General features: G+C 46.0%; 1 protein-coding gene across 1 annotated transcript; it reads left to right on the plus strand.

Moving 5' to 3' along the window:
- The first annotated feature begins 47100 nt into the window (after positions 1 to 47100).
- LOC146859667 (embryonic protein UVS.2-like) lies at positions 47101 to 108891 on the plus strand. The gene is made up of 13 exons (XM_085643416.1): positions 47101 to 47244; positions 56444 to 56468; positions 64236 to 64301; positions 70862 to 71002; positions 71106 to 71223; positions 89719 to 89894; positions 92031 to 92112; positions 94131 to 94258; positions 97709 to 97824; positions 99283 to 99508; positions 100990 to 101108; positions 102352 to 102574; positions 108538 to 108891. Exons 1-13 carry the CDS (start codon positions 47176 to 47178, stop codon positions 108546 to 108548), a joined length of 1500 nt encoding a protein of 499 aa, XP_085499542.1. The 5' UTR covers positions 47101 to 47175; the 3' UTR covers positions 108549 to 108891.
- Positions 108892 to 144179: the final 35288 nt, after the last annotated feature.

Here is a 144179-nt window from a genome sequence, read left to right on the forward strand (position 1 = left end):
GACATTCAAGGTGAGAGGAATATCTCTAATACTAAGTGCTGACTACAGTTTTTTTTTTTTTTTTTAAATCATTTTTGTGAGCCTTCCAGCTCGGCTCCGGTTTTCACTGTCGGTGTCTTGGTGGTGGTATTACTCACGCAGTGAGTTAACCTTCTCTATTTTCTGAATCCGTCACGGTGTGTTCCCATACCTTTGACACGGAGTTTGGTGATCACCACATTTAGTTATGTGGGTTTTTTATTAATCAAATAGGATACACATGAAGAGTATTTCGAGTATCTTAGATCTACTCATGGCGATTGGCTAATCGTATACATTGTGTTCTACTTTATACTGCAACTAGGATGGTGTGCCTATGTTTTAATATGAATACTGCTTTATCACATTTGTATGATAATTATTTTGTGTTTTCCTGTTAAAATTAACATATTAGAAGGTTGGAGTTACGTATCCCCACACCTCCAGTTCCAAGTAAAATCTGTACAGGGAGGTGGGATATGCAACTGATGACATTATGGATATATGAACATACATTCGTAATTGAAGTGTTTTGTTTAAGGGCATATCAATTTGTGCAAACATCGTGGTGACTTGTACTGGTCACATCTGATCACTGTACAATTACTGTCATATATGTATTTTTCTGCAGGCTTGAAAAAGCCCAGAGGGCGAAACGCGCGTCGGCTGCTGCTGTTCTGCGTTGTTCTCTGATTATTAAAAATGTGCGACAGGACCTGATTGGAAAGCTTCCTTTTATGCGATTGTGACAAAGGACATTTGAATAACTGACTACTGTTCGCATTGCTCAGGTTTGACTAAACCTATGGATTACAGTTATCCTCTTTGGGTGTGCTCAGGTGTATTGTGAATCTATATGTTGCCTTAGGATTCGTCCTAATGTTTTTATACCCTGATGGGTGGGTATTGCCCACACCATTGCAGCACCTCTATATGTGAAATTTAAGTCATACATGTTGATGTGCTATTGACTGCTTTTGTGGATGTGCAGATCCTTAAGCGAAAACCCATGTCTTTGTGATTAAGTGTGAGTGCTCTCCCCTGCACTGCTCCACCACTAAGTGCTGCCCCCTGAGCTAGGTTACAGGGTGTTCGAGGCAGTCCTTCACCCGCAGGCTTCTGCCTGTGTCTCATCCCTGGTGGTCCAGTGGGAGAGCACTCTGCTCTTCTGCTGTTCTGCCTTTCTTGGCTATTTTCTCTGCCTTCTGCCCTCTTTTCCCTTTGGTCTCTCTACTCCTTTTTCTCTCATTTTTGTCATTTCCCTTTTCTCTCTCTGTTCTCTTCTCCCTCATGATCCCTGCATTGTCCATGCCGCTGCTGCCTCCATGGGCCCTCCAGTGTGTCCATCCCGCTCCTGACTGCCAGTTGATCGCCCTCCCCCCGACCCCTACTTAATGGCCGCCGCTGCACGGCAAGAAGAGCTAGACCACTGACATGGTCAGTGTGACTGCTCTCCCCCATGCAGCTCCACCACTAAGTGCTGCACCCTGAGCTCAGTTACAGAGTGTTCAAGGCCCTCCTCTACCCACAGGCTCCTGCCTGTGTCTCATCTTTGGTGGTCCAGTGGGAGAGCACTCTGCTCTTCTGCTGTTCTGCCTCTCGTGGCCTTTATCTGTGCCCTCTTTTCTCTTTTTGCTCTCACTGCTCTCTTTTTTCTGCATTCGCTCTTCTCTTTCTGTGTTCTTTTCTTCCACGCACTCTCCGTGTTGTCCACACCATTGCTGCCCCATGGTCCCTCCCCCCCTCCAGTTTGTCCTTCCTGCCTGCCAGCTGACCTCCCTTCCCGACCTCTACTAAATGGTAGCTGTTGTGCAGCTGCGCAGTGGATGCAGGCAGTGGGTGTGCTGCTGGTGCACTGAAGCACGCTAAAGGCAAGCCCGTCTGCGTCCTTCTGCAACCAGCGCCAGGGACCCTGGTCCTCCAACCCACCTCTGCTATGACTCAAGCACCCTCCACACTCTCAACCCTGGATGCAGCACCAACTGCCAGCTTTCGACGCAGAGCAACATCCAAGGCCTGATCTCCTGTCAACACTGCTGTGGCACCTTCACCCATATCCGAACCCCAGCAGCAGCCTCCAGCTTAAAGGTATCACCGTTCACAAAAGCTCAACTGCATCCTCCTCAACGTGTGCTCCTTACACAAGCATGCCATAGACATCTGGGACCTCCTCAACACCCATGCACCCAACGTCTCCTTCCTCACAGAAACCTGGACCAACGTCAACTCTAAGCCCAACATCACCACCGCTGTTCTAGATGGATACAAGATCCTGTAGAAAGACAGCCCCACCTGCCCAGGAGGCATTGCTATCATCCACAAAAGCACCCACTGGATGACAACCACCGGCCCGGACGACACTACGACCCTCATGGAGCATCTCCACTTCCAGATGCAGACCAACCCTAAAATGACTCTCCGCAAAACCCTCATCTACAGACTGCCCGGCCCCTACTCTCCCTTCACCGACACCATCGCTGACCTCATCGCACCCCACGCCCTCACCTTTACAGACTACATCCTACTCAGAGACCTAAAGTTCCACCTGCACAACCACGATGACCCCAACACCACCACTTGCCTAGAGTTCCTCACCAACATAGGTCTGAATCAACATGTCACCGCCCCCACACACACAGCAGGACACACCTGTGACCCTATCCTCACAGAAGGAAACAGCATCTCATACAGCCACACAACAGAACTCCTCTCGACAGACCACCACTGCATCTACTTCTCCTTCAGAAAACCCACCGTACACTAGCACACCCACAGCCTGCCCTGTAGAAGCTGGAACAAAGTCACAGAAGACCAACTCACCTCTGCCCTCATCAGCAACCCCACTGCAGACGATGCCAAACGCAACCTCCACCGCTGGGTCACAAACTGCGCCAACACACTCGCCCCCCTCAAGAAAGCACAAGGGCGAGACATCAAGAAAGCAAGCCGGTTCCCCCCTGCACTCCAAGAATCCAAGCGCTCCTGCCGGTGACTCAAAAAGACATGTAGGAAAAACAAAACCCCAGAAACACATACCGCCTACAGAGCAGCCATCACAGCACACCACCAACTCATCAAATCCACAAAGAAGAGATTCCTCCAAAATAGTATGCCCATCAACACCAAACAACTCTTCTCCATCATCAAGGACTTTGCCAAACACTGGGGCATATCAGCAACACCCGGCGATAATTATCGCTCAGCGCTCTTAGCGTGAGGATAATTATCGCCGGGTAACGTGGATTTTTATCGCTGAGATAGCGTGCTATGAGGAACGCTTATCTCCTCAGCGATAAAAGCCCTCATGCTAACTGCCTAACGTGAGATTATCGCTGGAAACCTAGCGATAATCTCACACAATGTGGCGTTAGCTTGCTGATAGGGACTCACAAACTTAGCCATGATATCCACCTTCCATAGGATATCATGGCTAAGTCAGTCCTGAAGCAGGCGTAAGGAAAGTAGCGATAACAGGGGTTATCGCTACTTTTCCTGACGCTATGCTTCATAGCGTGGGGCTTGATGATAGGAGAAATTTCGCTTAGCGACATTTCTCCTATCATGTTAGGTCAAGAACGCCCACTTTGCATCTCAATAGAGATGCAAAGCTGGGCGTTAGGAATCCTGACGCTAAAGGTTTCACGCGTTAGCGTGGCTTTGCTAATTAGGCGATAAAATTATCGCCGCTTTTCACCCGAAAACGGCCGCAAAAGCGGCGATAATTTTTTATCGCCTGCTTGTAAATATGCCCCACTGTATCGAAACAACAGACGTCCCACCCTCCCAAGACATCTGCAACAGACTCAGCACCTTTTTTCACCTCAAGATTAAGATGATCTACAACAACTACGACAACCAAGACCCCCACACCGCTCCAGCTCCCACTTTCAGCGATGCCACCCAACAGACCTTTCTCACTTGGACCATGCTCATGATAGAAGACACTTTAAGAACCATGAAGAGCATCCACTCTAGAGGAACCTCAGACCCCTGCCCACGCCACATCTTCCACAGAGCCGTCACGGCCATCGCACCCAAACTACGCCAGATGATCAACTGCTCCCCTGAAACTGCAACATTCCCCAATGACTAGAAACACGCCGAAGTCAACCCCCTCCTGAAGAATTGATCTGTAGACCCGACGGACCTCAAGAACTTCAGACTCCACGATGCCGACATCGGAAGACAGGCCCTTGACTGGATATGCTAATTTTTCACAGGCAGAACTCAGCAAGTCAGACTCCTGCCCTACCTCTCGTAAGTTATAAAGACCAGATGTGGAGGGCCCCAGGGATCCTCCATCAGCCCCACCCTCTTCAAAATCTACTTGGCCCCCTCGCAACCATCGTCAGAAACCACGGGCTCAATATTGTCTCCTACGCCAATGACACCCAGCTCATCCTCTCCCTCATCAAAGAACCCAACATCACCAGACACAACTTCCAAGAAGGGATGAAAACTGCCACCACCTGGATGAAGAAGAGCTGCCTGAAAACAGAAGTCTTCATCCTTGGCTCCTCCCCCTCAGCATTGAATGAAACTTGGTGGCCCCGCACCCTCAGAAACCCCATCTCCCATACGAACCATGAAAAACGTTCAGATGGATCTCATCCGAATCCATAAACTGTCACACATGCCCTCATCAGTAGCATTCTCGACTACGGCAAGACTCTCTATGCTGGAATCAATATGGCTCTACTTTGCAAACTCCAGACTGTTCTGAACGTCACAGCCAGACTGATACTAGACACCCCCCATCACAACCACATTACCCAACACCTCCCCGATCTCCACTGGCACCCCATCGAAAGAAGAAGTACCTTCAAGCTCCTCACTCACGCATATAAGGCCCTCCAAAACATCAGACAAGAATACCTAAACAACCGCCTCTCCTTCCACGCACTGAAGAGAAACCTCCGATCAGCTGATCTCTCTCTGGCCACCATCCCACGCATCCCAGATCGGAACGGGAGTAAAGTCCTTCTCCTACCCTATAGCCATGGTCTGGAATGACCTCTCCCTCCTCCCCTGGCAAGTCCCTAGACTCCTCCAGTTCAGAAAGGACCTCAAGAACTGCCTTTTCAGAAGACCACAGCACTCAATGGATCCCCCTCCCCCCAGCGTAGCTGCGCTTTACCAACCCTGGCTGATTGATTGATTGAGTGATTGCATTGAAAAGGCATGCGTGGTAGTTGCATACGTTACCATATCATACAACCAAAGCACACATGGAAAGAGGAAATAAATAATAGAAATAAATATATTTCTCCTTGTTACGCCTCACATCACTTTGAAAATCTTGGACAGCATCAAATTCCTGTGGGACAACCCACTGAAACGCCCATTGAATGCCTCCTGGGTGCAGAGTAAGGTGACACAGCAATTTACAATGCTCATGACTACGCTGGGTGACTTTGCGTGGCTTCATACATCTTTATGGAAGCCACACATCACAAATGTAGAAATTTATGTGGTGCAAAAGTGACATAGGGCTCTCATAAATAAGCCCCCAAGTGTATAGTAGCTTGACAGCTGTAGAGAGGGTTAGGGGAGTATGCTTACATGGTAAAGAAGGGTGCGGATAGAAATGTATTTTAGATATCCCGGACCACATCAGAAATACGAGAGCTGTAAGCAGTCAATCAGCCTGGACACTAGTGGTGGCTTAGTTTTCAGGGGGCATCTCTAAGATGCCCTCTGTGTGCATTTTTCATTAAATCCCACACTGGCACCAGTGTGGGTTTAATGTGCTGAGAAGTTTGATACCAAACTTCTCAGTTTTCAGCGTGGCTATTATGGTGCTGTGGAGTTAGTAATCACAAACTCCCAGTACCATATACTCTTAATGGCAGCACTGCACTTACAATGTCTGAGAATATATTTAGACACTGTAGGAGTACTGGGCTCATCTACCTGTAACCTCACCACTGGTAAAGTGCACCCAGCTATATGGCCATATGCAAAGCAGTCGGGCCCTGTGCCACAGAGATGTGTGCCATGTCGACTCTTCCCTTTGTTCTGCACCAAATCATACAGCCTACAAAAGCAGTGTGTGTGTGTGTGTAAGGGTACAGGACCTCTAAGGGTGGCACAATAAGTGCTGCAGCCCTTAGAGGCCTTCTCTGGTCACAGTGCCCAGTGCCCATTTACCAGGTGCTGAGTTGTGGCTAGAAATGACAATTGGGTTTAGGCTTCAATGCATTTTTAGGGAAAGAACATAGGTCCTGGGTACCTGATTAGCAAGATCCCAGGGCACACTTAGTCAAAGCACATCAGCAATTCAGCAAAAAGTGGGGGCAACCATGCAGAAAGAGGGCACTTTCTCACACAACCCCCCAAACGAAAATGGATGAGACTATCCTTTCCATAGAGACTCTTCATTGTCTAAGTGGAACAACCTGGAAAGTCCATCTGCATTGGCATGGGCGGTCCCAGGTCTGTGTTCTACTACAAAGTCTATTCCCTGTAGGGAGATGGACCACCTCAACAGTTTAGGATTTTCACCTTTTATTTGCATTAGCCATCCGAGGGGCCTGTGATCAGTTTGAACCAGGAAGTGAGTACCAAACAAGTATGGTGTCAGCTTCTTCAGGGACCAAATCACAGCAAAGGCCTCCCTCTCATTGGCACTCCTACGCTGTTCCCTGGGGAGAAGCCTTCTGCTTATAAAAGCAACAGTTTGGTCTTGGCCTTCAACATTGGTCTGGGATAGGACCGCTCCTATCCCTACCTCAGAGGCATCAGTCTACATAATGAACTGCTTGGCATAGTCTGGAGCTTTGAGTATTGGTGCTGAGCACATAGCCTCTTTCAGGGTATGAAAAGCCTTTAAACAACTAACTGTCCAGTTTACCTTTTTGGGCATCTTCTTGGGGGTGAGTTCTGTGAGGGAAGCCACAATTGATCCATATCCCTTATAAACCTCCTGTAGTACCCAGTCAAGCCAAGGAATGCCCTGACTCGGGTTTGGGTTGTTGGAGCTGCCCAGTCCAGGATGGCATGGATATCGGGTTGTACCTGGCCTCCACCAACAAGGTAGCCCAAGTACACCACAGTTCCCTGCCCTATCAGGCATTTGGATGCCTTGATAGTTAGGCCTGCAGTTTGCAGGGCATATAAAACCTTCCCAAGGTGGATCAGGTGATCCTGCCAGGTGGAGCTAAAGACAGCAATATCTTCTAGATAAGTTGCACTAAAGGACTTCAATCCAGTACGGACTTGATTCACCAACCTCTGGAGGGTGGCAGTGGCATTCTTTAAACCAAAGGGCATAACAGTAAACTGATAATTACCATCAAGTGTGGAGAATTCTCCTGGGGCCATGCCAATTTGCCAGTACCCTGCAGTTAAGTCAAAGGTACTTAGAAATTTGGCTGCACCCAATTTGTCTATTAACTCATCTGCTCTTGGGATAGGGTGAGCATCTGCCTTGGTGACAGAGATGAGCCCTCTATAGTCCACACACTACCTCATTTCTCTCTTTCCTCCCTGTGTATGAGGTTTGGGAACTAAAACCACTGGGCTGGCCCAGGGTCTCTCAGAGGGTTCAATAACCCCTAACTCCAGCATCTTGCCGACTTCAGCTCTGATGCTTTCCTTGACTTGATCAGACTGCCGATAGATTTTGTTTTTGACAGGTGAACTGTCACCAGTGTCTACATCATGGGTAGACCATTTTGTCTGACCAGGGGTCAAGGAAAATAGGTTTGCATACTGCTGCAAGAGTTGCTTGCAATCAGTATGCTGTTGGGCAGAGAGGGTGTCTAAAAAGACAACTCCATCCACTGACCCATCTTTTGGGCTGTATGAGAGGAGGTCAGGGATAGGTTCACTCTCTGTCTCCTGATCCTCAACAGTCACCATCAGCATGGTGATGTCAGCCCAGTCATGAAAGAGCTTCAGGCGGTTCACATTGATAACCCTTGTGGGTGTCCTGCTTGTGCCCAGGTCAACAAAGTAGGTGACCTCACTCTTTTTTTCTAGGATAGGGTAAGGGCCACTCCATCTGCCCTAGAGTGCACTTGGTGCCACTGGCTCCAACTCACACTTTTTGCTCAGGTTGAAATTCGACCAGTGCACCTTTTTGGTCATACCAGTGCTTTTGAAGCTCCTGGCTGACCTCATGATTTTTGGATGCTTTAGGCCAAGCACATATTCCACAATATCTTGTTTGGGTTCTTCGAGAGGCTTTTATAAGACAGAGTGGTCCCTTCACAGGATGGCCAAACAGAAGTTCAAAGGGGGAAACCCTATTCCCTTCTGTGGCACCTTTCTATAAGTGAAAAGCAGGCACAGTAAGTGGACACCCCATCTCCTTTTGAATTTTTCAGGAAGCCCCATAATCATACCTTTCAATGTCTTGTTGAATCTCTCAACAAGGCCATTGGTTTGTGGGTGATAGGGTGTAGTAAACTTGTACTGCACTCCACACTCTTTCCACATGTGTTTTAGGTAAGCAAACATGAAGTTTGAATCTCTGTCTGAAACATCCTACTTAGGAAACTCTACCCTGGTGAAGACACCAATGAGGGCCTTGGCTACTGCAGGAGCTGTAGTAGCCTAAGGGGAATTGCCTTAGGGTACCTAGTAGCATGATCCACTACCACTAGAATGAATTTGTTTCCTGATGCTGTGGGAGGTTCAAGTGGACCCACTATGTCCACACCTTCAAAGGGAACACCCACCACAGGCAGTGGTATCAGGTGGGCCTTTGAGGGGCAACCTGTCTTGCCACTGGCCTGACAGGTGACACAGGAGATGACAAGCTCCTTTACTTTTTGGTGCATCTGGGGCCAGTAAAAGTGGCAAATTAGCCTTTGCCAAGTCTTGGTTAGGCCCAGATGTTCAGCTAGGGGGATGATATGAGCTAAAGTTAGGAGAAACTCCCTGTACTTCAGACCTACTACCACTCTCCTAGTGGCTCCAGGGTTAGGGTCTCTGCCCTCAGTGTACAGTAGTCTCTCTTCCCAATAAACTCTGTGGGTACCACTGACATCTTGCTTATCCTGTGCAGCAGCTTGCTGCCTCAGGCATTCAAGAGTTGGACAGTCCTGCTGTCTAAGACACAGCTCTTCCCTAGAGGGTCCACCTGGGCCTAAGAGTTCAACCTGGTAAGGGTCAAGCTCCATGGGCTCAGTTTGTCCAATTCCTCTCTTCCAATTCTCTTCCATGAGGAGAGGGGTCATGATCCTTTTGCTGTACAGAAGCTGGTTCCCCAGTCTTCTTACTTTTTCTCTTGGATGGTTGGGCCATACTTTCAGGCTCCAACACTTCTTTGTCCCCCTGTCTCTTGCTCTGTGCTCTTGTTTTCACACACACCAATTCAGGGATGTCCAGCATTACTGAATGGGTTTACAGTTCAATCTCAGCCCATGCTGAGATTTCCAGGTCATTGGCAAGCAGACATGCAGCTGCTAGCTTCAGAGAGACCACTACCTGTTTCAGGCCATTAATCCCCCCCCCCCCCAGTCTAATGTCACCATAGCCATTGCATGGTTAGTGGTAACACTGTCAGCAATGGTGAATGGGTAAGTTCTACCATTCAAGTATTGCTCAGGGGAAACCAGTGTCGCTCTCACCATAGTGACACTGGCACCTGTATCCCTCAGAGCTTCTATCCTAATTCCATTAATCAAAGGGTATTGTGAATACGTTTTTAGGTTGGGTGGCCACACAGCTAAAGTGGCAAACTCAAATTCCCCTTTTGAAACTAGAACTGCTTCCTGATTTGCTCTTGGTACACTGTTGATCCCATCTGGAGACTTGCTACCCTAGGAGTAGCTGTAGTAGGACTAGGGGCCATCTTGTTTTGGTAAGCAGCATCTCCATTTAAGTGTCCCAACTTCTTACAGTTGTTACAACAGGCCTTTAAAGCATCAAAGTTCTTTCCCCTGTACCTATTATTGGACTGGGAAGAGTTTTGGGACCCACCCCCCTCTGCAGGTTTTGGGTGCCCTTTGGAAGACTCAGGCTTTTTGTATTGGGGATTCTCACCACATTTCCCCTGGGGAGGGTTTGTAACCCCCTTTATTTTGGTCACCCTCAGTGGTTGTTTTTGTAAACGTTGTCTTGACACAGGGGTCTGCCTTCTTTCCCAATTCTTTGGGAAAAATTAGACCTAGGTCTACCAAATGCTGATGTAACTTTTCATTAGTGCAATTACTTAAAATATGTTCTTTCATAAACAGATCGTTAAGTCCATCGAAATCATGCACATTGTGTCCAGCTAACCAACAATTTATTGTTTTAACTGTGTAGTCTACAAAGTCAATCCAGGATTGGTTTGGGGTTTAGCGAGCCCCCCTGAATCTAATTCTATATTCCTCAGTTGTGAGTCTGAATCCCTCAATCAGAGTTCTCTTCATGAGGTCATAAGAACCAGAATCTGCCCTGTAAGGGTTGGAGTCTGTCTCTGCAGTTACCAGAGAACAGTTCTCAAAGGAGTGTCTCCCAGTGTGACTTCTTCACTTTTCTCTCGTTTCACAAGCCCTCTCAAAGGCTGTGAACCATTTTCTGATATCATCACTCTCTTCATATTTAGGGACAATCCCTTTGGGGATTTTAGGATCATAAGATTGCTCTTTATTCTTATTAAGTATATTTCTGCCACCATTGATGAGTGTTAGGCCCATCTCTGCTCTCTCTCTTTCTAGAGCCAGCAACCTGGTCTCTAGATCTAGTCTTTTGGTCAGCCTTACAAAAAGGCTGTCCTCAATGTCCTCAGTTGTACCTGATCTACCTGTGTGGGATCTAGGTACTGAGAGGTTGATTCTTGGAGTCAGGGGTGCTTGGGCCCTTTCTCCCTATGAAGTGGAGGGGGTTGATCTACCATGTCATCCCCTTCCTCTCCTTCCTCATCTGACTGGTCTTCACCATTTTCAGATGAGTGGTCCTTAGCATACCCAGCCAACAGATTATGTTTTTCATTTTACATAGGGATCTTAGTTCCTTGAAAGACAAGTAAAGGTAAGGGGAGAGGTCGAGCTCCTCAACCAAGTCCTCTATGTACTAACAGCTCGGCTCTTGTTTTGAGAAATAGTTAAAAAAAACGTATAACCCCTCTAACCCTAGCTAAAGTGATTTTTAGTTTTCTAAAATTCTAAAGGGACTTAACCAAGACCTTAACAAGACTTTTAGTAATTTTGCAAACAATTGTCAATTTGGGAAAACAGAATTCTAAAGACAATTTAAGAGTTTTGGTGTGTGATCAGGTGGTAACCAAGTAGTCCAACAAATGCAAAGTTGTATATCCCACCCCTGATCTACCAATGTAGGAAGCTGGCTCTGTAGATACTATACCAAAGTGAGGTATAGTGTGCACAGAGTCCAGTGGATCCGGTAAGCAGAGGTAGAGTTAGATATCACCTCACTCTCAATTTGTGATAGTGTGGTCGAGCAGTAAGGCAGTATCAGAGGACAGTGTTAAAAGCATTTGTTGTACGCACTCAGTCAGCAAATGAATTCACCCATTCAAAGACTGAACTTCAGACCAATTTGTTTTTGTATGAAAATATTCTTTTAGTTATTTTAATTTCTAGAACCAAGCAAGCCTGGCACAGGTAAGCAATAAATATGTTACAGTAGTAATGCAGTTTGTAAACAGTTTGAATTGAAATTCTATATGCACTTTGTTTTGATTTAGAGTATGGTTTCAGAGAAATGCAATACTTTGTAAATACAGTACATAGACTTGAATGGGCTTTTCAGTAAAAATACAGGTAAGTTACTTTTGAGATTACTTTTCTTACTCAGAGTAGTATACCTGAACACTGCTCTGGGACATGTCCTGCAAATAGGTAAGTAAAATCATTTTTTTTAGTTAGTGCAATTGTAAAGAATTTCTTTAGGTTTTCGAACTCCACACAGAAAATTTTCACTGAAAAACAGTCAATGTTATCCAACGGAGGAAAATAGTGTTATCGGTTTTGAGGTAAGTATTTGGTAGGGGGGGTTGAGGTTCTGGGGGTAGACTGAGCGGTCCCAAAGGGTCAAGGATGCACTCTAGTTACACCCTCAGCGGCACTAGGACGGCCGGGTGCAGAGTGCTGAGGCCCAAAGTTATCAAATGGGGGATAGGGGACCTCCGGTTGGTGGCTGCTGGCAAGCAGCCCACTTGGTTGTGGGAGCAAAGCTCCTGGATCTTTAGCTCAGGGCAAATGGGGAAACAAAGTAACACCAAAGATGCACTCTGAGTGGCACTAGGGCGGCCGCGTGCAGGGTGCTGTTTTGATGTCACGGGCCCTGTTGTTTTCAATGGGGATCTTCCGGTTTGCAAAGGCACTGCAGGCTTGGGTACGAAGGTCTTCTGGTTGCGACCACCACTTCGAGAGGTAAGTTGGGAAGTTAGGGGTTGGTTAGGCACCGTCGGATTAGGGCACCCAAGGCCGTGGGGCGTCGGGTGCAGGGGTGCCTTTTGAGGTTGGATCTTCTAACCAGCTCCTGGTCACAGTTGAGGGGACCTTCTGGATTCAGGCTGGTCAGGGGTCGCCAGATCTCGGGTCAGGGTCACCGGGGTGACCTCCTCGTGTTGTTTGCCCACTCAAGCTCAGGCTGTGGACGGCGGGTGCAGAGTGGGGCGGATTCGCAGTGTGCGGCCGGAGCCAGAGGTTGCAGGTGAACTAATCCGGTGTTCACGGGAGACAGAGTCTTTGTGCTTGAAGGCATTTCGAGGTTGCTGGCTGCAGGACATTCCGGAATTTTGCAGGAGCATGTTCAAGGGGGAGACGGGACGGTAGGGCTGGGGCCAAGTCAGTGGGCGTCTTCCTCTTGTTTGCTGCTGCACAGCTGTTTGGTCCTTCTTCTTCTTGTAGTTTCTTCTTGTCTGCGGAAGCAAGGTTCAGGGGTGCCCCTAAATACTAGGTTTAGGGGTGTTACAAGTAGGTAAAAGGCTGGGACCAATAGCCCCTTCCTTGGGGTGGGTACACCCCCTATTATGCCACCCTACTGGTTGACTGAGTCACCCCATCTGCAAGATGGCGGGGACTGGGAGTTGTGCTTCACCTCGCCTCACCCACCTGAGGGGTGGAGTTGGCAGAGGTGGTCCAGAAACATGTTTAGTGGTTGCAGCGGAAAGCAGCCGCTCAGCCTGGGCACTAGTGGTGGGTTAGTTTTCAGGGGGCATCTCTAAGATGCCCTCTGTGTGCATTTTTCATTAAATCCCACACTGGCATCAGTGTGTGGTTAATGTGCTGAGAGGTTTCATACCAAACTTCTCAGTTTTCAGTGTAGCCATTATGGTGCTGTGGAGTTCATACTGACAAACTCCCAGCACCATATACTCTTAATGGCAGCACTGCACTTACAATGTCTAAGACTTAGACACTGTAGGGGTACTGGACTCATGCACCTGTACCCTCACTACTGGTACAGTGCACCCAGCTAGAGGGGTGACTGTTCTATGCCAGGGCAGTAGGTGGTAGGCATGACACACAGAGATGTGTTCCATGTCGACTCTTCACTTTGTTTTGCACCAAAAAACGCAGCCTGCACAGTCAGTGTGTGAGTAAGTGTACAGGACCTCTAAGGGTGGCACAATAAGTGCTGCAGCCCTTAGAGGCCTTCTCTGGTCACAGTGCTTGGGGTACTTGTGGTACCATTTACGAGGGGCTGACCTGTAGCCAGAGATGGCAATTGGGTTAGGCTTCAATGAGGTTTTATGGAAGAACATAGCTCCTGGGTACCTGATGAGCAGGAGCCCAGGGCACACTCAGTCAAAACACATCAGCAATCCAGCAAAAGATGGAGGCAACCGTGCAGAAAGAGTGCACTTTCTCACAATAACTATAAAAGAACCTCAACCAGGGTTCGAATAAATTAAATAGCCATCTTTTGGTGCCTTGAGGCCCAGGAGGGGCTGCGTCCAATTACAGACACACCCTCATTACTCAAGGATATGCAGCGTGTATTTTTTACAAAACCATGAGGCAGGGTCTGTAACAAACCCAATTCATCACACTAAAAAGCTGCCTATTAGTATCTCTTCATGGTCTTTTCATGCCTAGAGGAGCTCGCGGGCATTTTTTCAAGGACAGAAGGATCTCATCACCTCTGCAAAAGCAGGCGTCATCCTCCGTCTCGACAGGTGGATTTATTTATTCATTTTCATTTTTAGGACAGGCTGCAGTGCAGACACAGCTTTCTGCAAGGCGCATTATTACAATTAAAAAAATATGCAGAGTGGGCTTTAGATCTACCCTGAGGAGGATATGTCCCTCACCTCATGCTATTGGCTATTTGGTCTTTGATTCCTCCTTCCAGGAAGTGCTTCTGCTGAAATGTATGAGGGACTATTTTGTATCTGAAAAGTACATCTGATCATCACTCTGTTTCCCACACTCACTTCTTTAGATTCTAAATGCATTCTATATGAAAAGCAATTTTGTTTTGCTACTTATTTTTTCCTGCATTGGCAAAGCCAGTATAAACAACATGCATGCTATAACTGCAAGGGCAGATATTAGTCAAATAAGGGTCCGAGTGTGTGGCCAGTGGTGGGGGCAGAGGTGAGTTTGCATAATTGGAGGGTGTCCTTTGTTTCAACACATATAGGAGGACCCCCCCCCCACAGCCCATGTTTAGCTTATGTCTTTGCAGGGTCTCTGGGTCTCACCTCTCTTTCATAAGAATGATTGATAAACTCAGGGCCAGTATTATCATATTATTGCATTGACCTTGCATCACACACAGTGACACAAGGGCTACTCAATTACAAAGTCACATTTAACAAGCAAAGCAAGGTGAGATCTACTGTGTTTCATAGATGTATGAGCAGGTAAAGCCTCTCAGGTGAGTGCAGTGTACAGGTGACAGCATTGAATAGATATATGAGCAGTTAAAGCCTCTCAGATGTGCCTTACTGAGTGCACTGCACAGGTGAAAGCTTCAGTGACAGTGTATATAGATATATGAGCAGGTAAACCCTCTCGGGCCTGCCTCTCTGTGAGTGCAGTGTACAGGTGAGAGTTGGAATAACAGTGTTACATAGATAGATGAGCAGGTAAAGCCTCTCAGGTGTGCCTCACTGTGAGTGCACCGTACAGGTGAGAGCTGCAGTAACAGTGTTATATGGAGAGATGAGCAGGTAGAGCCTCTCACGTGTGCCTCACTGTGAGTGCACCGTACAGGTGAGAGCTGCAGTAACAGTGTTACATGGATAGATGAGCAGGTAAAGCCTCTCAGGTGTGACTCACTGTGAGTGCACCGTACAGGTGAGAGCTGCAGTAACAGTGTTACATGGATAGATGAGCAGGTAAAGCCTCTCAGGTGTGACTCACTGTGAGTGCACCATAGAGGTGAGAGCTGCAGTAACAGTGTTATATGGATAGATTGATGACACTTGATGCCTGAGGCTTGAGCCGGGCAGATGCTTTTACTTGATTCTTAAATATTCTTGTGTGATATTACTCCCTCTGTGTCCTACCCCCCCCTGCACAGCGCGCGGATTTATCGCAGCGCGTGTCTCCACCAATTGAGGGTGGAGGCATAGATTAGTTTAATATTTTAAAAATTACCTCCTGCACCCCCCCGAATTCCGCGCTGCACGGACAGCACCTCAGCCTCCCCCCAGAGCAACCGGCCAGTTCAGGGCGGTCTTGCCGGGACACGGAAGGAATACGGCGGCGGCCATTTTGGGTAGGGCTAGATAGTATAAAAATAGACGGCTATGACTCCGCGCAGCGGACGCGCTCAGCGGGCACGCTGCATTCACGCCGGAGTCAAGCCAGAGTCCAGCCCGTCTGCGCCCGTCCGCGCACAGGCCGGGCACAGGGCCAGGGACCCTGTGAAAAATGTCATACCCAGGTGCTATGATAGACAAGATCTGCTTGCCTTACAAACAAAGCCCTGCTGTGGCTCAAATAAACTCGATCCCTCATACTGGGCAGGCCCAGTGAGCTGCCAGGCCTGTCGCCACACTTTTCTGTGGTCCCAAGTTTCGGCCTTCTCAACACCCCAGGATAGCTTTAAAGCAGCCCTAATAAATGCCAGATCTGTACCGAAGCATGCCCAGCATATCCAGGACTTATTGATAGATGACAATTTAGATTGTCTCTTCATTACGGAGACATGGCTTAAACCCTGGTGCACCCCTGATGTGGTTCACACCCTGCCTCCTGGATATGAAATACAAAGAGTAGATAGAGAGAATGAACAATGCGGGGGAGGAGTGGCCATTATATATAGGGACTCCCTCAGCTGCTCGACGATACCACTGCAAGAGCTAACAGATGCAGAAGGGATGGGTTTCATAATTAAAATTAATGATAACTTCTCCTTCTCGGGGGCTTTGATCTATCGCCCACCAGGACCCTGTGCTGGCTTCCTGGGTAACATCGGAGAGGTGCTCAGCCCATTGATACTTAGATATTCTAATTTCACTCTGATGGGTGACATAAACATCCACCTAGAGTCCACAACCGATGCACCTGCTGCCTCCTATCGGGAAACCATGGAGGTTTTGGGCCTCACTATTCGAGACACCCTAGCCACCCATGAGGCAGGGCATACAATAGACTGCATTGCCACTAACCTAGACACTTTGACAACTAACCCCCTTAGACCCCAAATTTGGACTGACCATATGCTGATTCCTTTTATGCTTCCCCTTATGTCCTACCGAGAAAACGATCATAAAAAGGAACACAGCAAGGTCACAAGGGATGAATGGAAAACGATACTGTCCCACCCAGAACTTATAACTATAGCCAGGAACTGTAGACCCCAGCTGGTAGTACCTGTAAATCCCATCAGTTTCAGAACATGGATGAATGATCTGAAAGGTACAGTTGGGCAGGGAAAAAACAGAACGAGGCAGGGTAGAAAGAAAACATCTGCACCCTGGTTCGATCGAGATCTCAAAGATAAACAAGGGGAGCTTAGAAGAGCTGAACGAAGCTGGCGGAAATACTACTCTAGCCTAGAACGTAGCAAATATAAAAGGATAAAAAATGCCTATCATGCGCTAATTAAACAGGCTAAAAAAAGGTACTTCTCGTTGGCAATAGAAACAGCCAGCAGCAAACAAAAGGAAATATTTAAAATTGTAAACGGCTTTAATAAGCCTAAATGTTTAGCGCAGGATATCCCGCCCTCGCAGGCACTCTGTGACAAGATCGCAGATTTCTTTGAGGGAAAAGTACAGGGGCTGACGAAGGACTTCGATGTCCCTATATTAGAGCCAAGAACAGAGGATGATATAGTGAGGCAAGGAGCCATGCAGTTGACAACTTTCCTTCCAGTTAGCCTGGAGGATACCAAAAGAGGAATTCTGGCAACAAAATCCGGATCCCCCTTCGATCCATGCCCAGTTAGACTTTTACACCTCATTGTGGACATTGCCAATCCAATAATAAATGCCATTGTCAACACCTCACTGTCCACAGCCAAAGTCCCCCCAGAGTGGAAACTGGCAGCGGTGAAACCACTGCAAAAAAAACAACTCCCTGACCCCACCACATTGTCGAACCTACGACCCATCTCACTACTTCCGGCTCTGTGCAAAGTCACAGAGTCAATTGTAAATAAACAACTTACTCGTTTCTTGGAAGATAGTGATGTATGGCACCCCAACCAGGCAGGTTTCAGGGCCCAACATTCCACCGAATCGGCCCTCCTGTTCACTACAGAAACTATCCGCTCAGCCCTAGACCAAGGCAAGAAGGCCGTCCTGATTTTATTAGACCTATCGGCGGCCTTCGACACGGTCTCACATGCCATCCTATTAGACCGGTTAATAACATCTGGTGTCACAGGGACAGTGCTTGAGTGGATAAGAAACTTTTTAAGTGACAGGAGGCAAGTGGTGACCCTGGGGGAATTCTGCTCCAGTGAAAAAGCGTTGTTGACGGGAGTTCCGCAGGGTTCGAGCCTGAGCCCGACCCTGTTTAATGTTTATACTGCACCCCTGATAAAACTGATATCGTCATTTGGCATAGACGCTATAGCCTATGCCGATGACACACAACTTATCCTGGTAATGGATAAGGATAACCAAGCCTGGGAGGATAAGCTCAAAGGTTGCCTAACGGCCACCTTTGAATGGATGCGCCTAAATCACCTGAAATGCAACACAGGTAAAACAGAGATCATGCCTATAGGCCCAAAAAATGAGTTCACCCCACGATTATGGTGGCCAGAAATAGCTGAAATACCACCTCATACAACCAACTCGGCCCGTAATCTGGGGGTGCATTTTGACTCTGACCTGTCTTTTAGACAACAAGCAGCTAGAGTGGCAGGCATGTGCTTTGGGGTAATAAAGGGACTGAGAAAGTTCTTTGATCTTTTGCCCCTTGAAGCAAGGAAAACAGTTACGGTTGCACTTGTAACATCGCGCATCGATTACTGCAACAGCCTCTATGCTGGTACAAATAAAGTTGTCACACACAAACTTCAGATGGTGCAACATGCAGCAGCGAGGCTGGTTCTAAAATGGCCGAAAAGATCATCTGCAACCAAAGCCCTCAAGGCATTACATTGGCTGCCCATTACAAAAAGGGTTTTGTTTAAAGTACTGTTAATTACTTTTAGAGCTGTTCACAACCTAGGCCCGTCCTATCTGAGGAACAAATTCAGCAGATACTGTCCAACCAGAGCACTGCGTTCTTCAACGGCCAACCTGCTTACCGTCCCGAGTTTCAGACTCAAAACTCGAGGGGGCAAATCCCTGGCGGTACTGGGAGCAAAAGCATGCAATACTCTTCCCCCCCCCAGTTGAGATTACTGGATAAAGAAATAGACTTCCGTAAACATCTAAAAACCTGGATCTTTAATCTCCAAGATATAACTGCCAGAAGCCTAGTGTAATTCGGGTTCTCGGTCAAGTAAGCATAGGGACTACCTAACATCTGGTGGTCCTTTCTGGGCGCCTAGATGCTCCTTGGAGCGATTGCCGCGCGATACAAATTGGCACTTACATAGATGAGCAGGTAAAGCCTCTCAGATGTGCCTCACTGTGAGTGCACCATACAGGTGAGAGCTGCAGCAGTAACAGTGTTACATGGATAGATGAGCAGGTAAAGCCTCTCAGGTGTGCCTCACTGAGTGCAGTGTACAGGTGAGAGCTGCAGTAACAGTGTTACATGGATAGATGAGCAGGTAAAGCCTCTCAGGTGTGCCTCACTGTGAGTGCACCATACAGGTGAGGGCTGCAGTAACAGTGTTACATGGATAGATGAGCAGGTAAAGCCTCTCAGGTGTGCCTCACTGTGAGTGCACCATACAGGTGAGAGCTGCAGTAACAGTGTTACATGGATAGATGAGCAGGTAAAGCCTCTCAGGTGTACCTCACTGTGAGTGCACCATAGAGGTGAGAGCTGCAGTAACAGTGTTACATGGAGAGATGAGCAGGTAAAGCCTCTCAGGTGTGCCTCACTGTGAGTGCACCACACAGGTGAGAGCTGCAGTAACAGTGTTACATGGAGAGATGAGCAGGTAAAGCCTCTCAGGTGTGCCTCACTGTGAGTGCACCGTACAGGTGAGGGCTGCAGTAACAGTGTTACATGGAGAGATGAGCAGGTAATGCCTCTTAGGTGTGCCTCACTGTGGGTGCACCGTACAGGTGAGAGCTGCAGTAACAGTGTTACATGGAGAGATGAGCAGGTAATGCATCTTACGTGTGTCTCACTGAGTGCAGTGTACAGGTGAGAGCTGCAGTAACAGTGTTACATAGATAGATGAGCAGGTAAAGCCTCTCAGGTGTGCCTCACTGTGAGTGCACCATACAGGTGAGAGCTGCAGTAACAGTGTTACATAGATAGATGAGCAGGTAAGGCCTCTCAGGTGTGCCTCACTGAGTGCAGTGTACAGGTGAGAGCTGCAGTAACAGTGTTACATAGATAGATGAGCAGGTAATGCATCTTACGTGTGCCTCACTGAGTGCAGTGTACAGGTGAGAGCTGCAGTAACAGTGTTACATGGAGAGATGAGCAGGTAATGCATCTTACGTGTGCCTCACTGAGTGCAGTGTACAGGTGAGAGCTGCAGTAACAGTGTTACATAGATAGATGAGCAGGTAAAGCCTCTCAGGTGTGCCTCACTTTGAGTGCGCCATACAGGTGAGAGCTGCAGTAACAGTGTTACATAGATAGATGAGCAGGTAAAGCCTCTCAGGTGTGCCTCACTGAGTGCAGTGTACAGGTGAGAGCTGCAGTAACAGTGTTACATAGATAGATGAGCAGGTAATGCATCTTACGTGTGCCTCACTGAGTGCAGTGTACAGGTGAGAGCTGCAGTAACAGTGTTACATGGAGAGATGAGCAGGTAATGCATCTTACGTGTGCCTCACTGAGTGCAGTGTACAGGTGAGAGCTGCAGTAACAGTGTTACATAGATAGATGAGCAGGTAAAGCCTCTCAGATGTGACTCACTGTGAGTGCACCATACATGTGAGAGCTGAAGTAACAGTGTTACATGGGTAGATGAGCAGGTAGAGCCTCTCAGGTGTGCCTCATTATGAGTGCAGAGTACATGTGAGAGCTGCAGTAACAGTGTTACATAGATAGATGAGCAGGTAAAGGCTCTCAGGTGTGCATTGCTGTACAGGTGAGAACTGAAGTAACAGTGCTATATAGACAGACAAGCAGGTAAAGACTCTTAGGTGTACCTCAATGTGAGTGGTGTACAGGTGAGAGCTGCAGCAACAGTGTTACATGGAAAGATGAGCAGGTAAAGCCTCTCAAGTGTGCCTCACTGTGAGTGCGCCATACAGGTGAGCGCTACCATGACAGTACTATATAGATATAAGAGCAGTTAAAGCCTCTCGGGTGTGTCTCACTGTGAGTGCAGTGTACAGATGGCAGCTACAGTGACAGGGATGTTTAGATATATGAGCAGGTAAACCCTCTCGGGCCTGCTTCGCTGTGAGTGAAGTGTTCAGATGAGAGCTTCAGTAACAGTGTTATATAGATTTATGAGGAGGTACAGCCTCTCAGGTGTGCCTCACTGTGAGTTCAGTGTACAGGTGAGAGCTGCAGTAACAGTGGTGTATAGATAGATGAGCAGGTAAAGCCTCTCGGGTGTGCCTCACTGTGAGTTCAGTGTATAGGTGAGAGCTGCAGTAACAATGGTGTATAGATAGATGAGCAGGTAAAGCCTCTCGGGTGTGCCTCAATGTGAGTGCAGTGTGCAGATGGCAGCTACAGTGACAGTGTTGTATATATAGATTATCAGGTAAAGCCTCTTGTGTGTGCCTCACTGTGAGTTCAGTGTACAGGTGAGTGCTACAGTAACAGTGTTATATAGATAGATGAGCAGGTAAAGCCTCTCAGCTGTGCCTCACAGTGAGTGCAGTGTACAGGTGAGAGCTTCAGTAACAGTGTTATATAGATTTATGAGGAGGTACAGCCTCTCTGGTGTGCCTCACTGTGAGTTCAGTGTACAGATGAGAGCTGCAGTAACAGTGGTGTATAGATAGGTGAGCAGGTAAAGCCTCTCAGCTGTGCCTCACAGTGAGTGCAGTGTACAGGTGAGAGCTTCAGTAAAATTGTTATATAGGTATGTGAGCAGGTACAACCTCTCAAGTGTGTCTTACTGTGAGTTCAGTGTAGAGGTGAGAGCTGCAGTAACAGTGTTGTATAGATAGATGAGCAGGGAAAGTCTCTCTGGTGTGCCTCACTGTGAGTGCAGTTTAAAAGTGGCAGCTACAGTGCTGGACATGGCCCTTCCAAGGGGGATTTCTCTAAAACATTTTGCTTTTTGTCCTCTTGGTTTCTGCCAACTCTCTTTTCACAACCTTAGGACTCTGGACACTATCCCACTGTACTGCAGTGGGAAAGTGAATGCCCCCGTCCTACACATGCCAGCATAGGGTGCTTACTTGAGTGGTTTAGGTGTCGTACCTGTGAGTGCCTTTCGAAAAGTTACACCACATACCCACGGTGGGTACTACACTGGCTAAGAGAGGGATGCCACACTCATTGTGCCACCCCCTCGAATAGCCTGCCAAATATGTCTCATGTTCAGGTTGGTCTGTCTTACTTGGTAGCAGAGCCTGAGGGTGGCTTTTACTACCACCAAACCCGGGGGGAGTGAGTGACATGCCTGGGTTGGGATGAACTTCATCTGGATTTTCCCTACCTAGGGGGTCTGATTTCCTCATGGGACACCTGCTGGGTGTGGCTGACTCTCTTCTTGTGGCAATAGGACCTGGGGGACTTTTACACTGTAAATGCAGATTAAAAATTGTGCGTTCCCTTCCTACACATATTATCAAGTGGCGTTTTTACCTGAGGTTTCGAAACATAAGTCAGGTCTGCCATTGCAGGCCTGTGTGTACGCACTTGCACCTATGGTTGTTGTAAACTGTTGTCCAGGCTGCCATTGCAGGTCGGTTTTCGCACTTGCACCTGTGATGTTTCAAAACCTGTGACCCACCTGCCTTTACAGACCTGCACACTTGCACCAATGATGTACCTGGACTTGTGCCTAGCCTGCCATTGCAGGCCGGTCTGCCCACTTGCACCAATGGTGTGCTTGAACAGGTGTCCAGCCTGCCCTTGCAGGCTGGTGTGTGCATTTGCACTGATGGTGTTTCTATACATGTGACCAACCTGCCATTGCAGATCTGTGTGTGTGTAATTGCGCCTCTGCTCAGGCTGGCCTTTCTAAATCCCTAGCTATCCTGTGAGGTCCCTTCACTACCACTCCCCTAGGGTGCATCACAAGGGGTGAAGCTAGTGGTAGGTGAAAGGCCAAGCAGGTACTCATGTGTGTTCCTTTCCCATGTAGTGAAGAATACCCAAGTTACTCTTCCCATAGGCTAACATGGGGAAAGGCTTGAAATTACGTCAGGCGGCAATAGTGGATTGCTGTAGTGCAGCCTCATAATGTTTCCTATCATTGGATTCGCAGTGACAAACCCTTTCCAGTGGTAAAGGTGATGTTGTCATGGCTAGAGTAGAAAATGGGCCTTTCTACTCTCTAAAACAGTTTGTGTGCCTTAGTGCTTGGCTCGAGACACAGAGGAGGTTGGGGGAGCACGTCTGGGCATTCCCCAGCAACAGCTATAAAACTGTGGGCATGCAACTGAACAGCAAACCTCTAATATTTGTGGGCCTGGCTGGATAGACTGGAAGAAGAGATGTTGACACTTGGCTTCTGGAGCCAGATCATTGCCCCACTAAAGATTAAGATTTACACTCCAACGCCTCATAGCAGAAATAACTGAAATTTAGGGGAGACATGTATGGTTCAAAGAGAGACCCTTTGATCCACCCCCAACTTCAAAGGCACACTAAAGAATACCTAGTAGTGCCATACTTCAGCAGGGCAGCTATATGCTTGTGAGGACATGGGACCAGAGAATCTAGAACTGCATGGTGCACACTGCCAGAGGAATCAGTTGTACATACGGAGGATTGCCGCCATTGAAAGAGTCCAAGCGCACTACTTGAACAGCGGCTGGCCTGGGCCGACTACCTGCTGCTGTATGGCACCTTGAAGTGTTGTCTCCATGGGCTACTTGGCTTGCCCCCTGTTCTTTCGGAGGTCTCATGGACATCAAAGATCTCCGTCTACTTGTGACACCTGGTTGGTGGTGCCCTTTCAAGTGACCACATCATCTGTGGGATGCTAACTTGTAGCGCTGCATGAGTGTGGAACTAACAGTTGTGCCTGGAGACTGAATTACTTTGTGCAGACCCCCAAAGTCTTGCCCGCATCAAAGGCATGTGGCCCCCGAATCGTGGGTACGTCAGCACGCTCACACGTCTTGTTGGTGGTGAGTGGAGTCCCCGGTTGCGGGATCCAGCGTAGGCTGCTTCATCGACTGAGCAAAATCTCTCTTGTGTGACACGCTGTCAGGAAACAGACTGGGAAACCACTAACCTTAGTAGCCGGGTACAGCGGGAGCGATGTACGATGCTACTTAACCCTATCCCCTGATATGAATGTCCTGAGAGTACTGAACTAACATTCAACAGGAAACACCATTTTGAGGGAAAGGGAAAAAAGGGACAAAAGAAACAATAAAAATGCAGCTGTGGAAACACACGATGAATAGGCTTGGAGTCGAAGGTTTCAGTCCTATCCTCATTACTCCTACTGTCTAGCCCCGTGTTCCCTGTAGCAAAAGCAGAAGAACAATAAATTGGTAAAAGCCACAGAGCTAGTATGGGTAAGATGTAGCAGGAGTATGTGTAAGCACTTTCTTTTAGCATTGCCGCAATGATCCTCATGTAAAATGATAAACAAAACAAAAATAAATCAAAGAAATGAAGCACATCTCCACATTAAACAATAATGATAGCACTCTTATCCTGTAATGTATCAGCACCACACGAGTGATAACAAATGCACTTAGCTGTGTGACTCCCAGTCCGTGAATGTAAATACCTCTTTCATTCATTTGTTACCTACTCAAGAGTTGAGGGTAACGCTCCAGCGCTTATACTCAGGAAGGAGACAATTTAGCAATAAGAGCTTTACTATGGCTCTCCAACACGCTCCAGTGCGAACAGGAATTCAGAAGAAAGTAAAAAGAATGTTAATGAGCCTCCCAACGGCTCTTTTAACACGCCCCAGCGTGATGTTAGAGAACTCCACAAAATAAAGCAGTGATGAGCCTCACAGCGACTCTCCAGGGAAGAGTACAGCAAAGAACTACGACCCTCTCAACGGCTCACAAACGCGCCCCAGCGCGATACCAGGGAAATATATGAAAATAAACTCCGAGCCTCTTAACGGCTCATGAATGCGCTCCAGCACGATACCAAGGAAAAAGTACAGCATCCTTTTAACATCCCATGACTTAGAATTATATAATTACGCCTTTCTACCTAATGCTTTTTCTGACCTTGCAGGTTTCTGCATGGAGGTCAATTTGGGGAATCATGAGGCAAGACCCACAAGTAGATGGTTTTTTAATAAACTTAACCTTCTCGACCAACAATGGTGCACAGATATTAATGAAAACATAGACCATTTCTTCTTACAGAATAGAGATACAGCCCCTTTAAATATAATCTGGGACGCATTTAAAGCCACTCTTCGTGGAATAATCACCTCTAAAGAAATTCCCAAGCTCAAGGCAAGAAGAGAGGAGAAGTCCAAACTCCAAACTGAACTCTCGCAGGCAACCCAAGAGCATCTAAGGGCTAGATCTACGATCTCTGGACATAAACTTCAGGAGGCAAAGCGCAAGATGAAGGACTTCTATTATGATTTAGGTGAGGTAAATAGTAATTCACAAGCACAAAAGATTTATGAGGAGAGTGAATATACAGGAAAGCTGTTGGCCTGGCAATCTAAAGAAAAGCAGGTGCGAAATAGAATAGATCGTCTTATCGATCCCATTACTAAAATACAAGCCAAGACCACTACTTCCATTGGCGAGCTGTTTCTAAAACACTATGAAGGGATATATCAAGCAATTGAGGGGGCTATTCCTGACTCTATCATGGAATTTCTACAGCCACTCGAAATACCTAAAATAGAGGCCGAGGGCAGAAATTACCTTACACAGGATTTTACTTTATTAGAATTAGATGAAGTGATAGAATCGTTCCCCAATGGCAAGGCCAATGGTGAGGATGGCCTTCCAATTGAATTTTTTAAGAAATTTGGGGGATCATTATGTCAGGAACTTTTGCAATTATTTAATAACTTACTCCAAGGAAGTCCCCTACCGGACTCCTTCCATATAGCGGTGGTGGTTAGTATTTTTAAAAAAAGGAAAAGACAAGGAAAATATAAATTCATATAGACCGATTAGCCTTCTGAATACAGACTATAAAATTTTTACAAAACTTTTAGCAAACCGATTAAATAAAATAGTAGGATCCCTGGTAGCATATGATCAGTGTGGTTTGATCGCAGGCAGGCATCTCCATTCCAATACTACATTTTTACTGGAGGCACTGGATTATTTTAAAACTAATAAGGTGAAGGCCCAAATTTGGTTCTTAGACGCGGAGAAAGCCTTCGATCTAGTGTCTTGGGACTGCCTGTTTGCTATTTTACTCAGTTTTAACTTTCCAAATGTTTTTATCTTACTTTTACGACAATTGTATATGAATTCTAGGGCACATATTATCGTTAATAATACTAATATTGGCTCATGTGAGGTCACTAGAGGCACGCGACAAGGATGCCCCTTGTCGCCAATTCTTTTTGCACTATTTATTGAACCTCTAGCGATCGCCATCAGGAATATTAAAGCTGACACCGCTCCAATATTAGGAATGACAAACATAAAATTGTATGCGGACGATATAGCCCTCTTCATAGACTCTAAACCCTCAAGTCAACTGAAGATTTTAAAAATCTTCTCTGACTTTCAAAAGCTTGGGGGTTATAAAATCAATGTAAGTAAAACGGAAATTATTCTCCTGAACTGCACTATAGACACTTTAGCTCCAGAATTTAGGCGGATATACAATACGGATCCAAAGAGATATCTTGGAGTTCTTTTTTCGAATAGCCCAGAGGATCTCTTCTCTCTTAATTTTTTACCTTTATTAAAAAAGGTGGGCTCACTTTTAGATCATTGGAATTTATTACCCTTGTCCCTTATGGGGCGGGCATTGTTAATCCGAATGTCGGTGCTACCCCTTTTCAATTTCCTTTTTAGCGCAATTCCCTGTGCAATTCAGGCCTCATACTTTAAAAAAATAGAAGCTCTGATCTCCTCTTTTTTATGGGCAAAAAAATCTCCTAGACTAGCACTGAGCACTTTATATTTATCATCTACTCAAGGAGGTCTCTCCCTCCCAAATATTAAGGAATATTATTTTGCGTCTTTTGCACATTATAGCTACAGATTTCTCTTTTTAGATTCGCATGAGACAGATAACTTTTTTATGAAAAGGATGCTGTTAGAATTGAAAATTCATGACCCGGTCAGAATCACGAAAGATCCAAAAAAAGTTCGATACAAATCCCTTCAGTGGATCTTTAAGGTGAAAACTCAGTTTTTTAAATTCTATGACTTACCTATTTTAAGTAATAAGACGAATTTAATAAATTTTAGCTTGGGAGATGCTTGCTGTTTGGACAAAAAAATATTATCACTTTGGAAGGAGAACGGCTTTGAGAAAATTGAAGATTTCATTCTGGGAAATAGATGGAAATCCTGGGATGAAATTCAGAACCAGTTAACCCACTCGCACTCAATACTGATCTGGTCCTTTATTAGGATAAATCCAAAACTCACAGAACTTGATATTGGAAATTTATCTAATAAAGAAAATTTTTCCTCTATCTTTAATAATAACATACAAAAAAAAATGAGTTTTTGGATTAAAACATTAAAAGAAAGTAAGGACCAGGATCTCTACAGTAAGATCATTGCAAGATGGGCAAAGAGGGAAGATATTATAATTAATCAACAGGTATGGGACAAAATAAATAAATTTAACAAAACCATTTTTCGAGGAGCGAATTTTAAACGAATGCAATTTTATAATAAATGGTTATTATACAGAACCCCATCCTTTTTACATAATATCTTCCCTCTCGTAGCCGATAAATGCTTTCGTTGCGTTGAAAAAGGCACTTGGAATCATATCATCTGGGAGTGTCCAAAAATCCAAGTTTTATGGAAGGAAATAGAAAATTATCTCTCAATTATTCTAAAAACTAACATTGTATTTGATGATCTAACTCCCCTCCTAGGTTGTTCTTTTGTCCACACTCAACATGATGAGTCTCTTTTTATAGCTTCTTTAATAGCTAAATCCCTGATTCTACAGTCCTGGAAAACAGATATCGTTCCATCCTTTCAGGCATGGAAGATAAAACTACTTCGAATCCAGGATAGGGAAAGAAAATACGCTCTCAGATCAGGGGCCCTCAAAAAATATGATAAATATTGGAGGGTGTTTGATCTTTAAATCTCCCTCGCTATTACTTAACTAGTTTTCTATTACTATTTTTAATACACTGTATTAATTAGATTTGATTCTTTTCTACTCTGTATTGTTTTATTTGAACTCTCAATAAAAAAATAATAAAATAAAAAAGGAAAAAGTACAGCAGGGAACTCCGAGTCTTGCAGCGGCTCCTGAATGCGCTCCAGCGCGACGTTCCAAGACAGAGTAAGGATAGCGGGATGGAAAGGGAGGTATAAGGGAGTCGAGGAAACACCGAAGCCACCAACCTATAGCATGAACTAGCATGGCTAGTCGAGGTGAAATACCCCACAGGCTGACATCAAATAAACGATTGACAAGCACCGGGCTGTTTGCAGGCAGTGCTTAAGTACCCACATGATCGCTGCTATCATGTGCTCCTCCCACTAGGTGTATCTGGGAGTTGGAGTTCATAACATACACACACCATTCTTCCCTATGTATGTATACATGTGTGTGCTGCATGGGAGTCCCCCTACTACCTACGCCTAATCATGACACATGCCGACTGCATGCTCATTGCATACCATGTCCGATTCACAGTTTGCCACCCTCAGAAGTGAGTGCGTAAGTGTAGTTATGCCTCATTCTACCTTGTGAGGTATTGCTGAATTTGTGCCTGTGTGTGTGACTGGAATTGTCTGGTGCGACTCATATCAACGCTCGCTGGACATTGTGGATTATTTGCAGGGAGGTACGGAATTTGCAACTCTTTGTTGTGTGAGACCAGAATTGTCTGGTGCAACCCATATAAATTCACACCAGACAAAGAGCCTCATTTCCAGGGAGGTACAGAACTTGAAACTCTTCGTTGTGTGTAACCGGAACGGTCTAGTGTGACCTGTATCATCGCACACCAGACGTTGTGCTTGGATGGCCTGGGTGCAACTATGATCGACGTGTACCTGACATGGTGCCTCCTTCACCCAAGAGGCTCCCCTGCTTCATTTTCCATTCATCGATTGTTCCCTTTTTGGCCCTCAACATGACGGACCAACTGCCCTCTCCTCACAGACACCTTCTCCCCCCAACGACCTCGCATGTCAGGTAGTATTGCCCGACTCTGGCCTGGGTGGTGAGTGATTGACTGAGCTGGAGGAAAGCTTCCTAGAATTATCGGAAGCAGGTCAAGAGACTGTGTCATCTCCCTGAGCTTCAAAGAAGTGGGCTGGTGCCAGAAGGCCCTCTTTTGAGTGACTGACTATTGCCGTCAGCCCGCTTCTGCTCTGCATGCTGTGGGTGACCTTCTGAAGTGGCTGCTAAACCCCCCATTGATGACTACCTTCTAATTAGTGCTTCTAACAAACACCACCTGCTATGATGGGACCTTGACTAAGTTTGACTTCAACCGTGTGTGGTCTAGGATCCAGTGAGAGGGCTGCTTATCTTCCATCTGTGGGCGTAAGATAGTTGTGGTGAGCTGAAGGGTGGAGGGAGGCTTGGGACCATGGAGTCTGCAGTGTGCTATCAATTGACCTGCTGGCTATCAGTGCACCCCATTAGGGTGCTGATTCAGCTTGTGTGCATTTCGCACAGACTGCCTGATATTCGCTGCACCAGGTATCACTATGGACAAAGTGTGTGTGTGTGAAAGTGACAGTCTGTAGACCGCCTGTGATTCTCAACACTGGCCGAAGATTTTGTTTTACACATTGATTTCTTGCCAGAAGAGTATTACGTTTGACATTGATTTTACCCATGTGGCTTTGGCCCGCTGTGCTGCTAAAATGTTTTATGATTCCTTGTATGTACATATTAAAGATCTTGTTGGGACCCAAAGTGCACCTTATAACTGTGTGGTATTAAATTATTAGTTTTGCTAGAGTGGGCCTGGAGTGGACAAAGTGTTGAATCACATAAGGGTGCTGGGGTGGGGTTATAGAATAGGATCTTTCCCAAGAGTGTATATTACTAATGTCATTTTAACACTGTTGGGACTAGTACTGCTAGTAATGATTCCAAGTGTGATTTATGCCCAGAAATACACGATGTTCATGTTGTATTAATTATTGTGTCTGTTGAATACAAATGTTATTTACACTTATCACATGTGAAGTCTCTGTTTGTGATGCTCAGTTTATTTATCATGAGTGAGTGCTATGCCAATGCATTACCCATTGCCTCTGTGATAGGCCTGACAGCTCCGTGCCAAGGGTCCTGGCAGGTTATACAGTGAGTGCAATCACACGCCCCTGGTGGGGGTGGTAGGTTCTGACTGGCTAGTGCATCACCTCACCCAACCAGGAAGTGTGAGTTCCAACATGCAGTAACAGTGTTACATCAATAAATTAGCAGGCAAAGCCTCTCGGTGTGCCTCACTATGAGTGCCCCATACAGGTGAGAGCTGCAGTGTGACTTAATTAATTAATTAATAAAGTGCAGGAATCACCCCCGGAGGGGTATCTCAGTGCTAAAACATCGAGGGACAAAGGAGTGAGCAGGCAATCAATTATTAAAAAGCGCAGTTTTCAGAAGTTTCCTGAACTTAAGAAATTTCAGACACTTGCATAAAGGGATGGGCAGTGAGTTCCAGTATCGAGGGGCAAGGTAGGTAAAGGTTTTGCCACCGGCTCGTAGTTTGTTAAACCGACGGATAACTAGCAGAGCCTTCCCTCCGGAGCGCAAGGATCTGCTTGGAAGGTAATGGACGAGTTTTTCCGCCAGATACCTGGGATCCCTATCATTGACTGTTTTATGGACCATGCTGCAGATTTTAAACTTGATTCTTTCACGGATGGAGAGCCAATGGAAGAGTCTAAAAAAAGGCAGAGATGCCAATCTAGGAGACATATTGAGAGGCAGGCGCGCTGCCGTTGTTCTGGACCACTTGCAACCTGTTTAGCACAGTATTGCTTGCAGCTGCCAAAAGTGCATTAGAGTAGCCGAGTCAACTAACTACTAGAGCGTGGATCAAGGTCTTGTGTAGTGATAAGGGTAGAAGGTAGAACTCTCTCTGTAGAAGCTTCAGCATATAAAACAGGTGCCTGAAGTAGTTGCCACTTGATCTTTCATAGAAAAGGAGTGGTCCAGATAAACTTCCAGATTTTTTGCCTTGATTGTAGGGGTGGGAGGGGGGCCTTATTCTGACTGCCACTGGTCAGGGGACCACACAATTTGTGCTTTGCCAAATAGAAGTACTTCTGTTTTATTGGCATTCAACTGGAGAAAATTCTTCGTCATCCAGTCAGAAATAGCTTGCATACCATCAGCAAAGAGCTGTTTTGTCTCCACCCAATTATTGTTAAATGAAAGAAGCAGTTGTGTATCATCCGCATACGAAAAGGGAACAAAGCCATGATCTCTGATGATATTTGCAGGGGTGGCCACATATATGTTAAATAGTGTAGGACTAAGGCACGAGCCCTGAGGTACCCTCTTCGTAAGAGATCTAGAACAAGAGCGAAAGAAACCCAAATTAATGGTTTGTGTGTGCTGCTCTAGAAAGCTAAAAAGCCATTGAAGAACTGGCTCACCATACCAATTTCCATAAGTCTTTACAGTAGCTTATGGTGGGCTACAGTATCGAAGGCTATGGACAAGCCTAGCAGCACCAAAGATACTCCCTTGTTATTATCTAGAGAAAGTTTAATAAAGTCTGTAACACCGTTAAAGGTAGATTTGGTCAAGTATCTTGGTCTAAAACCAGACTGCGAGGGTTCAAGACATACTCAGAATTCAATATGTTCCATGGGCTTTGAGTTGATATATCCTTCCAAAACTTTTCTCTTGAGCAGAAGGAGTGAAAGGGTTACATAGATAGATAAGCAGGTAAAGCCTGTCAGGCGTGCCTCACTGAGTGCCCTGTATAGGTGAAAGCTGCTAAATGAGCAGGTAAAGCATCTAAGGTGTGCCTTGATGAGTGCACCATGCAGGTGAGAGCTGCAGTTACAGTGTTACATGGAGAGATGAGCAGGTAAAGCCTGTCAGGTGTGCCTTGATGAGTGCACCATACAGGAGAGAGCTGCAGTTACAGTGTTACATGGAGAGATGAGCAGGTAAAGCCTCTCAGGTGTGCCTCACTATGAGTGCACTGTATAGGTGAAAGCTGCTGTATCAAGGTTACATCACTAGATGAGCAGGTAAAGCCTCGCAGGTGTGCCTCGCTGTGAGTGCACCATACAGGTGAGAGCTGCAGTAACAGTGTTACATGGATAGATGAGCAGGTAAAGCCTCTCAGGTGTGCCTCACTGTGAGTGCACTGTATAGGGGAAAGCTGCTGTATCAAGGTTACATCACTAGATGAGCAGGTAAAGCCTCTCAGGTGTGCCTCGCTTTGAGTGCACCATACAGGTAAGAGCTGCAGTAACCGTGCTATAAAGACAGACGAACAGGTGAAGCCTCTTTGTTGTGCTTCTCTGTGGATGCATCTGTATAAAGCCACTTCGGTTTGCTGCCCTCTCAGTTCACAAGTACAGGTGAAGATCTCAGTGTTACATAGAGCTGTGAAACCCTTCCTCTTTATATTGATCGACCAGTCAGAAACGTCTTTTAAAATAACTACTGCTTGCTCTTCTCACTCTACAAGTGGTCTAATGCAAAGCTGGATCTGAGACAAAGCCTTAGTGGAAATCGTATTATTAAGAGTACAGAGCAAAGGTGTCTGACCATTGATGGTAGTCAAGAATGAAATTGTCCTCCAAGATGTGAGACAAAGATGTAGTGCACTAGATTGTAAGCTAAAGTAGGTAGGTATAGCTTTATTCGATAAAAATATCATAAAAGCACAACATACAATAAAAGTTAAAAAGGATCAACTATCATGATTATAGCTAAAATACACTACATCACATGATATAATAACATACTATATACAATAAAAACAGGAAATTCATTACAAGAAGATTGGTAGAAGAAGGATAAAAAGGGATGTGCAGCCGAGCCTCGACAACATTTCAGTGCACAAGTGTGGCGAGTTTTTTTCCCCTCAACAGCCAAGCACATCCCAGGTACTTTGCCAGTCCACATACCACAAAAAGAGATGATGTATCTGTTTTTAAAATACGTAACACAGTTGCATAATCTCTAGAGCCCAGGATTCTACAAATTGGTCTCAGCCACTTGGATCTCGCTCTTCCATAGGTATGACAGGCAAAGAGAAAGTGAGGAATAGACTCCTTCGGGGATGCACAACTTGGACAACCAGTTAATGTGTGTATGTGACCCTTCCAACCAGCCGTAACGGAGTTAAGTGGTAAGGTTCCTAGTCTGAATCTTATATACAATGACCTATCTAGTGGAATCTGGATAAAATCAAGGTATGGTTCCAATTTACAAAGTGTCTTGTGCTCAAACTAAGACTCAGTCAGCTTCCCCACATTAGGATTCCTTAACTCTCTCTCTTTGACCCATCTCCAATAGGCCTTCTTAAGATCCAATTTTGGGGGAGGTAACTGGGATTCCCAACAGTCTGCATATCCTATTTCTCTCAACAATTGTCTTACATTAGTGATCCATTTTATCTTGTTTCCAGTATCAGCTAATGGAAGTTCACTTAGGGCTGAAGCATACTTAGCGAGCTCCGGTGTCCTTCGTAGTCTTGCCCAGAATAGTAAAGGGCGAAGTCGTACGATGTCTTGGATAGAATGTCTACCCAAATCATAGAACAATGGTTTTAATGGGGTTGATGTGGGAAGAGAGATAAGGTCCCTCATAAACTTATTCTCAGACTTAACTAGCTCAGGGATGTTTTCATAGCCCCAAATTTCAGCTCCATACATTGAGCAAGATAGTGCTTTTGCCTCATATACCACAAGGGCCAGGGCCACTGGTCTACTCGTAGAGAGATGTTGTTCTCTAATGATGGCACCAGAAGCCCTCTTGTGGCATAAGAGCATCTTAGTTAAGTGAGAGCTCCATTTCATCCCCTTCGCAATCCGGACACCCAAATAATCAAAGGAGTCCACAATATCTAGCGGGTTGCCATCCAAAGTAAAAACATTTCTAAAACGTCTTGTAGGGTTAATTTGGTTATCTTAGTATTTATAATCAAGCCATAAGACCTACACAAAGTGCTAAACCTATTTAAGATCTTTTGCAGGCCACCTGGGGATTTTGAGATCAGAAGAGTGTCATCGGCGAACAGGAGGGTAGGGATTTTTTCACCAGCCAGGGCTGGAGCATCAGCTGGGTCCTCTCTAAGAAGATCCACCACTCCATTGATGTATAAAGAAAACAGGGTGGGTGCTAATACACAGCCCTGGCAGACCCCCCTGTTCACCGTGACACTTTCTGTGAGCTGTCCCTGAACACCCCATCTAATCTTGGCGTGATTATCCTCATGTAAAAGCATTAAAAAAGTGAGAATCTCTGGGGGAACACCTAATTCAGATAAAACCTGCCATAGCCTTTGGCGCGGGATCAGGTCAAACGCAGACTTAAGATCTATAAAAGCCAAATATAAAGTGCCTTTTCCTGAAACTACCACTTTCCAATAAATCATATAAAATCTAAAAACTTGATCCGTTGTGCCTACCTTTTGTCTCAAACCTGCTTGAAGATGGGATAAAATATTCATGTTCTCAATCCACAGCTTCAATCTCATGAGAAGGACCCTGCCAACCACCTTCTGGATCACATCTATTAGACTAATGGGTCTGTAGTTGGCAGGGTCCTCTTTGTTGCCCTTTTTATATATTGGAATCACTACTGCGGCTTTCCAGGACTCTGGTACTGTGGAACCCCTAACTATAGCATTCATTATGGCGGAAATAAACGATGCCCAGGGTGATGGATCATGCAAAAGCAAATCTCCTGGAAGGCCGTCTGGGCCCGCCGCTTTGCCCGGTGCAATACTTTTTATTGCCAAAGTCACTTCCTGGATCTCAAAAGTAACATCGGGTGGAAAGATTACGGCAGGAGTCAAATTATGCTCTTGCTCAGAGGCTGGGGAGGCATCCTCTCCCGCGTATATAACAGAGAAATGGTCTTGCCATTGCCGCTCTGTTATATGATTGGGGATGGTTTCCGTTTTTCCCCTCTAAAGCTAAAGTGTAGGATTCATATCAAATGGATTAAACTCTCACAAGGAGTGAGCGTCACATGAAATGAGTGAGAAAAAGGTATGAGACTCACATCCAATAAGTGACACTCTGCTCTACGGAGTGATTCTCACAAGAAATGAGTGAGATTTTGCACAAAGGTATGAGACGTGCATCAATAGAGTAAGTCAACGCCCAGGAAGAGTGACTTAAAAAAACATCAGATAGTGCTCCAAGATGTGATACTTACAAACAATGAGTGAAATGATCCTGCAAGAATTTGAACTCAAGTCCAATAAGTGGGTCTGTACTTCAGCTTGTGAGGCTACAGGCCCAAAGAGAGGGAGGGATTTACACCAATGAGAAGCTTTGTGCCAAGATTCACAGGTTCACACTGTGCTCCAAGAGACTGTGCATCAGGGTGAGAGAATCACACCAAAAGCATGAGGCTGTGCACCAAGAAGTGAGACAAGCAGTGATCGAGAGTGTAAGCCAAGAACTGTTACACTGTGTAACACTGCCGTGGTGTCAGAGACACGGCAGACAGTGGAAATGGCAGAACGCCTACAAAAAGAAAGTTCTTACTGAGAATAAAAATATTAAAAACTACTTAAAAACTGACTATGTTTAAAGATAAAAGAAATTATTTACAAAATCAGATGATAGCAATGTCCCCAAAACACATTTTTTGTTATCACAGACAGACACATTGATTTGTAGTACACGGTGAGATTAAATGATTTTCCCAGACCCACAGGATGTTTGAACCTCCCACCAGACTTGAACCTGGCTGTCTAGCTTCAAATGTGGTCGCTCTAGCCATTCAGCCACACCCTCTCCCCTAGGGTCCGATTAACAAAAGCGAAGTTAGACCAAAAATCTAACTTCAGACCTGAGTCTAACTTTACTTTTGAAGTCTAACTTTACACCTGAAGTCTAAGTTTAGACCTAAAGTCTAACTTAGACCAAAAGTCTAACTTTACTAGTTTTGGTATTCAAGTCAAGTCAAGTCAAATGGTCTTTATTCGGATATAAAATATCCATAAAAGTAAAATTCATCACCACCAATAGGATATAAATATACAATAACATAAAACACAAAATAAAAATAAGTTTGGTATCATGACAACTTTATTAATAGCATGAACAAATGTGCAAAGATGGCAATAAAGTGCAGATAAGTTCAATGTGTATAACATGTGAACGTCAAACCAACTGTTACATTTGTGCAAATTGGCAATCCAAAAGCATTAGATGTAAAATGTCTTTAAATGCAAATCATCACCACCAAATTAGAAAATTAGTAGGATTTGTCAAATCAGCATCGTTAAATAACACAAAACAATTGTGCAAAATAGCAGTAAAGTGCTAACAAGTTCAATATGTACACTATACAGACGACGAACCTAGCTGTATCAATGTACAAAGTAGCGGTCCGTAAATATTAAATTAAATAAAAGGGCCTCCCATAAAATGCGATCTATAGAGTGTCCATAGTGTTTCGCGAACGTACCGCAGATTGCAAGAATGAACTTACTCTGAAAATCATTTCATCACTTCCTAGCCGCAATGTTTCATCAAATGGCAATTTATAATCAATAATAGCATGTGACTTAAAATAAGAAGTCAAATACTGTTTAAGGTGCCTGATATAAAAGTTACAGAAGAACAGGAAGTGTAAAATTGTTTGTTTTTGACCATTTCCGCATGGGCAGAGCAAGTTCTCTAGATTTTTGTTAAAGCCAAGTGGGAAACAGAGTGAGTATTTTATGCTCCCATCCCTGAGGCGAAAGAGCAAGCTCCTGTTCCATCGTCCGATATTTTTCTTGAGGTATTCCTGTAACATATCATTTTTATTACCTGAGCGTTTCAAAATGGAAATATATCTAATTATTGATGGTTTATAGAGCTCCGTGTATCCTCTTTCCTTTCGGAATGAGTCATACAGTGCCTCTCTCACAGTTTTTGTGTTCATGCCGTCTATATTTAGGGGATGGGAGAAGATGTATTCCAGTTTCACACTGACTAGACTTTTCTTGACAGCACTAAGCCAAGGTATAGAGCTACCCCTATCGCATTTAAGGCAATCGTTGATTATTTCCTGAGTTAGAATTGCTGCCGGGTTTCACCATATCTTTAGCCAGAACAATGCTGGCCGAGATTTGATGAAATCCTCGACATAATACAAGTTTAATTCTTTATGGCATATGTGAGTGGGTGATGGGATTTGGGCCCCTAGAACCTTTCTGCAGAATCTATTTTCTTCTGTTTGGATACCACTGCAATTTGTGTACCTCAGCACCATAGGTTGCGGTTGGTAGGCATTGTGAATTATAGATCTGTAGTAAAGGTATCACAACCTCAGCCCGCTTTGGCTGTCGTAGGCTAATTATTGAATTAACTGCCTTACCGAGTTTGTTTCTACCATTAGCTACATGTGCTGACCATGATCCAGAATCTGAAAAAACTAAACCCAGGTACGGAAAAGTGCCAGTGCTTTTTAGAACATTGTCTCCTGATACTATATGATCGATACAATGTTTTTTGGGCCCGCAAGACATAATATATGATTTTTTAAGTGCTTTAGGTGTGCGGATCACCAGGACCGCATCATCCGCATATAAAAGTCCGGGGAATGGTTTGCCGTTAATTTTCGGTACATCGCATGTAGATTTAGACAGGGATTTATTTAATTCATTTATATAAAGGATAAAAAGTAGGGGAGCCAAGACACAACCTTGTCTGACCCCCCTACCAATTAAAATATCCCCGGAGAGCTCACCTTCATTATTTATCCTTACCCGAGCTTTTAGGTCTCTATGCAAATGTACCAAAAAATAAACAATTGTCTTATCCTGCCCGTAATTTAAAAGAATCTCCCATAATCTTGATCGATTGACAAAATCAAAGGCTGACGATAAGTCCATAAAACCCAAACACAAAGGGACTTTTTTGGCGATGGTGTATTTGCCTAATATAAGATTTAAATTCAGACACTGTTCTACGGTTCCCACATTGCTTCTAAATCCCAACTGACAAGAATTTAAAATTTGGTTATCCTCTGCCCAATTCCTGATTTTATTAAAAATCACTCTGCCCAAAATCTTCAGTGTATTATCTATTAAAGATATAGGACGGTAGCAACTAGGATTGGATCTATCGTCCTTCTTAAAGATGGGCACGATGATACTGGTTGACCAGGTTTTCGGGATTGTAGTGTTGGACAGATTATTAAAAACATTGCAAAGTAAAGGGGACCAGAAATCGGGTTCAGATTTAATAAGGTCGATTGATAACCCATCGGGGCCTGGGGATTTATTCCCTACACTTTGATTTATGGCATCTTCAACTTCGGTTATAGATATAACAACCTTATTAACTGGACGAAGAAAGTCAGTAGTTGTTGCTGGGGCTGTATATATTCTTGCAAAATGCTCCTCCCATGTCTTACTAGGTATGTTACAATTAATAGGAGTTACATTGGATCCCATGGACCTCATAGCTTTCACCTCACCCCAAAACCCAGTTACATCTTTAAGTGCAGTAGTGCGTACAAGGGAGTCCCACCTCTCCTTCAATATCTCCTCAGTACACAATTTGATTACTTTCTTATAACGTCCTCTCAAGGCTTTAACCAAAGTCGTGTTCCTGGGTTTTTCGGCTAATGCCTCGCGAAGGTCACGGTTTGCCCGTGAACAAATCCCGTTAAACCATCTAGGGTTCTTACTTTGTTTCCTAACAGGTTTAGAAATTTCCTGTTTGATGCCAACACATAACCCAGTAAAGGCCTGAATGATCTCTGTATCAGGGCATCCCCTGGACAAGCACGTTTCCACAAATAAGGGGTAGGAATTTATAATTTGTGCGAGTAGGGCCTTATTATCTATGCCCTTCCAGATTACTTTAAATTTGTCAGTGGATGCAACCAGATTCTTTGCCCCTATTTCTTTTCGTTTAATAAATTTATTAACAAATCTGATGGTTGTCAAAATTGGGTTGTGGTCACTATAGCTAGTGCATAAAACTTCAGCCTTGACTAAACAGTTCTCAAGGGATGATGATATAAAAACATAATCAATGGTCGATGAATAGCCGCGGCCTCTAAAGGTAGGCAATGGGCCTTTATCAGACATACAACCAGCTTTCTCCATAACGTTGGTTAAATCCCTAGACGATAGATGATTATACAATTCTTCCCCTCTTTTACACGGAATTACCGGGACAGGTGTAACTGTAATATTATCCAATCTTTTGTGCAAATGCGCACTAAAATCACCCCCCAAACAAATTCCGTCCAATTTGCCAAACCTTTTTCCTTCTAACATATTATCAATAAAATCAAATAAGGTGATAAAATTCCTATTTGGCAGTGATCTAAAATCATTATTATAAAAATTTATAAAACATAACGTGATCCCATTCTAATAGAGTGTGGCCTGAAAATGACTATCATTTGTTTCCAAGGGTTTGGTATTGATTCCTGCAGTGATCTTTATCCATGTGGATAATCCCCCGCTAGGTCGGCCAACTTCAGGGCTGAGGGCAGTACTGTTGTAGCAAACAAAACCCTCAAGAAGCAAACTACTAGTACTCCATGTCTCCTGAAACATCAAAACATCAAAACTGCTAACCATATTGGTCCACTCTACTATATTCATTTTTGATTTTAGACCAGCGATATTCCAGCTTAGTATTTTTAGATGTTGATCAGAAGACATGGGTTCACTGGTGACAGGGCAAAAAGGCAACAGTTCTACCGGGCGGGCCATTTGAAAATTCCTGATAGGGCTGCATTTAATCGTGGCCTGGTTAACCATTAGTGCATCCCGGGACTGTACTACAATATTCGAAGATTCGCTCGGTAGTCAGTCCTGTCCCTCTAAGTCAGACAGGGCAGCGAACCGGTTATGTACAGGATATATCGAAATGGCTGAATGGTGGATTCTTTGAGGTGGTCTGTAGAAAAAGCCAAGTGGTAGTGAAGTTATAGCCGTTGGAGTACTAAAGTGGTTGATGTTACATTTTAATATACCTTTCACCAAAGAAGGGTACCTAAAATTCACAACTATACAGTCGCCCATAATATTTTTGGTCGAGGGTCCTACCCATCCCACCCGTCGCACCATCAGGATTTCGTTGGCAATCTCCATACCCATCCCCTTATACTTAGATAGCCAATCAATACACTTATTCTTGAGTGGATCCCAAGACTCACTTTGGTCTTCATACAGGGGGGGTACTCCAGCTAAAACTAAAACATAAGGACATGCTTCTGGCGGCAGATTCAGTACAGCATCGGCATGTTTTTAAGGCCCAAGTAACAAGAATAGGCTCATTATTTGGGTATGGCGTTGATTTTGTGGGTGCTGTCGCAGGTGGGGTAGGAAGGGCTACTATTGGCAGTGAGGTGTGACAAGGAGATTTATTTACCACAGGTACTTTTGACAAGGACAATGTACTAACCGAAGTGCTAAGCATGGAATTACAAGGCAAGCTCTTCTTGTTACCATCACACTTTTCACATGTATTATCTACACCAGGTATAATACATTTGCCACTTCCCCCTACAATGCCTTTGTTGATTGCCTCCATATCTTTCAATAGCCGTTCACCCCTAATTTGATCAATAATGATAGTCCCTTTCCTTTTGGTATCTTCTTTCTTCACCAGGCTTTCCAATCTGTGCAGACGTTTAAAAATATGACTAAACTGTTTATCCATTAGACTTTTCAATTGCTTAAAAGTGGAATCCACAATAGTGTCAATTAGGTTCTCATTTGACCTTCCTAGCGTGCCATTTACAGATGTTGGCTCTGTTTGTGTACACATAGAATTAGATTCTGCTATAGTTGTGGTCAAATCAACAGTACTATTAGTTAGACCATCTGGTTGTGTACTCGTGCTGACTAACCCCCCACTTGGTGTGGTTTTTCCTCATAACCACATGCTCTGAGGGGTTGGTTGGGTTTTATTATTGCAAGGGGGTTGTTTCCTCTTACTAATAGGTATTTTGATATGTCCTCTCTTCCTTTTCCCCCCGGCGGTCTTTAGGTTTTGGGCCAGGTTAGTGGTGCTAGGGTCAACTTCAGTTTCCTGCTGGGAGTCTGCAATATCAACAGAATCAATAATGTTCTTATCAATCCCCGAGGCCACAGATAGATTCTCAAGATGGGTGGGATTGACAATTGTTATACTTGGTGTTAACAGCACAGGGGTTGTAAGGTCATCATTCGCTGGACCACCAGGCATATGTAGAGACGATGCTGTTTGGCCCAAGGATAATCTCCTTTCAGTATTTTCAATTTCGGATGTGACCAACATGAAAGCATTTTCAAGCATGCTTTCAAAGGAAGACGAAATGATGGAAGAACTTCTGGAACCCTGGGCAGATGTGATGGCGGAACGTTTCCCCATGGTTAAATTATACACTCACCTCACCTCACTTCTTAGAGGGGAGGTCTAGCCAGGCCCAAACGGTCCTGCACCTGTCCCGGCTTTTCTCCCGACGCCACCCGCACATGCCCCGCGAGGCAGAAGGCGTTCCTTTCGCTTATGGCGCCTCCGTGGGCGTCGATAGAGTCACTGGGGAAGACGTAGTTCCCTGCTGCAGCCATAGCCCTCATGGTGCGGTATAGATCGTGCAGAGAGAGAGAAGGACACCGTGCTTCTCGGCGCTGGCAGCTAGAAAGGAGCGAAGCCGTTACCGTTGCAACGTTGGCAGGTCAGATCAGGTCACACAGGGTTAAACTTCAACGTTGACAAATGAAACTCCAGAGATCTAAGATTTGCAGGTACACAGGTACGCAACGCGGAGAAAGCTCACCCACCGAGAGAGCAGGTCTTCATGATTCACATTAGGGCAGCACTTTCTTACCTCGTCCGCGTTCCAGATTTTCGGCGGATATCGGCACAGCGCAGCCCTTGTTCACAAAATTGTTTACTAATTATCATGGACCAAACGCTGGGAACGCTCCCGTCCGCTTGCTCTGTTCGTGGCCAAATGCGCGCGAAGCCGCACCTCTACCCAGCATGTTTTGGTATTCACAAAGGTAAGTTGCTACTCATACGTTTACTACTGGCAAACTTATTAGTAGAAAAGTTATAACTAGTAGAATTACAGAAGTAAAGTCACTAGTTGCAACTTACCTTTTGTGAATACCGAAAAGTAGTAAGACTTTTGGTCTGAGTTAAACTTTTTATCTAAACCCAGACTTCAGGTCTAAACTTAAACTTCAGGTGTAAGGTTAGACTTTAGGTGTAAAGTTAGAGTTTAGGTCTAAAAGAAGACTAAAGATCTTTGTTAATCAGGCTCTTAGTGTTTAGAATTTATGCAGTAACTGAAGTACTCAAATGGCAAGAGAGGCACTAGTAGAGGCAGATACCTTTGGTAATGAGTTTTACCAAAAGGATATTGGAATATCATGAGTGCAAACGTTTAGGGTTGTGTGCAACTGCCAGAGTTATGTTGGGGTGAGATCACCTAATGTAAGTGGGCGGGCTCTCCACATCTGTAAGTGGAGCTGTTTAGGAGGTATGTGCAGGGAATTAAGCGAGTGTCTTAAAAATGCCTACGAATCCTGTGGTAGAATTGTAATGCATGAGGTCTGAGGCATGATTCAAAATGGCGGGATGTTGTGAGGATTCTATGGTCCTTAACATGGATGTTGAGGACCTTACAATGCTTATAACATCTCACTGTTGTTAATCTTGCCCTAAATCTGGGTGTGGGTCCAGTGATGAAGCAAGCCACAGGTGGCACCTGTGGGTGAGGACCCTAAAACATGTATTTAAGTATATCCAAGAAATGTGGCATGGGCACCAATTTACCTGGGTGCCATCCGCACACTCGCTTATGATATCTGGAACATCCACACACACCACTCTACAACAGGTGGTAGATAGGAGAACTGGGTGAACCCTCCCTTATGTTAGTTCTAGTTTAAAGTTTGGGAAGTTGAGGGCCCACCCATAGGACTGCCTTCTCACTCCTTCTACGTTTTGATGGATTATGTTGGGATGAAACTGGCAGTTATGTGTAGGCACCACTCCAAAAATAGGGTGAACGCTGGCCTTAAATTAGAGCCGAGATTCAATGGCAGAGCTATGTGTATTTCCTGTACGGGAACAGCTGGAGGTTGTGCTTGTCAGTGTTGAGGTGAATCGGCAGAGCTAAGTGCATGTCCAGTACTGAAACAGCTGAGGGTTGTGCATGTCAGTGTTGAGGTGCATTGGCAGAGCTATGTGTGTGTACTGTGCTGGAACAGCTGGAGGTTCTGTATGTCAGTGGTGAGGTGTACTGGCAGAGCCGTGTATGACTCCCTGTGCAGCAAAAGGTTGAGGAATGAAACAGACACAGACCAGCACAGGATGTTCGTAAAGAATGCAAGAAAGGCTGTGAGTAAAGCCACCTACAATAGGAACCTGCGAAAAGACCAATTGCAATAGGAAAGAAAACAAGACATCATGCACTACGAAGGAAAGCAGAAGGTATTATACACTATAGGGGAAAACAAAGTACAACAAGAAAATATTGTACGCAATGTGAGAAAACAAAACACACCATGCACTGCGAAACAAAACAGAAGACATCTTACACTTTGGAGTAAAACAAAGTACACCGTGCACTGCAGGAGAAAACAGAAAACATCATACACTATGGGTGAAAACCAAGTGCACCATGCACTACGAAAGAAAACAGAAGACCTCAGAGACTATGGGGGGGAAACAAAGTACAGCACGCACTACGAAAGAAAACAGAGGACATCATACACTATGGAGTAAAACAAAGTACACCGTGCACTGCAGGAGAAAACAGAGGACATCTTACACCATGGGTGAAAACCAAGTACACCATGCACTACGGAAGAAAACAGAAGACATCAGAGACTATGGGGAGGAAACAAAGTACAGCACGCACTACGAAAGAAAACAGAGGACATCATACACTATGGAGTAAAACAAAGTACACCGTGCACTGCAGGAGAAAACAGAGGACATCTTACACCATGGGTGAAAACCAAGTACACCGTCCAGTACGAAAGAAAACAGAAGACATCAGAGACTATGGGGAGGAAACAAAGTACAGCACGCACTACGAAACAAAACAGAGGACATCATACACCATGGGTGAAAACTAAGTCCAATGTATATATGGCACATCCTCACGTGCCAATCAGATGCACAGCCTTACAGCAAAGTCTTTGTTTTAACAATAAACCAATGTTCATCCACTAATCTGAATTGAATCCATATCTTTATTTATATTTTCAGCGTCATTCATCTTTTATCCAATCACTTAAAAGGCAGCGTTATTCCACATTTTTTCAATTTTTTTCAAATGCCACTGGCGTGCCCATCCAGGCCTTATCAGTTGCAGGTAGGGATTAACAATTCATCGTGGTTGGCCTCATATTATCACCCAATGCATTTCGGCTCTTACAGCCCTTCATCAGGAGTCACTAAAATGAAAGGAATTAAACATTGTACTCCGTTACCATACAACTGGACTCATCAAAATAACATTTAAAAAACGTACTGTCGAATAAATCACTGTGTTGTAACCAAACTAATTCTGACAAATGAATTCTCATATTCCCTCACCCATTTACAAGAACTATCATACACATAATAAAATTAAAATCAATGTGTGTTTACTTCATCCTAACCCCGTAACCAACAACATAAATTCTACAAAGCTGTACCTTTCAAGCTGTGACCAGCAACACAATCACCTCCTCCACGCACCCTGTAACCACCAACTTGCTCCTTCACCCTGATTTTGCCATCAGAAACGTTATATGTGAAAACCCTCTATTTCAAACTACCATGGAGGTGTGGCTCACCCACATAACTCAACGTTGGTTCAAACCATGAACCTTAAAGAAGTATGGATTAAATTCAGATTACTGGATGAACATTGGTTTGTTATTAAAACAAAGACTTTGCTACAAGGCTGTGCGTCTGATTGACGCTTGAGGGGGTGGAATATATACAGTGAATTGTGCTTGCGTGCTGTTCGGGACAGAGCACGTAAACAGTCAGCACGCCACAATATTGCTACGAACAGCCACAACAGTCACGAGTATAAGAAGGTGTGCAAGCTTTCTTTCTCGTTTGTACTTTGAAAACTAAGTCCACCACGCACTACGCACTGGTGTAACAACACTTGAGGGAGGCCCCCCTGCAAGATACGTGAAAGGGCCCCCTCTGGACTCAAAAAGAAGCTCTCCAGGAAGAGTACTATGCTGAGGGGAACCCCTGGAACTTAGCCACCCCCCACCTTGCGGGGGCCTGTGTTACGCCACTGGCACTAAGAAAGAAAACAGAAGTCATCATATACTATGGGAGAAAACAAAGAACAGCATACCCTACGAAAGAAAACGGAAACATTGTCTAAGAAAAAAGCAAAATACATCATACCTTAGAAATACATCAAGCCTGGGCAAAGATTTTAATTACACCAGGGTAATCGGAGTAATTTCAGTAATAACACATTACTCTTGTGATGAGAAATTACAGATATTATGCAATTACTCCAGCTTGAGAAATTAAGAGTAAGTTAGGGCAAATCCTACTACAGGAGCACAGGAAGAACAAACCAAGGGGCATATTTTGTAGAAAATTGAGCTGCGTGGTGCTGCAAGCCATCGCGCTGCACCGAGCTGCATCCTTAGAAAAAGTGTAGGGATGTGTTGTATTTACAGCAATACGATGCATCCCTGCGCTTTCCTCTGCACAGGTGCAAAAGTGGCTGCCTAGCGCCAATGCAGGTCCCCTGCACCATGATGCAAGGGTGCCTGCGTTGCAGGGCTGATTGTTTTTGTGCAGGAATGGACAGAATGTAGCACCCATAGAAAGAGCAAAAAAATAGGAGAAATAAATGTATTTCTCCTTGTTGAGCCCCTGAGGAGGCTTTAGAATCTGACGCTTTCCCAGGTTTACAAAACCTTGTAAATCCGAGAACGTGTCAGAATCCATGGGTGGTGCGTGGGAACTCCACAGCTACACCCATGGAACGGCCCTAGTCATGCATGAAAGGAGCCATATTACAAGACCATGAAAAGCCGCGCTAGGGCGGCTTTACGTTGCCTCCAGAGTGTCACTAAAGTGACGCTTCGGCGATTGAAAGGTGCCGTAGGGGCATTGTGAATATGACCCTAAGAGATAGAGCGCGAGCGGATGCTTGATACTGCTGTTCATGTCCTGTAGCATTTAGTGCTACTTTATTATTGCAAAATGCATCCTCGAGCCCATTTTGGGCACAAAGGTGCATTTTGCACTAAGAAAATAGCGCTATATGCTGGATTTTGCTTCTCATATATTTACGCATAATTACGACTCATTTTGCAGTAATTCCGAGTAATTTTGCTGGAGAGAATTACACCAGTTACACCAGCCCCTAAAAAAATGCAGCATGCTCACTGAAAGAAAACAAATGGTTGGAGGTTGGAAGGAGGGGCTTAGGAGGTTGAAAGGAGGGGCTTAGGAGGTTGGAAGGAGGGGCTTCTTGGTGAGACGTTGGCGGCGCTCATACACTTTGCCTGAAGATGTTGAGCTGAGATTCATGGATGTAATTCAGGAGGGGGCACCATATTTCCGTCATGAGGGCGTAAGGTCCAATGTCCCTGCTGACGCCATTCTTACACCCTTCCATCCATCATTTGACTTGTACCCCTCATTCCACCCGTCCGAAGCCTTGCTTTCGTTCAGCCTCCTACCATGTTTTTCATTCATGCATCCTTCGACGCGTCTTTTCATCCTCAATCCTGCCTTTCATTCTTCCCCCTTCCTTTCATCCTCCCACTCTGCCTTTCATCCTTCCACTCTGCCTTTCATCCTTCCACTCTGCCTTTCATCCTACTACTCTACTCTTCAACTACTTCATCTTCTGCACGTTTTCTGTCGCATGTGATCTCCAATCCGGGCCTTTCGGTGCCTCGAGGACTTTAGTTGTTGTTTGAGGAGTCAAAACCTTTGGAGGTGCGTCTGTGTCCAATCACAAATTCACCCTCTTACAGAAAGAAAACAGAGTGGATGCTTTTCAAACAAGAATACATCACGGTGCAGGCTCTGTATCAAACCAAATTTACCACACTTAAAAGCTGCTTATTATAATTTGACCCGTAGCACCTCCGAGAAAATCCTAGGACATCCACCCAGGGACAGACACACCTTGTGACCTGTGCAGAAAGAGGTGTCATCCTTGGGACTGAGAGCTGATTGGCGGATGCTCAGCCTCTTCTGGGTATATTAAGGACTGGTCTGGGGTCAACAAAGCATCTCCCAGAAGGAAGAAACATTTACCTCTGGCGACCTGAGCACTGCCCCAGAACCCGAGGATGGACAGCAGAGGATGGACTCTGATCGCAGTGTGCCTAGTGAGCACCTGCTGGAGCTTACCTTTACAGGTGAGACCCCTTTAGCAATGGTAAAAAGAGCTGAGTGCAGGTACAGGTGAGTGCTGCAGTAACAGTGCTATATATGGTTCTGTGCAGTAGTAGACTCTCAGGTGTGCATCACTGTGAGTACACCTGTGCAGGTGAGAGCCACAATACCAGTGCTATATATGGTTCTATGCCGTTGTAGACTCTCAGGTGTGCATCACTGGAAGTACACCTGTGTAGGTGGGAACCGCAGTAACAGTGTTATATATGGTTCTATGCAGTTGCATACATGTGAGGTGTGCATCACTGTTAGTACACCTGTACAGGTGATACCCCTTTAGCAATGGTAAAACAAGCATTTGCAATGCAATAGGTCTCGTATTTACATGAATTTGAGCTATTGACATTGCAAATAACAATGCCTTTTATATAAATAAATGGCACTGTCATTTACAATTCCAATAGCTTAAACTCTTGTAAATGCGAGACCTATTGCATTGTAAATGCTTGTTTTTTATGTCACTGATTCTTCATTTGCTTTAAATATTTCCCACTTCTGCATGTGATATATGTATGTCAGCTAGTTTGCAAAGATGTTTTTGCACTGCACCTTTTTGGAATGTGCCAAAACCAGGGCCGCTAGAATTATGCGGCAGGGGAGGGCCAAATTATGCGGCAGGGTGAGTTATTGTTTTTCTCCAAGAAAGGGCAAATTGTGTGGCGTAATAATGCAGCACATTTTGTGCTAGTGTTATTTCATTATTTTGTCATGTTTACACTTAGCACTGTCTGGGCATTGGTTGCACCTCTTTGATACCAGTTTAGAACCCAAATATAGCAATAAGCAACAGAAAGGTGGGAAGTAAAGCTTTGCAAAGGGCCTTCCACAATCCCGCAGCATGTGTTGCAAAGTTTTGTTAGTAACTTTTGATCCACAAACACTTTTTTTTTCTGCAATCTTCAGATTAGGTAGCACATGATCGATTATGTGGTAAATACGTCAAGCCCATAGTTATGCGAGAACGTCCACGGCCTCAAATTCGCATAATTTCAGTGGTCCTGGGTATAGATGGGCCACGGTGATGGTTTATTAATGCCTAGGCAGGCTTTACACACACAGGTTCATGTAAAGTGAGAGCAAACCCTCTTTCCCTCCTAACAAGCCATTTGCATTCTCAGTGCCAACAAAGGGGCATATTAGCAAGGGCAATATCGCCGCTTTAGCGGCACTTTTTGCCGCTAAAGCGGCAATATTTCTATCGCCCTATTAGCAAGCTGTCGCTAACAGCAGTTAGCGACAGCTTTTGGGCGATAGCGACCGGTTTGGGGCCCGCTTTGCATGTCAGCGATATTTATCACTAATGACATGCAAAGTGGGCGTACCCAAACTGTTCGCGACTGAAAGCAGTCGCTAACACAGCTATCGCCTATTAGCAAGGCAGGCGTAGCGATAAAAAGAATCGCGCTAAGCGCGATTATCGCTACAATCTAACGGCTGCTAAAAACATGACTTACCTGTTTATCCAATGGGAGGCGGATCGTCAGGTTAAGTCCCCATTGGCGTTAATGCGTGAATATCGCTGGATTTCCAGCGATATTCACGCATTTCGCCGCTATCGCTGAATATTTTAGCACAATGGAGAAAAACGTTGCTAATAACATGTTTTCGCTGCTAAAATTTCCATCGATAGGCAGCGATAAAAATGAACGCGCTAGGCGCGTTTTGAGATAAATATCGCAACTTCTTGCTAATAGGCCCCAAAGGGGCATATTATCAAGCCAGGCGATAAAATTATCGGCGCTTTAGTGGCAGAAAACTGCCGCTAAAACGGCGATAATGGGCTTGATAATATGCTCTATGGAATTCCAATTGAAGCTCAGGTTAAATGTGAAGGACGTCTAGCCTGAGCTTCTATTGGAAGTCCATAGAGCATATTATCAAGCCCATTATTGCCGTTTTCTGCCGCTAAAGCGGTGATAGTTTTAGCGCCTGTCTTGATAAAATGCCCCATCGTCCATTGCAGGAAGTGAGGTTTATTCTCAGTGGACACTCAGTGAGTGTACTCACAGGATGGCCCTCTGTGCTGCAGGCAGACGCTGCTGTTTTATTTGTCCCAATGAACATGCGCTAAGGTATATTTATTTACAAGTCGTTTATTGATTTCATGAGCAATTTGCTGAAGCGATAACGCACAAATTCACGTAGCTAATGCTAAGACTGTTGGAAAAATCGACTTGATTGATTAAATAATTGGGCAACAGTCTCTGGCAAAGCAATTACCGTAATAAAAAAAAGTTGTTTGCTCTGTAAATTGAAACTAGTTGGGTCCGGGATTCTCCACCCTCCTATTGATGGTCTGGCCTGACCCGTCTGAAGGCTGTCAATGCTTGGAGAGAGCAGATCGAGGGGGGGGGGGGGGGGGGGGAGGAGGGGGGCGGGAGAGCTCAGGTTCCACATGTATGCAGGAACAAGAGAGGATTCTGGAATTCACTAGTGCAAAAATGAGAGAGGCTTTTGTGTGTGTTTATGTTTTTTATTTGGGAACACACCATGCGATTTGTTTTAATCCTTTAACCAGCAACAGAAAAGAGTCACACAAACTGAGAACTGCTTTCGATCGCGCGGGGGAAGGGGGGCTGGGGGGCGCCAGCGGCTTCTATTAAACTCACACTGACAATGTAGCTTGAACAGGTTTACATTTTTCTGTAAAAGAAAAGTGGGTAAATCACTGTTTGGGGAAATGTTGCTAACTAGCGGGAAGCCACGCACGTGGAGACAATTGCTATTTCAGTTAGCAATATATATGTTCTCTCACCATTTTTCAAAACATATATATTCACTCTGTCGTTAAGCATCAAATAAATTACTCCAATATACTTTTTTTTCCAAATACATTCTGTTTCTAGATGTAACCTTTTCGCACTAGCATGGGACTGGGTGTCATAAGCGTCAAATGTAGTGTTTACAGTAGAACTTTAAGAGCAAAGGCAAGTAGCGCTAATGTGCTGTCTATTTATTTTTTTTGTAGTAGTTTTATGTAGCGCGAATTCGACCCGAAGGTATTGAAACGGCTTACATGAGCCACAATTACTTTAAACAAAGTCACGCTAATTGTTTTTAGGCACGAGAATATTAAGTGATTTGCCCAGGATCACAGGATGTGGCGCTGACGCCGATGTCATGTCCCCCAAGTCCAAAGTCGGCCGCTCTGCCTGTAACGTCACATCCTCTCCCAGATGCGGATGCATGCATTTTGGGAAGGTGCCTTATGGCCTTTGCTGCGTTAAAGAAGGCTGCTTTGAGTAGGGCTCGCTCACCCCCAAAGTTGGAACCGTTTTGCTCGTCCACTGAAAGTCTCGATAAATATTAGACGTACCATCAAGCAGCACCCCTCCCCCCTTCCCCCCTACCCGCCTCCCCGACTCCCCGACATCTTCTTTACTGTCGCAATCATGAGGGTCTTCAGACGGAGCGCCTCTGCCAGAGCAGCGCCTTGAGGTGGAAGGCGCTGCGGCCCGGGTGGGGACACTAAACGGACTCTTTTTACAGTGGAATATGCAAATAGCTGACTGCGCCACCTCCTCCATGGTGGCAAATGGCAATACTATTTTGTTTTCGTAATTAAGCTGTCAAGCTGTTTAAAACAAGTGTTCTAGCGCGGGAAACTCCTACTGATGCCCACGCAGCGCTACGCTAAGGTCGTGAATATGTGACCCGCTATAAATCTGCCGGGAACAACACGGTATTCTGGGCACGTTAATCTGTCACCGGCAACGCAATCAACAACTAGGCTACAAGAACAGAGAAAGAATCTTCACCGCGCGCCAAAACCCAGAATACAAATAAAGAACCACCACAAGCGCACGCCTCGCGCGTTGGCAGGGGGAGGGGGCCTACACGATTCCCTTGCGGGAGCGAGCAGCAAAGCGTGATGATTGCGACCATATGGTGCCACCATATGGCACCCCTCGCTCCCGCAAGTGAATCTCCACACGTGCACGCGATGCCATTGAAGGCAATGGAACGCATGCATGTTTTTGGCCGTCAAAGCTGTGCCGTTGACTAAAGGTCTCTCCTATGCAGCGCATGTGCACTACGTAGACGAGACCTAAAGAGCTGAGTGCAGGTACAGGTGAGAGCAACAATAACAGTGTTATATATGGTTCTGTGCAGTAGTAGACTCTCAGGTGTGCAGCACTGTAAGTACACCTGTGCAGGTGAGAGCCGCACTAACAGTGTTATATATGGTTCTGTGCAGTAGTAGACTCTCAGGTGTGCAGCACTGTAAGTACGCCTGTGCAGGTGAGAGCTGCAGTAACAGTGTTATATATGGTTCTGTGCAAGTGTGGACTCTCAGGTGTGCAGCACTGTAAGTACACCTGTGCAGGTGAGAGCCGCAGTAACAGTGTTATATATGGTTCTGTGCAGCTGTAGACTCTCAGGTGTGCAGCACTGTAAGTACACCTGTGCAGGTGAGGGCCGCAGTAACAGTGTTATATATGGTTCTGTACAGCTGTAGACTCTCAGGTGTGCATCACTGTAAGTACACCTGTGCAGGTGAGAGCCGCAGTAACAGTGTTATATATGGTTCTGTGCAAGTGTAGACTCTCAGGTGTGCAGCACTGTAGGTACACCTGTGCAGGTGAGAGCCGCACTTAGTGTTATATATGGTTCTGTGCAAGTGTAGACTCTCAGGTGTGCATCACTGTAAGTACACCTGTGCAGGTGAGAGCCGCAGTAACAGTGTTATATATGGTTCTGTGCAGTTGTAGACTTTGAGGTGTGCATCGCTGTAAGTGCACCTGTGCAAGTGAGAGCCGCAGTAACAGTGTTATATATGGATCTGTGCAAGTGTAGACTCTCAGGTGTGCATCACTGTAAGTACACCTGTGCAGGTGAGAGCCGCAGTAACAGTGTTATATATGGTTCTGTGCAGTTGTAGACTCCCAGGTGTGCATCGCTGTAAGTGCACCTGTGCAGGTGAGAGCCACACTAACAGTGTTATATGTGGTTCTGTGCAGTAGCCGACTCTCAGGTGTGCAGCACTCTAAGCACACCTGTGCAGGTGAGAGCCGCACTAACAGTGTTATATATGATTCTGTGCAGGTGTAGACTCTCAGGTGTGCAGCACTGTAAGTACACCTGTGCAGGTGAGAGCCGCACTAACAGTGTTATATATGATTCTGTGCAGGTGTAGACTCTCAGGTGTGCAGCACTGTAAGTACACCTGTGCAGGTGAGAGCCGCAGTAACAGTGTTATATATGGTTCTGTGCAGTAGTAGACTCTCAGGTGTGCAGCACTGTAAGTACACCTGTGCAGGTGAGAGCCGCACTAACAGTGTTATATGTGGTTCTTTGCAGTAGCAGACTCTCAGGTGTGCAGCACTGTAAGTACACCTGTGCAGGTGAGAGCCGCAGTAACAGTGTTATATATGGTTCTGTGCAAGTGTAGACTCTCAGGTGAGCATCACTGTAAGTACACCTGACCTGTGCAGGTGAGAGCCGCACTAACAGTGTTATATATGGTCTAACCTCGTCTACCGCCTCCTTCAAAAAAGAAGTAAAATAATTTCTGATGAATAAGTCCCTGCCCTAAGATAAAACCGGGAGTTTATTGATTGTACTCCTGCGTGCTACATTGCTGGCCCCCTTTAGAGGTCAAGCTTATTACTTGTTTATCCTCAATGTTTTTTTCTTCCTTCATATATGTGACTAGTTTTTGTTAGCACAATTCTACGCTACCTGCCCTTCCTGTAAAGCACTCTGATACTCTCTAAGGTCATATTCACGCATTACAAAACTTTATAAATAAATATATGGTTCTGTGTAGGTGTAGACGCTCAGGTGTGCTTCACTGTAAGTACACCTGTGCAGGTGGGATCCGCTGTAACAGTGTTAGATATGGTTCTGTGTAGGTGTAGACTGTCAGGTGTGCAGCACTGTAAGTACACCAGTGCAGGTGAGAGCCGCAGTAACAGTGTTAGATATGGTTCTGTGCAGTTGTGTACTCTCAGGTGTGCTTCACTGTAAGTATACCTGTGCAGATAAGACCCCCTTTAACAATGGTACGTACAGCTGACTGCAGGACAGTTGAAAGCTGCAGTAACAGTGCAAAATATATTGTTTTGTGGAAGTGTAAACTCTCGGATGTTCATCACCGTAAGTACACCTGTACAGATGAGAGCTGCCGTAACAGTGTTATTTTTGGTTCTGTGCAGGTGTAAACTGTCAGGTGTCAATCACTGTAAGTACGCTTGTGTAGGTGAGAATTGAAGTCATAGGGGCATATTATCAAGGAAACGTGATAAATATCACATTTCCCGCTTTGCGCGATTTTGGCCAACGCCGACTATCGGTGAATTTAATCGCGATATCATCAACGCATATTTCCAAGGCAATTAAAAATTTGGCGATAGCACCGAAATGCGGGATTATCGCTGGGGAATCCAGCGATAAACCTGCAGCGATAGGAGAATCCTTATTGATAGGGAGATGTGGACTTGGCTGTATAGTCCACCTACCATGATACAGATAGGCAAGTAAGGATTTTTGCAGACGTTAATTACCAGCGATAACCGTGCTTAGTGGTTCTGGGGCCGCGTTGATAATAGAGCGAAGTCGTGTCTGCGAGTGTTTCCATGAGGTGTTAGTCAGGAACGCCTACTTTGCATGTCATTAGCGATATATATCGCTGACATGCAAAGTGGAAAAGAAACGGCAGCTAACGCCAGTAATCCTGAGCTAACGCCTGTTAGAGCAGGCTTGTTAATAGGGTGATTAAAATATGGCCGCTTTTTCGTGAAAAAAGTGCCGCAAAAGTGGCGATATTGCCCTTGATAATATGCCCCATAGTGTGAGATAAACCTATGTATACATAAAGCCTCTTTGATGTACCGCCCCTGACTGTGAGGGAAACTGCAGAGTCAAGAACAGCAGTAACCATAATATATAGGTCTGCATTGCACCTGTACAGTACAGTATATCAGTGGCAGTATTACACAGCTTTGTGTACATGCAATGCCTGTCAGGTGTGCTTCACAGAAAGCACACCTGGACAGGATAGTACATCAGTGGCAGTATTACACAGCTTTGTAAACATGTAATGCGTCTCAGGTGTGCTTCTCAGAGAGAGGGACTGTACAGGACAGTATCTCAGTGGCAGTATTACACAGCTTTGTAAACATGTAATGCCTCTCAGGTGTACTTCACAGAAAGCACACCTGGACAGGATAGTATATCAGTGGCGGTATTACTCACCTCTGTGTACATATAATGCCTCTCATGTGTGCTTCACAGAGAGAGGGACTGTACAGGACAGTATATCAGTGGCAGTATTACACAGCTTTGTGTACATGCAATGCCTGTCAGGTGTGTTTCACAGAAAGCACACCTGGACAGGATAGTACATCAGTGGCAGTATTACACAGCTTTGTAAACATGTAATGCCTCTCAGGTGTACTTCACAGAAAGCACACCTGGACAGGATAGTATATCAGTGGCGGTATTACACACCTCCGTGTACATATAATGCCTCTCATGTGTGCTTCACAGAGAGAGGGACTGTACAGGACAGTATATCAGTGGCAGTATTACACAGCTTTGTAAACATGTAATGCCTCTCAGGTGTACTTCACAGAGAGAACACCTGTACAGGAGAGTATATGATTGAGAGTATCACATAGCCCTGCACACATGTAATGCCTCTCAGGTGTGTTTCATAGAGAGCACACCTGTACAGGAGAGTACATCAGTGACAGAATTACATATGTGAGCCCTTCACATCTCCTGCACCAGTGGAGCCGACATGGCGGGCACACCTCCTGGCACAGCTGAAGGAGCTTCTTGTAAACTTACAGCTGGGGTGACAGGTACCATCGCCAACGTTTTAGGGTAGAGCGCTTTGAGGTCATAGCAAGAGTGCCATAGGCTCTAATGCAAGCAAGAAAAATGCCTCCCCGTGCATATGTTCCGTAGTACAAGACAGGCATAATAGACCCCAACTGTAGGAGTAAAGCATGACTCTCTCACCTGTGGGCCCTAATGCCGCAGCACCGTTGTAAACTACGCCCCTGAGCAGAGTGTCTAGACACCGAGGGTAATCTTAGAGGCACATCACAGGCACCATGAGCATTTGTGAGGTAACTTATCTGGACAAGTGTTAAGTGTCAATCAAATTTGAAGTGACTTTGAAAGTGTGATTTCCACCTGGGCTTATTTTGCAAATCCTATAAGGAGTAGGACTTTGGGAGGGTGATTGTAGTGAACCTCACAGGACATCTTCCAGGGACAAGGTCCTCATCCTGGGCCTGCATCCCACCGAGATGTTCACGTCTCTGATTGGGCCATGTAATTCCTGCATCAAACTGAGCTCATTGTAAGCACCGGTCCTGTGTGGTAGGGTGTTTAGTGGGGTGTCTACATGGATTGTGCCTAAAAAACAATGTGCTCAATTTTCTACATTTGGGGTCTCAGAAAGAGGGGTGATGCCTAAATTGCGCATGTTAGACGATGTAAATATGTCTGGAAACTCAAACATGGATTTTGTGAAGTGTGCCTACATGATTTCTGACTCTTTTTCGCAGGAAACCTGCAGGTATGGAGTTAGCATGCGCATCGGATTTGAGCCTAATAAGGATTAGTGCGGGCATCAGATGGTTCTACTTGAGGTACCTCAAGGACCCCTCCATAGACTCTTCTGTTACATTATAGTGAACTCTGTACATCTTCGGAGCCATCTGTCCTGCTGAAGGCCATTTGTTCTTGTGACACTTTCCCCGAAACGTTTCTTCATCAGTTGTCAGTATCCAAATAGGTGCATGAACCACAGACTCCACCCTTGACACCTGTGCAACCCAGAGTGCGTGAAACAAGGGGCCAAACCAGGCCAGGAGCCACAGTGTTTTACCACAGTATGGATGCTTGAATATCGACCCGCAGCAATACTGAGTGCAAGATATCAGCTGCACAGTATCAACAAGGGAAGTCAAGGGGGCATTGGAACAGTATATCTCCCCTCCCCAATATACTCTTACCTTGATGATACTGTGCAAGGGGATGTCCTGCAGCCCACACTGCAGGCGGAGATGTGTTGTTTCGATGCTGTGACATACAGCCCAACCTGCATCTTATGTCATCTTTAAAAATATGGTTTAGGGTTCTCTAAAGTTCTAAAATCCTAATACTTACACTGGGTGATTCAAATCTCATTTTTCTCTTTTGCAGATTTTCTATGAATTGGAGAAAAATCGTAAGTACAGTCTTTGAACTTGAGCATAGCTCCTGTACGTAACGAAGCGCTATACTCTGAGCGAGGGTGGCGGCTGCTTCGTGTTCTATCTACTGAATCCATTTAAATCAGATCTTGTGTAGTTACAAAGGGAGAGAGAGTAAGATGTGCCACCCTGAATGATGTGTATCATGTGAGCTTTGTGCATGAACACAATGCTGCTTTGAGGCACAAGGTGTGAGGATGATGAAAGGAGGAGCATTCGCACCAGTGACTGCAGGCGGCAAATGAAGCTGTCTACATCGGGATGGGAGAACTAGAGAAACGGCCACAATGAAGCGAAACCCGGGTGGTTCATAGAAATGGAGCGGTAGAAATGGAGCGGTTAATTGCTCGGACGGCTCCCTTGTGTATTTGGAACCGGTCTTTGGGAAAGGATTCAAAATGTCAAACATTTTAAGAGCATCTGTCCCATAAGTTAGTTAGAACTGCTAATTTTTCCCACTTTGCCACATATGTCCTGTCACCTGCAGGGCTCTGAGCATGTCACTTCCTCCCACACAATGTGCATGAACATCTTTGCTAGTTGCCAGAAATACACATTCACGATTCACAAAGGTAAATAAACTTAGACCAATAATCTAAAGGGCCTATTTACAAGCCCATTGCGCTGTGGGTGAGTCACTTTCATGTGACGCACCGGCTGCGCAATGGGCTTGCCCACATTTACAAGGCCACGTAAAGTCACCCTGCGTGACACTTCATGGTCTTATAAATATCGGCCTCTTTCACGCATTACTCTGCGTGAAAGGGGCGTTCCCTGGGTGTTGCTGACGGTGTTCCCACGCAACATCCACAGAACTTGACACGTTCCTAGATTTAAAATATTTCGTAAAACTGAGAATGTGTCAGAATCCTACGTCTCCCCAGGGGAGGCATAGGAATGGCGCAACAAGGAGGAAGACTTTTATTTCTCCTTGTTACTCCCTCTTTCTATGCGTGCTGCATTCTGCAGAATGCATAGAAAGAGGAAAATGCCATCAATGATTGTGTTTTGTGCAGCAACGTGTGCCTTCCTGCAAAAAAATAATAATCGCGCAGCGCAGGCACCCTTTCAAAATGACCCAAGGGTGCCTGCGCTGTAGCATGGCAGCCAGTTGTTCACCAGCAAAGGTGAGAGCACAGGGATGCATCATATTGTTGTTAATACAACACATTCCTATGCTTTGAAAATGACGCAGCACGGTGCAGCAAAATGGCTTGCTGTGCTGTACCATCAGAGCACTCCGTATTGCTTGTAAATGTCTATGCACCAAATATTGATAATCCCAACTTTTTCAACTCCATTCATGCACAAATTGAACGCATAGGGGTGGACCAGATTTGCTTGGGGGGACCTCAATCTACTTCTCAATTTAGCAAGAGACAGCACTGCTACCACTACAGACACCAAGCCTAGAGCCAGGTGCTCGCTGTCAGACATTAGTGAGGCATTCTGGTTGGTGGACGCATGGAGATATCACTGCCCTAGTCAAGATGGGCACACACACTACTCTGCCCCTCACAACACATGGACCCGGTTAAATTACTGGCTCCTCACCACAGTGGCAGCGTTGTGGGTCAGCACCATTAGCTATCTCCCCTGCACATTATCGGACTACTCTCCCGTCCTGATGCAGTTGAGAATCCCGCATGCAGGGGGTGTTGAAAGACCGTGGAGATTCCATGACATGGCCTTAAGAGACGCAGTATTTGAGACTGAACTCCGCGAAGTGATATTGGAGTACTTTACACTTAATGTTGGTGCTATAAACTCGAAGGCCACCCTTTGGGAGGCATTTAAGTCCTACACTAGAGGAGCGTACATCTCCAAGAGCTCTGGAGTACTTAGAGATCTATTCTGCACGCTAGAATAACTAGAAGTGCAGTTGACGGAAGTTGATAGGAGCGACGCCTCCCTTTTACAACACCCCAGTTTACAACGCAGTGCAACCCTTATGGCAGAGTTTTGTGAGGCAGCAGAGCTGGAGGCTCATTACCTAGGCAAATATGCAGTGGCAAGGGGCTATGGGGAGGGAGAACGGCCGGGTAGAACCCTTGCAATATTGATGCAACAAACCCGCAAGTCGACCTATATAGCCGAACTACATGGGCAGGAGGGCACGCGGATAACCGGCAATGTAGGCGTCCTGGAGGAGGTCCTCAACTATTACGTTAAGTAATACAAGTCCAGAGCGGCTGGGGACCCAATGATGTACAGGGATTATCTGGATGAGTTCTCTCTGACCTTGCTGGAAAATGCGCATCAGGAATTTCTGGCCAAACCTCTTACCGAAGACAAGGTAATTGAAGCCATTGATGCACTGGAGTGCTCGAAGACCCCGGGGCTCGATGGGTAGACGGGATGCTTCTATAAGAAATTTAAAGTGATCCTTGCCCCTTACCTCATAGATGTGTATCAGGAGGTGGTGGAGTCGGGAGTGCTTCCTCCTACACTGAGGGAGGCGGTTATAATACTTCTTCCCAAACCCGGGAAAGACCCACACAAATGCGGCTCGCATAGACCATTCTAGTAAATTTCGAGAATAAGGTTCTAGCCAAGACATTGGCAATGCCGCTTGCCCTAATTTTTGATCAAATGATCTCACCCGTCCAGTCAGAATTTATTCCCCATAAGTCAACTAACCTTAACCTCTGTACATTATTCGCTAAACGGCACAGAACATCACCCTCAGTACCGCCGGCGGACGGTCTGCTTAATGCGGAAAAGGTATTTGACGCTCTTGAGTGGCCCTTCTTGTACGCCACACTGGGCTGCCCTGGGGTGCCAGAGTGGTTCCTAGCGGTTGTCAAACTACTATTCTAAACTTCCATGGTGCAATTCCGCCTCAATGTCACCTTAACCTCCGCATTTCACCTCTCACGGGGAACTCAGCAGGGGTGCCCACTCCCCCCCTTGTTGTTTGTCTTGGCACTGGATCCCCTGGTGTGACGTCTGCAGGAGAGAGACAGCCAACCGGGCCTGCAGTTTAACACTTGTCCGCTTCTCCTTACTTTGTACCCAGATGACATCATACTCTATGTGCGGCACCCGGCAGACAACCTCAGGCCACTCCTCCGTGAAATAACCAGGTACGGCACCCTGTCGGACCTCTGCATTAACTGGGAAAAGCCAGAGGTCTTTCTGTTGACCGCTGCATCCTGTGGTGGTACGGTGGAGTATCCAGTCGTGTGGTGCGAGGACTCCGTTAAGTACCTTGGTATTCACATACATAGAGATGTGGACAGCATCCTGCAACTCAATTACGGCCCTGTGGTGGAGAGGCTGGGATGTAACATCGAGTGCTAGTTGACACTGCCCCGACTATGGTGGGGAGAATTGCCATAGTTATAATGGTGGTCCTCCCACAATTTTTGTACTTATTTCAGAATATCCTGACCGGGGCCAGGGGCCAGGAACCCTGCATCTTTTCCTTCAGAACGCTACCGCTACTCAAGCGCTCAACTCCATCAGCTAAATGACGCACCTAGGGCTAACTGTCTTCCCCATATGTTGGGTGAAACCACCACATCGCAATGTCGACACTGCCCGTACATTCTCCCTGCAAACCCCCCCTCCACCCCATCCATGGGCGCATATAAAATCCTTCTCTTGAACTGCACATCTCTGCCCAAACATACCACAGAAATCTCTATGCTGCTACAAGATCAGGCTCAACTCGAGCTCTGAACCTGACATTGTGCAAGCTCTTCCCCAGGGGTATTTAATACAAAGGGTGGATAGAACAACAGGCAAGGGCGGAGGGATCGCGATCCTCTATAAAGATCACCTCACCTGTCGCCTACTTGGGAATCCACTTCTTGACTGCGAGAATGTGCACTTCTCAATAGAATTCACCCCTCTCCTTTCGCTCTCAGGCATCCTGATCTACCGCCCCCCTGGTGCGGCGGGCGCCTTCTGCAAAGCTTTACTAGAGGCAGCCATCAACTTAGCCAGTCCGGCTGCTAATTTCACCCTCCTTGTTGATTTTACCTTACACTTCGACGATCCTGGAGCCGCCTCAGCACATGAATTAGCAAACAACCTCACGACTCTTCAGCTTGCTAAAAAATCTTGCAACCCACTCGTGTCCGAGGACACTGCCTCGACTCAGTGTTCTCCATCTTAGAGGACCTCTCGGGAAATGACCCAATCCCCATTCCCTGGTCCGACCACTCTCTCATCCCCCTCGCATGGTGCCCCCAGGTCTCCACCCCCCTCGCTCTACCCTCTCTGACCCTGAACCGGCCATGGTCCAAACTCCCCCTAGACAAGTGGACCCGAGAGCTGGAAAAGACCAGACCTAAGCAAGATCCCAGCCCAGTCACATCTTACAATGACTTCTGCAGTTGGATAGAGGACTCGCTGAACCTAGTCCTCCCTAAGACTCTGATTAAAAAAAGAACGGTCCCTATAGATCCCCCTGGTACTCCTCGGAACTACGCACTTTAAAACAGTGTTGTAAAATACAAGAAAGATGCTGGAGGAAAGGCTTCTCACCCAGCAGGAAGCTCGAAAACAGAAGAGCCGTCGGCAAGTACAGAGCTGAAATTAAAAAAGCCCAGGCATCCTTCTATGAGGAAAAAATCCAGCATGCGGCTAACTCCCCCAGGGAGACTTTCCTCATCATAAAAAGAACTCCTCCAAAGCCTGGCTCCACAAGCAGCCCCCGAGACTTCAGGCTTACGTTGCGAAAATCAGTTTTTTGACTCAAAAATTCAAAATATTTTCGAATTGCTGCTGCGAATTGATGGCAAATACGACCCCGCAAAAGTGCACGCTGGTCAAGACCCATCCCCCACCAGTCATCGGTTGGAGTCTTTTCCTCCTCTCCCCCAGGAAACGCTCCTGACATTGATTTCCTCAGGAAAAAGTGGCTCGCCCAGGGACCCCGCACCTATGAATGTCTTAAAAAAGGTAGCACCCACAATTGCCCCTACTATCACAGACGTAATTAATGCCTCTCTTACCTCAGGAGCAATCCCCTCTCATTGGAAAGGGGCAATGGTTAAAACACTCCTGAAGAAGCCCCATCTGGATCCTGCGGATCTAGGCAATTACCGCCCCATCTCCCTTCTCTCGGGGATCTCCAAAATCGCCGAAAAATATGTCAACCACATCCTCTCAAATTTTCTGGAAACCCTTAACCTGCTTCACCTCGCTCAGACAGGTTTCCACCCACGGCAAAGCACGGAAACTGCCCTGCTAGCGGTGGTAGAAGAGAGCAGAAAGATTCTGGATGCAGGGGGGTCAGCAGCCATCATACTCCTGGACCTGAGTGCAGCATTCGATACGGTGAACCATCCTGTCCTGATCCATCGTCTCAGAAACATTGGAGTAGCTGCAACCGCACTGAGTTGGCTGCGCTCCTTCTTGGAAGGACGCTCCTTCCAAGATCTTTGAAGAAAGAGTGAGCTCAAAACCCCGTCCTTTGCTGTGTGGTGTGCCCAGGGTTCATCATTGAGCCCCACTGGTCATAGCACTGAACCAAACTACACAACACCCTGTGGCTCTGAATGCGTGCCTAACTGCAGTCTCAAAGTGGATGGGGCATCCCACCTGAAACTCAATGGGGAAAAGACAGAGATCATGATATTGGGCAACACCCTAATACGACACTCTGAACCATGTGGCCAGCATGCATGGGCCCAGCCCAGGCACCTAAGATGGAAATAAAGAGTCTTGGCATCTGGCTTGACCAGAATCTGACATTCAAGGCACAAGCAAGGAAGACAGTTGCAACTTGTTTTGGCCTGCTCAGAATGGCCTGAAAGGTGCTTCCTCTCTTGCCCCCCGAGCCAAGAAAATCATGGTCCAAGCACTCATACTCTCGAGGCTAGACTACGGTAATGCGCTCTACCTTGGGGCCCCGATCTCATTAACCAATAATCTGCAAACGATCCAAAACTGCGCAGCAAGACTACTGTTGGGAACACCGAAATTCCTCTCCGCAAAACCAGCTCTCCACTCCCATCACTGGTTGCCAGTGAAAGAACAAGTTAGTTTCAAAACCCTCTGCATCGTCCACAAGTTCTTGCATGGGATGGGCCCACCCTTAATTACAGCCATGATCCGCCCCTACAAAGCGAGAAGGAAACTTTGCTTTGACGACCTTCACTTAGTTGAAACCCCAACAATTAAGAGGTCCAGAAACGGTGGCAGACGTAAACAACTGAAAACCCTTCTGTTCCCCTAAACTCTCCTCCGTGAATACTGGTCATGCCTAGCGCTGGGAGGCCAACGGGTAGCCACGCGCTTTACAAATGTCCTTTCATTTCATTTCATCCCCACTCCATTGTACAACAGTTTTTTCACCACTCTATGGACACATCTGATTCGGCTGGTGTGGTGAGCTAAACAACCACTGGTTAGCTGAGACACCCTAATGCTGCCATACGAGGGAGGAGGGTTCGGGGTGCCAAATTTCCGCATTTACTACTTGGTAGCACAGGCTTGCTTTGCCCGGCACTTATATCACGCTGATGCCAGAATTTCTTAGTTCCGGCCGGAGGCCGATCTGGCACTCCCAGTGTCCCTTAATACATTATTACCTGCTGGGTTCCCACGGGCCCACAAGATATCCAGACACTCTCCACAACGAGCTAGGCCTGGCACCGATTACTCAAAATAACTGGTTCCAACCTCCTATACTCTGCCGCGTTGGCTCACCCTCCTACAGGAGACGTTGGTAAAATGGACATTGGCAAAATTTCACTTGGAAGCATTTAGAGAGAATGGGGCATATCAACAACAACCGGCGATAATTATCGCTAAGCGCACTTAGCGCTAGGATAATTATCACCGGCTAGCGTTGATTTTTATCACTGAGATAGTATGCTATTAGCAACGCTTATCTCAATAGCGATAAAAATCCTCACGCTAAGTGGCTAACGTGAGATTATCGCTGGAAACCCAGCGATAATCTCACGTTAGCTTGTTGATAGGGACAGACAAACTTAGCCATGATATCCTCCTTCCATAGGATATCATGGCTAAGTCAGAAAAATACCAGACATAAAAAAGCAGCGTTAACCGCGGTTAGCGCTGCTTTTTTTGTCTCTAACAGGGTTAGCGATATTCTTGATAATAGGAGAAATGTCGCTTAGCGACATTTCTCCTATTATTTAACTCTGGAACGCCCCCTTTGCATCTCATTAGACATGCAAGGGGAAGCGTAGAGTAAAAGGGTGCTAACATGCAAATTTGCATGTTAGCACCCTGTTGTTGATAGGGCGCTAGTTTTATCTCTGCTTTTTTGGCTTTTAAAGCCAAAAAAGCAGAGATAACGCCCTTGTTGATAAGCCCCCTAGTCCCTAGTGGCCAAATCTTCTCGCGCACAGAAGATCCCCGTTTCCGTGACGCCACAGTAATGGATCACTTCAAGCTGCAGGGGCTGCAGAGGGCTTGGAGGGGATTTCCTCCACCTTGTCAATCAGGATTGTTGTTATACTTGACAGCTTTGTAGACCTTTGCCTGGTTATTACTTTAGACCTAAAAGTTGACACTGTATCATGCTCAAACCTCAAGCTACACTGTACTTTTGTTGATATTATTATTGTGAAAATCAATAAAAAGTTTACCTTTTGTGACTATCGAAAGTCGTAAACTTAGATTTCTGGCCTAAGTTTACCTTTGTGAATCGGGCCCATGGTGTATAGACACAGATGCATATTTAGACTCTTTCTGAATCCGCCTATTCCTGTGCACGAGCAGCTGATGTGAAGCTGGGAATGTGCCCTCTCTTTCAGACACCCGGCATTCAGAGGAGCCCCTGAGACCAGACATCTTCGAGATCATCACCAAAGAGAACCAAGGTAAGAGAAAAGCTCAGGGCTTCTGAGCGCTAGACTTTGTTACACAATATTCAACTGTGACCATGATCCCAGGCAAGATAAGAGCATGCCCCCAGGGCCTCTGGGCGCTGCACTGTGTCAAACAGTGGTCAGCTGGAACCCTGAGCCCAGACATCTTCGACATCAACACCAAAAGCAACCACAGTAAGAGATGACCTCAGGGCCTCTGAGAGCTACACTTTGTTACATGATATTCAGTTGTGACCCTGATTCCAGGCGTCTTTGGGATCAAAATGGAATCAAGGTAGGAGGAAACCTCAGGGCCTCTGGGCGCTACTTGAACAGTAGTCAGCAGTGACTCTGAGCCCAGACATTTTCAATATCATCACCATAAGGAACCAAGGTAAGAGAAACCCTCAGGGCTCCAGGGGCTAGACACTCTGTTACACAATATTCAGCTGTGACCCTGATCCTAGGAATCTTTGAGATCAAAATGAACAACGGTGAAAGCAAACTTCAGGGCCTCTGGGCACTACACTCTGTTAAACAATAGTCAGCGACGCCCTGGAACCCAGTTATTTTCGGGATCGTCACCAAACAAAACGTTACAAGACCCTGAGCGCAGACATCTTTGTCTTCCAGATCATCACCAAAGAGAACCAAGGTAAGTGAAAACCTCAGGCTTATGGGTGTAGGAAAGTTCCCCTTTTTGCATAGGTACCCCCACTTTTTGCCTGATTTCTGATGCACTTTGACTGAATGTGAAATGGGTCCCTGCTAATCAGGTTCCCAGTGCCTCTGTTCTTTCCCAAAACTGTACCTTTGTTTCCACAATTGGCACATCTCTGGTCCACATATCAATCCCTCATAAAAGGTACCCGTGGTACCAAGGGCATTGTGACTAGAGAAGGTCTCTAAATGCTGCAGCATGTATTGTGCCACCCTCAGAGACACCTCACCAAACACATACGCGCTGTCATTGCAGACTATGGGGCATATGTACAACACAATGAAGGAGTGTGGTGTTAAGCAGAATTTGTTAATGCCACATTCCGCCATTCTGAAAATGCAGGGATGCGCCGTATTTATAAAGATACGGTGCGCTCATGCATTTCTCCTAGCGCTGGCACTAAATTAAGCTGCCTAGGGCCAACGCAGGCACCCTGGCACCATAGTTCAAGAGTGCCTGTCTTGGGGGGAATGATTGTTTATGTGCAGGAGGGGGTCCCTTCCTGTACTTAAACAATCACAAATGGTGATCTGTAACTCCTATGTGTGCAGCACACATAGAAGTTGCAAATCGTCATTTTTTTAATGATTGTTTATGTGCAGGAAGGGACACAGCAGACATAGGGGCATATTTACAAGCCCCTATTGCCACAGGTTCCTGTGGAGCTAGGGAACTCGCCTTATTTACAAGGTGGCGTTAAGCCATTTAGTGTGGCTTAACGCTGCCTTGTAAATAAGGCACCATTTCACACTATACTTAGCGTGAAAGCGGTGGACAATGGGTGTTGCAGTGGGTGTTCTGCCGCAACACCCATTGGTTTTGCTGCTGTCAGATATATACAAGAGTGGTGTAAATATGGGTTGTGCCAAAATTAAGACCAGAGAAAACCTGGTCTCAACATGGCAAAACGAGGAGAAATGTTTTATTACTCCTCCTCTTTTGCTGTTTCTATGGGCCAGATGTAGAACGGTTTCTGCATGCGCAAACGGGTTTGCGAACCCATTTGCACCTCCAAAAACCAATAGGGGTGTGTACCATACCAAAATAGCCAGTCGCAATTTATTTGCGACTCGCTATTTTGGAATTGCGAGTCGCTATTAGGAAGGGGCGTTCCCTTCCTAATAGCGAGTGCAACCCCATGTAGAAATGTATTGCGACTGCAATTGCGGTCGCAAAACGCTTACAAATTACTACCCTCTTCAAGAGGGTGGGAATGGGGTCGCAAAAGGGAAGGGGTCCCCAGGGGACCCCTTCTCCTTTTCAAATGCAGGGGAACATATTTTTTAAGGGCAGGCAGTGGTCCCATGGACCACTGCCTGCCCTTAAAAAATTAAACGAAAACGTTAATTTTTTTTTTTTTCAAATGCGTCCTGTTTTCCTTTAAGGAAAACGGGCTGCATTTAAAAAAAAAATGACTGCTTTATTTAAAAGCAGCCCCAGACAAGGTGGTCTGCTGAGTCCAGCAGGCCACCATACCTGGGAGGGCCTGCCATTCCCAATGGGTCGCAAATTGCGATAGGCTCATTAATATTCATGAGCCTCTCAATTTGCGACCCCATTGGGAATCGCTAACAGTGTGTTACACACTGATTTACATCCAAAATAGTGCCTTGCAAATTGCGAGTTGCAAAGGACTCGCAATTAGCGAGGTGCTTGTACATCTGGCCCCAACTCTCTAGTGTGCATCTGACTGCTCTACACCAGCCTGCCACACTCACACATATTTTGGACCTTGTGAGGTGGGAGCCCTTGTGCTATTATGGGCCAGAACCAAACCCTGCTTGGGGTGGAGGTGCTTTCCACCTTCCAAGAAAGAAAAGCATTCATATTGATGAGCCTCAAAGGCTTCCTGCTCTTTGTTATGCTAGCCACGGCCTCTCCGGCCAGTGGAGATGCCCGCCCCCTGACCAAGCCCCACTTTTGGCAGCACGTTTTGCTGAATAATTAGTAGTGAGGAGAAGTGTGTCCCCTCCCAGCCAGGACCACCCCTTAGGTGTCCCGGACTCGGGTGACCCCTCCTTAGAAAATCCTCCTTCTTGAATGAAGGGATTCTAGCTGATAAGATTAGGGGATGCCCTGTCCCCAAAGGGAGGGGACATACTAAGTGTGTAGTTGCCCTAAAGGTAAGTAGCCCATTGGCTACTACCTGCCATTAACTGCCAGTGCTAGTAATGCCCCTAAATTCAGTATTTGGGTTCACCCCTCAACCTTGAACCAAAGATTCCTGTGACCTAAGAAAAAGAAAGACAAAGAAGATTCTGTGCAGCCAAGCCGGAAGACGATTACTGATTTGGTCTCAGCTCTACCAGCCTGTGTACCGCTTAAAGACCCTCCATAGAAGGCGACCCCTATTCTCCAGCTAGCGACTTCCAGAAACCCGAGGAAGACTGCCTGCTCTTCAACAAAGACCAGATCTCGCGAGGACAGCCGCCCTGTCCACAAGAAAACAACTACAAGGTCTCCCGATGCAGCGTGAACCATGAGCCCTGCCCACACAGCACCTGATGCCCATGGCCTGGGGCGGAGTGGCTCACATGCCCAGTAAAGTCTCCCCAGAGATCCTGACCTCAACGCCATCAGTGGCTGTACTCTCCTGGAGTCCACCAAGACGCCTGCAGCCGCATCACGAAGGGTCCTCTTGACTGCGACCGGCTCAGTTAAAGAAGACCTGACACCTAAAGGCACACCTGCATCCTCAGCCCCCCACGACCTTGGGGAGTCCACTCAATGGTGCCCAGGCATCCATGGACATCTCCACTTACCTGCACAGCTGTTGGTCACATTTGTCCAGCTTTCTGGTCTGAGTCTTTTTATTCCACCAAGATTCGTATTTGCTTGCATTGGGCGCCCCTGTGCAACTGGTGGTGTATGGTTGGTGCTGCCTTCTGCCCCCCTCCCTGTGCTTGCTTTAACCCCCGGGTCCCATGCCCTGAAACCACCTGTCCCTGTCTGCAATCAGCCCCTCTTGTGGGTGCACCTTGTCTCTATTTACTAACATTGGGCCCAGTGACCTCTGCACTCGGCAACCCCAGTGCCGCTGGTGATGCAGTACCTACCTTGATCTGATCCTTGCCCAGGGCTGGCCTAACCCCCAAAGGCTGTAAGAGTAAGTTGAGTGCTTATCTACAAATGTGCATAACTGTTTTCCTTCCATAGAATTGCAATGCGTTTCGTCCTATCACACTAAATGCCCATCTATTACAATAGCCTAGATCTATTAATGCTGATTAGACATCACAAAGTATTTTCAATATACTGTACAGTATTGTTACTGATTTTGCAGACGCAATTTACTGTACATAAAAAGTATTGCCATTTCAAAAGTGGTATTTACCTGCAACCGAGTTCTCTTAGTTCTACGAATAAAAGTAACAAAGTATATTTTTTTACCAAACAATTGGTCTTGGATTCAGTCACTGAGTGTGTGTAATCATTTCTTGCCTGACTGAATATAACACATGCTTAATAAACCCTCTGATAGGCCTAACTGTTCAACCACACTACCACGAAGTAGAGTAATGGATTATCTACTTTAGCCTCTGTAAAGCCTCTGGTGATCCACTGGACTCTGTGCACACTATACCGTACTTTGGTATAGTATATACAAGGCTAGTTTCCTACACTGGGCACTAGACTTTATTATGTGATAGTCAACTGTCAGCTGTGAGCTTGAGCCTAGGTGTCTTCACAAACATCACCAAAGAGAACGAAGATGCTGGACATGGCCCTTTCCTCAGGGTCGCCCCAGATTTTTGCCTTCCTCTGCCGTCCTTTTCTAAACTAGTTTTTGTTGGCTTTTAGGACTCTGTGCACTTTTTCCCTGCTGACCAGTGGTAAAGTGCTTCTGCTACCCCCCTAAATTATAATAATATTGGCTTACACCTAGTTGTCACGTTAATTTACTAGTATCTGGTGCTGGGTGTACCCAGGGCGTGTACATTAAACTCTACTTCGGGTCAGCAGCACTCCTTGTGGTACCCACTAAAGTAGAATTTTAAACATGTCTCAGGCCTGACACTACAGCCTGTAGTGTAGATTGAAGCAGCCATTTACACCTGGTCTCAATACAGAATCACTGGCTCATATTTTACAAATGTAGAATATCTGGGAATAGATGCCACCCTTTTAAAAACATACAGAGGAGTGGAGTAACACACTTAAAAAGAAATGCATTCTGGGAAATAAAGTCCTCCCCAAACACATTTCAAATTCATAGACCAGAAACATCTGGTAACAACATACAGATATGTATCATGTCAACACCACAGAAGTACTATTACTAATCAACGCACATGATTGGGCCACACTAGTATACATTCTGAAGGATTGTATTAATACAATCATATCAATGAAAATTAGGCTACTCTTTGTGTGCTACAGATTGTGTAAATCGATCCTGCTCGTTGATCTGGTTCAATTAGTAAATATTCAAATAATTCTATACATTCGTTCATACTTGTATGTAACACAGATAATGACATGTGCAATCCTAGTTTAGATTAAAATAATTAATACAAATATGGGCCTGAAGAATTACACAAAATTTAGGGTGGTGACCCGGTGGAATGGCTGACTCTTTCAACACGTGTGATGTCACTGGTGGTGTTTGCTGAAAGACGACATAAAGCGCTTAGAAGCCATATAGCCATTGCAGTTGTTCACCTGATTTTTCTGCCTTAATATGCTCCATGTTATTATCACAAATCAGTAAAATGCTTTTGGTGATGCCATAATTAACCCCTGATATGACAAGTTGACAACTCTATAGGGATGTAAGACACAGGAAACCATTCCCAGTAAACATTACCAGCTGCAATCACATAGGGGCCGATTCACAGAACTAACTTAAGACAAAATCCTAAACTTACTACTTTTGGTATTCACAGAAGTTAGGATTTTGTCTTAAGTTTGTCTTGAGACAAACTTAAGACACACTTAAGACACACTTAAAACAAATTTAAGACAGACTTAAGACAAACTTAAGACAGACTTAAGACAGACTTAAGACAAACTTAAGGCAGACTTAAGACAGACTTAAGACAGACTTAAGACAAATTTATGACAAAATCCTAACTTAAGTCTGTCTTAAGTCTGTCTTAAGTCTGTCTTAAGTTTGTCTTAAGACAAACTTAAGACAAAAACCTAACTTCTGTGAATACCAAAAGTAGTAAGTTTAGGATTTTGTCTTAAGATTTTTAAAGCGCGCTGCTACCCTGAGGTGTCCTGGCGCTATGCACTACCTGCCAAAGAAGACAACTGAAACAGTGGGCCGAAGAGATAACCAAGTTTTTAATCCCTTCCTAAAATGAAGAAGTTCTGTAGAGTTCCTAAGATGAAAAGGAAGGCTGTTTCAAGCCTTAATGGCACAATGGCAAAAGCTCCTACCCTCCCAGCTGGTTTTGTAGTAGCGGGGGAGGACGGCGAGTCTGGATAGCAGGGAGCGCAAGGCTCTCCCAGGCACATACCACTGAATTGAATGTTTCAAAAAGTCAGGGCCCATGCTATTAAGAGCTTTAAAAACTATACACATGACCTTGAACTGAATCCGTGATGCCACAGGTAGCCAGTGAAGGAAATGTGAATCGGGCACTCACTGTCCATGCCTGTGTGCTGAGGTCTTTTTTCAGTTAATAGGGTAAATTGTTTTCTTAAGTAGGTTCGTAGGCCAGGGTTTGGTGTTTCACCCCAAATGGCTGCATCTTCCTCCATCACGAGAGGTTGTTGCATTTTTTATTTTTTTATTGAAATTGTGCTTCAGACCTAAAATCAGCTCTCTTCTCTTCTGTGTGCACGTGTTCCTTCTAGTGTTATGACAGACACTGAATACTAGCACTGTGTTTTACTGTTGTAGGCAGCTCACAGCTGGTCCACGAGGGAGACATTGCCGTCCAACCAGGTCGCAGTGCCAGAATATGTACAAACAATAGCTGCTTCTGGCCTAAATCCAGTGATGGGACCGTCCGTGTGCCCTACACCCTCAGTCCCACTTACAGTGAGTTCACTTTTACACCAAGGCTCAACATTGTCTTTCATAGAAACCTTTCCAGGTTGCTTCAACTTATGTCATCCTCCCCCTTTCCTCTGTTGTCCCTCAGGTGCCGAAGATGTGGATGCCATCAAAGATGCAATCAGTGAGTTTGCAACTGTGACCTGTATCCGCTTTGTGACCCGCACAGCGGAACCAGATTACATCCAGATCCTGCCTGCGGATGGGTAAGAGCATGGGACACACTAAAGACTGTTCTCACATTCAGCATCACACCAGGTGGCTCCATCAGATAGACTCATTACCTCCAAGTCTTACAAGCGGATGGGTAAGAACAGAGGGTAAACTAAGGACTGATTCTACATTCAGCATCACTCCAGATAGATCTCCATCAGAAAGATTCATTACCTGCTGACCCTACTTGTGGTTGGGTAAGAGCACTGGAACTCCAAGGACTGATCCAAAGTTCAGAAACACATTCGAAACACACTCATTAGCTCCAGATGGTGCCTGAGGATGGTTAAGAGCACAGGACACCCTAAGGAATGATCCTTTATTCAGCATCACACCAGGTAGGGCTCCATCAGATAGACTCATTGCCTTCAGATTGTGCCTGTAGATGACTAAGAGCAAAGGACACTCTAGGGACTGATCCTACATTCAGAATCCCACCATATAGGGTTCTTTTAGATAGAGTCATTACCTCCAGACCCGGCCTGTGAATGGGTAAGTACACAGGGCATCCTAAGGACTGATCAAACATTCAGCATCACAACAGATATGGCTCCATGACATAGACTCGACGTTTAACAGCCATGTACCCTCATTGTAAAAGAACAAGGCAAATTAACGTGCATGATCTCCAACTCGCATATGACACAAGTTAGAACAATATATCCCTACACAGTCTAGCTAAGATGCTCGGAATTGGGTAAAAGGTAGTGGTGTGAAAATATTTGCATTCAACTGTGGAAAAAGTCTCTTCTAGGGATCACATACGGTTGTTGTTGAGCGTCACGCCCGATTGTGCTTTCGCTAAAGCCAAGCCTCCAGTGGGACAGCTAGCTTATGACTCGATTTCTTAAGGCTGCTGTTCCTGATCGAGTGCTACCACTAAAACTGAGATATTCAGATTGGTAAACCAGATGTGTGGCCCTCTCACTGGTGGCCTAGTTCCTTTGATACCTCTTAAAATCCAATAGAGTCAGCTCACAATCTGGGAGTCATTTTCGATTTCAATTTTTGTTTTCAAATTTTAAAACTCGTATCCACTTGCTATTTTATGTTAAAATTACTCTGGAAGATTGCCCCCTTTTGCCTTTTGACTCTCAGGAGAATTTGGTCCAGTCCTTGGCGTTAAGTAGACTATTTATTTATTTAAAGGTTTTATATAGAACTGGCTCGACCCGGGGGTATCAGAGCACTTTACAAGAGTATGGATATAGTACAGGAGTTTCATAACGTAAGATTCAAACAGGATTAATACAGAGTTTACATAACGTAGGATTCAAACAGGATATAATACAGAGAACATATAGCAAAAAAACTTTAAACATGTGTCAGAGTGGCAAGAAAGAACTATCTACATAAATAAAATGGGTACAGGTACTCAAATTATTAAACAGTAACGAGAGATGGAGGAAGGCTGGAAGGGAGAAGGATAGAGGGTGGTTAGGAGTGAGTAGGGGAGAAGAAGAATGGACTAAGAAAGGGAAGAAAGTAACTAAAAGGAAGGGAGTATGGAGGGAGGTGGGAAAGAAAAAGCTGAGGGCAGGGAGGAGATAGGAGGGGGAATGGAGAGAGAAGAAAAAGAGCGAAACAAAAGGCTTAAGGACCCAAAAATTTGTTGAGCAGGTGCAGTTTGAGGTCTTTTTTAAAGCTGATGTAAGAGGGGTTACACGTAGGTCTTTAGAGAGTGTGTTCCAAATGATAGGGGCGTTACCAGAGAAAGAGCAAGATTGTGTGGATTTCTTTTTTAACAGAGGTGGAAAAAGGAGGAGGGCATTGGTGCTTCTCAATGATCGGCAAAAGACAAACAATTGATGGACAGAATGGAGAACAAATCAAAACATTCCCCCCCAGTCAAGAGATCTGGGTTAAATCCATCGTTCTTTTGCTCACCATGCCACCCCAGTCTAGACCTGGCCATATGCAAATCAATCTTGACCGTGTGCCTCACGGGAAGAGTCCAGCCCGAACTGCCAAGCCAGGTCCTCCCTGGACAGGAAACAAGCATCCCAGGACCAGTTTCAGGGGTTTCACCCCTCTTCAGCCAGGATAGCTTGATTCCAGCGGCACAGTGAGCCCAGGACCCACGTCTGGGCATACCTGGCGCTCTTAGTGCGAGAAAGCAAAATACACACAATTGATGGAGGGAATGCAGAACAAATCAAAACATTCACCCCCAGTCAAGAGAACCTGGTTAAATCCACCATTCTTCTGCTCACCATGCCACCCCAGTTTAGACCTGGCCATATGGAAATCAGTCTTGACCCTGTGCCTCATGGGAACAGTCCAGCCCGAACTGCCAAGCCAGGTCCTCCCTGGACCAGAAACAAGCATCCCAGGACCAGTTTCAGGGGTTTCACCCCTCTTCAGCCCGGATAGCTTGATTCCAGTGGCACAGTGAGCCCAGGACCCACGTCTGGGCATACCTGGCGCACTTAGTGCGAGAAAGCAAAATACACACAATTGATGGAGGGAATGCAGAACAAATCAAAACATTCACCCCCAGTCAAGAGAACCTGGTTACATCCACCATTCTTCTGCTCACCATGCCACCCCAGTTTAGACCTGGCCATATGCAAATCAGGCTTGACCCTGTGCCTCATGGGAACAGTCCAGCCCGAACTGCCAAGCCAGGTCCTCCCTGGACCAGAAACAAGCATCCTAGGACCGGTTTCGGGGTTTCATCCCTCTTCAGCCCGGATAGCTTGATTCCAGTGGCACAGTGAGCCTAGGACCCACGTCTGGGCATACCTGGTGCACTTAGAGCGAGAAAGCAAAAGACACACAATTGATGGAGGGAATGTAGAACAAATCAAAACATTCACCCCCAGTCAAGAGATCTGGGTTAAATCCATCATTCTTTTTCACTATGTCACCCCAGTTTACAGTTTAGACATTGCCATATGCAAATCAGTCTTGACCCTGTGCCTCATGGGAACAGTCCAGCCCGAACTGCCAAGCCAGGTCCTCCCTGGACCAGAAACAAGCATCCTAGGACTGGTTTCGGGGTTTCACCCTTCTTCAGCCAGGATATCTTGATTCCAGTAGCACAGTAGGATGCTTGTTTCCAGTCCAGGGAGGACCATGCTTGGCAGTTCGGGCTGGACTGTTCCCATGAGGCAAAAGATCAAGACTGATTTGCATATAGCTGGGTTCAAAATGGAATGGCTTTGTGAGCAAAAAAAACTATGGATTTAGGCCCAGATCTTTGTACTGGGGTGACTGTATGACATTGTTCTGCATTCTGTCCATCAACTGTTGTTTTTGCATTTGTCACCCCGAGTGGGACAGGTGTGCCCAGATGTGGGTCCCGTGCTCTCCATGCCACTGGAATCAAGCTATCTTGGCTGAGGAGGGATGAAACCCCAAAACCGGTCCTAGGATGCTTGTTTCCAGTGCAGGGAGGACCTAGCTTGGCAGTTCGGCCTGGACTGTTTCTATGAGGCACAGGATCAAGACTGATTTGCATATGGCTGGGTTTAAACTGGAATGGCAAGGTGAGAAAAAAAACGATGGATTTAGGCCCAGATCTGTGTACTGGGGTGAATGTATGCCATTGTTCTGCATTCTGTCCATCAACTGTTGTTTTTGCATTTGTCACCCCGAGTGGGACGGGTATGCCCAGATGTGGGTCCCGTGCTCTCCATGTCACTGGAATCAAGCTATCCTGGCTGAAGAGGGGTGAAACCCCGAAACCGGTCGTAGGATGCTTGTTTCCAGTCCAGGGAGGACCTGGCTTGGCAGTTCGGGCTGGACTGTTCCCATGAGGCACAGGGTCAAGACTGATTTGCATATGGCTTGGTTCAAACTGGAATGGCATGGTGAGCAAAAAACACAATGGGGCAGATTTATAAGGCCTTTGCACCACTTTTGCATCAGTTTTCCCATGTTAAAAGTGATGCAAAAGTGGCGCAAGGCCCTTGTAAATCTACCCCAATGGATTTAGGCCAAGATCTCTGTACTGGGATGAATGTATGACATTGTTCGGCATTCTGTCCATCAACTGTTGTTTTTGCATGTGTCACCCCGAGTGGGACGGGTATGCCCAGACGTGGGTCCCGTGCTCTCCATGCCACTGGAATCAAGCTATCCCAGCTGAAGAGGGGTGAAACCCCGAAACCGGTCCTAGGATGCTTGTTTCCAGTCCAGGGAGCACCTGGCTTGGCAGTTCGGGCTCAAGTGTTCCCATGAGGCACAGGGTCAAGACTGATTTGCATATGGCTGGGTTCAAACTGGAATGGCACGGTGAGCAAAAAAACGATGGATTTAGGCCCAGATCTCTGTACTGGGGTGAATGTATGACATTGTTCTGCATTCTGTCCATCAACTGTTGTTTTTGCATATGTCACGCGAGTGGGACGGGTATGCCCAGACATGGGTCCCGTGCTCTCCATGACACTGAAATCAAGCTATCCTGGCTGAAGAGGGGTGAAACCCCGAGACCAGTCCTAGGATGCTTGTTTCCAGTCCAGAGAGGACCTTGCTTGGCAGTTCATGCTGGACTGTTCCCATGAGGCCCAGGGTCAAGTCTGATTTGCATGTGGCTGGGTTCAAACTGGAATGGCATGGTGAGCAAAAAAACGATGGATTTAGGCCCAGATCTCTGTACTGGGGTGAATGTATGACATTGTTCTACATTCTTTCCATCAACTGTTGTTTTTGCATTTCTCAATGATCGGCAGCAGCCCGCTTTGTTGAGTTTGTTAGTTAGATATAGCGGGGCCTTTTGGTGAACGGCTTTGTGCGTAATGCAAGCAATCTTGTAGGAGGATCTGTCTTCGATGGGTAACCATTTATGGACTTTTAGGGCTGGGGAGATGTGGTCAAAGTGTTTGCAGTCACGTTGAGTACAGATTTGAGAGGGGCAAGGTGAACTTTAGGTGTTCCAGAGAGCATAGTGTAACCATAGTCTGTTGTCGAGAGGACTAGAGATTGGACGACAGATTTGAAGTCGTCCGCTGGAATGAAGGGTTTAATTTTCTTGAGATGACGGAGAGAGAAGAGTGCTTCTTTGGCCGAGTTTTTTATATGGTCCTGAAGGGAAAGGCTCTTGTCGATGGCGATACCAAGAGATTTTACTGAGTTGGAAAGGGAGAGAAAACATTTGAGGGCATTAAGGTCAGAGATCCATGTTTGGATAGGAAGAGGGCTGTCTTTTGGAGAGAAGAGAATGATTTCAGTTTTTTTAGCGTTGAGTTTCAGATGATTGGAGTGGAACCAGGACTGAATTTTTGCCAGGGTGTTGTTAAGATGGAGAACATCAGAGTGGGATCTAATCTTATAGTAAAGTTGGGTGTAGTCAGCAATGAGGTGGTAGTTGATTCCGGCTTGTTTAAGAATGAGGGTAAAGGGTTCCATAAAGAGATTAAAGAGAGAGGGAGAGGGAATAGAACCCTGGGGGACACCAAGGGAGATGGGTGTGGGGTTTGAGAGGCAGTTGTAGATTTTCATTTTTTGTGTTCTATGTTGAAGGTAGGAGGAGAACCATTTGAGGACAGGACTATCGAGGCCAAAGCAAACTTTGAGCGTTAAGTAGGACAGGGTGGTTTACAGAATCAAATGCTGCAGAGAGGTTGCAGAGAATAAGAAGGCAGGTCTTGCCAGTTTCTAGGGAGTGGTGGATGTCATCCACAATGTTAAGCATGGCAGTATCAGCACTGCAGGGTTTTCGGAATCCGGATTGTAAGGAGTCAAGTAGGTTAAAAGTGTCAATGTGTTCGTCCAGTTGAAGCAGGGCATATTTTTCAAGGGCTTTAGAAAGCAGGGGGAGGTTGGAGATCGGGCGGGGATTGTTAAGGTCGTTGGGATAGGCATTGGGATTTTTAAGAATGGGAGTGATTTGTCCGAGTTCGAGGGAGGCAGGGACACATCCCGTGGTAAGGGAGGAGTTGACAATAGTGGTCCAATAAGGGGCAATTATGTGCTTAAGCTCCTTGACAAGTTTAGAAGGGAGAGGGTCTTTGGTGTGAGAGGACGGTTTGAGTTTAGAGATGAGGATAGAGATTTCCAGCTCTGTTATGGGATGGAAATTGTGCCAGGAGGCGTTGTTTTTAAGCTGTGAGTTGGAAAGGCAGTTATCCAGAGGCGTAGAGGCAAGAAGTTGGGAGGAGTCTGCGGGGAAGTTAATAGGGAGGGAGGTATAGAAAAAGAGTTGGCGGCATATAGGGGATAAGGAGAGGCCTAGGATACAAGGAAGGATTGGTCTATTTTGGCTATTTTTTCAGAGAAGAATAAGTTAGCAATTTCTTTGCATCTGTCAGTAGAGGCTGTTAGGTTAGGGGGGCAGATGATGTTTGGTTTCATGCAATGTTGTACAGCTCTCTGGGTCTATCTTTGGCACAATTGAGTTGTGTGTGGAAGAAGGAAGCCTTTTCAGTGAAAATGTGTTTCTTGTAGGTGGCTGTAGTGGATCTGAGGAGGGCAAGATGTGCGGGTGAAGGGTGTTGTCTCCATGTTCTTTCAGTTAGTCCAAGTGCACGTCTTTCGTTGTTGAGATTGGAATTAAACCACAATTTGGATGGAATGTTTCTTAGAGTTTTTAGTTTGGACCGGGCAATTTGGTCTAAGCCATCAGTGACAGTTTTGTTGAAATGCTCAGTGAGTTTGTTAGCATTTAGGGAGAGAGGGGTGGGAAGAAGTTGTGCTTGGAGTTTAGACTCCAGTTCGCCATGAGGGATACGATTAGGATTTCTGGTCCATTTTGTAGATTTGATGTTATTGATGGGTGGGTGGAGCAGTGGTGACGATTGAGAACAGGATGAGGTGATGTACTGTCCATGATGACCCTCTTTGGGTTGTAGAGTCACAGTGGAAGACCCTATACGTGATGTGGATTTTAACTGATAGACCCTCCATGGGTTGTGGGTTCTCAGTAGGAGATGGTCCTCCATGGGAAAAGAGCACTCGTTAAGGGCTGTCCAAGGTCTGTGGAGTCTTAGTTATAGATCCTCTACTGAGATATGACCTTCAATTGCTGGAAACTCTCTGAGGAAGATTCCCTTCCATGAGCAGACAACTCACAGTGACAGACTTTCAATGCGCAGAGGATTCTCAGAGAAAGACATTCCATGAGCAGAGGATTGTCAGTGAAAGGCTTTCCATGGGCAGAGGATTTTCAGTGAAAGGCTTTCCATGGGCAGAATATTCTCCGCTACAGACTTTGATTGGGAAGTGGACTCTCAGTGAAAGACATTCCATGGGCAGAGGGCTCTCAGTGACGGACGTTCCATGGGCAGTGGATTCTTACTGAAAGACTCTGTTAGAAATAATACCAAATGGTTTTTGACCTCTCAGTAACAGTATGCCATACGGGTCTGCACACTGCAGTTCCATGCAATCCCACCTACTGTTCTAGGCTATCACTGCCGGGCACCACTGGACTAAAAATAGCTTAGAGGTTCTGATGGCTGGATCCTGTATTCTTTGTTTATGCCCTAGTGTTGTGATGGCTGGATCCCATATGCCATGTGTATTCCCTAGTTATGTGATGGCTGGATCCTGTATGCTTTGTTCATTTCCTAAAGGTTGTGATGGCTATATACTGTATGCTTTGCTCATTTCCTAGAGGTTTTGATGGCAGGATCCTAGTATGCTTTGTTTATTTCCTAGAGGTGCTGATGGCTGGTTCCTGTATGCTTTCTTGATGCCCTAGTGTTGTGATGGCTGGATCCTGTATGCTTTGTTCATTTCCTAAAGGTTGTGATGGCTAGATACTGTATGCTTTGCTCATTTCCTAGAGGTTTTGATGGCTGGATCCTAGTATGCTTTGTTTATTTCCTAGAGGTGCTGATGGCTGGTTCCTGTATGCTTTCTTGATGCCCTAGTGTTGTGATTGCTGAATCCTGTATTATATCCTCATTCCCTAGTGCTGTGATGGTTGGATTCTGTATGTTTTGTTAATTCCTCAGTGGTGTAATGGCAGGGCTCGAAATATCCACTCGCCTACTCACTATGGCAAGCCAGATTTAATAAGGATGAGCGATTTATAAGGACTACTCGCCCTTCTAGTGAGCTCACAACAGGCGTTCTGCTTGCTCACAAAGTGAATGAGCAATAAAGATGCCTTTTATTCTTGTTATATTGTCACATTTGCTCCGCGTTCAGAGGCAGAAGTCAAATGTCAGTCCTACACTTACTTTTCTATCTGTGACTGAAGTTAGAGGATTTTGTAAAGTGAACTGTGTGTAAATCGTGCTGTTCAAAGCATGTGAAATGAAAGGCTGTAATATTGTGGGATTTTTTTCTAAAACAACACTGAAATAGCTCATAAGTGAACTGTTCAAACATTTTAAATGTATGTCACTAGTTATGAAGACTCATTTCTGTAATTCTGTGGTAAAAAAAATGTTCGAGGCATATGAGCTGCAGATTACACACTTGTGCATAGATCGCCATCTGGTGTTGGGCCCGGATGTTTGCAGTTTGTTTTTCCTCTTGGAAAGTCTTTGGAAGTCACGAGGCCGGTGACTCCTCCTTTGGATCGTACTGCGCATGGGCTTCGGCTCCATCCTCAGATTGTTTTTTTCCACCATCGGGCTCGGATGTAATCTTCGCGCTCCGGTTCCGAACAGCTTCCAGGTCGACGATCGACGCGCAATCCTCACCTCAAACCGCGGTATTGTTTCGATCGCGATCTCCCCACTCGACGCGCCTTCTCATCGGCACAGACCTTCGGTTCCAGTCTTCGACGGCGGCCTTCGGGCCTCTCCAAGCTCCGGTCCTGGCTAATGGAAAGGACTCCATTTAAAAAGTGCCCTCGATGTGGGTCCAAATTTCCCCACACTGATCTCCATGAGGTATGTAATCTCTGCCTCTCCCCTGAACACGAGGCTCGAGACTGTCAGGCGTGTAAGTCCTTCCGGTCCAAAAAGACTATTCAGGACCGAAGAGCCAGAAGAACTATGGCGCACTCCTCGATGACGATTCCGGACGACATCTTCGGAGAAGGCACCGACGCTCCAGAGCGTTACACCGACGAGGGCCTCGTTAGCGCTTCTGAAGCTGACGACTCAGATGTGGAGGACCACACCGGCGCAGAGGGTCGTGAGTACTGATCCCCTCACATCACACCCTTGCCGGCACCGAAAAAGGCTCCGGTCACACCTTCGCCTCCGGGCCTAGGCTAGACCAAGGACACTGCTTCCAGCACCGCGCCTTTGGGCCCGGTAAAGATGCCAAGCAAGCCTTTCGGCGGCTCGGGCTCGAGCCAGCCTACCGTCGGTGCCAATAAACACACTTTGGCACCGAAAAAGAAGCCGACCTCCATCTCGACACCGAGCCCCGCACCGAAGCACTCGGGGTCAAAACCCAGCTCTTCGGCACCGACACCACCTTCGGTGCTGACCAAGGCACACAAGGCCACCGGCACCGACACTTCGAAGCCGAGACCCATCTCGGCACCGACCAAGCATCCGGAGGTTCCCAAACCGGTTTCCAAACAACGAACCGGCACAGAAAAGCCTAAAAAGCCAACGGCCCCAACGCCTCCGGGGTCGACGGACCGACCAGCCTCACCGGACCTATTTACACCGGATCCCTTGCAAAAAACACTCACCAAGGATCCAAAAACTGGACATTTGACACTCTCTACCAAAAAGAGACATTTGGAGAAGCCTGCTCCACCTCCACCTCCAAAGAGGAAGGACTCTGCTACCTCTCCATTCAGAAAACCTTCCCCACCTCTTCCACCTCCTCCACCTTCCCCACCTCCACCCCCTCCGCTTTCTCCACCCCAACCTCATCGTTCTCCGACCCCCTCTCCACGCGATGATGATCACGGGGACCCATATGATGATATAGGGGATGTGCCCCAGGACCTACCCACAGGGGACCCCACCCCTACAGGATCCCCAGACCCATGGGACGATTACAATATCCCTGATATCCCCAACGTTTCACAAGATGGTCTTTACCCCTCCAGACCATCTCCACCGGAAGACTCATTGGGGTTCCACCATCTACTGCAAAGGGCGGCACACTAGCACGGGGTAGACTTGCATACTGACCCCGTGGAGGAAGATTTCCTCCTAAACACATTCAACACCACACATAGGTCCACCTCCATATTGCCTATGCTCAAAGGAGTGGTAAAGCATGCGCCAGAAGTTTTTAAGGACCCAGTTAGGGCCAGGGTCATCAACCCGCGCATCGAGAAAAAATACAAAGCTGCCCCCACAGATCTCTCCTACATCAGAGGGCCAGCGCCACTAGATTCTCTAGTGGTATCCACTGCACGTAAAAGGGCAAACTCCCAGGCGTCGGGCGAAGCACCGCCACCTGACAAAGAGTCAAAATTACTAGACGCATCAGGAAAGCGTACTGCATCACAAGCAGCCAATATATGGCGTATCGCCAATACTCAAGCGCTACTGGCCAGATATGACAGGGCACATTATGATGAGTTAGAAAGCATAATGCACCACCTCCCTGAAAAATATAAAGATAGGGCCAACAAACTAATTCAGGAGGGTAAGACTATTACTAACACCTCCATACGCTGTGCCCTAGATGCAGCAGACACAGCTTCCAGGGCCATCAATACCAGCGTACTACTCCGTCGCCATGCTTGGGTAAGAATATCAGGGTTTAAACCGGAGGTACAAGCCTCCATCCTTAACCATCCCTTTGACCAAGTACACCTATTTGGCCCAAAAGTGGATGAGGCCCTAGAAAAAATGAAGAAGGATACGGATACGGCAAAATCCATGGGAGCCTTACAGTCACACCCTCCTAGACGCTCTTTTCGCCGCTCTTCCTTTCGAAGTAGGTCTAGAGGCTACTCCTCAGACACCGCGTCCCCTTCATACAAATCCCCTTCTCAGTCCACCTTCACAAGGGGTTATCAAAGAGGCGGCTAAAGGGGTAACAATAATAAAGGCAGAGGCAAAACAAACAACGCCCGCTCTGCCACACCGCCTACACAATGACTTCCCCCCGCTCCCCCCAGACCATTCCACTCCGGTCGGGGGCAGACTCCAACATTTCCTTCCTGTCTGGGCCACCATCACCTCAGACAAATGGGTAACACAGATAATTTGGTCAGGCTACTGCCTTGAACTAATATCTACTCCCCCAAACATTCCACCCAGACAGCGTCCAATGTCACAAGAACATCTAATACTCCTAAAGCAGGAGGTAATCTCCCTCCTACAGAAACAAGCAATAGAACCCGTTCCTACCAACCAACAAAATACCAAAAAGGGACGAGACTCTTCGACCCATCCTAGATCTCCGACCCCTAAACACATACATACACTCAGACCATTTTCATATGGTGACGCTTCAACAGGTACTTCCGCTCCTCTCCCAAAACGACTTTGTGACCACTTTAGACCTAAAAGAGGCTTATTTCCACATTTCAGTGCACAAAGCTCACCGGAAGTACCTCAGATTTGTAGTGGACGGACAACACTACCAATTCAAAGTGCTCCCGTTCGGAGTCACAACAGCGCCACGGGTATTCACCAAGTGCCTAGCAGTGGTGGCAGCACATTTGCGAAGACAACACATTCACGTCTTCCCATACTTAGACGACTGGCTGATAAAAGCCAGGTCATACAATCAGTGTGTACAACACACGTCCACCACTATTCAGCTATTCCACCAACTGGGCTTCACAGTAAACCACCAGAAGTCCCATCTACAACCATCCCACATAAAACAATACCTCGGTGCCACCATAGACACCTCAAGAGCGCTAGCCTACCCCAATCCTGCCAGGATTGCAAGCATTCAGGCTCTACGCACAAAATTCATACCACAACACTCCCTTCCAGCTCGAGTGTTTATGCAACTAATAGGGATGATGACCTCTTGCATCTTCATAGTATCTCACACAAGACTCCAAATGCGTCCTCTCCAAGAGTGCTTAGCGCAACAATGGAACCAGGCCCAGGGTCAATTAACAGATCTGGTGTTGGTAGACAGTCACACCCATCGCTCTCTACAGTGGTGGAACACCACAAACCTTTCCAAAGGTCGACCGTTCCTGGACCCGGTCCCTCAAATAGTACTGACAACGGACGCATCGCTCTCCGGCTGGGGAGCTCATCTACTACATCTCACCATACAGGGCAAGTGGACACCTCAACAAAAGTTACTCCATATCAACCATCTGGAGTTACTAGCAATCTTCTTAGCCCTAAAATCTTTTCAAACCCAGATTTCAGGCAAGGTAGTCCTGATCCGCACAGACAACATGACAGCCATGTATTATATTAAAAAACAAGGCAGCACACACTCTCCACAGCTCTCTCAACTAGCACAGAGCATATGGAGGTGGGCAATACCCCAGAAAATCTTCCTCCTAGCTCAGCATGTCCCAGGAGTCCAAAACACAGTGGCAGATCTGCTCAGCAGGCAGATACAACAGATTCACGAGTGGGAGCTTCACCCGCAAGTTCTTCACCCGTACTTTCAAATGTGGGGGCATCCACAGATAGACCTCTTCGCCACCCACGAAAACGCCAAATGCCCAAGCTCCGCCGCCAGATACCCACACCCATTGTCCAAAGGAAATGCAATATGGATGAACTGGTCAGGCAGATTTGCGTACGCTTTCCCGCCTCTCCCACTCATTCCACTAGTGGTGCGCAAACTACAGCAACACTCCCTCACACTAATCCCAGTAGCTCCAACGTGGGCCAGACAACCGTGATATACCACACTGCTGGAACTATCTGTAGTACCGCACCAAAAACTACACCTCTCTCCACACCTCTTAACCCAGAACAATGGAGAGATCAGACACCCGGACCCAGCGCAGCTCAACCTTGCGATCTGGCTCCTGAAATCCTAGAATTCGGGTACCTAAATCTTCCCCCTGACTGTATGAACGTCATCAGAGAAGCTAGAAGACCTACCACTAGAGCGTGCTACGCCGCCAAGTGGAAACGCTTTGTTGTTTATTGCCATAACAACACCATCAATCCCCTGGACGTGTCCATTCAACACATCATAGGCTACTTACTCCACCTACAAAGGTGCAATCTAGCCTATACATCCATTCGACTACACCTCGCAGCTATTGCAGCTTACCTACAAAACAGGCAACATCTGTCACTCTTTAGAGTACCTGCCATTAAAGCCTGCATGGAAGGCCTTAAAAGAATAATTCCCGCCAGAGTGCCACCCTCACCTGTGTGGAACTTAAATATCGTTCTCACAAGGCTAATGGCGCCTCCCTTCGAACCTCTGCACAAATGTGAACTACAATTCCTAACATGGAAAACCGCTTTTCTTGTAGCCATCACTTCGCTTAGAAGGGTCAGTGAGATACAAGCACTTACCATTCAAGAACCTTTTCTCCAAATGCACCATAACAAGGTTGTTCTCCGTACCAACCCAAAATTCCTCCCTAAAGTCATTTCTCCCTTTCACCTAAACCAATCAGTAGAACTACCAGTATTTTTCTCGCAACCACAGACCGTTGCAGAAAGGGCTCTTCACACACTAGATGTCAAACGAGCCTTACTCTACTACATCGAGAGAACACAACCTTTCCTTAAGACCAAACAACTGTTTGTCTCTTTCTCTCCACCACACAAAGGCAACTCCATCTCAAATTCAGGGATAGCTAGGTGGATTGTAAAATGCATTCAAATTTGCTACCACAAAGCAAAGCGAACGCTATCCGTTCCCCCTAAAGCCCATTCTACACGAAAAATAGGGGCTTCCATGGCATTCTTAGGGAACATCCCATTAGATGATATCTGCAAAGCAGCTACATGGTCAACACCGCACACTTTCACTAAACACTATTGTGTAGATGTGCAAACTAAGCAACAAGCTAGTGTGGGCCAGGCTGTACTCAAAACATTATTTCAAACCACTGCAACAGATACGGGTGGTCGACGCTAGGGTTGGGAACTGCTATATTATCTATGCACAAGTGTGTAATCTGCAGCTCAAATGCCTCGAACGGAATATGCTACTTACCAGTATGCATCTGTTCTTGGCATGTAGAGCTGCAGATCTACACACGCCCACCCAGCTCCCCGGCTACCTGTATCTGTTCCAGTTTATCTTATTTAGATACACACACATGGGCATCTTCACTGTTATTACTACACTCCATCTTTCCCTGCTGGCGAAAAACAATCTGAGGATGGAGCCGAAGCCCATGCGCAATACGATCCAAAGGAGGAGTCACCGACCTCGTGACTTCCAAAGACTTTCCAAGAGGAAAAACAAACTGCAAACATCCGGGCCCAACACCAGATGGCGATCTATGCACAAGTGTGTAGATCTGCAGCTCTACATGCCAAGAACAGATGCATACTGGTAAGTAGCATATTCCTTATATATGTCAATACAAACCAGAACACTTTACTTGGTGATATGCAAGTATTTAATTTATTTGCAGAAATCCAATTTCCAAACATTGTTTATGCACTATACAGTTTTATCAGTAAAACTACATGTTAGTGGGAAGGTTTTGTGGCCATTTCAATGGAAAATGTGCTATCTGTAGATAACAGGGCACTACCTCATCATGCTTTAGTAAAACATTTATGAAAAGTGTTTTTAAACATGAACTGGTAAATATTCCTGCTCCCGCCCTGATGACAATGCTATTAGTGAACTAAAGGTAATTCAGGGATCATTTGCACCCCATATGTGGGCTCAATACTTATTAGACATGAAGCTCACAATTAGTCTTTATCGAAGACAGAAATAGTGAACTTCCATATTTGAAGGTGCTCTATTATGCGATTATTAAGAAAAAGGCGTCTCCTTAAGACAAAATATTTGCCTAAGATCACACAATTTGAGACCAGTTCACCCGTCAAGTACATTACAGTTATGTCGAATAGATTATTCAAGTTACTATACTAGCAGGTCTAGTAACATTTTCATGATTTTTTGGTAGCCCCTGATGGCTGGATCCACTATGGTTTATTTTTTTCCTAGTGTTGTGATGGCTGGATCCTGTATGCTTTGTTTATTCCCTAGTGTTGTGATGGCTGGATCCTGTATGCTTTGTTTATTCCCTAGTGTTGTGATGGCTGGATCCTGTATGCTATGTTGATTTTCTAGAGGTTCTGATGGCTGGATCCTGTATGCTTTGTTTATGCCCTAGTGTTGTGATGGCTGGATCCTGAATGCTTTGTTTATTCCCTAGTGTTGTGATGGCTGGATCCTGTATGCTTTGTTTATTCCCTAGTGTTGTGATGGCTAGATACTGTGTGCTTTGTTTATTCCCTAGTGTTGTGATGCCTTGATCCTAATGCTTTGTTTATTCCCTAGTGTTGTGATGGCTGGATCCTGTATGCTTTGTTCATTCCCTAGAGTTATGATGGCTGGATCCTGTATGCTTTGTTTATTCCCGAGTGTTATGATGGCTGGATCCTGTATGCTTTGTACATTCCCTAGTGTTGTGATGGCTGGATCCTGTATGCTTTGCTCCTTTCCTGGTATCTTGTTGGTTTAATCCTGTATGCTTTGTTCATTTTCTAGTGTTCTGATAGCTGGATCCTGTATGCTTTGTTTATTCCCTTTTGTTATGATGAGTGGATCCTGCATGCTTTGTGCATTCTCTAGTGATGGTGGATCATGTATGGTTTGTTTATTCCCTACTTTTGTTGCGTCTAGATCCTGTATGCTTTGCTTATTGGCTAGCGGTTTCTATTGGCTGGATCTTGTGAGCTTTGTTCACTCACAGTTTTGTGATGGCTGGATCCTGTATGCTTTGTTTATTCCCTAGATGTTATAATGGATAATGATAGCCTTTATTGTTGATTAATTAAAATCATTACAAACAGGAGGTATATAAAAATACATTAGATTGTGTATGGACACAACAAAACATTGTAACTTGGAAAATATTATCGAAGATACACCACGTTTCAGTACAGTGATCACACCATATTTTAACAGCATTATGAGTAAATTTCCTCCAGTTCCTAATTTAAAGTGCCATTACTAAAGTGCTCATGTAGGTAAACATTACGAAAGTGTCAACCTTCTTGGGTTGACGTTCTATTTCTAATATTAGAAATCAGATGTTTCACACGAATCACAAATAACTACGCTACATTATATATAAAACTAATAATTAAAATATCTTTAAAGTATTGACAGAAATGCCTCAAATACCCCATATTGTAGAATATACAGATAAAAGTCATAGTTAAAATGCCATAGTTAAGAGTCATTGTGCAATACCTTTTTAAAATGAGCCTTTCACAAAGTCTTTTAAGAATTGCATACACAGTCCCATTTTTAATATCAGAAAATGAAATGCCATAAATAAATAAAATAGTTAAAGTGCCACTGTGCAAATCCTTTCAAAGAATTCTTTCTCACGTCAGTAACATTCTAAACAATTGTCCAAATAAGGCATAGTTGACAACAGCGCCTTTGGGGCAGCGTCGTTGAACGAGCCAATTATTGGTCACAAGCCCCTAACCTCTGGTGGCACAGGCAACAGTTAACTTTTTTTCTGCAATGAGAATAAACGTTACAAACTGTGTGGTCAGAAGAGCCGATTTCCCATAGAGGCAAGTTATAATTGCTTGGCGACATGTCCTCACCCCATGTTCTTTAAAGATGGATTTTAATAGGGCGTTCCTCTCTTCTAACAGTTGAGGACAAATAGATAAAATATGCAATAGTGATTCATTAATAAAACCGCATAAACTCTAGCTGTTTGAGGGCCATTTTTGTACACATGAGGGGGGTTCCTTCCTATGTGGGATATCTCCCAAGTCGTAACAGCAAAAATGTGTCTCTTTTAAATGGTTTTAAGTAGGAAAGAAGATAAGATTGTGGCTCTAATTTAGTAAATGAATTGATAGCCGACGATGCATGACTTTTTTTGGCAGGCTCGTCCTTTTCCAATAAAATCATTAGGAAATTCGCAGGATGGTTTAGTGTCTGTCTGAACACGGCTTTATTTCTAGCTACAACTTCGAAGGGGGGAGACTTAAAATTGTTTAGACTCTCTGTTAGATAGGATCTACAACCCTTAGCATGATCATACCCCATTATTTCCTGCCAGCAAAAATTTGCCAGAGTATCTGGGTCTGAACAAAAGAAGGCGTATAAAGATTTTAAAAATGCAGATTGTCCTATAAATACTGTCTTTTTAAGCCAAATTCCAATCTAACGTTGGCATGCCCGATGTTCTTTGGAACTCTGAATACTGATTTAAAAACTTTTATCTGTAAATCATCAAGAAGTTTTTTGGTATTTCCCTTGAAAGATTACTGACTCATAGTCCAAAGAGGCAATCAACATAGCTTTCATTACTTTAAGTAAGTGCTCATGGTCCGAACATTCCAATGTGTCTCTCAGCTTTCTAAAAGCAAAAGACAGCACCGTAGCTTTTGCTCTTAAATTAAGAAAATACTGTTTAAAAGATGGCTGGTTCCTGCATGCCTTGTTCATTCCCTAGTGTTGTGATGACTGGATACTGTATGCTATGTTTATTCCCTAGAGGTTCTGATGGCTGGATCATGTATACTTTGTTCATTCTCTAGAGTTTCTGCAGTCTGGATCCTGTATGCCTTGTTCATTCCCTAGTGTTGGGATGGCTGGATCCTGTATGCTTTGTTTATTCCCTAGAGGTTCTGATGGCTGGATCATGTATACTTTGTTCATTCTCTAGAGGTTCTGCAGTCTGGATCCTGTATGCCTTGTTCATTCCCTAGTGTTGGGATGGCTGGATCCTGTATGCTTTGTTTAGTCCCTAGTAGTTCTGATAGCTGGATCATGTATGCTTTGTTCATTACCCAGTCTTGGGATGGCTGGATCCTGTATGCTTTGTTCATTACCCAGTCTTGGGATGGCTGGATCCTCTATGCTTTGTTTATTCCCTAGAGGTTCTGATGGCTGGATCATGTATGCTTTGTTCATTCTCTAGAGGTTCTGCAGTCTGGATCCTGTATGCCTTGTTCATTCCCTAGTGTTGGGATGGCTGGATCCTGTATGCCTTGTTCATTCCCTAGTGTTGGGATGGCTGGATCCTCTATGCTTTGTTCATTCTCTAGTGGTTCTGCAGTCTGGATCCTGTATGCCTTGTTCATTCCCTAGTGTTGTGATGACTGGATACTGTATGCTTTGTTTAGTCCCTAGGGGTTCTGATAGCTGGATCCTGTATGCCTTGTTCATTCCCTAGTGTTGGGATGGCTGGATCCTGTATGCTTTGTTTAGTCCGTAGTGTTGGAATGGCTGGATCCTGTATGCTTTGTTTAGTCCCTAGTGGTTCTGATAGCTGGATCATGTATGCTTTGTTCTTTACCCAGTCTTGTGATGGCCAGAAATGAATTAGACTGGTGCAGGATCACAGAGCTTTTCTTTGCATGCAATGAGTTTCATCACAACCAAGAATGCGCAATGTCACTGTGCTAGAACTACTCCTCCCTTGTAGATAGCAACAGTCGGTGAGGAGATACACAGGCCGATGCCTTGTATGGGGCAATATTGTAATATTGATTCTCTGTAGGTGCCATTGAAGTGATTTCTGGATCTCCCTCGCTTAACTTCTCCCCTAGGTGCTGGTCAAACGTCGGGAAGGTAGGAGGAGTTCAGAAGGTATCCCTCGGCGACGGATGTTTGTGGAAAGGAATCATCCAGCATGAGCTGAACCACGCCCTGGGCTTCTACCACGAGCAGAGCCGCAGCGATCGCGACAACTATGTGACCATCAAGACGGAGAACATCACACCGGGTCAGTGGCACTCCCTGGGCTCCACTTACTACTGAGAAGTAGAACTGAGTACAACTCAGAATCGTGATGGGCTGAACTTGGCATGGATTTAGATATCTGCTTGGTTCAGCTTAGGTTTTATCCCAGACACCCACCAACACACCCTTACTACCAATCTGACCCTTGGCTACAGTGATCAATATTTGTTACTGTCCCAGGCTGGTGTCCTTTCCACAAACATCACCACTGCTGAGGGCATTAACTGGAGCAATGCTTCATTTGAAACAGTTGGTTCATTGCCCACATAAAGTTTCCTGGAACAGGAAAAATTGTGATACATGTTTAAAATGATTTTGACGTGAAATCGATAATGAGGGTCATTGACTACTAATTGCAGTGCCGCGCTAGAGAGACACGGGGTCTCTGAAGGGTAAGCTGCTGCACTGCATTGAGTGAATGCAATACTAAGATGTGGTTCTGTTCTGCTCTCTCCCAGTGCTGGTGGCAGACTTTAGGCAGGCATGCACCCACACAGAGACCCTTGCGCCATAGTGCTAGAGTGTCTGCGTTGTCGGAACCATAGTTTTTGTGCTGGAAATGGTCCCTTTCAATATAAAAGCTGTGCTTTAGGACTTTTGCCACTTTATATGTGTGCTGTACAATGAAGTACACATGCAACGTGGGAAAACCGAGAAATGAAATTGTTTTCAACTCGTTATGCTTGGCTTGAAGAAGAGCAGAATTTTGGCCCAAATTCCTGCCTACAGTTTTTTGTACATAGGGATTTATGTCAATAACCATGGGTTGTTGCATAGTAAGGCCCGCGCGCCACCCATGGAATGCTCCCTTGACTAAAAGTAATGCAAAGGAGAGCAAAGAACAACCTTTTATTACTTTGAGTAAAAAACCAACAGAAATAGCAATTTGGGTTGGATTGTAAATTCCACCTGAATGCTTTGCATCGGGTTCGTATAAGAAAAGTAACACAAACACAAAGAATGTGTTGTTAATTGGGCAAAAGCCCAGATGAGATGTACAGTGCCACTCTTTCTCACTTGAATATCTCACATGTAAATAATGGTGTTTCTTTCTAAAGTTTTTTCATATACCGATTACATGGCATCTCTAAAATCCTTCCCTGTATTCCCCAAACTCTACATGAAAAATTCCCCTCTCTCTCATTCAAATGCCTGTCTCCTTCTTTTTCATATTCTGTGTGTCTCCTCTCTCTGAGCACAGCCTACTTCAATGCATAAGAATGTTTGCCTCAATCTTTATCATTACATTATTGATAATTTCCTTATTTTATTCCAAATTTTCAAATCAATCACCACTGTTTTAAAAGTAATTCCTGCAAAGTAATAATACCTCATCTCCTCTTTCTTTCCCACAAATCTCCTATTAAAGGTCACATACCACCTCCACTTCCCTATTAATCACCACTAACGCCTAATAGTTTTCAATTCCTCAAAGAAACTGGAGTAAATGCATTGTACGGTTTTCTTGAGAGCACAAGACTAATCCCAATAACCAACAACCACTGGATTAACCACTAAACCTTGGGTGCCCGGAGCAGTGTGCCCGTCGCCATAAAGTGCTTCAGTTCCTTGTCAAGGACAGTAAAATCCATATAAATGCAAATATGATACAATACTATACTATGTAAGGTGGAGGGTGCACCCTGGAGATTATCAAGAGGGTTGGATCACTTTGAGGCAAAAAAGTTTCATAAGGAAAAAAACATAAGGATTTTCCCTTAAAAAAAGACAACAGTGAGTTATATCTTTAAACCTGGCTCAAACTCCAGTGCATCCCTCTCATATGTATGTGGGCACTGGTGTCTATTTAGTGTGAGCCTCACTCTGGAGCAAGATGGTGCTCCTCATCAAACAGGACTTACATTTACAATTTTACAACTTCACAACACAAGTGATTTACCTCAAATTCACATGCTTTTCTATCTGGTGCTGAGGCTCAGATATGAACTCAACCCCACATCTTCCTAGTTTGAAGCTCAGCCATTGGACTACTTCTAACCCCTGCAATGACACACAGGAGCACTGCCCCCTAGTGAGATGGGACCTTCACTTTATTGAAATGTGCCCTATCAGGCTCACTCAGCACTAACTCATCTCTACTCTCTGCTCATCTCAACAGGAAACATCGGCAACTTTAACAAACTGAACACCAACAACCTTGGCCTGGAGTACGACTACTCCTCCGTGATGCATTATGGGGCGTAAGAAAAGATTTTCTGTTTAAACCTCTCATTAAAGGCTTTTACATATAGACAATGAACATGATTTAGATTCTGGCGCACAGGGTACTTCTCTGCGAACATGACGGATGTCCTTCTCCGCCAAACCCTAGTACCACCCGCTTCATTTAAAGATGGGCGGACCCTAAGTATCCCATGGACCGAGCCCCAGTTGGCTCTGTTGATGAAATACTTCCTTTGACAGCCAGATGTGGTGGCGGCCATCTGAGGAATGGCATTACAATGCCTGCCCTGTTTAGGGTGGGCGGTGTAATATTTTCTTGCCCATCACCGTCAGGAAAAACCTAACATTGAGGGACAGGAAGAAAACAATAATGACCCCCACAGCCTGGGTGAAAACCTTTAGCAATTGAAAGGAACCGCAGTGATGATGGCTCCTTTTATTTAGCAGCTGGAGAACCGTCAGGATGGTACAGCAAATGTCTGAGATTGCTAGAAAAGGGAAGTAGAGGGTGGTGTTTATTTCACCTTCGATGGTGGGAGGGGGTGTACAGGGAGCAGAGCACGGTGCATATTTTGAACCTCTATACATGAGGTAGAGCACCAGAGTGGTGCCTAAGTCTGTTAGGAGGAAAGAGGAGCAACAGGAGGATGGCTGGGATTCACGAATGCCAGAATGTGGCAGCGCCATAAGAGGATGAAAGCGGAAAAGGGCAGTATATTCAAGGCTGTGTCAGTAAACAAGTTCCCGCAGAGTGGAATGTCCATGGATGGGGAAGATTAGCACCATCATGTCTGTGTTGGTGAACATCATTGGTTAGGATTGATGCTCTGTATATGAAGCGAGGTGCGGAATGATGGCTGGGTTGGCGTACATATCCGCCACAGTGTCGAACTGCCGTAGATGATGAAAAAGTGAAGTTGAGTCATGGCTGTAACAGTGAACATGTTCCCAGAGAGTGGAATGTCCATGGGTGAAGAGAGGCGGGTAAATGCTGTCTGAGTTGGTGAACATATTCGGTTTAGACTGGAAGTGCCATTGTTGATGAATCACATGAGGATGATACCTCAGTGCAATATATGACGTTACAATGCAGACAATTACAACGCATGCTTTTGCAACGTGGTTTTTAAATCGCAACTACCATTACATCGCATGATTTTACAATGCATGCCATTACAACGCATTTTTTAAAACTATCATTACAACGCATAACATTATAACGTATACCATTACAACGCATATTACTTTTACGGCAAAAGTAGGGTAAGTGTTGGATAGTTTAGGGGTAAAAATTACTATTCCCACTTCAGTGAGTGCAACTGTAGGGTAAGTGTTGGATAGAGTAGGGGTAAACATTTCTATTCCCACTCCAGTGAGTGCAACAGTAGGGAAAGTGTTGGATAGTGTAGGGGTAAAAATAGCTATTCCCATCTACCCCAAAACTCATACCCACTCTAAAAATAAAAAATCTCTATTACTTACCTTATAATGCGTAGTAATGACATGCGTTGTAATGGCATGTGTTGTAATGGTATGCGTTGTAATGGCATGCGTTGTAGTGACATGTGTTGTAATGGCATGCGTTGTAAAGGCATGCAAAGTAAAGGTAGTTGCGTTGTAACAGCTGCGTTCTAAAAACAGTACGATGTAATGACTGCGTTGTAATGGATGTTTCTCCCTCAGTGCTAACGCAACCTCTGTTGAAAAAAGAAATGTTGTGAAACTCGACAGGAGCAGTTTTTCAAATCTGTGCTTTTTAGGATCTGATATTCTGAGTGAGGGTGAAGGTGCTAAGGTGGGCGTGTTCTGTCCTCTATGGCTTAGAGGGTCATTCAATGGAAAATGTAGACAGTGTAGATTCTGCAGGGGGTTAGTTCAGGAAAAACTTTGAGACTACATTTAGACATTCAACGTTTTAAGCAAACACCAAATATTTGACCATCAGCTGGACTCGCTGTAGATTTTTATGTGTGAATAATGAAATATAATGGCACATACATGATGGGCTTTACCTGTAAGGTCTTCCTTTCCACAGGTATGCCTTCAGTATCGATTATGCACATCTGACCATCATCCCCAAGCCAAATCCTGAAACGCCCATTGGACAGAGAGATGGGCTTAGCAACCTGGATGTTTCCAAACTCAACACCCTGTACCAGTGTGGTAAGGAGTGCACGTATGCAGTAATATTCTGAAATTCCACAGCAGTCCCAGCATATGCTCCTTCTAGCTGGGTATATCACGTTTCCTATTGATTACAGCTCAATGTCCACTAAAGTCATCCTTCATGGGACATTTTTATCCTTTTAATTTATTTATAGAGCTCACAGTATGAAATTAATTATTGTGTATGGGCGATAGACTCACTATATAAATAGTACAAAATACCATTCAAATGTAAGTGCTGCAAAAAAAGAGCACATGTGAATGTTTTAAGGCTTTCCTAAAAGTAAGTAGAGTATGTCTTTTCTTAATATCCATTGGAACTATATTGAGAATCTTTGGGCCAACTAGAAAGAATCTGCGGTCTCCCTTCCACTGAGTATCAGTACTTGCAATGTGAAGCAGATATAAGCCACATGATCCTAGCTTGGAGGAGGGAAGATGTCTAGTGGTTTTACCCCACAATCAGGTGCTGTTTTCTTGATGCACTTAAAAAACAGGAATGCTGTGTTGAAGATAATGACCTTCTGGATACGTGTTTTGGATAGGTACCAATGAAATATAGCATTCTGATAAGATAATGACCTTTTAGATAGCTTTTGGATGGGTACCAATGAATATGTCTGCTGATAAATGAAAATGCATCCCTAGTTTTAAAACAAATCATCTCACCATTTCTTGATCATGTTGCATCTTAGCAATTAGATTTTTGAAAGCCCACTCATAAAGGAATAGGTTTAATCCAGGATTGAATTAGTCAGTGAACCGGACATGATTTTGTGATATTTGTTTTGGATGCAGGGCAATGCCTGTTGCAGTTGTCTTAAGCTTATTAAACCAGAAGCACTACAGAGCTGATGTGAGCCTCAAAGTTCAATTCTGTTTCCCAGATGACTCCCAGCTTTTAAGATTTCTTAGTGAAGGTGCATGGGATCTCAAATAAGTCAGGGGCCTGAGCGAGTTTATTCCGGAGTCTCCGTTTTTGCTCCACTAACATTTGGTCCACTTTTGTTCATTCACCTGGCCACATTATTTAGACCTTCTTTAAGGGCAAAAACCTGCTCTTCAGGCCCCACAAATGCAGATTGATTAGTATGTCGTCAGCACATAAACAATATTTCAGGTCTCTGGTACTAATGATAAAAAATAGTGCCTTGAAAGACAAGGGGGAGAGAGAGAAGGGCGGACCCTGCAGGACCCCCCCTTCAACCTCCCCCTCTGATGCCTTGAAGGACCTGATCTTGGTTCGTTCACAGCAGGACAGGTTTTTACTGGTCAGATACAGGTTTAATCAACTGCCTCATTTTCTGGCTCCACGGTGTAGGTGGGTTTGGCCTGAGGAAAGGGCGCCCTGCGGCTGCAACAATGAGTCTCCGCTGGATCTGCTCCATTTTATAATGTTTTACTTTTATTTCCGTTTGCCGAGGAAGCACTTTTTAATCTCCCTGCTGAAATCATTGCATTTAAAACAAGTCAAGCCTGCCTTGCTGTATCTTCAGATGCTCTCCACAGAGCACGTGACCTGTACTGTTTTACCCTTTTTACAGACTGTCTGGGTGTCTAGGAAAACAAGACCCGAATAATTGTTTTATGTGTTCCTTATGTTATGAGTAAATGTATTGTCTGTTATTATTATTATTATTCATTAAATTGATTTTATCATTCTGGATCATTATTCTTTTATGGCCATTCTATTTGCCAAATAAAGATTTATTAAATTGAAGGACCCAGGCCTGACACTTTGTGTCTGTCCTGTCAGAAAATGATCAAAGTCCATCCAACACAGTGGCCACCGTCCTTGAGCTGGTCAGCAGTAGGTGATAGTCCACTGTGTCGAATGTGACTGATAAATCTAGCAGTATCAGCCAAAATAAAGATGTTTCACCATCATCAGCTAAGGCAGGCAACTAAAACTGTCCTACTGCCCTGCTGAAACCTAACACTTGCTACCAATAGCCCCTCTACGTTCTTCCTGCTAATATGATGAATTTGCAGCATCTATCCCCGGCTGAATTCTAGGCTTTCTTTCTTCCTAGTGCAATCCCAGCATTTATTCTCGGAACGAATCCCAGCACTTATTCGCAGAGGGATCCCAACATGTATCAAATGACTTGATGCCAGCATTTATCTTCTAAAGGGATCCCAGCATGTATCCCCTGATCGGTTTCTAGCATTTCTTTTCCATTTGGATTCCAGCATGCATCCCGATTGGATCCCGGCATGTATCCCCTGATTGGTTTCTAGCATGTTTTACCCATTTGGATTCCATCATGTACCCCTTGATTGGATTCTAGCATTTTGTATCCAATAGGATTCCAGTATGTATCCCCTGATTGGATCCCAGCATTTGTTACATGATTGGCGTCTAGCATTTCTTACCCGATTGTATTCCAGCATGTATTCCCTGATTGGATCCCATTATATATTATTTGATGGATTCTAGCATTTATCTCCTGATGTGATACCAACATTTATCCCCTGATAGGAACCCAGAATTTATCACCTTGATGGGATCCAAGAAAATATTGCCCACTGGGATCCATAACTGTTTTGCCTGCTTGAGTTTCCACGTATATCCCCTAATTAGAATCAGGCATTTGTCTCATTTGGATCCCAAGGCAAACAAAAGGAGATGATGGACAGAGCACTGAAACTTTTCAGACCCTCACCCCAGTCACAGATCTGGGTTGAATCCATCATCATTCTTCAGCTCACTTAGCCAACCCACATCAGACCCAGTCCCAGGATGCTTGTTTCTGGTCCAAGGAAGACCTGATGTGGCTGTGCAGGCTGGACTTTTCCCATGAGTAACAGGGTCAAGACTGATTTGCATATGGCTGGGTCTGAACTGGGGTGGTAAAGAGAGCTAAAGAACAATTATGAATTCAACCCAGGTCTGTTACTGTGGGTGAGTGTCTGTAAAGTTTCAGTATCCCGTACATCATCTCCTTATGTTTGCTTTGTTCACCCTAACTTTTCAAGGTGTGCCCAGACCTGGGTCCCTTGCTCGCTTTGCCACTGGATTCAAACTAGCCTGGCTGGTGAGGGATGTTACCCCGAAACCAGTCCCAGGATGGTTGTTTCCAGTCGAGTGAAGACCTGGCTTGGCAGTTCAGGCTGGACTGTTCCCATGGGGCACAGGGTCAAGACTGATTTGCATATCGCTGGGTCAGAACTGGGGAGTAGTTTTTGGTGCCTACCTACGTTCTTCTGTGCTAACATATCATTGCTAAGACTTGCACTAAGTGCTGATTGACTACAGAGATCATTATTTACGTCGAGGGACTTCTTCTTGGTGGAGGTATAAGATGTCTGCTTAAATACTGGTGAGACTAACTGAGAAATTCTCAGTAGGAGATGGTGGAGAGTGGGCATTCTAGCTGTCATGTCATTGTAAATTTTCAAGGAATCACATTTTAAAGAATTTTCATTTTTATATTTGTTTTTCAGATTTGTGCAGCTCTCTTCTTTCTAACCCTACCGGCACCGTGAAGTCATCCAATAACCCCTCCTCGTACCCAAACAACATCAACTGTGTCTACCTGATCCGAGTCCCTTACGATAAGGTAATAAAGCCAGTCACGCTTTCCTCCTGTCAGAGTCCTGAAAGCTGCCTGAGGGTGGAGTAGTGCACTGGGTTAGGACCACCCTGATTGACAGGTGGCAAAGGTTGCTGCTGAGGTTGGTCACTCTGATTAGAGTGGTCCATCAGCATGGAGGAGAAGGATCTGTCCTTGGAGTGTTCTCTCCAATGAGGTTAGCACCATCGCCACAGAGCTTCTGAGAAGAACTGATTAGTATGTGTTACTTAAACCTACAGTAGTGCTACCACCACACAAAAGACAATAAATCTTAAAGAGTGGGTCTGTACGGGGCAAGTGAGCTAGACCTTAAGCAAGTTCAAATTAGGCTTCCAAGAAATGCCTCATGGGCAGTAAACAAAAGGTGAGAGAATGCCAGTGTAGTTCCCCAAAGGAAATGGATATGTAAGGGTCAATTATTAATGAGCAGTGTAGCAGGGCAGAATACTGGGGTGTACAGCGATAGGTATTATCACCTGAGTGTATGGTACAAGAATATTGAGTTTTAAATATAGTGCTACAAAAAAACAAATACAAAATATCATATATCAAAATATGGTTATGTCAATATATGTATGGGTAAGTATAGACTTACTAGACTTAATTTGACATTTATCTTAACAAGCTATACACATGGCTTCAAGGTAAGGTGATGCAGAGAGTAGTTAATCTATACTTAGCTGTACATACTCTGGATGCTGCTATTGCTGATATTCTGGCTACAATGTTTTTGTAGGTGATATTTCTCTGCTCGATATTCTAATGTTCAACCCTTGCACAAAGCTTGAGCTTCCGTTCCCACTGTGGAAATCCTTTGTGAGATTTACTCTGACGTGTTGCAGCCTTCTTCTATTCATGCTCTGCTGTTGGGCATCACTCACAAATTTAAAGTACAAACACAGGCTATTGGTAATCCAGAGGTAGTGGTGCCCCAGAGAAGTGAAGGGCCTTCACTATGAGCCCAGTGAGGAGCCAACTGTAACGTATGTTTTGGAGCTTACACCAGCTTAGATCTCTACGGTACTCCTTTAAGTATGAGGTGTTAACGGAGAGCCGCAGCTTAGCACAAGCAATCAAGAATCCAGTGTGTAACTTCTTCACAAGAAGTACCTGAGCTTCAGCATAGGTTTGGTTCCAAGTAGAGGCACCAAGAGAGAAAGCACAAGGAGCAGGAACAGCAGAAGGGTGCCATGACTCTTTAAACACACAATTGAAGTGGAGGGATGGTGGTGAAGGCGGCTAGAGACAGAAGCAGTCACTAAGTTAAAGAGTCGAGGTAAAGGGATACAGGGATTGTCTGACAGTCAATGCAAAATCACTGACTTGAGCCGAGTCTGCAGAAACTTTCAGAAACTGAAAATCAGTTCTTCATAAACAAATGAAAGATAGAAGTTCTAGACACTCTGGTGGTCGTGTGTCTAATTTTCTGATCTTTCTTCTCAGATTCTTCTTCAGTTTAATGCCTTTGATCTCCAGTCCTCCCCAAACTGTGGCTCCGACTACCTCACAATTTATGATGGCAACAATAAAGCAGCCCCAGTCTTACTCAGCAAAGCGTGTGGGACCGGAGAGCTCCTGCCATTCACCTCTTCCGGAAATGAGATGTTGCTGGAGTTTGTGACAGATGGATCCATCACCGCCAGTGGGTTCAAGGCCTCCTACAGCAATGGTATGGTCCTTTGTGTCAGGCCGCTCTCAGACAGGGAGGAGGAATGCAGAGGCCTCCTACAGCAATGGGAAGGTCCTTAGTGTCAGGACGCTTCAGTTAAGGGAGTGGGTTGGAAAGGCCTTCTACAACAATGGCACAGTCCTTGGTATTGGGCACTCTCATTCAGGAGAGGAACGTCGCAAAGGCCTTCAATGTCAATGGGAAGGTCCATCGTGTCCAGCTGCTCTCAGAAAGGAAAGTGGGTTGTAAACTGTACGGTCCTTGATTTCAGGCGCTCTCACACAGGGGATAGGGGACACAAAGCCGCCTACAGCATTGGTACTGTTTTTGTTGTCAGGGTGCTCTCAGGCAGGGGAGGGAGGGCGCAAAGTCCACCTACAGCAATGGTATGGCCCTTGGTGTCGTGGTGCTCTCAGACAGGGGAGTGAGGACGCAAAGACTGTCTACAGAAATGCCACGGTACTTCATGTCGGGGTGCTCTCATTCATTGCATGAAGGTCACAAAGGACTCCTACAGCAATGGTACTGTCCTTGGTGTCCGGGAGCTCTCAGCCAGGGGAGGTAGCTTGCGAAGGCTTCCTACAGAAATAGTATGGTCCTTGGTGCTAGAGAACTCTCAGAAAGGGGAGGAAGGAAGCAGGCCGTTTACAGTAATGGGAAGGTACTGGGTGTAAGGCTTCTCTTAGTTAACGGAGTGGTTTGTAAAAGCAATGGTACAGCCATTAGTGTCGGGGCGCTCTCAGCCAGGGGAGGGAGAACGACGCAAAGACCTCCTACAGCACTGAGGGAGGAAGGATGCAAATGCCTCTTGTTGGGGCCCAGTGAGCTGTGCTCTCAGGATCTCTGGGTGTGTTTGCATAAGTGCTTGTTCCTCAGTCAATAGTGGTCTCACTATGAAATGGAAGGAGATATCGTGGGTCCAGTGCACTGACATAATCTCCTTGAGTCTGAGAAAGGAGCAAATGGTGGTACAAGATTAGCAATTTTTTGTTTCTGATTTCTCTGCCTGTGCAATCTTGCCCAGTGATGATCTGGGTTGGCAAAGATCACACTATGCACAAAATATATGGCAACACATATGATTAGTGTTATGGGAGAGCACCGATAAGGATCTCTTATAGTGGGGGTCCTCTAGTGGCAGAACTGCTCCCTTGACATGAGCTCTATTATTGAACATCATGACAGGAAGCTTGTACTTCCTGGCCAGGATCCTGTGCCATGACAGCAGCTGGTTCCCAGGTATGCACCAATCTCTTCAATTTCATGCCATGTATCACTTTTTTGGGAGATAAGTTAGCAGAGCTACAAGCAGCGTGCAGGGGGCCTCAGGCAGAACCCTACTCATGGCTCCTGTTTGGCAGACAGTTGTTTAAATACTGTATCTGAGCTGTTCTGTGTTGTGTGCGAGTGGACATTGTACACTGGTGACCAGTACTCTATGCTGCAGAGTACGTAAGATGTTTTTTTCTTCTGTTTGACAGTAAAATGTGGTGGCACGTTCACTAGTTCTACTGGCACCGTCTCATCTCCCTACTATCCCAACAATTACCGTGTCAACATGGACTGCGGCTTCTACATCATCGCTCCAGCTGGACACAAGGTAAGTGAAGGAGCTACCCAGTGTCACTCTAGTGCTGAAATACTTGTAGGATCTGTAATCATGAAGAACCTTCTGCTGGCATATTTACAATGGAAGTGGCGGAGTGAGGCATTAAGCCAAGAAGGCTAACGCTGCACGGTATTTACATCAATACAGTGCAGCCATGCATTTCTCCCTTGGCTGGTGCTAAAGTTAGCTGTCTAGTGCCAACACAGGCACTCTTGCACCATAGTCAAAGGGTGCCTGCATTGTGGGAAATCATTATTTATGTGCAGGAAGGTGTTCCTTCCTCCACATAAATAATCATAAATGGTGATTTGTAACTTCTATGTGTGCTGATTACGCAGCACACATAGAAGTTTCAACTCCTAATTTTTCTAATTATTTTTTATGTGCAGGAAGTGACATCTTCCTGCATATAAACAATCATTCATGGCGTTTTGCTGATTATATGTGTGCATCACAATGCAGCACACAAAGAAACAGTAAAAACAAGGAGAAATAGAGCATTTTTCCTCGTTTCGCCTGTTTAACACCAGCAGCACCAAAATGCCCTCTGCAATACCCATTTGCCCACCCCTTTCACTCTAAGTATAGCTTGAAAGAGTGCCTTTTCACAAGGCGGCGTTATGCGGCTTAACGCCACTTTGTGAATAAGGCGAAGCTCCTATTGCCACAAGAATGTCGGAAAAAGTGATGTTCCTGTGGCGATAGGAGCTTGTAAATATGCCTCCTAGACTGTCTGCCAGAGAGGGTGTTATGACATCATGATATTCCAGAACAGTGACATCAGGATAAAGTTTAAAAAATTGGACAAGCCTGCCATTCCCCTCAGATGATCACATATCACTTCTGGGAGATGAATGTGCCTATGCGTAAACTGTATATAGAAAAACTCAAAAGTCCCCTACTGGCGGTACAGTGATAGTAAATAAGGGCCAACACATACGTCTCGTTCCTTATGTAACACTGCCCCCACTCGCAGGGCATTGATGGCAAATAAGGGCCAGCAAATACTTCTCCTTCCTTATGGCACACTGCCTCCTCCTGGCAGGACAGTGATGGTACAGAAGGTCTAGAGCATACCTCTCCTTCCTTATCTCACACTGCCCCCTACTGGCAGGACAGTGATGGTCAGGACTGGCTGTCAAATAGTTTTATTCCTTATATCACACTGCCTCCTGCTGGCATGACTGAGGTACTCTTTAAGGACTAACACATACTTCTTATTTACACCCTGAAGGTCTCAGTGACATTCACATCTTTTGCCGTTGAAACTACTCCAAACTGCGACTATGACTCCTTGTCTATTTTCGATGGCGCCAAGACCACCTCCCCGCTTATTGGCAAATACTGTGGTTCCAGTCTAGTCCCACCAGCGACCTCCACGGGGAGCTCCCTTCTGCTACAGTTCCACAGTGATGAGTCAGACAACATGAAGGGATTCCAGGCCACTTACACCTTCGGTAAGTTTATCTGCGGTAAAGTGACCCACTGGCTCTTCATCACTGAGGCTCATTAGGGAGGTGTTTGTTATTGTTAGCATGTACCCTCTGGATGCTGAGCCTGCTTAGAGATACCCAATTCTCTGTCAAGAATAAAGCTTGTACCAAGTCCACGAAAAGATACTGTAGTCTACCCGTTAACCACAGGGATCAACAAGGTGCCTCTCTTGGATATTGAGTTAGTGGAAGCTATTTAAACAAACCCTACATGGAATGGATGTATGGGTATGAACCTAGTGAATTGGAAGGTGGAAAAACTCAAATTTCACTCAATACTCAAAAAAGTTCCAACACCTGGTACCTTACATTGTATAAGTCATACCTGGGATATCACATGTGATGTCAATTAGGGAACGGTTGTGCAATTTAGAGCAGAGAGCAAGAGTCAATAAATAGGAGAGCAGTGGTATAGAAACTATAATATGCATGTATTAATTGACCTTAAATATTCAGATTTCAAGCTCAGCCTGTGGGAGATTGATGAGGCCTGACCAATGACCACCCCTTAGTAAGTGATTGAGATTTGTGTGGTAGGAGCAGAAAAGGATTAACATACACCTATACGTTTAGATTATAAAAAATAACATTCTTGAATTCTTGAGAGTCAGTGCATGGGATTCAAATACTCTTTCAGATACAGCTGTGGCCATTGTTGGACCCTTTTACATCTTCAGATGATGCCCATAACAGAGGGCACAAGTGGCAATTAATAAACAACCCATCACCCTCCATCTAACTTTGGTACTAGTGACATCTCCCAAAGGGCATTAGTGCATATTAATAAATAGCCTAATCTCACACCATCTACTTTTGGTAGTAGTGATATGTGTGGAAGGACAGTAGTGCCCATTAATAAATAGCCTCATCTCCCACATCTACCTTTGGTAGTAGTGACATGTGTGGAAGGGCACTACTGCCCATTAATAAATAGCCTTATCTCACACCATCTACCTTTGGTAGAAGTGACATGTGTGGAAGTGCACTAGTGCCAATTAATAAATAGCCTCATCTCTCACTATCTATTTTTGGCAATAGTGACTTGTTTGGAAAGGCACTAGAGGCAATTATAAAATAGCCTCATCTCCCATCATCTAACATTGGTAGTAGCGACATGTGTCAAAGGACACTAGTGCCAATTAATAAATAGCCTCATCTCCAATTTAGCTTTGGTGGTAGAATCATATGTCAAAGGACACTAGTGCTAATTAAAAACTGACCTCATCTCATCTCATCTTTTAATTCTGACGCTGTTTGCCCGGATTGTGGCTTTACTATGGTGCTTCTGCGCCAATCCAGTAATTCCCCTACTGTACCCTCGAGGGCGCCGGTCATCAGAGCTGCCCTTATCAATGCCAGATCTTTGAGGAAGCACTACATGGACGTGTTCGACTTGTTCTCTGACAACTTACTGGATCTTTTGTGTGTCACAGAGCCTTGGCTGGACTCCTCTTCCAACCCCATTGTTGTGCTGGCGACTCCCGCTGGTTTTAAGATTCATCATGTGGATCGTCCAGTTGGTAGAGGGGGTGGCCTGGCGGTTCTGTATAGGGAAAATTGGGTTCCCTTTAGCGAACCCTCTAACACTTGGGGCGAGTGTGAAGTCTTGGAATTCAGCATTCAGCTCTCGTCTCATTTCACATTAGGGGGGTCTCTAATTTACCATCCCCTGGTTCGGCTGACATCTTCCTCAAATCCTGTGGGGATGCTATAGCCGAGCGAGCATTGCGCTTTTCTCGTTATTTGGTCTTGGGCGATGTGAATCTTCATCTCGACCAATTAGAGGCCGGTGAATCAGCTAACTTCCTCTGCTCCCTCCAATTGGATCAACTCTCCCAATGGGCCTCTCACCACACCCACCAAGGGGGCCATATCTTAGACCCCATTTGCTCCAATTTCCCTATCCAGGTGGACAAGCCTTCTCCGGTCCCCTGGTCGGACCACTTTCTCATACGCTTTTCTTGGGAAGTTACCTAGCCTGCTAGGCGTGTTGGCTGTCATCGCCCCCCTACTTTTAGCAAAATCGACCCTTTCCAGTTCGTCAGCTCACTAAATGCTTCCCGGCCCTCGCTTCAGCAAGATCTGGAGGGGAATGTGTCTAGGTTCACAAACTGGACTTCTGATTCGGTGGCTGTCCTTTCCACACCTGGCCAGCCTAAGCTGGCAAGAGAGTCCCCCTCCAAACCATGGTTTTCTCTGGAGCTGAGAGTATTGAAACACAAATGTAAAATACTGGAGAGGGCATGGCGTTCTAGCAGTTACTCCTCTATAACGTAACATACACTTAGATCAAAACAAAAAACCTACTATACCGCTATAGCAGCGGCAAAAAGCTGATACTATTCTTCCCGTATTGATCAAGCCAAAAACAATTCTAAAGAAATGTTTTCGATTGTGCAAAGTTTTATGTCTCCCAGTGCCCAGACACGTGCTGCCCCAGTTTTGGAGCACTGGTGTAATACTCTCGCTAAGTTCTTTCTGGACAAAATCGGCACCATACAAGCTTCCTTTCCTGCCTGCACTAAGACGCTCACAGCTCCCTTGACTGAACAGCCTGTCGCTGATCCTGCCAATACGCTGTCAGCCTTTGCACCAATAAATCTGGCTGGTACTCTTAAAATTCTAAAACCCTTGAAGTTGGGTTCTCTCACGGATCCCTGTGCTGCCAGATTGCTGGCTGCTGTGGCGAATACCATCAACCCTGAAGTTAAATAAAATTGTTAACATGTCATTGCAGGAAGCAGTTGTCCCGGCCTCCTGGAAACTGGCACAAATTCTCCCCCTACTTAAGAAACCGTCCCATGACCCGCTAATTCCAGGAAATTCTCGGCCAATCTCAAGTTTGGCTAAGGTCTGTGAGAAGGTTGTCACAAATAAACTGACCAACTTTGTCGAGGCCTCGGGTTTGCTTCACCCTGCTCAATCCGGATTCCGGGCCTCGTTCAGTACGGAATCAGCTCTGCTAGAGGTGTCTGAGGCTATTCGCGAGTGTCTGGATGCCAGCGGGAGAGCCGCACCGCATTGGTTATGCTTGATCTCTCGGCAGCATTCGACACTGTGCCCCATTCTCTGCTCCTGGATGGCCTCTCGGAGATTGGCCTATCCGGGTCTGCCTGGGACTGGATTAGGTCCTTCCTGGAAGGCCGCTCGCAGCAGATTTGGCTTCCTCCATGTGTCTCTCTGCCTCAGCGGGTGGCCACTGGGGTCCCACATGGGTCATCCCTTAGTCCCCTTCTTTTTAACATCTATGCTAGGGGCTAAGGTGATGGCCTATGCTGAAGATACCCAGCTTCTATTTTCCTGGAGTAGGGATGATGATTCTGTTCTATCGGCTCAACATTGTTTGGCCTCTGTTTTTGGCTGGCTCGCTCAGGCGCAGCTAAAATGCAATGAAGAGAAGTCTGAGGTCCTCTTATACGGCGCTTTCCTGCTAACTTCAGAGAGAGGTCATGGCCCCTTGGCTTCCCCTTGCCCAGTGCAATGGGCAATCCTGATAAAAATATGGGAGTCTGGTTCCATGAGAACCTGTCCTTTTCAACCCAGGTCAAGAAGCTGGTTGGGACCTGCTTTGGCACCTTGAAAGCTATCAGGAAATGTCTTCCTCTCCTTCCGGAAATTGCTAAATAGACGGTTGTTCGTGCCTTGATTCTGTCCCGCTTGGACTATGCTAATGCACTCTATGTGGGCCTAACCGGCTACCCCCTGAATAAGCTACCGGTTGTCCAAAATTCGGCGGGAAGGGCACTACTGCCCATTAATAAATAGCCTTATCTCCCACCATCTACTTTTGGTAGTAGTGAAATGTGTGAAAGGGCACTAGTGACAATTAATAAATAGCCTCATCTCCCATCATCTAACTTTGATAGTAGTGACATGCATCAAACAGCACTACTGCAAATGAATAAATAGCCTCCTCGCTCACATCTAACTTTGGTGGTAAAGACATGCGCCAAAGTGCACTAATTCTAGTTAATAACTAGCCTTGTTTCCCACCATCTACCTTTGGTAGTAGTGACATGCGTCAAAGCACTTTAGTGCCAATTACTAAATAGCCTGATCTCTAACCATCTAATCTTGGTGGTAGTGACATGTGTCAAAGAGCACTAGTGCCAATGAAAAACATAGTCTAGTCTCCCACCATCTAAATTAGGGCAGTAGTGACATGTGTCGAAGGGCACTAGTGCCATTTAGTAAATAGCCTCATCTTTGACCATCTACCTGACGTAGCAGTGACATGTGTCGAAGGGCATCAGTGCCAATTAAAGTCTTTTCTTCCACCATCTACCTTTGGAAGTAGTGACCTGTATGGAAGGGCACTAGTGCCAATTAAAAAATAGCCTCATCTCCCACCATCTAAGTTGGCTAGTACTGACATGTGTCACGGGGCACTAGTGGCAATTAATAAAATGCCTCATCTCTCACCATCTAACTTTGGTAGGAGTGACTTGTGTCAAAGGGCACTAGTACCAATTGATAAATAGCTTTGCCTGCCACCATCTACCTTTGGTAGTAGTGACATGTGTCATGGGGCATTAGTGCCAATTAATAAATAGATTTGTCTGCCACCATCTACCATTGGTAGTAGTGAAATAAGTCGAAGGGCACAAGTGACAATTAATAAATAGCCTCATATCCAGTATCAACCTTTGACAGTAGTGACACGTTAAGAAGGGCTCTAGAGTCAATTAATAAACAGCATCATCTCCAATCAGCTACATTTGGTAGTGGTGACAAGTGTCCTAGGGCTCTAATGCAAATTAATACATATCCTCAGCTTCCCCCATCTAAATTTGGTAGTAGTGCCGTGTCAAGGGGCACAAGTGGCAATTAAGGAAGAAATATCCCCATATCCCACCATCTGACTTTGGTAGTAGCGACATGTGTGGAAGGGCACTAGTGGCAATTAATAAATAACTTCATCTCCTACCATCTAACTCTAGTAGTAGCGACACGCGTCAAAAGACACTAATGCCAGTCAATAAATAGACTCATCTTCCACCATCTAACCTTTGTAGTAGCGACTAGGCACTAGTAACAATTAATCAAATGACATCTTATAGGGCACTAGTGCCAAAAAGTAAAAATCCTCATTCCCCACCATCCCACTCTGGTAGTAGTGACTTGTGTCATGGGGCACTAGTGGCAGTTAATAAATAGCCTCTTTTCCCACCATTGTAATATGGAAGACAAAGGGGATCAGCGTTTTACCGAGGGGGAGTTCTGTTGCAAATTAGTGGGGTACAGCTCTGGGAAACTCTTAGTCCCCCCTCTTATTTGGAGGTGGACAACTGCTGAGTGATGGCAGGTGCAACCTCCACTGGCAGTACGCCATCTCCTACAGGTCTTTGCCATTGATGCAGCATTAAACACACACTTTGTAGGGGTAGGCTTCCCAAATCAAATCTGTCCTGTCTGTGTCTGCCATGGGGGACATGGCGAAACTGGGCAGGGAAAAACATCTGTGGTCTCAATGGCCTAGGAGAAAAGACCCTGCATGTCATAGACATTGGTTTGGTTTGTTTTGTATTGGAAATACATCTTTGCTTTGGGGGTTTGTTTGTGACTGCAAAAATAATTCTGCTGCAACGGTTACATTCAACTAGGATGAGTGGTCTGCCATGGTATGGGTGGAGATAGTACTTCTGAAGCTAAAGCAGCCTCCAAGCACTGACCACTACTGTCTAAATGACCCCAAAATGCTGCTAACCAACCTTCTGATTGGGCTGGGCTCGACTATTCACAAAAATAGCAAAACCCATTCATATATTAGGATGATCAAATAATATGCAAGTAATCACCTCAGTAAATATGCATAGTACATATTCCTTGGGTATCATGAAAATCTGAGAGTTTTATGCTACCTAGTTGGTGGACAAGTCTACTCACACTTCAACAACTTCTTTGTGTTTTTCAATATTTACCACCAGTGAGCGCCTAACCCAGGAAAAGCCGACATGCCACAGCTTCACAGAAGGTCATGACTCCAGATGTACATCTGTTCAACATGAAGAATGGGTGGATGGTTTAAGTGCTGCATTTGTTTCTCTCTGAGCCTCAGTTTTTGGTCATCCTGCTTCTCTCTCTTGCTGAACTTGTGTCAGTTGTTGTGTTGCGTGTAGTTGTCACAAGTAGTAAGAAGCACGTCGCAAACAGTGGTTGCCAATTGTGAATCAAGTGTTTTAACCTGCCTAACATCTGGCTCCTAGCTCACCAGTGATGCATCTCATGATGAATTATACTGAGTGTGAAATGTTCTGCTGATGTGAAGTGAAATAAAGATATAAAATGAAATGTTGACTCTTTTCCAGATCATGTAACATAGAACCGATTTTACATTAGGACAATGGGCCCTACCCTTTTGATAGGGGTCTTCTATATTTGGTAGGGTGCGTGTGGGGTGTGTGTGTGTGTGTATGCGCGTGTGCGTGTGTGTGTGTGTGCACATGTGTATGTGCACACCATCTTTGTCAGCTGGAAGTGGTACAAAGGATGGCTGGATGATGTCAATCACAGCCTGGCCACCAATTATAGAACTTTGGTGGCTTTCCTTTGATATTATCATTAATTTTATACGGAAGTTGTTGCAGGGCTGCTGCTAAGAAACATAACTATGCCTGGGACCATAGAGCATCAGTAAGTAGGGACTAAGTCATCGTACCGCATCAGTATCTATGGTCCCAAATTCGCCTTGCTTATAGTGCCTCACTTGCCCTCCTCACCTTTCCGGAGAGGCAAGTGATTTGGCACCCCAGACCACAAAACCTTAGACCCTCTCAGGGATCGTGAAAGCAGGCCATCCCCTTTCATTCTCTCACTCAATACATGTCCACAATAAATGAAAAAGAGACACGAAGAAAGCTCACAATATTTATGAAAACTATTGTGCTCTATTATGAAGCAACAGCGATGCTATCAGAAAACATATGCAAGTCAACGATGGGATTAGCATGATTTAGAGATAATAAACAATATAACGCCCTGTCATGTTAGCTGACAGATTTGCTTAAGTCTACAATCACTATGGGAAACTATGTAATATTATAGATCTCTTGGATTAATGGTACCTGCCATGCATAGGTAGCTGTTCTGCATCTCAGCTGGTGCTGCTCTCTAGCCTCCAGACCTTTGCTCTGCAAAAATGTCTTCACTCTGTGTGTTTTCAAAGGAAAAAGTCCCGGGTTATATGATAAAAACTTTGTACAAAAACAGCAGCTGGATTTCTCTTTTATGTCTGGGTGCGAGTGTCCGACCACTGAAAATAACAGGAAACAGTGTTGCTTGCCCTTGTATGAGAATCCGAGCTGAATCCGAGCAGAAGAGCAACAAAAGAAAACATGTGCAGCCAATTCGTGAAATAACAATGTGGCACAAAAACAAGCGTGATATTTTGTAATGTGTGCAAAGCAAAAGTGGCCTACAACATATACACTTAGGCTAACGTAGGGAAAACGACAATGGGCTCCATAGGGAACACACTACAAAATGACGTCAGATGGAGAATGTCTGAAGATATCGCCAAGATCAGGTGTATGGGCGTTCTCTAACAGCGATTTTAAAGCATGGAACAGCTTCCCACTCCACGTTAGATCATCTTCCTGTCTTCTTGAATTCCACAAGAACCTGAAGCCCTGGCTTTTCATTTGACCAACCTACCATAGGCAAGGCTAGACACACACACCGACTCAGCGTCAGGATACCCAGAAGTACATTTACACATGTAGATTTACTCCTATATAGGTTTACCCTTGTGTTTGAGGTCCTTGATATGTTACAGCTTTAATCAATTAAATGCATTTGGTAAAGGGGTATGAAAATAAATACATATATAGACACACGCACAGACATACTCAACTGAACTCATACATTTAAAACTTTATATATATGTAATGTATGTTTTATAACTCTATATTAATGTTAATGCAAGATGGAAATGACCAGGCATTCCGAATCGCAATTACGAGGGTGTGTGAAAAAGGTGGCTAATCCTGATGTAGGAATGGTCTCAAGGTGGAGGTGGACTTATCATATTTTCACCTTGACCACAATGAGTAGATTTAAGAACATTTTAGATACAATCATTTGCAATGAAAGTTATTACATATATCCAGGTTATTCTAAAACCCTTAACATATATTAGTTTTCTGCGGCTGGACTTGGCCACCCCTAATGCGGGCTGACATTAATGCTAGCATGTTGGGGCTGCTCCTGGCAACAAAACTGGCGGATCACAGTCAGTCATATGCATCATCGTATCCCTGAAAGTCATATTGAGTGGCATGTCATGCCAGTAAAGGGTTAGAGAACTGGTGAAGAGACAGTCGCATGCCAGGCTGGCAACTCTGAAGCTTGGCATGATTGAGTCCTATCAGGAGGAAGGAGTCATCAGTCATGTGTCAGTCTACTACCTCATATTGGTAGGGACTCTAATGTCTGGCAGGATATGGAATTAGAAAGAATTTGTAACGTGTCAGTTCGGTGTCTCTGCAAGTCAAAATGGCTGGGATTCGCTCAGTAACATGTCAGACTAGAGAAAATGCAGAACAGACCGATGCCTCTAAAAAGCCACCACAATCAAAGCTGAGAGCGTCTATAACTTGCCATCAACATTCCTGAAGGGATTTAAGGCTAGTGCAAAGCTGTGCGCTTCTCGGACCAGTGCCTTAAAGTCTGGCTCCTCCTAGTAAGGCTGACCACTGGAAATTGTTTGGTTTCCTGTCAGGATGTTGCATACGGACATTTGGTGGAGCTGAGGTAGACTATATTACCAGAATATTGACTGACATGACTGTCTCAACGAAACCAATGTTAGACCTGTGAGCCTTAGGGTGGTCTTCACCCAAACGTTTTGCTTGCTTACCTCCTCTTTTTGCTGAATCTTTTTGTTAGCTTTAGAACTCTGAGCACTTTACCACTGATGACCAGTGCTAAAGTGCACACACTTCTCCCCTAAACTTGGTAACATTGGGGTGTGGCCAATTGGAATATTTAATTTACTTGTAAGTCCCTTGCAAAGTGGTGTACCATATACCCATGGCCTCTAAATTAAACGCTACTAGTGGGCCTGAAACACTGATTGTGCCACCCACACAAGTAGCCCTTTCAACATGTCTACACAACACTGGACCTCAATACCTCAACGACAGAATCACACTCCACGTACTCAAAAGAAACCTCCGATCTGCCAACCTCGCCCTCGCCAAAACCCCACGCATCCACCAAGCCAGAGCAGGGGAGAGATCCTTCTCCTACATCGCGGGCAAGACCTGGAACGAGCTCCCGATCTACATTAGATGCGCCCCCTCACTGAACACCTTCCGGAGAGCTCTCAAGACCTGGCTCTCAAGTGCTCGGCAGACCCCCCGGGGGCATGGTTTTCAGCCGATTTTGTTACAGGGCTGTTTTTGCAGCATGCTGCAAAAACGGCCCTGTAACAAAAACGGCCCCCAGGGGCCTAAAACCGGCCTCCACCTGTGCGGCCCACTGGGAGATTGCCCGGTGCCCGCTACGCCAGTCCGGTCCTGCCTGGCTCTTCGACTGAACGGAACGGCGGACACCCGCCTACCCCAGCACCTTGGAACCCTCACGAGTAGTAGCGCGCTTACAATTCCCTGATTGATTGATCTGTATTCTGAGGGCTCTTCCTGGGCAGGAAAGGAGGGGCAGGCTGACACACCTGAATAGGCAGTGTCCTCTCCCCACACAAAGGGTTGATTACCCCCTGCAGCTAGCCTGGTGCCAAGGATAGAAAGAAAGGGCTTCTGCGCATTTAAAAGGCCCTTCTTTGAAATCACCCCCACTTCAAATTCACAACTGGGTATAAGTATGAGACCTCTGACCCGACCAAACCAGATACTTCTGGACCAGTAATTGAACTCTGTCAGAAGAACTGCTGTACTTCATCAAGGACTGATAGTCTGCTGGACTGAAGCTCCGGAAGACCTGTTTTCCTGTTGTGCAGCACCAATGTCTACTGCTCTCTGGCCCTGCTGATGGAGAGTTGGACTCTGCCTTGCAACTGAAGTGATCTGCAAGGGCTTATTGGCTTGCTTCCTGTTGTTTGAGCCTCAAGGCTAATAAAGTCTCTACACCTAATCCTGTGACTGATTTACTGGAACTGGACCCAGATACTTGTATCTTAGATTTTGACACATATCCAGTCTGCGTGTAGCAGAACCGGGGCATTGACCCTATTAGGGAAGTTGAATTGATTCATCACTCTTGGAACCAATGAATCGTTTTAAGAGCCCAATGCATTGAAACTGCCCAATGCTGTTGCAGTAGTGTGGAGAGTTCAACCCATCCCCTCGACTACATGGAGAAACGCAGATCATTGCAATTTAGAATCAACGAATATCAGTTCAGCACTTCATCTACGAAACCAATGCATCGTCACCACTGTGTGGAGAAAATCGACACACCACCTCGACACCGATGCATCTCTCGTCTGCTTGTTCCTACTTGGACTAGGTGCATGCCTCTGCCAACCAGAAACCCAATTTCTAACAACTAACAAGGCAATTGGGCCAGTATGTCAATATCTTCTGTTTTCCAGACTAGCTTAGAGAAAGGCTCTCTTTGGTCAGGCAATAGGGAAACTGTGAGAGTTTATGACAGACTGGTTGTCTCTGAAAAGCTATACTGGGAGACAGTCATGTCCGTGTCAAATAGCGGATAATTGAACAGCCTATTGACACAGAAAGGCATGTTGTACTTGAAAGGAGTTAGACAAGTGGCTACTGACAACTTCAGAATGACCTAAAGGCTGGTAAAAGCCAGTCAATTTACATGCTACAGGAATATTTGAATATTTGCTCAAGTAGATGATCCCTCTGAAATGCCAAGGTGGTCTACCTGGAGCCAGGTCCACATCAACTTGTGGACAAATCATGAGATTCTATGAGAGGCTATGAAAGATTAAGGCAAACTTATTTTCAGTTTTCCTAGAGGAACTAGATTCCCACAATAACAATAAGGGGTCAAAGATGTGCGCGTCGGTTCTTTTGAGACCTCTTGCATTCTGCAGCAGGAACAGGGGGTCATGCTGCTAACACCTTATTTCTTAAGAGCTTGACTTCTTTTGCAACTTACCAAGTGCCCAGAAAACCTGAATGTCTAGCATTTAAACCCAGCAGCACAGACTGAAAAGGCCCATTGTAGGGGTGGGGAGTTCTGACATGAGAGGTTAGGACATGTACCGCGAATAATGGGATAAACCCCAAACCTAAGGTGAAATCTTACCACTCTTACCATGATTACGGCTACCCAGGGGGTGCTCCTCCATTAAGCTGAAGGAGCTTCAACCCACTCATTAAATTATCCCCAGAGAAGGAAAAATCAAATGATATTAAACTTTATTTACTGCCATTTTATTTTTCAAAACCCCGTCCTTAGCCAAGAATCAGGACAGGAGGGGGCTTTCTGATTTCTGCTGCTGCCAGTCAGGCAACAGCAGAAATCAGTGATGGGCAGGGCACTTTTAGTTTAAAGTGTGCGTGCCAGACATGTGTAGTTTAAACCTCTGTAACCCAGCTGTCTAAGAGAGCTGAGTTAGAGACAGCATAGGACTCCAGTGTCCTCAGAAGCACCGAAGGAGGTCGTTCCTCCAATCCTAGCGCTACTTTCATGCTGCATGAAAGCAGTGCCAGGATTGGTTACTGCAGTCTCCTGAGGCCCGAGTTGGAGCCTGCCTGCCTGGAGAAGACTAGAGCAAGGAGGAAGATAAGGTTTATTTTTCACTTATATTGTACTTTTATTTTTGTCCCACCCGCCCCAACACCCTCCATACAAACCAGCCGCCACTGATGCTACGAACTACCCATATGACCCTTGTGCCCAAACCGCTGGCGCTCACTAGTCTTGCCAAGTGAGCATCCTGCCTGTGCTCGGCATGGAACCTGCCTGCACTGTGAACTAGTCTACCTGTTGCAGGCTCTCCACTGCACAGCCAATATTTGCAAAGGTACATTGTGACTGCCATGGCCATGTTCCTGTGAATCATTGACTCAACAGAAGGCTTGTTGATGGTGCGGAAGATTGTGAAGGTGAGCCTCTGCTTGACAGGGAGAGATTAATCATACCGGGTTTCATTGAATCGATAACATTATATCCTCCTTCCAGCCTAGCACTCGCCACTCAGAACTCAGGCGTATCTCAGGACCTGATATAAGGTTTGGCGGGCAGACCCCTGCTGTGCAGAATGGCGGAGATCATCTCCTTCTCCTTCCTGGCCGAACTACTACCCACCAAACTATTAGATCACCACTGGAGTGTTCTCCTAGGGGTGGGGGGGCTTACTTTTCTTCTGTTTGTGACAGAAAGAAAAGAAAGACAACAGACTGCCCACTTAAAACAGGGTGCGTGGTCTGATGCCTTCACTTTGATACCCCTTACATTTTTGAGTCGTCGTTGTAAGCTTTCTGAAAGCTGAGCCAGTTGGGCACCACTGCCAGGGACTGAGGGTTTGACAGACAGGGTACGCCACCATGTTTATGACAGAGTACCCTGTCTGTTAAACTCTAAAAGTCAGGCCCTCATTGCTTTTAAGAATAGTTTACTATTTTTTGCCCATTATGTCAAGAAAGGTATGTGATGTACCATTCTAACATGGCGCTGCCTCATCCCAAATGTGTAATTACTTTCAGTGTCAGCAGGGTCCCATTCTAAACTTCATCATTCAATTGTGGCTACACATAGAAAGCCAAAATTGGTATTAGTCCGGTCCCATACATGCCAAAAAATCTGATTCACGTGGGAGACTCCTGAATTAAGACTAAAATGTCTTTATTTAAGAAATCAATGGGAAAAATCAATTCCCCTAATCTCCCTTTTACCAACTTAAAAATGTCGGCATGTATGCGATCCATCCCTCAATGTCCGCAGGCCCAAGAAGTACTGCACCACCCGGGCTCTACAACACGCCCTGATGTTAGCACGCACCTCCTTGGCCGGGAACGGATGAGGTGTTAAACAAGCATTTGCATTATTAAAGTTTGAGCTATTGGTGTTGCATTATTATTAGCAGTGCCAATAGCTCAAACTTTAATAATGCAAGACCTATTGCATTGCAAATGCTTGTTTATTATTATTTTTAGCAATGCTACACAGCAGGGCTACAAATCATTGCCAAAGTTGGCAATGCATGTGCTGTACAGCATGAACAAAATGCAATGGCAGAGCCAATGGTCTTAAAACAAGACCTGTTGGATTTGCCAACGCTTGTTAGGTCTCAGTACAACACCCCTGTGATTCTGAGCAAATCAGTTAGTCTCCCCACGTGTGAAAAAGAAAAAAAATTCATTTGACAAAAAAAAAGAAGTGTGTCACATAAAGAAAGCTATCTTATCCATGTCTTAATGAAAATACATTTGGAAATAGATATCATCTGTTGTCACAATAAAAGCAGATAAATACTGTCCCAATAAACATCAATTTCATAGAAGTGTGTGTGGCATAAAGGCACACATGCGATGAGGCTAAATAGGAAAGAAGAAATAATAACAGCAGAGCCTCGATGACAGCATGATCAGCTGAAGGACAGCAATCAAGCTGAGGCAATCAGGACTTGGTCCACAATCCAGCCCAAAGAAGAGGAAGCGAAGCCAGCTTGAGCTGGCCAATTAGAAGTCAGCAAATAAGAGGGACAATGAAGCCAATGACTGCTAAGTAATGAGCAGGCAGCAAGCCCCTTGCTGAACACAATGGGGCAGATTTATGTTCCCTGGCGCATCCCTGCAAATCAGCAGGGATGCGCCAGGGAAGATGCATCACACAAGTTTGCCCTTGCGCCACCGCAGATGCGCCGCATTTACAATGCGGTGCATCGTGGCGCAAGGACATGCAGATGCGTGACGCATCTGCCGGCGTAAGGTTGGCGCAGTGCTGAAGTTGTGTCGCAAGCGCGACGCAACTCCAGCACTGTTCCAACCTGCCCTATCCCTAACATGGTGCGTCACGCCTTACGCCTGCTTGAAGCAGGCGTAAGGATTTGACACACCAGCGTCGGAAACGTGACTCCGTGAAATCTTGTATATTTCACTGCGTCACTTTTCTGAGGCTTTTTCCGACGTAACGCCCACCCTGCATACATTAAACCTGGCGCAGGTTTCATGTGGCGCAGGGCTTTACAACGTGACGCATCTCCCTAGATGCGTCACGTTGTAAATCTGTCGTAGCATGGCGCTAGCTTTGCGCCGCCGCTGCGTCACAAAAGTGATGCAACGGTGGCGCAAAAGTGGCGCACAGGGCTTGTAAATCTGCCCCTATATCTCTCGTAAGCAAGAACTTATGCAGCGCATGTGCTGTTGGAGGGAAGATCTAAATGTTAGTGAGACATCCTAACCAAAAATACAAATAAAACGATGGTTTAAAAAGCAGGAGTTCTTAGAAGTCTCATACATCAAATCATGAAGATTTTACTGTACACTTTGAACACGTCTAGACCATTTTCAATGTCTTGCTCCACACAGTCTTGATTCAGACACTAACACACAACAGACATTGAACGACTGGACTGAGGGTTTCGACCGACGTGTTGCTAAAACTTAAGTTGGGCCACTGGAACACTACAGTTAAATTGTTCTTGTAATGCGCTGCACCATACACTACTGGATACTTTTAGATAAGGTATTCAGAACAGATCTATACCACTAGCTGCATCATGGATCGGATGCTTTGAGCATCAGATTTCAGAACAAAAAACTTGTTTTGACAGAAGCTGCTAAGTTTAACATGGAGATTTCAAGAGGTCCCCACTCTCCTCCATCATTCTGAACCATATTTGCTCTGCTACAGGATCTTACATTATTTGCGAGTCACTAGTGTACCAGAAGCATTTTAAAGCTTTGCTTTCTAATTATATCTTAAATTTAGACTAGGTTTAACTAATGTAAACTGCAGTAATTCGTTGCAGTAATTTAAACTTAAGTCATTTACTTCCTCTGGAAATGCAGAATACTCGGACCCTCGCCTGTTTTCAGTGGATCACTGGATAAACCATTCATAATCAGAAAGGTAAGGGTCCTTAATAAGCAGAAATTTACATTTCTAAACTGTATGTTGAAATGAACATTAAAAAGTGGATGTGGAAGCTCTGATGTTTGGACCAGCCAAGACGTGGTATTCACTCTTAGGCGCTAAACTTCATCGTATTCCGGACAAGACACTCAGATCATGCTGTTCCAATTTACACTGACAATTCACGTTCCACAGTTTGCATTGCAAGTGGCATAATTCCCTCCACAACAGGGAGCTCGCTCCTTGGGGGGAGGGGGAGAGGGGAGGCACAATAGTATGAAGCGACTCATTAATGGTACAAGCGAGTTATGCGGTACCAATATGCCACCGGGGGCACTTTCTAAGACTGAGAACTGTTAACCTGGTTGCAGTTGATGAAGGATATCATGTGCCTTAAAATGATCAATGATACACAAGCCTGGGATGGATGAGCGACAATAGGACATGAGGGAGTGGGGTTTGTTGCAGCGTAATATCAAGAGAATGGGGAAAGAGAGTATGCGAAGGAGCTAAAGTGGTGACGGGCAATAAGTGGGATAGCAGAACACAATCCCAGACCTCATCCCCAACCCCTTGCCCGCTAGTTCCTGTACGTTTGCTGCTTTCTCCGCTCAGTTCGCTACCTGGTTAAGTTCATTCTCCGCGGTTATCCGTAACTTGGGGTCTATGGTGCCCTTGAGAGACTGGATGATCCGGTTCGGGTCCATGGTGATGGGAATCTTCCTGACCTGTTACCTTTGACAGATCGAGACTAAAGGCCAAGAGACCGATCACCTGCGCACCAGCAGCGGCCCGGGAGCACAGTCAGACTCACCGGTTTACGACACGTGCGTCAACAAACCGCAAAGCGAGAGAAACAGCAGCGCTTTACGATCGAAGCCTCGCAGGCGGCTGACATGTTGTACGATTGCACGCGGGCGATTTTTCCTATGGATTTCAGTTAACACAACAAGCGGCGACAGAGCATAAGAAGTGCATCTGCTGCTGGGGGCAGCCATGCTGTGCGGAACGGTGGGGCTGTAGAAGACGACGAGTATAAACAAAGAGAGTGCTACGTCACCATAGATGTCAGTCCAATGGAGAACCTGCCTCTCATTCAGAGTATTTTTTTTCTTCATTTTTCGTAAGACTTGTGTTCAATGTATATACTGTGCCAAGTTATCATTTTCCTTTTTTATGTGGCATTTCCATGTTTGAAGTCTGTTTATCAGAAAGAAAATATGGAATAAGTGCCAGAGCTGTCGACTAGGGAAGCTGATTCGAGTCCCGCTGTGAGGTCAACATCATGTGACGTGGGGCAACTCAATATCTCCTCGCCTATAACAAGCGCTTGCCATGACGTATTTGCTCGGCTTTCTCGCCTGCTAAAAGGTTTCTTGTCTTTATGGGGCCATGTGTTTGGCCCCATAAAGATAAGAAACCTTTTGCGACGAACGCAAAGCAGGCGAGGCTGTCCAAATGGGACGGCACAGAAAGCCAAGCAAATACGTCACCGACACTTCTTTTCCAATGGCTGGCCACTGTTTAGCATAAACGGTGACGCCAGCCAATGGAAAAGAGGGGCGGGGCTTAATGCCCCTTACAGAAAATATCACATGTCATTAAATCTCGCCAGTGAGACTGCGCATTCGCGCAGCCTACACCAGGCGAGACCTAATAAACGGAGACAGACTGCTAAGGTTCATGTCCAGGATAGTCATTAGTGTCTGCCTGATTTATTACACACACCTTCTCCGCACCAACTTGCAATCCCTCGCAGACTCACCAGGCGTCCTCCAGTACACTGGAGATGAGGGCAGACCGCTAGGTACAGCCTTCGGTGTCAAGATCCACCCCAGGGCTGACGAGGTCCTGGAACCCACCCGTCCTCCTGTAGGAATAGGGACTGCACCAGCCCCAGCGCACGCAGTCTGGGAGCAGCCAGCACACCAGATGGGCACACAACAAGAGCGAGCAGTGCAGGGTGCATCTGCCTTCTCCCGGAAGCTCTTTGAAGTGCCATCTAGAGGGGGAAGTCACTCACAGAGCTCATACAGCTATCGGGGCTCTGGCACCATTTAGAAAACTTGCAGAGCTAGCCACCACCACCCTCAGGTGGGAGATCTGGGTGGGGCAGCTTGAGTTCTACTTCAGAGCCACCAGGGAAAGGGCAAGAAGTAAAGAGGTTACTTCTGCTGCATTTTGTTGGTGAGGACATATACAAATTGTTTCTACACCTCCATGATACCGGGGACACTGATGACTATGATGCCTCAATAACCACCCTCGAGGCGGTCTTTGATCCCCCACGGAAATCAGATTTTTAAAAATTTCAAATTGTGCCAAGCCCGGCAGCAAGAGGGGAAGTCCATGGACAATCTTTACACCCACCTTTGGGCTCCCGCAAACACCTGTACCGATGATGACCAGCAAACGGAGGTCAGAGAGCAACGCATACAGGTATGCAGATTGGCAAACCCAAGGAGACTAATCCTTAGACAATCTGTGATCAAATTTGAAAACATGTTCATTCTTGCCCGCACATATGACTTATCCAGCACAAGGGCAGAAAATAATGGAAGTGGCACTAACCCGAGTGGCAGGACTGACCATGAGAACAAAAATGCCAGCCATCAAGACCTGATGCGATTCGCACCAAACCCCCCTCTCAAGGGGTAGATCTACGCTGGTATGGAAATCATGTGCAGAAACTGTGATATTGAAAAACACCTCTTGGAAAAGAGCCCCGCGTCAGGGCGTACATGCTCAGCGTGCAGCAAGCCCTACCATTTTGTGGATGTTGGCACGAAGCCCATGGCAAAAGGGCCACCAACAAAGGCTGTTCACCTCCTGACTGTAGGTGACCTCTCATAGCTCAGCAGTAAGAGCAGAGAGTGGTGGAGGGTAGGAGAACACAAAGATGAGGACCCAGAAGAGGAATAGGCATTCCTCATCTCCTACACAGCTCCAGGAACCATTGTGCAGTGGTGTCAGCTGGTTTGTTATGTCACAATCACGGGCACACCAGTATGGGGGCCTCCATCTATGTGATGTCTCACAAACAATTTCAGCAACTACGCTCACAGCAGCCCCTATGAACTTCTCACACTAAAATGAATGCCTACATAGGCAAAGAACTACATCCCTGATGGGAGCAATGGATGCCACCGTCAAACATGGAGACAGTGACGTAATGACCATGTTCCATGTGACAACGGACGTAGAAGAGATCCTGACTGGCGGCAACACAGCAGAAAAGTTAGGGGTGGTCTACTTAGCCAGGGAAATCTATGACCGGCAGGTGGATCACCTCCTCTACCAATTTATGGAGGTATTCTGAGGCCTAGAGTGCCAGGAAGGGGTACCAGACAAAGTACACATTGATAAGACAATGCAAGCAACAGTGTTCATACATTGAAGGATACCACTCCATCTGCAAGCCCAGGTCGAAATAAAACTGAACATACATAATTGACAAGGTCTCAGGGCCCACACTGAGAAACCTAAGCTGCTGGGGGCAATATATCTCTGCATAGGCTTAAGGCTTCCCAACCTGGGCTATCTGCTGAGAAAGGCACATCGCAGCAACAATGGACGATTGGGAAAATATCAAAGTGGATCTTAATGAGGCAAGATGGTTTTCAAAGCTCGATTTGAACGCTGGATAATGCCAACTGGTACTCCACCCGGATAGTCATTACATTATGACATCATCAACGTACCTCGGGCTCAGAAGATCCAAGAGACTGGATTTTGGAATCTATTTAGCCACCAAAGTGTTTCAGAATGCAGTCCACAAAACCCTATTGGGATTGGAAGAGGTCCTCAGCTTAAGTGATGATTTTCTCATCTATTCAACCACCCTGTCGGACCATCATTGGTGCCTCAAAGCCACTCTCCAGTGGCTAAGGGATGTCTGAGCCTCACCGAGCACACAAAAAGTCTAGAACAAGGTGTAAATGGGCCCCAGAGGAGAAAGAGGCATTTAACATTATAAAAGACGCTCTCCTAGAAGATGTCACCCTAGGTATACTTCAACCCGACAGGGCAATGGAACTGGTTTGGGATGCAAGCCTGGTTGGCCTAGGTGCTGTCCTGACACAGGAGCAGGAGCCAGAGGTAAGGACCTCCCTCGCATTAGCAAGCAGACCGCCCACGGCCACAGAAGTGCAGTACACGCTGATTTCACCGATACATCTATGGCTGGGAATTCAAGGTGATAATGGACAATAATCTAATGGAGAACATGTTTGGAGGGACAGCCCCCCACCCACCCCCCAAGCATAGAGCAATTGGCGGTACAACTGCTACCATACTGGGTCTGTGTGGTGTGTCGGCCACGCGCAAACAACCAGGCAGACTTTCTGTCCCAGCATCCCCCAGACCGATCTTATGGACTGGTCACAGACAGTGAAGGGGCTGAAGAATTCACTTACATGGTAGTTATCGCAGCTTGCCTGAGAGTGCTGATGATTGAGGACATCAGGCGAGCCACTGACACCAACGAGGGCCTCAGGAGAGTGGTTGATGCCATCAGCAACAATGCATGGAAGGTATTCCTTCAAGATGACAATCAGTTGGACCAAGCAGAGAAGACCTGGTTATCGCATCTATGGAGAATCAGGGAAGAGCTGAGCTCCAAGGCGGAAGGCATTATAATATGAGGCCACTGCATCGTCATCCCCAAGTCCCTGGACAACTGAGTGATTGAACTGGCCCATGAGGGACCTCAAGGGGCAGAGAAAACAAAAGCTAGAATGAGAGTAAAAGTATGGTTTTCGACATCAGTGTAGAGAAAGCAGTGTGACAGTGCCAGATGTGTCAAATCATGGGGAGTCCCACTGCACCGGCACCTATCACCACGGAAGACACACCAATGACCACCTGGGTAAACAGTCAGCTTAGACTTTGAGAGCCTACTGGACGGCAGGTTGGCTATGGCCATAGTCGATGGCCAGTCCAAGTTCCTGTGTTGTTGAGCTGGTGGCCACAACGCATTCTCTCATGTAAATCCCCTACTTGAGAAGACCTATGCAGCATATGACCTACCAAAGAGCATTTGGCGGACAATGGTTCCCTTTTCTGAGAAAAGAATTTTGAAATACCTTGATGCACTCGGAATCAAGCGTCTGAATATAACACCTCAGCGACCCAAGCCACCGGCCCGTGCAGAGGTTCATCAGGACATTGACTAAAGCTATTTGCATTGTGGTGGACCAAAACACGGATCTTGAGTGGAGGTTGGTGGAATCTGCACCAATTTCTGAGTGTATAACACAACACCTCCTACTGCATAAAACATTGCACCCCCATGCACCTGATGTTTGAAAGGCACGTATAGCACAGAATCCCAACAGGACCAGACTGGCATCCGGCCATGTTGGACGCAGAGGGCACACAAATGAGGTGCCGTAAGACTAACGAAAGAACCAGTCAGGCACTGAGGGCCATGAAATGGCACCCGGAGATGGTGGATCATGTACTGGTGAGAGACCGCTGCCCCGGATGGAAGTTCTCCGCCCCATTTGAGAGGGGAGCTTGGACAGTGACAGAAGTAAATGAAACTATGTTAACTGCCTGGTGAGGGTAAAAGATGACTACGAAAAATATATCATGGTTCTCACCAACTGCATCCCGAGATAGGGAGTAAGAAGAAGGCAAGGATATGCTGGTGCCCAACGACAATCACACACCAGTGGGTTAGCCCGTGACTCTTGCGGCCCTGGCGCCACCCAACAAGGGACCAACGGAGAGAAGTTGACTCACACGGGCAAAACGGGGCCAGACGCTTCAATATCTGGAGTGTCCTGGGCCCAGCTGAGTGTGAGAAGCCACTTGTATGGACTGAGATCTAACCTGGCTCCCAGTCAGAGACTCCTTGACTTTGTATGTGGCCACGCCAGGGTGGCTCCTGCCATCTAACATTGGATGGGATGTACTGTGCCACCTGGGCATGCACGCACCACCTTGGCCGGTGCGGCTGAGGTGTTACATAAACAGAGACAGACAAAGTGCTCGGGTTGGATCCCAAACAGCAGTATTAGTGTCTGTCTGATTTATTATGCATGGCATCCCCTCATCAGCCTGCACTCCCACTCAGCCTTGCCAGGCATTCCCCAGCGCACAGCATGCCAAGCGCTGCTGCTGATGCAGAATCGCCCCTCCTGGCGTGTATTGGTTCTCTCCGGCAAGGTGACCGCTGTGCATTCCATGTACTTGTGAATGATACCGACAAACTACCTATAGTTTCTCATATTAATAGGGGCAGATTTCTCATTTATTTATTTAACTGTCCTATGACGGTGCATGGCTGATTTTGTTTATAGGTTAATCTTCATATTTCTTAAATAATAGATTCAGTGATTTATTCATTAATGTCTTTTAACTCGTTCACCTATTATTTTGTAGATTGACTTTGAGACATCTGAGCTAATCTTGAACTAAATGTGAGCAACAATTTGAGTGATTTGTCCCCGCTCTTCTCTGGCATTATAGCTCCTCAACTTGCACATTATATATAATGTCCCTCAATTGCAGATGATGATCTTGACCTTCCTAAAAAGATATGACAGGTATGTTACTTCCAAGCGTCTGTCATTCTTATTAACTCTGACTGCAACCCTTTTATGAGTATTCTTGGCATTGCAATAGACATGCTAAAGCCTCAGCCCACATGATTGGATCAAACGGGTTTTGTCACATGAAGACTCATTAAAAATCTAAAGAACTTTTAGCAATCCAAATTCAAAACTACTCCTTTAGGGAAGTTAGAGTTGGCTCTCTCTTTTGGATAGAGAAGACTGGTGCTCCTTTCTTAGTCAGGGTCTTCTGTCTCCTCACACTGGCCTCAATTCATATTATTCACCCTTCACACAGACCCTGAGGTCTGTCCTTTTGTTACTGGGGCTGTGTCACCCACTTCTGATTCAAATTCATTGACAGGCTTCCCTTTGGTGCTTCTCTTTTTAGGTGTACATAAAATGTTATTGTATACAATTTTAATTAAAATCATTGCAAAGATTGTCCCTCAGAACATATAATCAAAGCAAGCACATGTAATGCATTCACTGTTTACAAGTCCACTAAAGAGATTGTTTTCTATCAGTCAGGGAACCGGTGTTAGACGGTATTTGCGTGTTGAGTCGAAGGCTCATCTACCTGCCTCCTTTTAATACTTACATTAAAACTTTAAACCTGAGCAGACCAGAAACACCAGAGCATACGTTACATTATCTGCTTATGCTGCTGATATTGATATGTGTCTGGCAAAGCCAGATTGTTCCTGGCTGGCCACCCTCTGCTAACTGCAACCTTTCTCTTCTGCATCTGTGCTTAAATTAACTAAGTAAGAAATTTGGGTATTGGTTCAGCGAGTGGAAGCCCCACTCAGGCAACGACCACAGTCCTTGTCAGGGTGAACTACAAAAGTCACTAAATTAAGCTGTGCAATTCCCTCTGGTAGCTTGCCACAAAACAGTCAGGTTTAACTTGGAGGCAATGTGTAAAGTATTTATGCAGTAATAAAGTGAAAAACCACACAAGAAAAATCCCAACCGAATTTAGAAAAATAGAATACATTTTATTAAACAAACCAAAACCAAAACAACAAAAATCCAATCAGTAGTGCAAGAAAAATCCCAAACCAATTCAGAAAACTAGAGTACTTTTGAATCAGTAGAAACAGACGTGCAATTTCCAAGTTTCTGGCAGGTATAGCACCTAAAAGCACATAGGGCCATTCGTCATCATCTAGTCATGCTGGACTGGGAGAAAGTGACAAGTTTAGGCCGACCGATACAGAGTGCGAGCCAGATACAGGGAACAGGTTAGTCCTGCTGAAAAAATTACCTTATTAAAGTCTGGCGTAAAGAGTTCCACTTGCGGTGGAAGAAGCCCGCAAGGAGCAGGGAGAGCTTCATGGAAGGTTGTTGCTAAAGTACAAAGGTCCGATTGAGTGTTGCAGACGGTCATTACTAGAGCTTTGCGTTGGTGATCATGATTGTCTACTGTTGTTGTTGCTGCAGCACATAGTTCAGATCTTGTGCTGCTGGTCATCGCTGGTGGTCAGGTTCGCCCAAGCTTTGACTTGGCCTTCACCATGGACAGCAGAGTGTGTGCGCGAAAAGGCCCGTTCATAGTTGTGAAGAGCTCAAACGTCAGGATTTCACCTTTCTTTACAGGAGGTGCTTCTTGAGGATCAGGACCTCACTCCAGCAGACACCAGCAGGGCTCAGGCAGGTCTAGTTGCAGGCTCAAGCAGATCCAGTGCAGCAGGTCAGGTGGCCGGTTGCAGGAAGGCTTCTGGAGTTTGTGATGTCCCTGTAGCCCAGACATGAGGTCAGCCTACTGACCCTTGAAGTGACTCAGGAAAGCCTTGGATGAAGGGAGCAGGTCCTGCCTTCTTCCTCAGAAAGCAGGGTAGCGTTCAATCAGCAGGGTAGCTCTCTGGTGTTGAAAGCCATCCTCAAGCAGCAGGGCAGTCCTCCAGGAGGCAAGGGAGGCTACAAGCAGCAGGACAGTCCTCTGGGGCGCAAGGTAGTCCTTCTTCTGTAATGTCCACAGGTCCAGGAGTGTACAGAAAAGGGGTTTGGGAGGTCCAATATATATATACCTGGTGCTAATCTATGAAGTGGGGGATTTCCTATACTACCCTTACCTCTGATTCTGGAAAGTTCTTCCCGTCCCCTGTCAAGGCTCCTAGATGTCTGGGGTGACAAAAGGCTAGGTGGCAGGTTCCTTTCCTTTTGAAGAGTATGTGGGACAAAGCAGATCTCTGCCACCATCCATCCTGGAAGAATGGCCCATCCTGCCAACATCTAACCAATTTTGTGTCTCTGTATGCAAGGAATACAGAGACCCCAACAGCAGAGCCATTCGCAGTCATCTGAGTCAAGACACTGGCATAAGGCACGAATAGTTGGGACAAGAAAATGTCCACTTTCTAAAAGTGGCATTTTCAGAATTTTGACTTAAATTTCAAAATTCACCATTAAAGAGAATTTTCAATTAAAATTATTTTGAACCTAAACAGCATACCTTTATCTGCTCTCAATGCTAAATCTTAAGAAACATAATAAGGTAACTCCATGTAAGTCAATGGGAGAGATAATAATTACAGTATTGAAAAACATTTTTAATCGTGTTTCCATACTGGGAAGAGAAAACCTTAAACCTGCATGTCCTACTTTGTAAATACAATGCACCCTGCCCTATGAACCTTTATGGCCTTCCTTAGGAGTGACCTATATTTATTAAAAAGGAAGGCGTAAACCTGGCAATATGGGTTGTGATGCCACTTCTTTTGATGCAAAAACAACAATTGATGGACAGAATGCAGAACAATGTCATACATTCACCCCAGTACAGAGATCTGGGCCTAAATCCATCGTTTTTTTTGCTCACCGTGCCATTCCAGTAAGAACCCAGCCATATGCAAATCAGTCTTGACCCTGTGCCTCATGGGAACAGTCCAGCCCGAACTGCCAAGCCAGGTCCTCCCTGGACTGGAAACAAGCATCCTAGGACCGGTTTCGGGGTTTCACCCCTCTTCAGCCAGGATAGCTTGATTCCAGTAGCATGGAGAGCACGGGACTCACGTCTGAGCATACCCGTCCCACTCGGGGTGACAAATGCAAAAACAACAATTGATGGACAGAATGCAGAACAATGTCATACATTCACCCCAGTACAGAGATCTGGGCCTAAATCCATCGTTTTTTTTGCTCACCATGCCATTCCAGTTAGAACCCAGCCATATGCAAATCAGTCTTGACCCTGTGCCTCATGGGAACAGTCCAGCCCGAACTGCCAAGCCAGGTCCTCCCTGGACTGGAAACAAGCATCCTAGGACCGGTTTCGGGGTTTCACCCCTCTTCAGCCAGGATAGCTTGATTCCAGTGGCATGGAGAGCACGGGACTCACGTCTGAGCATACCCGTCCCACTCGGGGTGACAAATGCAAAAACAACAATTGATGGACAGAATGCAGAACAATGTCATACATTCACCCCAGTACAGAGATCTGGGCCAAAATCCATCGTTTTTTTTGCTCACCATGCCATTCCAGTTAGAACCCAGCCATATGCAAATCAGTTTTGACCCTGTGCCTCATGGGAACAGTCCAGCCCGAACTGCCAAGCCAGGTCCTCCATGGACTGGAAACAAGCATCCTAGGACCGGTTTCGGGGTTTCACCCCTCTTCAGCCAGGATAGCTTGATTCCAGTGGCATGGAGAGCACGGGACTCACGTCTGAGCATACCCGTCCCACTCGGGGTGACAAATGCAAAAACAACAAATGATGGACAGAATGCAGAACAATGTCATACATTCACCCCAGTACAGAGATCTGGGCCTAAATCCATCGTTTTTTTTGCTCACCATGCCATTCCAGTTAGAACCCAGCCATATGCAAATCAGTCTTGACCCTGTGCCTCATGGGAACAGTCCAGCCCGAACTGCCAAGCCAGGTCCTCCCTGGACTGGAAACAAGCATCCTAGGACCGGTTTCGGGGTTTCACCCCTCTTCAGCCAGGATAGCTTGATTCCAGTGGTATGGAGAGCATGGGACTCACGTCTGAGCATACCCGTCCCACTCGGGGTGGCAAATGCAAAAACAACAATTGATGGACAGAATGCAGAACAATGTCATACATTCACCCCAGTACAGAGATCTGGGCCTAAATCCATCGTTTTTTTTGCTCACCATGCCATTCCAGTTAGAACCCAGCCATATGCAAATCAGTCTTGACCCTGTGCCTCATGGGAACAGTCCAGCCCGAACTGCCAAGCCAGGTCCTCCCTGGACTGGAAACAAGCATCCTAGGACCGGTTTCGGTGTTTCACCCCTCTTCAGCCAGGATAGCTTGATTCCAGTGGCATGGAGAGCACGGGACTCACGTCTGAGCATTTGTTTGTTGTAACGCTTTTTGCCCTAAGTCGGATGGGTATTCCCAGACGTGGGACCCGTGCTCACTACGCCACTGGAGTCAAGCTATCCTGGCTGATGACGGCTGATAGCCAGAAACCGGTTCTGGGATGCTTGATTCCGGTCCAGGGAAGACATGGCTTGGCAGTTCGGGCTGGACTGTTCCCATGAGGCACAGGGTCAAGACTGATTTGCATATGGCCATGTCTAAACTGGGGTGGCGTAGTGGGCAAAAGAACGATGGATTTAACCCAGATCTCTTGACTGGGGGAGAATGTCTGCATTGTCAGCATTCCGTCCATCATTTGTTTGTTGTAACGCTTTTCGCCCTAAGTGGGATGGGTATTCCCAGACGTGGGACCTGTGCTCACTATGCCACTGGAGTCAAGCTATCCTGGCTGATGACGGCTGATAGCCAGAAACCGGTCCTGGGATGCTTGATTCCGGTCCAGGGAAGACATGGCTTGGCAGTTCGGGCTGGGCTGTTCCCATGAGGCACAGGGTCAAGACTGATTTGCATATGGCCATGTCTAAACTGGGGTGGCGTAGTGGGCAAAAGAACGATGGATTTAACCCAGATCTCTTGACTGGGGGAGAATGTCTGCGTGTCAGCATTCTGTCCATCATTTGTTTGTTATAACGCTTTTCGCCCTAAGTGGGATGGGTATTCCCAGACGTGGGACCCGTGCTCACTACGCCACTGGAGTCAAGCTATCCTGGCTGATGACGGCTGATAGCCAGAAACTGGTCCTGGGATGCTTGATTCCGGTCCAGGGAAGACATGGCTTGGCAGTTCGGGCTGGACTGTTCCCATGAGGCACAGGGTCAAGACTGATTTGCATATGGCCATGTCTAAACTGGGGTGGCGTAGTGGGCAAAAGAACGATGGATTTAACCCAGATCTCTTGACTGGGGGAGAATGTCTGCATTGTCAGCATTCCGTCCATCATTTGTTTGTTGTAACGCCACTTCTTTTGATGCCACATGCAATGTCACGTGCTACTATATCATGCACCATGATGTCACTTCCATACTTCCTAACTTGGTTAGTCCCCCTCTTCATTTTTAGGGGTTGTGTCCTGAGTAAATTAAATGTACCAACAAGGCGAAAGCCAATGTTACCATATTCGAGGGATGGTGTACAGGCACTTTGGCACTTGATAGCATTGGTAAAGCACGTGCTGCTCGCGCTTCTGAAACCGACTTCCTAACAACGCAGGAGAAACAGCTGATCACACGCGGATCGTTGAAAAAAAGGTCGGCCAGGATGCGCGCTGCACACGCCTCTAAAAACCACGGGAATCGGGCTACTCAGAAACTGCTTCCAGATGCAACTATTGCCTGCCCCCATTCGTGCTGCAGTCCGCTTCTATTGACGGCAAATTAATGACATAAATGCTCCTTTTATCAGCCCCCAAGTCGCGCTCACAACGCACTCACCAATCGCTGCCCCCGCTCAATTCTAATCCTTTTCTGCAAAAGAAAATACCAGCGCCCGTGCAGCTGCCGACCCGATGCTCGCTGCCACACGTCCTCAGCAACGCTCGCTACACCACATCAAATCCACTCCTCGCGCTGCTCCAAAAAACTCAACCGAGCCGGATTTGGGACCCAGGATGTCAGAACCACTCAACTACGGTCCTCCGCACTGTAAAACAAAGAAAACCGGTGAAGATACTCCCGGCAAGTCTGTCAACCCCTACTCTACGCCGACGATGAATCCTCTGCGACACAGCACCGGTGACCTGTAAAACAAAAGGAAGAAATTAAATTACAGCCTCCTAGCGAGGCTGGTGTGCCGTATGGCAGGCTGTGGGAGCGACGAGCAAAGAGACAGACTCCGTCGCTCCCCAGTCTTTTGTTAACCCCCTATTAACCAGACCAGGCCAGTTCTAACCGGCCTGGCGTTAGTGCGATGCTTGACCCGAAAGCGATTCTAATCACTTCCAGGGCGCGCACCGAACCCAGTGACCAATCGTTGTCGAGGCGCAGCGGCGTCACTATGGGGGTGCGGGGGGTGCGGACCGCACCGGGTGACACCCTCAAGTGGGGTGACACCAACAGGGCCCGTCAGGGGCCGGCTTTACGGCGGTGTGACCGGGTGATGGCTTCCTGGGGCGCCGTGTTAGAAAGTTTATTACGCTTTTGAAGCACCTGCTGCAGCGTTTCTTTCCGCCAGCAATTAACAGGCCTCACATAAATGTCAAGATAACTGGTGTGATTAATTATCTTCCTGGAGAGAGATCAGTGTTTTGTAAAGTTGAGGTTTTGACTTAGGTGAAGTTAGTGCAGAGGGTTAATATGCCTGCTGCAAAGAACATGTGCCAAGTAGATTACAGAGTGCAGATCAGCAGGTTACTGCTTTCAAAAGAGACATCCTTTTGTTGCAATTTATAACTTAAAGTCCTAATATTCAACAGTGAGCTATTAACTTTCATCCTAGAACTGCATACACACCTCAAAATATACATTATTAGAACATTGATTAATGTTGCAAAAAGGGTTAATTTGGCTTGAAATAGATTCTTATTTTTAAAGAAAACTCCCAACTATGCTGTTTCTTTTTCGACTCTGCGTTTGTGCTTCTCCACACCAAGCACTATACTGCCTACCAGTATGGATGACATGTGACTCCTACACTTTCAGTCGTTTGGTTTATGTATCATTTCCTATACACGGATTTACACACCTATGATTGATTGTCTCTGTGTAATGTGTGTGTGATGCAAAGTGCTCGGACACCCTACACTGGTATGAGTGGCGCTATATAACTAATTCAATGCATCTGAGAGAGTGTGGTTATGGTGACTTGGTCACTGTTAAAGGGTGCTAGTGAGAGAATCCGTGGTGGAGGTGGTCATTGGGGGGGCGCCAACAAACATTGTCGCACAGGGCGCCACCAGCGCTAAAGCCGGCCCTGGGGCCCGTGTGCGCAGAGCAACCTAACCTTTTAGGAAGAGGACGTGCCTGTGCGCAGTGCACCCTGTCTCCTCTCCTTTCTTTTATTTGCTTCCCTGTGAAATGGATCCAAAAAAGAAAATCACTTTTGCTGGAAATCAATGTCGTATTTTTCTGACATTTAATTCCAAAATGCAGCATCAGGAATAAAAGTTTAAAAATATGAAAAATAAATAACTTGCACCCTTATGCATCAAGCCAAAATCCAGTCGGTAAAATACCGATTCGGTAATAGCTCCCGGTATTGTGTTAAAAATACCCAATCCCAATGCATCAACCCAAAACCCGAGCAAATAACGAATCGCTAAATAAATAACCTCGGACATACCGAATCGCTAATACCCAAAATGCTAATTTACCGAATCGCTAAATACCGAATTCGCAATTACCGAAATCACTATTAGCTCCCTGAAATTGCCAATAGCAAATAACGAATCGCACCCCAATGCAACAAAACTCGCTAATAACGAAAATCCCAAAAATCGCTATTTTGCCAGAGCTAAATAAGGGGAATCAAAACCTGGAGGTAAAGTCACAAAAAAAAAAAAATTCCTACATGTGCAAATGATTGAGGCAATCACTAAACCCTTAAATTTGGCCCAGGAGACCCTGTTGGCTCCCACAAAATGGCTGCCCTCTACGTGCTTGCAAGGAGGATGCGGATCAATGCAGCAGGACAGCGCAGGAGAAGGGTCCAGGAGCGAGTGTTCAGACTGCGCATAACCCTGCTCGGCCAGAATGAGGACGAGGTGTACCAGAAATATCGCCTCAATCGCGCTATGATCATGCGCCTGATTGCAGACCTGGAACCATTACTGCAGCACCAGACCCACCGGACAAATGCAATCCCTGCGCACGTTCAGGTACTATGCAGCCTGCACCTACTGGCCTCAGGGAGTTTCCAGGGGGTAATTGCGGTTGCCGGAGGTGTCTCGCAAAGCGCACTGTCACGCTTCTTCCAAAAATTCCTAGATGCCATGCTGACAATGCTCCACAGACACATCAGCTTCCCCACAACCCCACAGCAGTTGGACCGCACCAAACAGGCATTCTACCAGGTGGCACAATTTCCACATGTGATTGGATGCATCGACTGCACGCATATCCCCATATGCCCTCCGTCAGCAAATGAGTACCTTTTCAGGAACCGCAAGTCATACCACTCGATCAACGTGCAGGTTGTGTGCGATGCCAACAACATCATAACGGACCTAGTGGCACAATTCCCAGGAAGCACACACGACTCATACATCTTCCGCAACAGTGGAATGCACAGGCGACTACTCAATGGCGAATTTGGAGAGGGACTCCTGTTAGGTAAGTAGAACTACGCTTCCCCACACCAACACCACACATGTATGTACATCACCAATGCTAAGTCTATGCTTCTATCTTCTAGGTGACAGTGCTTACGCCCTGCGGGAATACATACTAACCCCATACCTAAATCCAGCAACCCCGCAGGAACATCGCTACAACGCTGCACACATCAGCACGAGGAATGTGATAGAGCGGACTTTTGGGATTCTCAAGAGCCGCTTCCGTATCCTCCACAAGACTGGCGGCGCAATGCTATACCAACCAGACACATGCTGTCGAATAATTGCTGTATGTGCAATGCTGCACAACATTGCCACCAGAAGGGGGATACCCATGGAGGTGGACAGGGATGACGACCCCCAGGCTGACCAACCACCCGCCCAACGACGACCGGCACACATCCCTAACACAGCAGAGGGCCATAGGAGGCGGACAGACATAACGCAAAATCATTTTTGACCCTGGGTAAAATGAGACATTACAAGTTGGTGTTGGGTGCAACTGTTTAATGCACAGTAGCACAGAGGATTGTGCAACAGAACTAGCATTGTGAATCATGCTCCGATTGCATAAATGTAAATAAAAGGTTCCTTAAAGTCAGGCCTGTGCAAACAGAATAATTGGATGACCATGGTTGCTCCACCATGGACCTGCAGCATGTCCAAATTTCTAGTGCCGCTTGCCACGTACACCAAGCCTCCGCTCAGGTGCATCCAAACCCTCACCACGGCCTGTCCCCGTGGAGGCACGCGAACTTCGGCGCCTGGTGCTGGCCTCTGCCAGTGACACGCTGCTGACACTGGAGGCAGCCTCACTGGTGTCATCCCCTCCCAATGCTGCAGCACTGCATGTGCTGCTCTGAAGTTGTTCCACAGCAGTGGTGATGTGTCCCAGTGACTTGGCAACATCACCGCAGAAGTGCCCAAGGTCCACCTGCAGGGAGACTGTGCGGCGTGCCAACACAGCGGTGCAGTTGCTGTGCCGTTGTATGGCCTTGGTAGCGGCGGCAGAACGCAACATTAGCTGCCGGTTACTCCTCCTCTGGGACTCATGGCCCTCCCTGATGGCACGGGTGAGCTCACGTACCTCCTCCCTGAGCTGAGCATTGCCATCAGCAACCGCAGTGGTCTGGTCCCTGACCGCCGTGCCCATGTCCCTGACCGCGGAGCCCATGTCGGTGACTGCTGCAGTCATGGCGCGCATCTCCCTCGCTAGGCGCACGATGTTGCAGCTGATGCTAGCCACATGTCTTCCCTGCAGGTTCTGTGTGCGCAGCATCCTCTCCTCAATTGCAGAGGTTGTTGGGACATCCTGGTCAGCTGAGGAGACGGAACTGCGACGGGCCCTGTGACGCCGTGCGTGTCTTGAGCCTCCATGTGGTGCAGCAGGTGGTGTGGATGTGCGCTGCGTGGGTGCCAATTGCGGGGGGGGGGTTGCCATCTCCTGCAAGGGCGCAACTTGGTGCCTGTGCCTCTGCGTTATTGTGGCTGCACTGGCTGCAGGCTGGCTTGCTGGTGCCGTTGCTTGTGGCGCAGGTGGTGGTGCCTTGGCTTGTGGCACTGGTGCTGGTGCCGATGATTGTGGCGCTGGTGGAGGTCGTGCTGGTGGGGTGGCAGGTGTTGGCGGTGCGTGCGCATCCTGCACAGTCTCCTGGTCTGACTCCACGGGTGTCTCAGATATGATCAGCTGGTCGCTGTCGTCAGAGTCCCCAGGTGATGCATCTGTGTGTGAAACAGTGCATGATTAGTGGGATGATTACACCTACATAGTGTTGTACCCATCAATGTCCCTCTGTGGTCCAACAAATGAACAGTCTACAGCCATGTACAAAATATGTGTTGTGTGAGGATTTACGCCTGTGCCTGCACTCTGGGCTGATTCGACTACAACTCCCAAGATGCAGTAGTGTCATGTGTGGAACTGTCTGTGCCAGAGCTGCAGACACAGTGAGATTGGGCTGGGGGCATGGGTATGGATTTACGCTATGCTGGGTGTGGCACAGGCATGCATCTTACCTTGGGCACTTGTGGCTGCGCCGGACGTGTCCATCTGGATCACCCCCACGACGGCTTCCCGCTCTATCGTCCCTTCCACAAGGTCCTCCAGGGCTGTGTTGGATGGTGCAGTGCTTGTTCCGCCTCCAGTCCTTCTTGCCTCCCGGAGCCTCTCAGCAATCCTCTCTTTTGCGCGCTTCCGGAGGTCATACCACCGTTTTTTGAGATCGTCGATGCTGCGGCTAGTGACGCCAACCGCATTGACCCTCTCACGGATGCGCTGCCAGATGCGCCGCTTCTCGGTCTCAGGCACCTTGAGGGACAGCTTGCCAAAGAGGCGGTCGTGTTTGCTGGCCACTCCCTCGATGAGGTACTCCAGCTCCCTGTCAGAAAACTTCTTCTTGCGCTTGCGTGCAGATTCAGCGCTGGATGGCACTTCCTGCGACATGATGGATGTGTGCTGTGACTGGCAGAATCTGTGTGGCCTCACTCTGCACAGCCTGTCCTTCTTTCCAGCTCCTGTCTGCTCCTCTGTCGAGGCTATGTGGGTGGGGCAGCAGTATTTCCTGGTTGGTGATGTCATCAGCCTGTTCCCGGTGCGACGCGGCAATTTGCGATTTCGCTATTACCGATTCGGTAATTGCTAATTCGGTATTACCGAAGTCGCTATTAGCCAAATCGGTATTACCGAACTCGCAATTTGCTAGTGGGGCCGTTTGCGTGCCCCGCTATTAAGGAATCGGTAAATTTAGCGATTTTTAAGGAATCGCTAAATTTTACCGAATCTGTTGATGCATGCCAATTACCGATTCCTTAATGGCGATTCCTTATTTTTCGCTATTAAGGAATCGGTATTACTTTGGTTGATGCATATGCCCCTAAATAAAGTAAGACAGAGTGGTAGCAAACTGTCCAGATTGATTTTTATTCACACCCAAACACATTAGCGCCACTTTTACAGAGTTTGCCAGTGAAGCGCTATTTTTGTTGTCTTGGCTTTGTTTTCCCTGGGCTTGGAGCTAGTGCACCAATCCTGGAGGTACTGCAATGTGAGGATTGAAAAACAAAATTTGTACTGCTGCTCTGTATCTAGGGATGTTGTCTTTTTTTACCATACTGCTTACGTTTTGTAAGGATATAAGCAATGGCCATTGAAATGGGTCCATTCAGGGCCCTGTTGTCATGCCCTTAACTTTTCAGGCAAAAGCACTCACTGATTTCTGAACAGTGAGTGTAAAAGCGTTAAGGTAACCATGTTGTTCCTGCTTACATTTCACATGGTTTGCAAAATGTTGCATTCCCTATGATTGTTTGCTTTTTCCAGGATGCTGTCACTTTTTTTTGTAGGCCACATATTGCTCTTGCCCAGTGCGTAATTTAAATTGAGCCGCATCCAGGTGTTTATAGCTGGCAACAATTGGGTTGTAGTTGAAGGCAGTCTGAGTTTTTCTCAGTGGGGCAGTATGGTGTTCAGTGGGGGAGAGGATGTGGCACTATGGCCAGAGCTGCTGAATTTGGAACTGGGGAACCAGGTTCAGCCTTAATAACCAGTCCGCCAGACCACTCTCCTGAGAGAGCACTATCTCATGCTAGACCTTAAAAGGCTTCGCAAGACATTAGAAGCCCCGGTGTCGTAGCACCAGCAGGTGGACCCTAGCATGACAAGTGTAGGTTAACCTTCAAGGCTTGTCCACCACTATTCATACTGAAGTTCCCCTTCAGTTTTGCGGCAGGCCTATGAAGCAGTACACCCTAGAACAGTGACCCTGTCACTGAGATCACAGGACCCTTGAGAAGGGCCAGCTCTAGGGCGGTGCAACCGCACCAGGTGCTCACTTTCGGTGGAGGCATCATTTTTGCAAGTATATTATGGTTTTAAAAGCGCTTGCTGCCTCCTTCCTGGCCTCCAGTAATTTTCGGTAACAATAAAAATGTCATGATGACTCTGGTGATTAATGTTCTTCCTAGAGAGAGATCGGAATTTTGTCTAATGGAAGATTTGACTCATGGAAAGGTAGCTCAGAGGGTTAATGTACCTGCTGCAAAGAACATGTACCATGCAGATCACAAAGTGCACATAATGTAAATAGGCCAGTGGGCTACTGCTTTTGTCAGAGAGATCCTTTTGTTACTTGCAGTTTATAAATTAAAATCCTAACATAGAACAGTGAGCTATTAACTGTCATCTACTCCGCAGCAACACAATTCAAATTTTTTATTAACTTTTGATACGTTTGAGCAACAAACAATTTATTAGTTTAAATGGTGAGATCATGCTGCAGATCTTGCATTATGAGGCAAATATGGCAGAGCCATTATTATTTAGAAAACATTTGCAAACTAGGATTTTTAGCAATTCATGTTTGAACTTCTGTTTTGGTAAAGGGAGAAGTGCTGATGACAGAAACTCCATGGCTCGGAGACAAATGGCTTGTGCTTCCACATTTTATCGTATTTGGGGACATTCTGTGATTAGAAGCATATCCCACTTTGTGAACACATTTTACTGTCAATAACTCATTATAACCTTAAATAATCATGTGTATCCATTGGTTGATAAAACTGGGCAGTGAAACCAAACAAATACAAAAAATTGGGATGTTTGCGCATTCTGGCCACGCCTCTGGCTCTGCCCACTGATCCAATCCTTGGGTTATTCCTGCCCTTTGATTCTCCGCCCACAGTTCCCCTACTTTTTTTCCCCCACTTCGACCACTGATATATCGTGTTGATGGATAGTGGGAACCCCACACCAGTAAAAAGTACCATACCTATGATATTATAAATTCCAATAAACTGTTGACTAGCAGGTAGCCCACTGTACAACCTGATTAATGAATCATTATCACACTGTTGTTAACAGGCACATTTTGTAAATATAGGACCTACATTTACAAACGTTACTAAGGATTGTGTATGGTCCCGTTATTTGCCAACTGTGTCCACTGGCGGACTCGGGCGGAGGAGGTCCATGCGGTAAGTCGTGAGGGGGTGACACCATTAGTTACCCGCACCGGGTGACACCAACCCTAGTGACGCCACTGTCGAGGCGCGCCTGTCGCGTCACCATTGTGTGCGACAGGCCAGCCCCTATGTGGTCATCAGGGGACGGCACAACCGCCATACCTTTGGAGTGTCCAATGCCGGCCCCGCCTTTCTATTCTAGATGCTTAGAATAAAGATAAACAAACCAGGTTTATGGTGTTTGAAATGAAGAAAAAGACAAGTCGTAGTATTCATGCTGGTGGCGAAGCCCTTGATAGAGTACACAGTTTTGACTATCTAGGGGTTAGGCTCATGGACAATTTAAGGTGGGCAAGTAAATTTGAAAAATCTAAATTAACTATTGAACATAGATCCAATGCCATTTTAAGGTTCTATAATAAAACCAAGTTGCGTGCAATTTACCCTGCTGTGGAAGTTTATCACGCAACTGCTCAGGGAGCTGCTCATTATGGGGCGGAGATATGGGGCAATGGCAATTTACAGCCGTTAACTATTGCCGAGAATAATTTCTGCAGAAGGTTACTTGGTCTACCAGCCAGTTCCCCACTAACCCCCATGTACCTCGATGTTAAGACAAAAAGAGTCGCCGCCCTGGCTTTCTTAAAAACCTTAGCACACTGGAGCCGACTTTGGTCTTTACCTGAACTTGGAGTCTTTAAAGATTCATTGGTAGAGGTACTGAATCTCCAAGGAGCCAGGGATATTCCATGGGTTAAAGCCGTCTCTGCATGGTTTTCTAAACTTGGAATGCCGAACCTGTGGGATGATCCCACTACTATTGTAAAATCTGATAGTAAGTTGCTAAAAATCTGGTATTGGACTTGTATTAACGACATATATGCCACGAATAGCCATATTGGGTCTGTGACCAGTATGTTTCTGGCTCACAAGTAAATCCCAATGTTTGAAGAATTGCTAGATTTAATATTTCCAGCTTCAACTAGGAATTTGTATATAAGATTTCGCTATTGAATTCTACCATTGTGGTCCTTTACAGGTAAATGGTGCACTAATCAAGAATCTAAAATTTTCCCCATTTGTGGTTTGGGTAACGAAGATGAGAAACATGTATTGTTCTTTAGCAAGGTGTATCATTACATACGCCGTAAATGGATAGTCCCTATCTGCCGCAGTCTGGATACATGCAGTCACCTAGAAGCTTTTAGAATTCTAAAAAGCGACACATCACAAAAAATAGTATTTGCTGTAAGTACATTTTTACAAGCAATGTGGTATAAGAGACTAAAAGTTTTAACTGTTACAGAATTTACTAGTTGGTGCTTCCCCATATATACTGTAATTCAACTTTGCATTGCATTATGTACTATGCACGGTCACTTTTTTGCATTAGTTGCATAGCCTTCATCGTATAGGTGAGGGCAGTATTTGTAAATGTACAGGAGGCATATTATTGCTGCTCCATTTATAGAATGAAAAATGTGAATCCTGAGGCCCCAGTTACTTGATTGTTCATTATCTGAAGTAATACATATTTTAACTTATTTTGGATTTTTATACCTACTGATTTTATTATGCTTCTTTGCTTATTTTAGCATATTACACTGCCTGGAGGAAAATTATGGATATTTTGAATTATAAGGAATGTTTTTATTATTTGATTCAAATTTTACTAAGGTCATTGTGATGTTGCTGTATTGGGTGTATATAGGTCCCTTTTCAATGGAAAAATTGAGCCATATCTATAATTTTTCCCTTTTTTGTGAACTGATTGTTGGTGTTTTTGTATTTATTTGTTTGCGTATACTTTGATGTTTATTTTAAGGAAATAAAGTTATTATACTACAACTAGTAAGCTAACTGACCCCAGGAAGCTTGCTATGGAGGCGGACCGCTGGGTGAGTACCCGGGTCCACAAGAAAGCGTTTGGGGGAGACTCAGCCAAAGGTGGGCAGGGTCCCCAGCAGAAAAGTGGTGATGGTGGGGGGGCAAGGGTAAAGCACAGGAGTTCTCTAAAGGGCTCCAAAGTAACACCCAGGGTAAAGGTTACCATCCCCCAGTAGATAAGAAACAGTAGTCTCTTCAGGAAAGCCTGCTGAGACCAGCCACCGGAAGTGTTTTGCATGTGATCAGGTGGGTCACTTGAAGGGGGACCCCAAGTGTCCGAAAAGGGCACAGCCACCTAACAGTGGGCAGTCTAAGGTGTTGGCTAGTGTAGCGCTTGGGGAAGAGGGGTGCCCACAGGAGGGTGGGGATCGCGCCAAAATGAGCCTAGTCTCACTTGCGGACAGTGAGATGGTCCCAGGAAACCAGGTGCCCCCTAACACTAAGAAATACAGCACCTGGGTGACCATCAATGGGAAAAAGGTAGAGGCTCTCAGAGATAGTGGAGGCAGTGTGACCTCAATCCGGTGTCACCTGGTCTCTGAAGAGCAGGTCATCCCAGGGGCATTCCACCAAGTAGTTGCTGTGCACAACTCAGAGTGCGTGTGTGGTTGTGCAGGTTACCTTTGAATGGGAGGGGGGTGACAGGTCCCTTGAGGGTGGTTGTGAGCCCTACCATGCCAGTTGATTGTCTGCTCAGTAACGACCTGGAGCAGTTGAACTGAGGTCTCACTTGGAGATGCTTGGTTTGCAAGGGGATCATGCATGTCCACTCAGTCAATTGCGGCCAGAAAGGGTGATACAAAGGACATGGGGCCTGAAACAGTGGCCCAGGTTCCTGCCAAGAGAAAGGACAGGGGGAACAGGAAACCGGCCCCTGAAGTACCACGGACCGGGAGGAGGTTGACCTTGAGGGGACACCCAGGTGCCTACAGGGTAACAGGTAGCTGAACTGGGGGACATCTCAGAGCTGACCCATTGACAGCCGGAGCCTCGTCCAAGCTCATCAACAGACTGCAGAGAATCCAGAACGTCTCTGCACGCCTGATCCTCGACGTCCCGCGCCACGACCACATCACCCCATACCTGAGGAACCTGCACTGGCTCCCCATCGACAGGAGAATCTCCTTCAAGCTCCTGATCCACGCACACAAGGCACTCCACAAGACCGGACCAGCCTATCTCAACAATCGACTCTCCTTCTACGTACCCAATAGGAAACTCTGCTCTGCTGACCACGCCCTGGCCACGGTCACGCGCATCCGTAGAACAACTTCCGGAGGCAGATCCTTCTCCCACCGTGCCGCCAGGACCTGGAACACCCTCCCCCTCTACCTACGACAAACCGAAGACCTGCTGACCTTCAGTAGACAACTCAAGACCTGGATCTTCCACCAGTAGCAGCAGCACCCCCCCCCCAGCGCCTTGAAACCCTTACGGGTATGTAGTGCGCTTTGCAAATTACATGATTGATTGATTGATTGATCGACAGCAAGAAGGGGGTCCTACCAGGGAAGAATTCTGCAGGAAGCAGAAAGAGTGCCCTTCTCTGGAGGGTCTGCGGTGGAAGGCTGCAGACCAGGCAGCTGGTGATCATTTTGGATCACATTGGATCTACTGAGAGAATGGTCTCCTGTATAGTGAGCCTAAGGTTGCTGAGCCTGGGTCAGCCCATGTGCTCGTGGTACCTCAGTGTTTCAGGACCATCCTGCTGGGTTTGGCTCATGATGTGCCTTTGGAAGGACATTTGGGGAGGGAGAAGACCTTGGACAGGCTTGTCACCCACTTCTTCTGGCCCCAAATGTGAAGGCAGGTGGATGGACATTGTAGGTCTTGCCAAACTTGCCAGGCAAGTGGTAAGAGGGGTGGAAGGTCAAAGCTCCTCTCCAACCTTTTCCAGTTGTTGGAACACCCTTTGAAAGGTAGGGATAAACATTGTGGGGCCACTGGATCCCAAGACAGCCATGGACAACGGGTAAAGCCTGGTGTTGGTGGACCATGCCACCCGGTACCCGGAGGCAATCCATCTTAGGACGACGACGCCAGTGGTGGGCCGGGCATTAATGGGAATCTTTTCACCACATGTGGTTCCCCAGAGAGGTGTTTTCTGACAGGGTGACCAATTTCATATCCAAGTATGTGACATCCCTGTGGAAGGAGTGTGGTGCAACCTACAAGTTCACCACTCCTTACCTCCCCCAAGGTAACGTTCTGGTTGAGAGATTCAACCAGACCTTGAAGGGCATGATTAAGGGTTTAACAGAATCCATGAGGAGTAAGTGGGACGTCCTTTTGCCATACCTTCTCTTTGCATACAGGGAGGTGCCACAGTAGTCTCTTGGATTCAGTCCCTTTGAGCTTCTGTATGGTCACCCTGTGGGAGGACCTCTGAGTTTGGTAAAGGAAGGCTGGGAGGCAGCTCCCAGGAAAACTCCCAAGGATGTTTTTAGTTGCATGCTGGCCTTCAGAAATCAAGCTGCCTGCTTCAGGAAACTCGCTCAGGCGAACCTAGAAGAAAGCCAGGAAGAAATGAAGTGCTATGACCAGAATACCACTGTGGTCCAATTTCAAACGGGCAAAAAGTGTAGGTCATGGCCCCAGTGGAACCTTGTGCTGTGCAGGACAAGTAGACTGGGCCATTTGAGGTGGTTGTGCACAAAAGTGATGGCACTTACCTGGTGTGTTTGTGGATTCCAAGGAACCCTTTGAGGGTCCCGCACGTTAACCGTCTCAAGTCCCACTTCGAGAGGTCCGAAGTGAGCATACTCTTGGCGACTGATGATGGGTGGGAGAGGAGAGCGAACCTCTCCCTGACCACCTGTCCACCAAGGAGCACGATGGGTCAGTGGAAGGTGTGATCCTTTCCCCTACACTGACCCCAGAGCAGCAGAGAGACAGTCACCAGCTGTTGGGACAGTTTGTCCCACTGTTCTCTCTGAGCCCAAGTGTCACTCACTGGTGTACCCATGACATGGGCACTAGTGACAGCCCTTCTGTAAAACACAAGATTTACAGGTTGACTGACCGGGTCAGGGGCTGCATCGAAGAGGAGGTCTCTAAGATGTTGGCTTTAGGGGTGATCGAGCCTTCTAACAGTCCTTGGGCCTGCCCAGTGGTTTGGTCCCAAAGGCTGCTGCACCAGGTTCCACTCTAGAATTGCGCTTTGTGTAGACTACCGTGGGCTCAATGCATCACCAGGACTGATGCGCATCCCATCCCCAGAGCTAATGAGCTCATTGATCAGTTGGGAGCTGCCAGGTTCCTCAGCACGTTTGATTTGACGTCTGGTTACTGGCAGATTGCCTTAACCAATGGGGCCAAGGAGAGGTCAGCATTCTCAACCCCAGAAGGACATTACCAGTTCTGGGTGAAGCCCTTTGGGTTGAAGAATGCCCCTGCCACCTTTAAGAGTTTGGTCAACCAGGTGTTGGCTGAACTGGAGGATTTCAGTGGAGCATACCTGGATGACATTGCAGTGTTCAGTTCCAGCTGGGAAGAACACTTACTGCACCTCGGGGAAGTGTTGAAGGCTCTGCAGAGGGCAGGCCCACAATCAAGGCCAGGAGGCAGGATTCTGTGGTGTACGTGGGACACCAGGTAGGAAGCGGCCAGATGGCGCCCCTACAACTCATGATTGACACCATTCTGGCTTGTGAACCACCCAAGACCGAGACAGAGGTGAGAGCCTTTTTCGGTCCCACTGGTTACTACAGGAGGTGTGTTCAGGGCTATGGCACCATGTCTGCCCCCTTAACAGAGCTGACTTCCAGGAAGCAGCCCAAGAAGGTGATCTGGACTGAGTCCTGCCAGAAGGCTTTTGATGCCCTGAAGGCCGCCATGTGCATGGCGCCTGTGCTCAAGGCACACGCATTCTCCAAGGAATTTGTTGTGCAGACCGACGCTTCAGAGCATGGTGTGGGAGCATGCTCTCACAACTGAACGAAGAGGGCCTAGACCAGCCTGTAGTCTTACTTAGCAGGAGATTACTCCCCAAGGGACAGAGGTGGAGTGCCATTGAAAGGGAAGCTTTTGCTGTGGTCTGGGCATTGAAGAAGCTGAGGCCCTACATGTTTGAGACTCACTTCTGGGTTCAGACAGACCACAGACCCCTCAGATGGTTGATGCAAATGAGGGGTTAGAATCCAAAACTGTTGAGGTGGTCTATCTCCCTACAGGGAATGGACTTTACGGTGAAACACCGCCCTGGCACAGAACACACCCACGCAGATGGTCTGTCCAAGTTCTTCCACCTTAGTGAAGAGAAGTCCCAGGAGGTTGGGTAGTTCTCCTTACTTTCAGCTGGAGGGGACATGTGCTAGACTTGGCATCTTTTTCTGGGTTTCCCCTGAGTTTTTACTTTCTGACCTCCCGGGTTTGACTCTGTTTTTGCTGGCTTAGGGTCTCTGCACACTTTCTCACTGCTGATCAGTATTAACGTGCAACGGTTCCTGTTATAAACTGTGTTATGGATTGGTGGTTCCATGACTGGCATATTTGATTTACTTGTCAGTTCCTAATAAAGTGCACTGAGTGT

The sequence above is a fragment of the Triturus cristatus genome, chromosome 3_1, assembly GCF_964204655.1.
Source record: "Triturus cristatus chromosome 3_1, aTriCri1.1, whole genome shotgun sequence".
Taxonomy (NCBI): Eukaryota; Metazoa; Chordata; class Amphibia; order Caudata; family Salamandridae; genus Triturus; species Triturus cristatus.

What these genes read in the sequence shown, in the direction of transcription:
- LOC146859667 (XM_085643416.1), top strand. Translation starts at nt 47,176, where the DNA reads ATGGACAGCAGAGGATGGACTCTGATCGCAGTGTGCCTAGTGAGCACC. An exon ending in CAGATCCTGCCTGCGGATGG is followed by an intron (nt 71,224 to 89,718) that starts GTAAGAGCATGG and finishes CTTCTCCCCTAG; the next exon opens with GTGCTGGTCAAACGTCGGGA. An exon ending in TCGCTCCAGCTGGACACAAG is followed by an intron (nt 101,109 to 102,351) that starts GTAAGTGAAGGA and finishes TACACCCTGAAG; the next exon opens with GTCTCAGTGACATTCACATC.